Source organism: Cannabis sativa, chromosome 3 (genome assembly GCF_029168945.1).
Source record: "Cannabis sativa cultivar Pink pepper isolate KNU-18-1 chromosome 3, ASM2916894v1, whole genome shotgun sequence".
NCBI classification, from domain to species: Eukaryota; Viridiplantae; Streptophyta; class Magnoliopsida; order Rosales; family Cannabaceae; genus Cannabis; species Cannabis sativa.
In genome coordinates this window covers 8,875,729-9,016,832 of record NC_083603.1, presented here as the reverse complement: position 1 = coordinate 9,016,832, position 141,104 = coordinate 8,875,729, and the positions used below count along the sequence as shown (strand labels likewise).

Sequence of the window (141,104 nt, the reverse complement as noted above, 5' to 3'; positions counted from 1 at the left end):
TCTATGTTTGAGCCGTTAACAAAAACCCAAATCACTTTTAATTAACTAATTATAGGATGCCACATCATCAATTAAGTGTTGGGCACGTAAGGTATCAAATATCAATGCTCAGTGAAAATTGATGTTAGAGGACAAAACTTACGATTCTATGCAAGTTTTTTTTAGGGAAATTCGATGCAAGTTTTATGTTTGTTATTCTGTACTTATTTTCTTACCCAATATGCTTTCAATGAATTTTGTAACCTATTTAACATTATTTGAGTAATATTATTGGGATAATTTTAAAAAAAAAATACAGAAACAACAAAAAATTACAACAAATACGAAAATACAGTTTCACGAAATTTTTAATATTTTTACGATTTTATTTACATAATTTACGGTGTTTTGGTATATTTTTATGTTGTACTCTTATTATTTTATTGTTGATTTTTTGCTATTTGTATATTATTTTTTTTTGTTACTTTCATGTAATTTTCTTGTATTTTTATAGAATACTATAAAAATGTAAAAAAAAAAATCTTTAAATGTAAAAATATAAAAAAATTTATAAAAAATATTGTTTTATATAATTATTCTAAATATTATTTATACCAAATCTTGCAAAATGTAAAAATGATGATATATTATACAAATATAGTTTGGAAAAATAGTATAGTACAATGAATTACTCAATAAACAGTATACTTTTATTTTATTGAATACTATAAAAATGTAAAAAAAAAATTAAATGTAAAAATATTAAAAAAATTATAAAAAATAATGTTTTATGTAATTATTCTAAATATTATTTATATCGAATCTTGAAAAATGTAAAAATGATGATATATTTTATAAATATAGTTTGGAAAAATAGTATAGTACAATAAATTACTCAATAAACATTATACTTTTATTTTATGTAATTTTTTTAAAAATATTTATATGTTGGTCATATATTCTAATTTTTTTGTGTGTGTTTTACGTTATTTTATTTATAACCAAGTTGTTTTTTTTTTCTGGTTTTTTTTTTTTTTTTTGCATGTATATGGTTACAAAAAGTTTTTCTTTCATTAACATATATGTATGTATACGTTTTTTTAAAAAAATTAATTACCACTTGTAGTAATTTGTTTATAACTTTTAGATCTTGATTAATGGTTAATATTAAGAATAAAAATATTAAATACAATAAATAATTTATTCTTTTAAAAAAAAATACAAATAAATAGATTACTAATTGGTAATTTATTGTATGCATAATACTTTTTATTAAATTATATATTTTATTCTAATAATAATTTCTTGCTTTCTTTCTAATCTATGAATGATTTCAAAATTAATTTAATTACTATTTATAGTAATTTGTTTATAACCTTTAGATCTTGATCTAATGGTAAATATTATGAATCAATACATTAAATACAATAAATAATTTATTCTTTTAAAAAATATAAATAAATAAGTAACTTATTGGTGACTTGTTGTATGGATGCTACTTTTTATGGAATTATATATTTGTTTCTAATAATGATTTCTTGCTTTCTTAATTTCTAATCTGGTTCCAAAATTAATTATTGAATATATATTATAGTGTTCTTTTTATAATTTTTAGAAAATTGCTATGTAGCTTATTTATTCCACACAAATTGATGTATGCATATAAACATGCATGCATAATAATAATAATATATCTTCATCATGAATCACATCCTATTTGCATTATATTTAACAAAAATTAAAATATTAATATACTTGTGATATCAAATCCACAAATAATATAAAAATTCAAAAAATAATTTATATTTAAAAAAATAAAAATCACAAATAATTCAATTAATATCAATTATACTCTAGAAGAGAAATCAACAATAATCAATATATTTAAGGGGTAAGTTGAAAAATGCCTCTTTTATTAATCAATTAATCAAATTTGCCTCTAATTTTATATTTATTTGAAACATACCTCTTTTTATATGTATTGTACCCAAAATACCCTGACATAAGAGAGTCACATGGAGAGTATCTTGAAGTGACAGGGGCAAAATTAGTACAATGTTTAAAAAAAGAGGTAAAAATGATAGACTTTAAAAAAGAGGGTAAAAATGAAAGAGGACAATATAAAAAGGGTATAGAGTGTAATTTCCTCTATATTTAATATAATAGAATCAAAATTGAGTGTTTGCAAGAGCTTCTTGTTCAAATGGTTATTGCATTATTTTCAGGCCCTAATGTTTCGAATGATGTTTTGATCATTGTTGAGAGAGTTGGTCAAATTGAATAAAATTTTTCTTGTTAAAAAAATTAGTAAATACTTTTATACATTTTAATTTTTAAAAAAGTAGAAATACGACTCAATTTAAATATATTTAGCATTTTTTTGTATTTTTGTTTTTTTTTTGTTTTTTTTTTTTTTTGAGATAAATATATTTAGCACTTTAGTATAAATGTATTCTGAACAGAATTATTAAATTATAAATTAATTATAAATGTTCCTTTTCAAGAGGCTGCCAACTGGGAATGAAAAAAGAAAAAGAATATTGAAACTAATTCAATAAATGAAGTGTAACAACCAGATGTCAATAATAAAGAGAATGTTCTTATTTCTTAACTAAAAGGTCCAAGTTGGTATACGTGAAGACTAAATCTTTAATATTAGTATCATTATTAATATTATTATAATTTTTTTTTTTCAACCACTGACAAATTTTGGCATTTAGCTGAAAAGGCCAAAATATAGTCTTTACATGAGATTTTATAGTTTCTCTTTGCTAGTCACAATAATATAAATTGATGTCTCCCTCTCATTTTTTTCGTATAATTAACATAAAATTCTTTCCAATAATTCAGAAACAATTGAACACGAGAAGAAAAAATATAGGGAAGTAAATAGTTATATGAATGCGTGTAATTAATATATGATAAGTAATTTTAATGAGAAGCATGGGCACGCAAGAGAGGGTAGCTAGAATAGTTTTAGTATATCACATCTACTACCAAACCTTACTTGACCAATTAACTATAGGTGGATACATTACACGTGACCATCTTCCATAAAAAAATAGCACTATAAAAAATGATCATAATATATATAGATCAATTTAATTTATTAATTACATTCTTATTTCATACTATTTAATTTACACTACATAATCATTTTCATATTATTATAATAATACAACACCCATTTTTTTTTTTAAATTACATTTATATATATTGAAAAATCGTGTTTTTGCAAATGTCAGTTATATATAAGAAAATATAAAACTGTAAGCGTTTGCAGAAGCAAAAAGTAATTTTGCTACAGCAAAACAGAACAGGCAGAATATAAAATATTTGCAGAAAATTAAATAACTTGACACAAGAGATTTATACGTGGTATCAGTATTCTCCCGAACACTCCTAATCCACGGGGCCACGCCCAGAGAATGAAATCAATTGATAAAGTATCAAAATTACAAAGACAATTGACTTAAACAAGTTTAGACTCCCTCTAAAGTATTGCCGCAATGCTTTGTAATCCACTTTATGAATCTGACTTCTTTAAACACCTTCAAGGCCGAACTCCCTTCGTCTTTGAAGTGTGAGTGCTTACTTCCTCCCGAAGTAAGGCTTCAACAAGTCTTCTCCCGAAGACCAAGTGCTTACTTCCTCCCGAAGTAAGGCTTTATAAAGTCTTCTCCCGAAGACCAATCTCTTGTTCAGTCAAGTAGTTCTTTACAACCTCTAGGACAGAGTAAGAACAGAAATAAACAACTAGAACCTAGATGAACAATTAGGCTCTCACAAAACAAAGAAACTCTCTTCTCTCTAAAAAGATAAATGCAAAAAAATGAATAATGGAAGAGTTCATTCGAATGGCTGCTCTCTAGGCTCTATTTATAGAGCATAGAAACCTTAGAGACAGTCACAAGATCGAATCTACAGCTGTACAAAAACTTTCCTAAGAAAACACGATCTTAAGCATCAGATTCGGATGCTGACGCAGCAGATCAGACCAGAAACGGGAAACTTGCTATAATCGGGTCAGATCCTCTATCAATGCTTGATTCCTGCTAAAAACAGATTAGATATTCTGATTGTATCAAGATACAATCGAAATTAATAAGGAAAAGGCAATAATCAAAGTTTCCCTAAAAATTTAACTTTCCAAAAGAGAATTGCTTCTCTTTTAAGAAGTTTCCAAACAAAAGAAAGTTCAGCTGAAAAGTGCAACTTTCCTAACAAGGAAAAGAGCAACTACAAACCGAATAAACAAGGTAAGAAATCGGTTATGAATGCACAAGAATCTTACCATAAAAAGGAAAAATTATTTTGTCAACTAATTTGTCAAAAAAGGACTTTACATATGTTATTGAAATTTTTAGAAACTTATTAAGAAATAAAATTAAACTTAAAGAAGAATAAATTAAAGACAATATGTGATTGAGGTATTAGTGAGATTTAGTTCACAAATTAATATTATTGAACTTGAAAAGCTATTGTAACACTCTAACTAACATAGGCGTGTGAGCGTGATTTTAAACGTACTATGCAGCTCGTTGCTAATCAACGAGATTAATGAAAAACGTGATTAATTAAAATTTACTTATTTAATTAATAAACTTAAAATAATACATATATAAAATTTTGGGATCCCGTTACAAAATACATTTACAAAAGTTTGCTAGTTTAACATAAAAGTTTTGTCGCCTAACGACTATCAGCAAAAGCCTTGATGTCCCCTAAGATCGTACGTTCCAGGCCTAACCGCCCCGACATGTACAATCTTGACCTACTCGTTCTCACGGCAACTCAGCTTTAGCCTTGCCCTTACCTACAAATGGAAATAGCACTGTGAGTCGACAGACTCAGTAAAAAAAGCATAACATAAAACATAATAATATCTCGGGTTATAACCTGGCGTCCATACACCCGATCATAATCCTAATCCCTGTGTCCCACACGGTACTGAGTCTAGAACGTTCATAAGACAATACTATCGACCATAATGTCAGACTATACTCAATATGCTAATCCTACTCTAGCCATATTGATGTGATAGCATCGATCAATATTTTATCCAACATACATTTATCAGTAATCAGTACAGCTCTAAGTATACTATTACTGCTATCAATGTAATCTAACAGGCATAAATAACATGTGCGCTAAACATGTAATAACATATGTATGATATTATACTAATCTTACCTTAATTTCGAATACAGGTGTGCCGGTCAACCTGAGTGGAACAACTGCTCGGCGAATTATAGGCTCCTAAATCACATCGATAACAATAAGAATAAGTGACTCGCTAAATCACAATCGGGACTTAGGTTTTAAACCAAAAACCTATCTACATCAACTTAATATGGCAACACCCTAAATAGTTGGGAATCAGCCAACCAGAAACCTGAAACTAGGATGAATCGACGAGCTAAAATTTTTGGAGAACCGTACTGCAAAAACCGATTACCCGGTTTTCTGCAGAAAACCCAAAAAATTACAAAGCTCAACCAAATTGATTCTAAACCAAATCAAACCTTCCAGACCTGCATATTATACCCCCAATAAATATTTTCCAAGTGATAGAAAAACTACCCATGCTCAGAACTGAAAAACGCCATTAAAGAGCTAAGCTTGAGTTCTAAAAGTCAAAACTTGCTCAATCAACAAACTACCTACCAAAACATGCTCAAATCAACCTAATTAAACATAATTTAACTACAGAAAATATAACTAAACACCAGCAACTAGAACCGTAACCAAAATCTCAAAAACATGCATAATCCATTTTCTTTAAAATCAAGAAACTAAAGAGGGAGTTGCTTAAGACTTTACCTTGGCTTGGATAACACAAAGAGCTACTAGAAATCACTGAATTGAAGCAGAAAATTAAGAACCCTAGCTGGTTCTATAGGGTTTCGAAAAGAAAGAGAGGAAGGAAAAAAAGGAAGCTTTTTCTTGATTTTGTATTTCTTGTAAAAAAGATTTAAATGAAATGATTCTTTTGTTTTATTAATAAAATATCAGCATAAACAATAAAAAGAATCTGATTTATTAAACTTTACATAACTCACTAAAGACAAAAGCTTATGGGGCAAAATGACCATTTTGCCCCTCCCATACTAAAAGGGCATAAAAGGCACTTAGGGGTATTTTAAGAAATTGTACAATCTCGACTACTCCCGACATTCCCAATGTCTACACTATTGTCCCGCTATACTAAAAATACTAGGATGTGATTCTAATAGACAAACACCGCGTTCCAATATTGTCGGGCACAAAACATGCAAAATCATGAAATTTCTATATATGGCATAAAAATGCATTCTGAATTCAAATATATCATCATAAATTAATAATTTAATACTAATAAATAATTTCCATAATTAAGCCCTAATTATCTGCTAATTCTAAATTAAAGCTAAGCGGTCTTTGCAGCTACAGAGTATTTTTACACAAGAGTGTTCTTGCCAAAGTTCAATAGCCCTAATCTTTAATCCTCAAATTGTGAAATGATTTTCTAATTCTTTGCACGTAGAGGTAATGCTCTATTCATAGGCTTGAGTCGAGTTTATGGGTAGACCCGAACACGTTAGGATTGAAATGTGTTAACTAGGTTCACTGATAAGGTAAAGTACAGTTTATATTTTTAGGTAAGACCCAATTTATGAGATAACAGTCATTCATACGTATGGGGGCCATTTTGATGATGATATGTGTCATGCGCACCGAAGTATTTACAATAAATATCAGAGAATATGGCATTGGAGAAAAATGTATGTTCCATTTGGTGGTGTGCGCAATTCTCAAGTTAGACGTAGAGGACAAATCTCTAACTTGGTGGGACCCTGTGTCTAGAGGATGCCACGTGGGATGGTTTTTGGATGCCTCCAAGTGTCTCTTCAATTGCCCATTACGGATTACCCTATGAAGGCATCTGGATATGTACGTTTCGATGGACTTTTTGTCGTTTGGGCAGATGATCCTTCCAAGACCAATATAGTATGGCTTTATCACATCTATGAGTTGGACTTACGTCTGGATCCAAAGCTATAACCCGACTTCATTGTGGGAAGATCTATTAACTTAATTAGGCCTAAGATTGGCCTATTTTGGTTAATTTTATACATTAGAAGTACACGTGTCATTAATCCAAAAACACAGATAACATTTACCCCTAAGTCTTTAAGGTTCAAGAGTCACGGAGGCTTGCAACTTCCTTCCATATTCACTATTGAATGTCGGATTGTGAACGAGTTTGACCTTTTAGAATTCCAAGGCAATAGGTTGTGAAAGCCCGCAAACCTTTCATTTCCCCTAGTAGAGCACACATATTATGAATCTTTTTATTCGTGTGTGTTACGTGCCTTGGGAAGGTGCGTGAAATTCAGGGATGCGAGATGATGATTGGTTATGTGTAAAGACCGTCTACGTTTAATATATTAGGTTATTAAAACATTAGGTTTTATTTATGAGATTTAATTATTAATTATGATTTGCATGATTGTGGAGATTTATTTAATTTTAACATGTATTACTTATGTTGTATATGTGAATTTCTTATTTTTTGTGATTGTGCTCGGTAGTAGTGGGACGCGACGTTGGGCTATTAGAGAGTCACGCTTTCATATGATTTAGAATTTTGTTAATAGCAGGGCATCATTGTTAGGTATTGGAAGTGTTGGGAAATTGGCGGGGTGTGAAATGACCAAACTACCCTTGGTTGTCACTTAACCTTAGAGTTTTAACTAGGGATAAAATGGTAATTTTGTTGGATTAGACTTTTGTCATTTTTTGAGGTTAGATATTAGATAATAATCTGAATTCCTTTATTTATTTTGAAATATAAGATATATGCCACATTATTGAAGAAAAACCTAGAAAGTCACCTTCTTCTCCCAAGCTCTCTCCTTCTCTCTCAAATCACCTAGAACAAGCCAAGGGTTCTGATTTTGTTCACCATATTTCAGTGAGTTCAGATATGATTTATAGCTTTAACCGAAGGTATAATACTCTAGCTTGTTTCTTCTTGATTTCTTTAGCTTAAAGTTGATCTTTATGCATGAGTTTTAGGATTTAAGTTGTTGTATGAATTGGGGTGGTTTGATTTCAAATTCTGAGGTTAGGTTGTGATTATTTAGGTTATTCTAAGCTGAACTGGTTGAATTTTGTGATGTTTGGGTGAAGTCAGAGTTTGGGAGCTCAAGCTTTGAGCTCTAATGGTGTTTTTATTTTTTGAGCCATTTATTGTGTTCTACTGCTTGAATTATTTATGTTAGAGTGTATATAGGTATTCTGGAGAATATTAAGAAGTTTGGGTGTGATTTGAGGTCTTCGGGAAATTTTTGAGGTTCCTAACACTGAATCGGTCGACCGGTTCAGGGGGACCTATAACAACCGATTGACCAGTTGGTCCCCAGGGAACTGGACTTCCAGTTGGAAACCAGTCTGCCAGTCGGGACAATTTTTGGAACCCTAGTTTTTTATAGTTTTTGTGATGTTTAGGTTATTACAATGTTATCCATCGATAGAGATGTTGTTAATTTTGATTTTAAGTCCCCGATAGGTATATTTTACTGTGTCTCTCATCAAAATTTCAAATATTATGGTTTAGGGCCCTGTAAAGCGTCGAGCTGTAGTTCCACTCAGGCTGACCGGCACACCTGAACACGGAAACGAGGTAAGATAGCATAAAGTATATATATGTGAATGTATGCATGTTATTAATTGTTTACACTACTAACACTAATGAAAATGTAGTTTAAGGGTGTTTGTACAGTGTAGGGTTTTAGGATAGTTACAGTGTTACCAACACGAGTACCAGAGGGTACGTCGTGCATGTGGTACAACACTCAATAACTCCTGGAAGTACAATAATGGCCCTACCAATGCAACACGAGTACGGAGTTAGTACTCTAGTGCATGGTACAATGGTCGTACTTCTGTTGAGAACATTCTTAATCATTTGGTAAGCCTATTAATTGGGCTCAGGATGGCTTAAGCATAAAGCTGGTATAACATTTCTTATATCACTACTACAAATATCAGAATTTGCGACGGTGTTAAAAACAATTTTTTTCGGGGACCGTCGCTAAAAAAATTAAGTAACTATTTAAAACCGTCAGGAAAAATTTAGTATTCCCGACGGTTTAAAATTGTAGTAAACAAAATAAGCGACATTTTTTTTAATAAAATGCAATTTTTTAATGGACCTTTATAGGCGACGGTTTTAAACTGTCGCATATAAGGGTCCATTGAAAAAAATCATAACCTACTTCTTGCCACACTTTCCATGTGCCCACCTACTTTTTTTCTTCTATTTCCCACATGCCCACCTATATCTTCTCACCTATTTCTTCTCGATTTTCCACACCCTATAACGAAAATCTTAACTCTCCAAAAGCCCACCCACGCCTCCGCACCATCGCCCTCCTCTCTTGCTGCCTTCCTCCCTCTCTCGATCTCCATTTATTCTTGTCTCTCTCGTCCATCGATCTCCACCCACCCCTCCTCCCATCGGTCTCCCTCTACTCTTCGTCGCATACGTCGCACCACCACCACCTCCCGTCGATGTCCCTCTCATCTTCGTCTCATACGTCAGACCACCACAACCTCCCGTCCGTCTCCCTCTCTCTCTTTCTCTCTCTCTCTCCAAGCTTAGTATAAATATATTTATTTATTTATATACTTTTTTATTTATTATATATATTTATGTTGATATTGTATAAATTTAATGTGTTTTAAAGTTAGTTGTTATTGTAATAAAATTAATTAGTTGTTTTATTTTAATTTAGGTAAAATTATAAAGCTAATGGAGGAAAAAAATGGGGGAAAATACATATTTTTCTACCATTAATGGCAGAAAAATCTATATTTTTTTTCTTTTTTTTTACATTCTCGACCGTTTAAAACCGTCGCCTATAGTATAAGGCACGGTTATAAACCGTCGCCTATACCCAGTTATAGGCGACAGTTTTAAACCGTCGAGAAACCCACATTAGCGACGGTTTTGAACCGTCGCCTATTACGCCTAGTTTACGACGGTCGTATAGGCGACGGTTATAGAAATCGACCGGAATACTTTAAATGACTATTTAAAAACGTTGGGAAAACCCATTTTTGTAGTAGTGTATATGATATGCATATCGATCATACTGGATTTGTCGACTCATCAGTTTACTACCTTGTGTAGGTAAGGGCAAAGCTAAGATGGAGGAGCAATGAGATGAGCTTGGCAAGGATTGTACATATCGTGGCAGTACAACCTGGAGGGTTCTGGTCTTTCAACTTTTTTTGAACTGTGTTTCATGGTTGCCCTGAGATTTTGAAGTTTGTAAAAAAAATGTTATGTAACTTTATATACAATATATATATTCAGTAAGAAGTTTTAATCTCGGGATCCCGATTTACAAAGTTTTATAAATATATTATAATTAACTCATTTACAAATTAGCAAATTTTAAATAAGGGTGTTACATCATGTTAGTGGGATTTATGAGGCAAATGTCATCATTAATTTACCTCGATCCCATACATGGCATTAAATGTCACCCTTTCATATTTCCAAACCATTGAATTTTATTGTATTTTCTAAGATAGATATGAGCCATTGGATTCAGAGCACACAGATTGCCAGTATGCATATAAATATAGCAAAGGTCAAATATACACCACTTTTTCCACGTTTGCTTCTGATTTCAAATTTTTGAGAGAGAAACCAAAACCAAAAACTTAAAATACCAAAAGCAATCCTAGAAAAATCTTTGCGGTGAATGTGCGATACAACCACAAAAATTCTCGATATCCTTCTTCGATTGCATTCAAGGTTGTATCCACAAGCACCCCCAGTTCCAGTGATTTGTACATCCAGTATTTGAGTCGTCAACCTTCAAGAGGAACATTGACAAATTGACAAGCCATCTTCAGAGTTGTTAGGAGAAGTTGTGGTCGCTACCAGAAAGTCCAACACCCCCAATCCTTGTCTCGACACACCGAACTTCTAACTCATCAAGTAAATTTCCCAATCTTAGATTTGTGTTTTAATCGTTATCTGGGATAGTCGAGTTTTGGGTAGGAACTGTAAGATAATTACCATGTATTTTGGGGTTTTAGGTGGGTTTTTGGTTGCCTGCTCCACCAAATAGTGCGGTACTCGATTTATTGTCTCATCGAAAAAATTAGGAACTAGTAGAGGCCAATAATTTTGGAATCTTTGTCTGTCTTAGGAAAATTTGAATTCTATGAACACTAACTTCCTATTCGACATTATCGTTATGCTTAAGAGATCTGTCAAGGTTTATGAGAGTATTATTGTGACTGGTTTTTCAGTCTGCGACCCTTACGATGTTGGATGGCTTATACTTTTAACCCTTTCAATTTCCATTTTGTGTTCCCGATCTTATCGCCCCAGAGCAATATTCCTTGAGAAATTTTGTAATATCCTAAAATGAGAAATAGATTAGAAATCCTAATTAACTTAATTAAGTATTAATATGGGGTTATATTATTATATAATTAATTATCTATTATTCTATGTGAATAATAAAGTTTAAGTTCCCATTTATGTGATAGGGATATTTTCGTAATTTTAACTTGGTAAGGGTAAAATTGTAATTTTACTATACTATGTGCTAAGAGACTATATTATAATGTAGTGTGCTCATTTTGTAATTTTACATGTAATTTTTGACAAGTTAGTGCAGTATAATTACAATTAGGTATTTTGGCTCAGACCGAGTTCACCAAATTTTGAGTAAAATGTGTTTATGGAAATTAAATGATGTTATATGATGGGGAATTTACAATTTTATATACATTTACAATTTATCATACATTTTATTAACTATGAGAAACATATTCTTAATTTTTATGTACAAACTATATATGGTAAAAATAAATTTTAAACATACATATTTTATTTAAAAATTTGTATTTAAATTTTAATAAACACATTATATTAACATATCATCACATACTTGGTCAAAAAAAAACATATCATCACAAACATTATCAATAATAATATAAACATAGTGTTTATACATAAGGCCACATTTAATTATAATTGCATTTATTTTTTTAAAAATATTTTTCAATAACTAATAAACATAAGTATTATTTAAAGTGTTTATTTAAATAAATAAACTTAAATGTTCCATTTTTAAAATTATTATGATATTTTAATAAACAAATTATATTTGTTATCATAATAAACATACTAGATTAATAATAACATTATAAAGATTAATATTATTAATCAAATGTTTAATAAACATATGTATATGCATTGTTTATGAAATATTAATAAAATTTATAAATGTGTTTGTATGTACTTTTTTTAATTTCATATTTGTTAATTTTATTTTTGGCATATTTAATTGACAAAAATATTTTATTATTTCCTATTAATTTCGGCTGGTATGTGTTTAATATGGTTTCCTATTTTCTGTATTCAAACTTGGAAGAAAAGTTGTCTAGCTTTCCTATTTTTGGAAAAAAGGTAAAAATGGTAAGTTTGGTTACCCATTTCGTTTTTATCTAACCAGCAGTATAATCTGATCTTTTGTTGAGTTTTCCATTTTCTCAGATCAGATTTCTTGAGGAGAAAACCAGAGCTAAACTTTCCTTTTCTATAAAAGGAAAGTTGTAGTTACTGCCCACGATTTTTCAGGTACAGAAACGGATATTTCTAGACTGATTGAAGAATTATTTTAGGGAAGTTTCTAGTGGGCTGAGGTCTTGTTCAGACCGAATGTAAGCTGTCATTAAGATGTATATTCATTATAAATATATCTTATAACAGCTAGGTTTTGTATCTCTTTCATTCACTTTCATATCTTAAGGAAAGAGTGTCTTTGTTATGTAGAGAAGAGTTGTTCGACTCTTACTCTGTTTATTTGCAGTTTGTATTGTCTTGAGTCTGTATTCAAGTCTACAACGAAGAAGAACATCAGTGCACCTTCGGGAGAAGGTATTTACAAGCTTTCGGGAGATTACTTTTGAAGTCTTGCATCGGGAGGATACAAGCACACCTTCGGGAGAAGGGTTTTACAAGCTTTCAGGAGATTGCTTTTGAAGTCTTGCATCGGGATGATACAAGCACACAACCTACGGGAGATGATTGTATAGGCTTTCGGGAGATAGCCTTTAAGCCTTGAATCAGGAGGATTCAAGCACTCTTCAAGGTGATCGAAGGGAGTTCGAGCTCTTGGAGTTTTATCAAGATCCGGTTAGTAGGTGGAATACATCAAGCTTGCGGCATACAATAAGAGGGAGTCTATTTATGCATAAGTCAATTACTTTGTATTTTTGATACCGATCTAATGAATCTTATCTCTGGGCGTGGCCTCGTGGACTAGTAACAATCTGAAAGGATTGTTGAAACCACGTTAAAAAATCTTGTCTGTTTTTACTTTTATGCACTATTTGTTTTTTTGGGTTTCTCTGGAGTTACAGAGTTGTATTCTGTAACTACGGAAAAACTGTTTTCAATACCAGTTTCATTATTTCGCATTTAATTAATCACTTAATTAAATAATTAAACTAGGAATATTAAAATATGGAATTTCAATTGGTATCAGAGCAAGTCACTAAATTCTTAGTGAGATCTTGAGGTTATTCCGTTTAATTTGTTTTGTGTGAGATGTCTTTGTTTGCAGAAGGAAGCTCTATCTCTCGACCACCTCTGTAGAATGAATCGAACTATCCATATTGGAAGGTCAGGATGAGAGCATTTATCAAATCTCAAGATAAGAAGGCTTGGAGAGCTATACTTACAGGCTGGACACAACCTACTGAAAGTGATGATAAAGGTAATACTAAAGTAAAACCTGAGCTCAATTGGACTATTGAAGATGAAAAACTGTCTGGTTATATGTTGCTAAAATTATTAATTACTACGCAAGTGCATGCAATCAAGTAGTATACTCACGCAAGTGAGGTCGAACCACAGGGAATTGGATTAATTACTACTAAACTATACTTATAATTCTATTTGGCAAATCAAAAGTATTTATGATTGAAAAAGGAAGAAAGAAATTCAAGAAACTTAAAGAAACAAGTGAATATTAATCAAGATGAGAGATTAGGGAGGAGAATCCTGTTGTTAGTTTACCACAATCGTTAATGCCTAATTGCGATCCTTTCCTTGAAGTGAATGACAGATTATAAACTAACCTAACTCTTTTCAGATCTTTTAGGTTCTAAATCACATGTTCTCTAATTAATCTCTTAATTAAACTAACATGAAATCAGCATTAAGCAATAATCTAATTGTCACAAAGGCTATGCAAATACTCTCGTTTCACATCAAAACCTAGATTATCCAATTTTAGCATTCTCAATTCTCACTTTTCAGATTTTGAATTGAGATCATAGAACATGTAGAAGGTGATCAAGCTTACACACTGAATTAAGCACAAATATAGATAATGTTCACAATCAAGATGGAGGAATGGCAATTATTCATTAACTAGGAAAATCTTAAACAACATTCATCATTCTCCCTAAATAGGAGTTTAGTTCAAAACATCCATAATCAAATCCATAATTAACATTGAAACAGAAAATAGCATAGAAAAATTAAAGAGAAGAGAAAGAACTAGTTGAAACAATTGATCCGGGTCGCCACAAGCCGCTCTTCTAGCCTCCTCCTTTGTTTCTAGGGCTCCAAATCTGAATAAACCCTAATTTCCACGAACTCCATCTATTTAAACCAAGTCTCATCCTTAAAATTCGTGAAATTACAAAACTGCCCAAAAATCTCGTCTCTGGGTCCCCGTCGCGACTGGCAAAGCCCCTGTCGCGACGGGGTTAAACTTTGAAACTTTGAGATTTTCGCTGCCAGTTCCCGTCGCGACTGGCAAATTCCTCGTCGCGACTGGAACAGGCAGAGACACCAATCTTGGTTTTTCTTCTCGATTCTTTCACCACTTGTCCTCAATTTCTTGTACATACTTTCTTTAAACACCCAAGGACCTGAAACAAAAGAATCAAGCATAAAATAGCCCTAAAACTAGAAACAAAGAGTGAAAACTAACCGAAAATACGACCCGAAACTTAGACTAATTTTAGCCTAACAAATTCCCCCAAACTAGATTCTTACTCGCCCCCGAGTAAGGTAAAAAAACTAACTACACTATCAGATAATCACTACGCTGCTGACTCATGCTCTGCTTACTTCCTTGTATAAACTAGAATTTCGATCCTACTAACTCTAACAATTAACTCGAATGCTCAATTAATAACACTATGTACAACTGCAAAAATTTATTCAAATGTGAAACATTGTTATAAAAGCTTTACTCTTTCCAACAGTTCCACAGCCCGATAACTCATAAGCTTGCATGCTTACCTTTCTCCACTAATGTTGACAGTATTCTTTGGAATCATTAGGTCTTTTCAAGGCTTTTGGTAATATGGCTCAGATATTCAGGGATAGGCAAAAGATAATTTTGGCTCAAGATATCATAAGCACAGAAACAGAACCCACAAGCTTCTTACATTTCTTTTTTTTTTCTAAGATCCCATAATATTCCCGAATTTCCAAGATTGATAGAAGACGTCTCTATTATTTTTCAACTTCACTGAAATTTTTTTCTTTTTTTTTTCATACATATTTTTACTTTTTATTGTGTTTTTTTCTTTTCATCATATTTCATTTTTTTTCAGTGACATTGAATTACACTTTTCCTCTTCTCAATCTTACAAGTTTTTTTTTTTCCTCTCACTATTTCCTCACACTAAATGTTTCTCCTCCCCCAAACTAATTATGTAGCTTATGATTTCATGGATAACATGGTGAAGAAAAATTAATAGTGTGGTTGTAATTTTTTCAAATCGAGATGGGTGAAAAACATAACAGGTTTAGGCTCAAAAGGTTAACTAGGGATACACATTATTACGGTAGGCTTGAAAGGCTCAAACTATCCAACAAATGCCTAAGCCATATTCCAATTGAACACTATCAAGGATTTCGTCTCAAAAGAATAAACATGCAAGTTCTAAGCCATCCTGTCAATCTTACCACAAACCATAGTAAAACAATTATAACAATTTTCACAGATTGAGTATTTGTAGATAAACACAGGTTTCTAAGCATCCAAACTAATCCAAAGAGTTAACAGAATCAAGCACACAGTTATTTTACAATTTCAGATCACGTCACACTAATCAGCAGCACACAATTATCTTTTAGCTTATGCCATCCTTAACTAAAACAGAAAAAAAAAACTAACACAGAAAATTAAAGTGCAGAAAATAAAATTTTTAAATCTCTCCCCCCAAACTAAATATGACATTGTCCCCAATGTGTTAAAATAAAATTGTGGTTGAGAGATACTTACCTGCGCGCCACATCAACAAGCGGTTGACGCCCGTAATAAGCGTCATGCAAGAAAACTTGAAAAGTATTGTTATACTTGCCTTCAAGCTTGGCAAGCGATGAGTTTGAACAAAAGTCAGCACCAACAACATAAGACTTTGGATGATGTGCTTGGGGAGAAGCCTTTGGTAACTCGAAGAGAATACAATATGGAGAATGTGGCATTAGTGGAAAATAAGGGTCCATTGGTGGTTCATAATATAGTGGTGTTGACAACCTCAAATCAACAACTACAAGTGATTCTTCTACCACCAATGGCACCTATTTCTTGCTTTTATCAAATAACCTCTCAATTGGTTGTTCAGTTTCCTCATGACCATCCACATCCTTGACTGTGATTTGATCTTCAATAATTTCATCATTGAGGATGGATGTTTTTTCATTCACCAAATTGAGTTCATCATTTGTTGAGCAAGCTTCCAATGTATCCAAATTTTCAACCAATTTAAAGGATTCTTTCTCTTCAATTCTAGGCTCAGTCTCTTCTATGTATTCATCTGATGGTGCTTCTATTATATTCAAACAACTCTCATAACTTTCGTTATTTGAGTTATTATCCTTAAAACTCTTTGAATCCTGCGCCATTAAATTATCACGTAGAGCTTTTACCATGTCCGCCAATCGATTAATCTCTTTTGGAAGTGATAGTATATCCTCCTCTTCTTCAATTGGTTGGGGTGAGTTTGGACAATGAGGAGGGTATTGATGACTCCAACCTTGAAGTGATGGATTCCAATGCCAATCATAATCAAAATCTGCCATATCATTCAACAGATTTATTGCTTCATGGCCTCTCCTTAACAAAGGCTCTCCAGTAACCTCTGCTCCATAATCCACCCAACTTTTTGTTTCATCATCAAGTCCATTATAAAAGAGCCACGTAAAACATCCACTTGAGAAAGTGGGATAACATCTCTCTCCAAGCTCTTTAAATCTCCTCCAAGCAGAATAGAATGATTCATTGTGTTGTTGGGCAAAATCCTCAAGATATAGCATCTGGATTTATCTTGCAGGTCAAACTCATAAGTACAACATTAGTAAAATTAAAAAAAATAAAACTAAATTAGTAATTAAAAGATAATAATTTGAAACAATAAAATTAATACTAAAACTAAAAAGAAAAACCAAATTAGAACAAAATTTAATTTTTAATAATATTACAAAATTTAATCTAAAAGAAACAGATTAGAAATAAGCAAAAAGAATTAACCAAAGTAGAAGTTAGTATAATTGTATGTAATATCAATCTTTACACAATTCCCCGGCAACGGCGCCAAAAACTTGTTGCTAAAATTATTAATTACTACGCAAGTGAATGCAATCAAGTAGTATACTCACGCAAGTGAGGTCGAACCACAGGGAATTGGATTAATTACTACTAAACTATACTTATAATTCTATTTGGCAAATCAAAAGTATTTATGATTGAAAAAGGAAGAAAGAAATTCAAGAAACTTAAAGAAACAAGTGAATATTAATCAAGATGAGAGATTAGGGAGGAGAATCATGTTGTTAGTTTACCACAATCGTTAATGCCTAATTGCTATCCTTTTCTTGAAGTGAATGACAGATTATAAATTAACCTAACTCTTTTCAGATCTTTTAGGTTCTAAATCACATGTTCTCTAATTAATCTCTTAATTAAACTAACATGAAATCAGCATTAAGCAATAATCTAATTGTCACAAAGGCTATGCAAATACTCTCGTTTCACATCAAAACCTAGATTATCCAATTTTAGCATTCTCAATTCTCACTTTTCAGATTTTGAATTGAGATCATAGAACATGTAGAAGGTGATCAAGCTTACACATGGAATTAAGCACAAATATAGATAATGTTCACAATCAAGATGGAGGAATGGCAATTATTCATTAACTAGGAAAATCTTAAACAACATTCATCATTCTCCCTAAATAGGAGTTTAGTTCAAAACATCCATAATCAAATCCATAATTAACATTGAAACAGAAAATAGCATAGAAAAATTAAAGAGAAGAGAAAGAACTAGTTGAAGCAATTGATCCGGGTCACTACAAGCCGCTCTTCTAGCCTCCTCCTTTGTTTCTAGGGCTCCAAATCTGAATAAACCCTAATTTCCACGAACTCCATCTATTTAAACCAAGTCTGATCCTTAAAATTCGTGAAATTACAAAACTGCCCAAAAATCCCGTCTCTGGGTCCCCGTCGCGACTGGCAAAGCCCCTGTCGCGACGGGGTTAAACTTTGAAACTTTGAGATTTTCGCTGCCAGTTCCCGTCGCGACTGGCAAATTCCCCGTCGCGACTGGAACAGGCAGAGACACCAATCTTGGTTTTTCTTCTCGATTCTTTCACCACTTGTCCTCAATTCTTGTACATACTTTCTTTAAACACCCAAGGACCTTAAACAAAAGAATCAAGCATAAAATAGCCCTAAAACTAGAAACAAAGAGTGAAAACTAACCGAAAATACGACCCGAAACTTAGACTAATTTTAGCCTAACATTATAATAATAAGGCTTTACATGCTATTTTTAATGGTGTCGGTAAAGGCTTTATTAAATTAATTTCATCTTGTAAATCTGCAAATGAGGCGTGGGAAATCCTTCAAATTCAGTTTGAAGGTACCGCTGATGTAAAAAGATCACGTTTTATCATGTTGCAAACTAGATTTGATGAATTGAGAATGTTAGAAACTGAAACTTTGTTTGATTTTTATGAAAGATTATCCGATATTTCTAATGAGTTTTTTACCTTGGGAGAAAAATTAGATGAATCTGTTTTGGTTCAGAAAATTGTTCGTGTGCTTCCTGACAGGTTTGACACAAAATTGCTAGCAATGGAAGAAGCAAAAGACTTTGGCAAAATGAAGGTTGAGGAACTCATGGGGTCTTTAAGAACTTTTGAGTTGAATCAACAGATCAAGAAAAAGAGTAAGCAAAGTCTCTCGAATGAGAAAAGTAAAGGTATTGCCTTTAATGCTTCTGAAAATATTATTTCTGATGATGAAAATGATGATGAAATGGTTCTGTTGGCAAAATATTTCCAAAGATACATGAAATCAGTTGGAAATAAAATGAACTTTTCAAAGAACTCAAATGGTAACATTTCAGGTAACAATCCCTCTAAACTTTTTTCATCTAACAAAGGTATTCGTTGCAGAGAGTGTGAAGGGTATGGTCATATTCAATCTGAATGTGCCAATACGTTAAAGAAAAATAAGAAGGGATTGAATGTTACTTGGAGTGATGATTCTGAAAGTAGTGAAGATGAAAAAGAAAAAGTTGCTCTAACAAGTGTTTTGTCAAGAAATTTGCAAGAAAAAGGAAAATTCATGTGCATGAATAATACCTCGATCGATGACAACAAAGAAGAAGCTGGATCCAAATCAGATGAGTCAGAAAGTGATGAGAACTCTATGGCTGAATCTTACAAGGTAATGTTTGGTAAGTGGTTGGAAATATGTGCTGAAAATCGTTCCCTGGTTAAAGATAATAAAGACTTGTGTAACAACATTAATGATCTGGATGAAAAAATTAAATGTTGTGAATCTGAACTGTCTTTAAAAGAGTCTGAAATTATTTCTTTGACTAAGGAACTTGAAAACATTAAAAAGAATGTCAAAATGTTAAATCCAGGTTCCAACATTTTTGAAAAGATTCAAAAATCTGGCCAAACTAATCATACTGGTCTAGGTTATGGTTCTACTCAATCTGATTTCAATACCACTTTTGTTAAATCTGATATTTTTATTTCTGGAAGAACTGTTTCTACCTCGCAGGATTCTATCACTTCAGCAAAACATTCTGCTGTTACAGAAAAGAAGCAGCACGGTAAGTTTGACAATTCCAAAGGGAATGGAAGACGTTTCATTCCTATTTGCCATTTTTGTGGGAGAAAAGGTCACATTCGACCTAAGTGCATCACTATGCAAAACATGTTTAAATCTAATTACCTTGGAAATAAACATGTTTTACAAAAACAAAAATGGGTTGTCAAAAACAAATGCTTGGTAGGTTCTTTTTGTTTTAAAACTATTGCTACTAACATGTGGCACTTTGATAGTGGTTGTTCTAGACACATGACAGGTGAAAAAAGATATCTTGTGAACATTAGACCTATGCAGTGTGAAGAAGTTACTTTTGGTAATGGTCTCGTTGGAAAAGTCATAGGGATAGGAACTCTCAATTTTGAAGGGCTTCCTAGACTAAAGAATGTCATGTTGGTTGATGGACTAAAAGCTAATCTTCTTAGCATTAGTCAGATTTGTGATCAGGGTTATACTTTGAGCTTTGATAGTAATCATAGTTATGTGTATAATATTCTTGATGAAATTGTCTTGCAAGGGCTCAGATCTAGTGACAATTGTTATACTCTCACTACATATGCTACTTATTATTCTGTCAATGATAATATTACTGATTTATGGCATGAAAAACTTGGTCATATTCATTTTAAAAATCTGAGGAGATTGTCTAATGCAGGATTTGTTCGAGGATTACCTAAATTAGGTAAGGAGTCTTTAGGAAAATGTGGACCATGTTAGCTTGGTAAGCGACTAAAAATTTCTCATAAGAGTGTTTCTGATGTGAATACTTCCAGAGTTCTCGAACTCCTACATATGGACTTAATGGGTCCAATCCAGGTTGAAAGCTTGAACGGTAAGAGGTATATTTTTGTGTGTGTTGATGATTTTTCTCGTTTTTCATGGGTGGATTTTTTGAGAGAAAAATCTGATACTTTTGAGGCTTTTCAATCCCTGTGTTTAAAATTGAGAGTTGAAAAAGATTGTAACATTGGTAAGATTGTTCGGATTAGGAGTGATCATGGAAAAGAATTTGAAAATACTATATATGATGAGTTTTGTAAATCTAACGGTATTTCTCACGAATTTTTTGCTCCTAAAACTCCTGCACAAAATGGAGTGGTTGAAAGAAAGAATCGTACTCTAGCAGAAATGGCTAGAGTAATGTTGAATAGCAAGAAGCTTACGAGGCGTCTTTGGACCGAAGCAATTAACACTGCTTGCTATACCATCAACAGAGTGTTCTTACGTCCAGGTACTCACAAAACACCATATGAAATCTGGAAAGGTAAGAAACCAAATGTAAGTCACTTTCATGTTTTTGGATGTGTTTGTTATATTTTATGAGATCGTGATGCTAAAAGTGATGAAGGTGTTTTCTTAGGATATTCCACAAATAGTAGGGCATATCGTGTGTATAACATGAGAACCAAAACTGTTATGGAATCTGCTAATGTTGTTGTTGATGATCTAAAAGATTTGTCTAAGTTTTCAAGAGAAGAAGAGATTGAAGACTTGCTGGAAAAGCCTGTTGCCGAGGAAAAGGAACCTGACAAAGCTACAGAAGCTACTGTCGAGGCTGGTGCAGGACTCTGTTGCTACAGAAACTTCAAAAACAAAAGAATTCGAGCATTCTTCAAATTCAATCACTGATCCAATTCAAAGGGAACCATCCTCCAGAGTTAAAAAGAATCATCCTTCAGATCTCATCCTTGGAAACTTGGATGAGAGCATGGTTACAAGAAGAAAATATGCTAATACAATTTAATTTTTATGTTTAATTTCTTCGTTAGAACCAAAACTTGTAAAAGAAGCACTAATGGATGAAGATTGGTTTCTTACTATGCAGGATGAGCTACATCAGTTTGTTTGAAACAAAGTCCGGGAAATGATTCCAAGACCACCATTTGTAAACATCCTTGGAACCATGTGGATCTTCAAAAATAATAGTGATGCTGATTGGGCAGGTAATGCAGATGATAGAAAAAGCACTAGTGGTGGATGTTTCTATCTTGGAAACAATCTTGTTTCAAGGCACAGTAAGAAGCAAAACTCAATCTCTCTGTCCACAGCTGAGGCTGAGTACATTGCTGCGGGTAGTTGGTGTACCCAATTGTTATGGATGAAACGAATGATGGCAGATTATGGGTTTGATTTGAAAACTTTAACTATTTTCTGTGATAATACTAGTGCTATAAACATTTCTAAAAATCCTGTTAAACACTCACACATAAAGCACATAGACATTCGTCATCACTTTATTAAAGAGCTTGTGGAAAATAAAACTCTTGTCTTAGAATATGTTGAAACTAGCAAGCAAATAGCAGATATTTTTACTAAAGCTCTTGACTCGGTCCGTTTTATTTCTCTAAGGAAATCCTTAGGGGTTGGTACTGTTTAATATTTTTGTTCTTCTTAATCCTTGATATTTGAGTTGTCTTAGAGTTCATAATGTCTTGTCCTTGTCCTAGAAGAAAATCTCAACCTTATAAGAATTACAATCATTATTTTATTGCTAATGTTGTAATGTTATGGTGTCATACAAGTTTGTCAGGAAAATTGTTCACTCCTCACAGGAATATTCGGGTTCATCAAACAGTATTATGTAAGCTACCATTTTCAAATAATGATGTTTAAAAACTGTGTGTTCAAGCTCCATTGGATGAATAGAGCTACCTATCTTAATGTGTGAAAGCCATCTCTGAGTAAGTTGGAACTATGTAATTAGGAGTTATGTAGAAGATACGCTACCATTGAAAAGGGCTACCATTGAGGTAGTGTGACAGCATCTCCTATGGTTATAATTTATGAGAAAAAGTCTTTTTGACATATTGGGCAATGTTCCCTGCTTACACTTTCACACACTTATGCTTGACACAGTTTGTGGTAAAAAAAATTTATCCTCGAAAATGGTGTTATAAAGCTGTTACATACTGTTTGATTTGCTTTAATATTCTTGATGACTGAGTCAATTTTTCCTGTGTAATCGGTATGACCTCATTCTACTACTTCATTAGCTTGATAAAATAATTTCGGACTATTCTTATGAGTTTGATTTTTTCATCAGGGACAAAGACAAGCGGACATTGTGAATTTTAGTTACAAAAATATCAAGGTTATTTTATTTTTCTGTCTTTTAAATAAAAAAAAAAAAAATTTGTGACCAATTTTGTCAATTGAGCTTTCTTAAAAATTTCTTGTTATTTATCTTGTTATGTTTCATTATTTTCTTAGGCACTATTTTTGCTCTTAAGTGTTGATCTGTGCTTTATGTGTCTTTATGTGCTCTCTTGTTCATTATTTGCAAATTATTTTGGGGGGCATAATTTTTTATTCTTTAGCAATATTTTTTTCTTTTATTTTTTCATTTATGGAAACATGTGTTAATTGCTTTCTATCTGGTGTGTTTCCTTTATTTTTGGAGACTTAGTCTTATTCTTGTGGTGCTTTAGGAAACTTGTTCTTAATTATTTAATTATTTTTTGGTTTCCTTTTTGGTGACATTTTCGGTTTTGGTAGGGTGTTTAAATTCTTAGATTTTGTGGGGATATGTTGTTTCCTTTTTCCATTTAAGGAAACCTTGACCAATTTTTGAAAAATCTTTTTGGTTTCCCTTTTTCTCTCCCCACGTGGTGTGTAAGGTAAGGAAGTTACTTTCCTTTTTTTATTTTTTTTTTCTGATTATTAGGTAATCAAAATTGAAATGTTATATATTCTCGACTACCCACTCACCCACGATCACCACTCTCTCCTCTCTTTTCATTTTTTCTCAAAAGTCTAATCTTTTTCAAGTGTGAGAGTGTGTTTGTCTTCTAGGGTTTCAAAAAGAAATGGCAAAATCCAAAAATACTCAACCGTCCAAGAAGCCCTCTCGTGGCTCTGCTTCTGCATCTTCGATCACCTCACCTGCGCCGCCTGCTCCAGTGACCGAAGTTCCTGGTTCGTCATCTGCATCTATTTAAAATAAATAACAAAATTTAAAAGTTAGCAAAATGTCTTACATCTTTAAAATTTCATGATTATAGTTATCTTATTTTAAATTTAAATAAGGTCAAATTATTAAAAAAAAAATATATATACAATTTAAAAATTTAATATCTGACCTTAAATTTAAAAATAACATATAATCAAATTTAAAAATAACATAGATAATTAAGCAAAAAAGATAGATATTTACTATTTTCAAATTCAAATTACACTAATATCATGAATTAAATTAAAAAAAATTAATTAATTTAATTATGATATTTATAATTGAAATAGGAATAGTAAATGTCTAAATACAAAACTACACAAAAAATCGGAAGTTAAATCCATGAAATAGCATGAAAAATCGAAGAAAAACGGAAAAAAAAAAATGCGAGCTGTACGGACAATATGGTGAGCATACTGCCCGCGCGCGCAGGTGGGGTTGCATGGGCGAGGAAACACGGCGCAGCAAGGATGCTGCATGATTTCCACGCGCGGATGGGTGTGATTCTGACAGGCGCTCGGTTGAGCAGTTGTCTGAACGTGTGCTGTCCGAGGGTGTCACCCTCGTCCGCGCGCGTGGCCCTATTGCACGACCCTGATTTTTCCCGAAACTTCAAAAAATCATAACTAATTCAAATTAAATCGAAATTGAGTTCTGTAAAAAAGTAAATTGCTTAATTGTTTCCATACTATCCAATAAAAATAATTCCAGAAACAGAATTTCAATTATTTTTCACGAAAATTCACAAACATCAATCAATCATCATATAACACTCAACACAACATGAAACCATCCAAATAACAAACAATCGTTTTAAAGTCCAAATTTCTTGCAAGAAAATCAATTACCATAGCTCTGAGGCTAGTTGTTGGAATTTATTTTATCAGTATCTTAGATCTACTCACAAGTATGTTGTTTAACACCCTAAATATGAACTTTCTAAAACGATAAATAAACACATATAAAGTTAAGAAAACCTTACATTAGTTGCAGCAGAATAATGTCTCCTTCCACTCAGATCTCTAACCCTTGTATCCTTTCTGTCGCAGAGTATTATCAAGATCTGAGCCCGAATGTCCTTCTCTTTGTGTGTGATCCTTCACAGTGTTCCAATCTATGATTCAGGTACCACTTAATGTGTGTGGGCACTTACTCTATCACTAAGGTTCGAAATTTATGAAGAAGAAAAGAGAGAGGGTAGGTTCGGCTATAGAAAGAAAGGGAAGGCTCAGTTTTCTGAAGAGAGAATTTTCTGACAGAAAAGATTATCAAAGTTATTATTTGACTGAGTCATCACTTTCTATTTATAGGCAACTACTAGGTTTAGGTTAGGAATTATTTGGCATTAAAATAATGAAAATATCAATTTGAAAAACCTGCTTAAGTGGCCGGCCATGGTGTGTAATGGGCCTCACTTGGTTTTTGCAGTTTTCACAAATTTTATTTTTATTTTCTCAAAAACGTCAATTTTCCAATTCTAACCATTTCAATGCCAAAACTAATTATTTAATAACTAAAATAGATTATTAAATAATATTGTCATTTAATTTAATTATTAATTAGACATATAAAGTCTATTAATAAATAAATAAACCTAGAATCTCTTTTCTTTACAATTTCGCCCCTGCTTAGTGAAAATTCACAAATTAGACATAGTCTAACTTTAGAATTATAATTGATTAATCACAAATCAATTATTGAGTCTTACAAGTAGTATAGTCTCAACTAGAATGGGGACCATGGATCTATATGCTGAGCTTCCAATAAGTGAACCGAATTTACTAAGTAAATTCCTACTTATTAATTCTTCGCTGAATCCACTCTTAGAACTTAGAATTGCACTCTCAGACTTATATAGAGCATATTATATGTTTCACGATATAGATATGCTATCTCATTTAACCATTGTTATAATCTTATTGTGATGAAAGATCCTCTATATAGATGATTTACATCGAGATGGGATAATTTTACCGTTCTCACCCCTCAACGTATTTTGCCCCTTAAAACACTTAGCTACCTGTAAATGATGTTTAGTGATCTAAGAATTAGTCACTTAAACAAGAGCTCATCCATTTACTTCTATTTAGCTAAGCTCGAAGGGAATCATCACTTGACTTCTATACACCAGTAGAAGCTATAGATTCCATATTTATGTTCAGCACTCCCACTCAATCATACTATCATGTTCCCAAAATATACGTATCACCCTGACCCAAAAGTAGGCTTAACTAATAAATCAAAGAACATGAATAGTACTCCTGAGTTGAGCCTAGGCATATCAGGATTTAGATTCTTTTAATCTTAAGATCAACTACTGATATTGACTTGGAAAGATATAACGGTAAGTTTATAATATCTTAACTAAGTTGCAATATCGGTCCAGTCCAATGTATACTCCATACATTCGAAACTAGTATACTTTACCAATGTCCTGGAAAGAACATAACACTTACTCCAAGTGTAAGTACACATCATCGCTGATTATCACATTAGTGTAAATCCAAAACACTGATGAAACATGGACTTAGTCTTTTGATTCATATGATCACAATCACATTCCACTGTGTTGACGATACTGTAATTGTGAATAAACATATGATCTGGACTTAACTGATTTTGTGTGTAAATGTAATAAACATATTAAACCATTAGCATGAAAAATTCATGCAAACATAAATCACTTCAAATTTCTTATATTGATAACTAATCAGATTGTAAAGGGTTTTATTTAGGGCACAAAACCCAACATTTTGTAGGTACAGAAACGGAAATTCCTGGACTGATTGAAGAATTATTTTAGGGAAGTTTCTAGTGGGCTGAGGTCTTGTTCAGACCGAATGTAAGCTGTCAATAAGATGTATATTCATTATAAATACATCTTATAGCAGCTAGGTTTTGTATCTCTTTCATTCACTTTCATATCTTAAGGAAAGAGTGTCTTTGTTATGTAGAGAAGAGTTGTTCGACTCTTACTCTGTTTATTTGTAGTTTGTATTGTCTTGAGTCTGTATTCAAGTCTACAACGAAGAAGAACATCAGTGGACCTTCGGGAGAAGGTATTTACAAGCTTTCGAGAGATTGCTTTTGAAGTCTTGCATCTGGAGGATACAAGCACACCTTCGGGAGAAGGGTTTTACAAGCTTTTGGGAGATTACTTTTGAAGTCTTGCATCAGGATGATACAAGCACACAACCTTCGGGAGATGGTTGTATAGGCTTTCGGGAGATAGCCTTTAAGCCTTGAATCGGGAGGATTCAAGCACTCTTCAAGGTGATCGAAGGGTGTTCGAGTTCTTGGAGTTTTATCAAGATTCGGTTAGTAGGTAAAATACATCAAGCTTGCGGCATACAATAAGAGGGAGTCTATTTATGCATAAGTCAATTACTTTGTATTTTTGATACCGATCTAATGAATCTTATCTCTGGGCTTGGCCTCGTGGACTAGTAACAATCTGAAAGGATTGTTGAAACCACGTTAAAAAATCTTGTGTGTTTTTACTTTTATGCACTGTTTGTTTTTCTGGGTTTCTCTGGAGTTACAGAGTTGAATTCTGTAACTACGGAAAAACTGTTTTCAGTACCAGTTTCATTATTCCGCATTTAATTAATCACTTAATTAAATAACTAAACTGGGAATTTTAAAATATGGAATTTCAATATTAAATTTTAGTAAACATATTATTTTAGTAATATATCAAAATATAAATATTAATTTTTATACTTACATATTTAGCTTTATGCGTTTTTTTTAGAAAATCAATTGAAAGTAATCAAATGGTTAAAATTGTAAACATATATGTTTATTTGTAAATATTCATAAAATTATATAAAATTATGTAATTACATTTTTTTGCACATTTTTTTGTAATATTATACATTTGCTTGTATATAAATAAAAATTACCCTTATATGATTTATATGTGGGTATGTTGATTGGAATGTCATTTATGCCCTTAGTGCTCTTTGTTTATCCACCTGACGTAGCATGTCCACGTAAGCCAAGATAGAGTACATGTGGAATATAGTCTTGCCAATAGCAAGGCAAGGACTCCATACAAGGTATGGCAAAACCTTTAAGCAGCAACCGAAAGGAGTGAAGTGAGCTATCAAGAAGTTGTACCAACATGTCTGCCCGACCAAGAGAAGCCTATAGGCCGGCCAGTGTGAGCTTGTATGGCCGACCAAGATCTGGGCACAAGCTGGCTGGCCAAAAGGTGACTTTCAGACCAAGGGAGCTTTCGTTTGACTAAGGAAACCTAACCTCTACAAGGAAAAAGTGTATAAAGTTGGCCTTCACATCCAAATTTGTTCTCCTCTTGATAAAGCTGACAGGAACATACTTGTTAGACCCTGGCAGGAACATGACCTGCAAGACCTGGCAAGAACATGACCTGCCAAACCCTGGCAGTAACAACAACTACATAAATCTACCGAAAATATACTATACTTTTACAATTATATAACAATATATTTAAAAAAAAATACTTACCCATTAATCCACAATGTAAGAGAGCTAGAGGAGGGGCGACGGTTGGGCTATTGGTCGGACGTCTTTCACGACGGTTGGGCTGCTGATGGATGTCCTTAGCGGTTGTAGGCGGCGGAGATAGAGAGAAAGGAGAGCTTTTTTTTTGGCAAATAAAGGAGAAGTGCTGGGCTGATATGGTTATTAGAGAGAGATTTAATTCGTTTTAGGTTTTGAAAAAATAAAATAGTAAGAGCTTTTTTTTGAGTAAAATGAGAAATTATTAGAATAGTGTTGTATAAAATAATTAATGGATTATATTTTGAAATAAGAATTTTTATTAAGTATAATAAATGATATTTTCCTTAATAATATTTCACCTCACAAGATACTATAAATGCCTTTTAGTATTTCTCAAACAAAAAATAGGACCATATATATTATTGTTTAAATAATGATAGATAATTTGTAACGCCCTAAATAATTAGGCACGCTACCTAAAAAGCTTATGAAACCCTAATCCCCTAATCGGGATTACTAATTAAAATAGCGCAGAATTTAAACTTTTATATTAATCAGAATGAAAATAAACTTGTAATATATTTAAACTTTTCAAAATAGTTGGGATCCCAAAAATATTTACAAACTTATTACAAGTTCTTTCTTACTAGCCGACCTAAGCGGCAAAACTGAATACAAAAGTCAACACTGTTAGACCCATAACCCGCTTGGTCTGAAGTGGCATGAACATGTACATTCTTCACCCTACTCCTGAAACTCATGGCTGATCAGCTAATGCCTTACCCTTTCCTGCACAGTAGGGCACTCGTGAGCCAAGCCCAGCAAGACAGTATAAATCATAACAAATATATTATGCTCATTCACATATGTCTGTATAGTACAGACTTGATCATTATATCAACATGCCCATTTATGTCTACGTATCGTAGACCTATGTGTTGCGCTCACACATCTAATTAAATCTACGTGATGTAGACTCACGTGTTGCTCTCACACGTCTAATTACATTAAGGCCTTAGAAGTGGTTCATCTCGGTTATGAGTACCGAGTCCAACCTGATTATGCCTTGAGCACATAATCCTTAAATCTCATTTCAATTAACATGGCATGGCATTTATACACATATATCAGTAGGGTAATAACCCTAGGCTATTAGACCGTTCCTATTAGGGTAATAACCCTAATCCCGGTTACTTAACATTCATGCATATCATTCTCAACATAAGCGCCACTGCGCATACTCTACGTTCTAATCACTGTCTTACCTGTTGTCCCACAATAGTAGAAATTCCAAATCCCTGGGTGCTCCTGATCAGGTGCCGGTAATCCTAGTCACACAATCCGGGATTTTACAAATAGGGTTAATCCCCAATTTCACTTTCACAAAATATAAACATGGCATTCAAAACACAGATAATCAAATAGAGCTCGGAACGAGCTTTCCAACGATATAAAGAACGTCCCAAACGGAGCCCCGAGTCAAAAGTTATGGCCAAAACAAAATTGAGAAAAACAGAATTTCTCACTGCCAAATCTAGTCGCGACGGCAGAAAATCCCGTCGCGACGACTGGGTTTAGAACACCCCAAAACTCCATTTTTAAGGTCTTAAAATGCCAACCTTTCCTAGATTTCGAACCCCAACCAAACATAGGGTAAAAATACAAAATTCATGCATTAATCCTTAACCAAAATCAGATTTAATCAATATAAAAATTAACCTCCAAACATTGAGCTAAATTTCCCACTAATTCAAGCTCAAACCTTGAATCTTTAAATTCAAACACAAGCTCAAAAAAAACATACAATTCAGAGCTGCATAAGATAATGAAAACACCAAAACAAACTTTAATAATCCCACACAACATTCAAGTTGCAATCCATATGGTCTCAATAGCTCAAACACATTAAAAATTACCAATATCACCACTAATTCACCAACATGCATCAAATCTCAAATGAACATCAAGAACATCAAACCTAATTTCAAAAAAAATATTCACATACCAGAATTTAATCATAAACAAAAAGGATCAAGAAGTTTTACCACAAATTTCTAAGCTCCAAGCACCAAAATCACCCGAACTACTTAACTTTTCTCCAATCCAAGCCTTAATTTCAAAGTTGTAAAATATTGAAGATGATAAAGAGAGAGGAAGAGGGGGTCGGGTTAAGGAGAGAGAGAGGACCCAGAATTTCTAATTTCATTTCCTCAAAATTCAGCTTTTATTAAAGTAAATCAAATAAGGTCAAAAGACTATTTTGCCCCTAAGGCCAATTTTCACCTATTCACACATACAAGGGCATTCTAGTGAATTCATACTCAATTATTTTCAAATAAAAATTCAGATTATCACCCATTAATAATAATGCCAAATAAATCAATCCAATTTATATTTCGGGCCCGAACCCGGTTCGGCCCGAAATACCCGGTTGTGACTATACCGCGCCAACCTGTCAGAACACACCTGAAAAGACAACACAGTCATACTACATAATAATATAGTTCCATTAAGCACGTAATTAAATTAATTTCATCATTTTACCCTTCTCGGGTCATAATTACTAAAATGTCCCTGGCTCACCAACGGGGTCTTAACATATAATTAATCAAATTTATTCACATATACTGAATTATATAATAATATAATTCCTCAATTATTCATAATTATCTAATTAGGGTTTTGCTAATCCATTCCTTAATTCTAGGGTACTACAATTACCCCCTCCTTATAGAAATTTCGTCCCGAAATTTACCTGAACAACTCTGGATATTTCTGCTGCATATCCGTCTCGAGTTCCCAGGTTGCCTCTTCTACTTTACTGTTCCTCCACAGTACTTTCACCAGTGCCACTGTCTTGCTTCTCAAGACTTTTTCTCTTCTATCAAGTATCTGCACTGGTTGTTCCTCGTATGACAAGTCGGAATTTGAAGTTCCAATGCTTCATAACTCAGAACATGGGACGAGTCTGAGACATATTTCCGAAGCATTGAAACATGAAACACATTATGTACAGCTGCCAGCGCTGGGGGCATAGCCAACCTGTACGCTACTTGCCCTATCCTCTCAAGGATTTCAAAAGGTCCAATGAACCTCGGGCTAAGCTTTCCTTTCTTCCCGAAGCGTTTTATGCCTTTCATCGGAGATATTCAGAGAAATACCATGTCCCCGACCTAAAAATCAATATCTCGACGCTTTGGATTAGCATAACTCTTCTGCCTACTCTGAGCTGCGAGCATTCGCGCTCTAATCTTATCAACTGCCTCACTTGTTTTCTGAACAGCTTCGGGACCCAAGAACTTTCTTTCACCCACTTCATCCCAGTGTATGGGTGATCTACATTTTCTTCCATATAAAAGTTCATAAGGAGCCACCCCGATTGTTGCCTGATAGCTGTTATTATAAGAAAACTCGATCAGGGGCAGGTACTTTACCCATGATCCCTCAAAGTCAAGCACACATGCCCGTAGCATGTCCTCTAAAATCTGAATGGTCCTCTCGGATTTTCCATCCGTCTGAGGATGAAAAGCTGTGCTGAACTTTAACTGAGTACCCATAGCTCGATGCAGACTCTCCCAGAATCTCGATGTAAACTTCGGATCTCTATCCGACACAATGGACTTGGGGACACCATGCAGACGCACAATTTCTCTAACATATAACTCAGCATACTGATCAATGGAGAAATTCGTCCGAACAGGTAAAAAGTGAGCAGACTTTGTAAACCTGTCCACTATGACCCACACAGAGTCAAATTGTCCCGTGGTTCTAGGCATACCTACCACGAAGTCCATAGCTATATCTTCCCATTTCCATTCTGGTATTTTCAGTGGTTGCAGCAACCCTGCAGGTCGCTGGTGTTCAGCTTTCACTTGCTGACATGTAAGGCACTTTGCAACATACTCAGCGATGTCATTCTTCATGCCTGGCCACCAAAACATGGTTTTCAGGTCTTGGTACATCTTTGTCGACCCTGGATGAACTGAATAAGGAGTCGTGTGAGACTCATCCATGATCTCTTTCTTGATGTTCTCATCCATAGGCACACAAACTCGACTCCCAAATCTCAACATTCCCGTTTCATCTATTGAGAAGTCACTAGCCTTCCCAGCCGAAACCCTAACTCGGGTTTTTATCAACTCTGAATCTTGCTTTTGTACTTCTTTAATTCTCCCTAAAAGAGTGGATTGCAGGGTAATATTAGCCAATTGCCCCACAACCAACTCAATCTGAGCTCGAGTCATTTCATTTGCTAACTGTCGGGAGATTTGCTTCATAGTACTCAACTGACCCTGACCTTTTCTACTCAAAGCGTCAGCAACCACATTGGCCTTACCAGGATGATAAAGGATCTCACAATCATAATCCTTCACCTATTCTAGCCAACGTCTTTGTCTCATATTCAAGTCCTTCTGGGTGAAGAAGTATTTCAGACTTTTATGATCAGTGTATATCTCACATTTCTCGCCATAAAGGTAATGCCGCAAAATCTTTAGCGCAAATACCACTGCTGCGAGTTCTAAATCGTGAGTAGGGTACCTCTGCTCGTACTCCTTTAACTGCGGAGAAGCATAAGCTATTACCCTCCCAGCCTGCATAAGCACACAGCCGAGACCCTGTCTCGAGGCATCACAATATACCACAAACTTTTCCTTATCTGAAGGAAGAGTTAGTACAGGAGCGGTAATCAAGCGTTGCTTTAACTCCAGGAAACTTTTCTCACACCGATCAGTCCAAAGAAACTTCTGGTTCTTTCGGGTCAGCTCCGTTAAGGGTACAGCAATCTTTGAAAAACCCTCAACGAACCGACGATAATAACCAGCCAAACCCACAAAACTTCTGACCTCTGTAGCTGACTTCGGTACTGGCCAATCCCGTACAGCTTCAATTTTAGCTGGATCCACCATGATCCCATCTTTATCCACTATGTGCCCCAAAAATGAGACACGAGATAACCAAAATTCACACTTTTTGAACTTAGCATAAAGCTTGTGATCCCGTAATCTTTGCAAAACCGCTCTGAGATGCAATTCATGCTCTTCTTCTGTCTCAGAGTACACCAAAATGTCATCGATAAACACAATCACAAACCTATCCAGGTAATCCTTAAACACCCGGTTCATCAAATCCATGAATGTCGCCGGGGCATTAGTGAGTCCAAAAGACATCACAAGAAATTCATAGTGTCCATACCGAGTACGAAACGCAGTTTTCGGGATATCTTCCTCTCGAATTCTCAGCTAATGATAGCCTGAGCGAAGATCGATCTTGGAAAAGACCGTCTTCCCCTTCAGTTGATCAAATAGATCATCAATTCGAGGTAAAGGATACTTGTTCTTAATGGTAAGCTTGTTCAACTCTCGGTAGTCAATACACATTCGCAGGGTTCCGTCTTTCTTCTTCACAAACAAAACCGGAGCACCCCAAGGTGAGTAGCTCGGTATAATGAATCCCAGATTTAGTAACTCTTGCAATTGTATCTTTAATTCCTTCAACTCAGCTGGAGCCATTCGGTACGGTGCCTTAGACACTGGATCCACTCCCGGAGCCAATTCAATAACAAATTCAATTTCCCGAACAGGTGGCAATCCCGGCAAATCTTGTGGAAAGACATCAAGGAACTCACATACCAATCTCGTATTCTCAGGCCCTGATGTCACAGGTTGGCTAGTGTCCACTGTAGTAACTATGAACCCTAGAAAACCTCTACCCATCAGGTCTTTAGCTTTCAACAGTGATATTCTCGGTATGCGTGCCCCTTGAACTTTACCCACGAACACCGCTGGATTAGCACTGTCGGGCTCAAACACCACCATCTTCCGTTTGCAGTCAATCATCGCTCCATATTTAGACAGAAAATCCATTCCCAGGATTATGTCAAAATCAGATAATTGCAGCTCAATTAGATTGGCGCTCAACTCACAACCGTCAATCCAAAAAGACAAGGACCGAAACTATCAGGTCTCCCGAGGGTAACAGGGTTCCAAACCCCAAAGCATAAATATCACATGGCTTATGTAAACTTTCTATCACTCTACTCGATACATATGAATGAGTAGCTCCCGAATCAAATAACACAGTATAAGCACAACCATTAATAGATAACTGACCTGTCACAACTGACGGACTAGCCTCAGTATCTGCCTGAGTTATAGTGAAAAGTCGCCCCGGGTTCTGAGCAACATTCTTCTTAGGCTCTTCTCTCTTGGCTTGGGGACAGTCTCTGATAAAGTGGCCCACCATGCCACACTGGAAACATGCCTTGGCTCGGCACTCACCAGGATGATGCTTCTTGCATTTAGGACATTCTGGATATGATCGGAATGAGGACCCGCGACCCTGACGGCCACCTCTGTTTCCCCGAAACTTTCTATTTCCCCCTGAAGCTCCGGAAGCCTTAGCCTTCCGTTTGTGCTCAGGGTTGCCACTTTCGGTCCCCTTACTGACATTACCACCAGCAGGAGGGTTTGATGCCATGGCGGCATCCATTGCAGCCTGCTCCGTCATTACTTGCTGCTCGGCCTCCTCAGCAATTAAGGCCAAGTCTACCACTCTCTTATACAGAGTGTCATGTGATGTGGTAATCTTCAAGTCCCGACTAATTGTAGCATTTAGTCCTCGAACATATTTCTGCTTTCTGGTAAAATCTGTAGGCACCAGATCACCAGCAAATTTAGATAACCGATCAAATTCCAGAGTATATTCGGCCACAGACATTTTCCCCTGAATCAATTTCACAAAATCTTCTTGGTGTGAAGTCCTCACTGCAACGTTATAAAACTTTTCTTCAAAAAGTTTCTTAAACTCTTCCCATGTCATCACACTGACATCTCGAGTCTGATTCACTATATCCCACCATACGCGGGCATGATCTTGAAACATAAAGGCCGCACAATTCACCCTCTCAGTTCCCGTCACCCCCATATTATCGAGGATACGGGTAACAGTGCTCATCCATTGATCGGCCTTAATAATATCAATGCCTCCCAGAAAAGTCGGAGGTTGCAGCTTCACAAACCGCTCGAACACAGAGTCCCGGTGCGGCATAATATACCCTTGGTTACCCACCACTGGCATAGGAGCTGGTGGTAACCCTTGATTCACCGGGGCAGCTTGTTGCCTTAAACGTTGCAACTATTCCTCTTGACGAAGTATGACACTTCGCATTTCATGGAACATCTGCTGCCAGTCAGCAGGAGGATTAGCATTAACGGCCCCCGCATTATCCCCCGGATGTTGCGGAGGTGGAGGCGGTGCTGGTGGATCGGTTCGGGTAGCCCCGAGCTCTACTTGCTCGCCCTGTGGTCTGGATGATTGCGGAGGGTCCATTACTAGTACCCCTGTAATCAACAACCCCAGCGAGTTAAGCACCAATACCACACTTACGCACTTATTGCCTTAAACCCTAACTCATCTATTTACCTCATACATATTTACATAAACAATTAGTATTTATAGCATGGCCTCACATAACACATACATACTCTAGATGCTTGCATACTGCCTAAAATGGAAAGCGGTAAACAGATGATCACACATACAATCAAGTATTTACTCTCAATACTTACTGCACCATGAGTCGAGCTTATCTCTAACGACGAATGTACATGTTCAGCCGGTCTACAGGAAGTTTAAAAACCTTGGCGCTCTGATACCAAATTGTAACGTCCTAAATAATTAGGCACGCTACCCAAAAAGCTTATGAAACCCTAATCCCCTAATCGGGATTACTAATTAAAATAGCGCAGAATTTAAACTTTTATATTAATCAGAATGAAAATAAACTTATAATATATTTAAACTTTTCAAAATAGTTGGGATCCCAAAAATATGTACAAACTTATTACAAGTTCTTTCTTACTAGCCGACCTAAGCGGCAAAACAGAATACGAAAGTCAACACTGTTAGACCCATAACCCGCTTGGTCTGAACTGGCATGAACATGTACATTCTTCGCCCTGCTCCTGAAACTCATGGTTGATCAGCTAATGCCTTACCCTTTCCTGCACAGTAGAGCACCCGTGAGCCTAGCCCAGCAAGACAGTATAAATCATAACAAATATATTATGCTCATTCACATATGTCTGTATAGCACAGACCTGATCATTATATCAACATGCCCATTTATGTCTACGTACCGTAGACCTATGTGTTGCGCTCACACATCTAATTAAATCTACGTGATGTAGACCCACGTGTTGCTCTCACACGTCTAATTACATTAAGGCCTTAGAAGTGGTTCATCTCGGTTATGAGTACCGAGTCCAACCTGATTATGCCTTGAGCACATAATCCTTAAATCTTATTTCAATTAACATGGCATGGCATTTATACACATATATCAGTAGGGTAATAACCCTAGGCTATTAGACCGTTCCTATTAGGGTAATAACCCTAATCCCGGTTACTTAACATTCATGGATATCATTCTCAACATAAGCGCCGCTGCGCATACTCTACGTGCTAATCACTGTCTTACCTGTTGTCCCGCAATAGTAGAGATTCCAAATCCCTGGGTGCTCCTGATCAGGTGCCGGTAATCCTAGTCACACAATCCGGGATTTTACAAATAGGGTTAATCCCCAATTTCACTTTCACAAAATATAAACATGGCATTCAAAACACAGATAATCAAATAGAGCTCGGAACGAGCTTTCCAACGATATAAAGATCGTCCCAAACGGAGTCCCGAGTCAAAAGTTATGGCCAAAAAAAAATTGAGAAAAACAGAATTTCTCACTGCCAAATCCAGTCGCGACGGCCGAAAATCCCGTCGCGACGACTGGGTTTAGAACACCCCAAAACTTCATTTTTAAGGTCTTAAAATGCCAACCTTTCCTAGATTTCGAACTCTAACCAAACATAAGGTAAAAATACAAAATTCATGCATTAATCCTTAACCAAAATCAGATTTAATCAATATAAAAATTAACCTCCAAACATTGAGCTAAATTTCCCACTAATTCAAGCTCAAACCTTGAATCTTTAAATTCAAACACAAGCTCAAGAAAAACATACAATTCAGAGCTGCATAAGATAATGGAAATACCAAAACAAACTCTAATAATCCCACACAACATTCAAGTTGCAATCCATATGGTCTCAATAGCTCAAACACATTAAAAATTACCAATATCACCACTAATTCACCAACATGCATCAAATCTCAAATGAACATCAAGAACATCAAACCTAAACTCAAAAAAAATATTCACATACCAGAATTTAATCATAAACAAAAAGGATCAAGAAGTTTTATCACAAATTTCTAAGCTCCAAGCACCAAAATCACCCAAACTCCTTAACTTTTCTCCAATCCAAGCCTTAATTTCAAAGTTGTAAAATATTGAAGATGATAAAGAGAGAGGAAGAGGGGGTCGGGTTAAGGAGAGAGAGAGGACCCAGAATTTCTAATTTCATTTCCTCAAAATTCAGCTTTTATTAAAGTAAATCAAATAAGGTCAAAAGACCATTTTGCCCCTAAGGCCAATTTTCACCTATTCACACATACAAGGGCATTCTAGTGAATTCATACTCAATTATTTTCAAATAAAAATTCAGATTATCACCCATAAATAATAATGCCAAATAAACCAATCCAATTTATATTTCGGGCCCGAACCCGGTTCGGCCCGAAATACCCGGTTGTGACTATACCGCGCCAACCTGTCAGAACACACCTGAAAAGACAACACAATCATACTACATAATAATATAGTTCCATTAAGCACGTAATTAAATTAATTTCATCATTTTACCCTTCTCGGGTCATAATTACTAAAATGCCCCTGGCTCACCAACGGGGTCTTAACATATAATTAATCAAATTAATTCACATATACTGAATTATATAATAATATAATTCCTCAATTATTCATAATTATCTAATTAGGGTTTTGCTAATCCATTCATTAATTCTAGGGTATTACATAATTTGTACTTTTATATAGGAATAATTTAAAATAATAAAACTAAATCATTTTTAAATATATATATATCTATTAATAAATAGCAAATTAATTTTAGAGTCATGTTTTTGAGTTGAAACCATATGTATCCCTTTTGCATTAATTCATGTTACTTTCTATTAATTCAAATACTAAGAATTGATAAAAGGGTATATATATGTCATAATTATTAGCTCCCTCTTAATTAACCACAAATATAATGTAATAATATTCCTTTAATAGCATTATTAGCAAAGCGTTTATAAATTTCAATATGTTCGGCGCCGAGACGAGAAGTAGAATTTCATCACCTAACCAAATGTTCTAGAATTCTGACCACTCATCACCAACTCGATGGTTCCATATCTTTATTTCCTAGAAAATAATACTAAATGTTTATATTCTTTTACATAATAAAAACAATAAAATAGTATTAATTATGAAAAAAAAAAAAAAAGCTTATTTAGGCAAGTAGCAAGAAAAGATGGCCAAGACAAAATTTTAACTATTTGACTTTTGACCTACTTATCTCCAACATGCATGGGCGGAAACAACTACCATATTTCGCTTATTACAACATTACTCTTCTCAACTATTTCACTTTTAATATGTATTGTCTTTTTTTTTTCTATAAAAGTAAATAAATGTCAATTTTTTCATAAATAAAATAAATATTTTTTTCGCATTATATGACTGAATAATTGATTTCATGTCATAGTGTTCACGTTTCAAATATACTCTAGTGTCTTATTACGTGAGCATGAAAAAATACAAAAACTACATTTGACTCAAATGGGGAAAAACAATTAATACAAGTACATGTGTCAAGTCCATACTATTAATTTCAATATATCACATGAATAATAATATAATTTTTTTTGTTTTTATTTTTTGGTTTTTTTGTTATGTTACATTATGTTTTATTGGTTTTATTAAAACTTGGGTTGATTGGATAGTTCTTTGCTGAGTTAACCCATGTTGTTGGTGATCAATTGTTAATGGGCTTAGCATCTGTGAGTAAAGTCTAGGTGAAGCAGAAGTGTGGGCTTTTCTAGTTGACTGAAGCCTTTGATGAGTTGCCCACCAACTAGGGTTTTGTAGCTAAGTCCCCTCCCTAACTCTATAAATACATATTGTCTCATCACAATTGTATACCTTTTGATAATCAGATAAAATAAACTGCTTCTGATTTAGAGATCTAGGGAGGAAGACTTAGTTGATAGTATTGCACTATCAAATTGGAGTAACTGCTGTGGATCAAACAGAGATAATTGCTATGGATCAATCAGGTACACATACTCAATTATCATATACTACTATTGTGTTCTATGTTATATACAAATAGATCTTGGGTTAATTGTTAATTTATCTAACTTTCATGTCATAGTGTTCACGTTTCAAATATACTCTAGTGTCTTATTACGTGAGCATGAAAAAATACAAAAACTACATTTGACTCAAATGGGGAAAAACAATTAATACAAGTACATGTGTCAAGTCCATACTTTTATTTGGGCTTACATTATGTTTTATTGGTTTTATTAAAACTTGAGTTGATTGGATAGTTCTTTGCTGAGTTAGCCCATGTTGTTGGTGATCAATTGTTAATGGGCTTAGCATCTGTGAGTAAAGTCTAGGTGAAGCAGAAGTGTGGGCTTTTCTAGTTGACTGAAGCCTTTGATGAGCGAGCCCGGCCAACTAGGGTTTTGTAGCTAAGTCCCCTCCCTAACTCTATAAATACATATTGTCTCATCACAATTGTATACCTTTTGATAATCAGATAAAATAAACTGCTTCTGATTTAGAGATCTAGGGAGGAAGACTTAGTTGATAGTATTGCACTATCAAATTGGAGTAACTGCTGTGGATCAAACAGAGATAATTGCTATGGATCAATCAGGTACACATACTCAATTATCATATACTACTATTGTGTTCTATGTTATATACAAATAGATCTTGGGTTAATTGTTAATTTATCTAACATGTGGTATCAGATTGCCTATTGTATATGATTTAGAACCTATAATTAGTATAATTAATTTGTATATGTTAATTATCTAAAATTACATATCAATTTCGTTATTATTTTATGTGTAATTTTTTGTTTATAAATCTTAAAACTTTAGGGGTTTTATTGATCGTTAAATTCTCTTTCAATTGATATATTATATACATGAAATCATTGTGTATATTAAGAGAATTTTAATTTTAAAGTTTTAGGGTTTATATGATTATAAAGTGAAATTATAATTGTGTATTTTGATTTTATTGTTTTTAATCTAAAATTGATTATAGATATCTCATTATTAATTGTTTATGAATGTTCTTAAATGATTAATTTTGTATTTTGATTAAGATTGATATTCCAAATCAATTTTTTTTATGTTCTTTATTTTTGGATAGCTTTTCTTTAGATCTATTGTTTTTTAGCAATTAATAGCCGAAATTAGACACTTAGATTGATTAGAAATCGATTCCCGAACAAAACCCATCAAGAATCGCTTATTTTCGTCGATTTTTTGGCCAGAAAACGGGACAGACCCGACTGGGGCCGAACCGGGTCGTCTGACCCGCATCCAGAACCGGCTGGAGGAAGAAGACAACTCCCAGCCGCAAAGCCCACTCGCGCAGGCGGCGCGTGGGGGCGCGTGTGGCCGCGTGGGAGTTCGTTTTTCGACTTTTTTTTTCAGCGTGCTTAGAATTTAATTTCTGATTTTTCTATGATTTTTAATTAATTTTTTGACTCCGTTTAATAATTATTATTATTTTAATGATAATTATGCAGTTAAAAAATTATTAAAAATAATTTTTGATGATTTTTCAAAATCCGTAAATCATAGAAAAAATTTTGGATTTCTTCTCGTTTCATAAAACATAGTCACTCTCTTATTTAATTTATTTTGACTATGTAGTCTCCACCAATTTTCTTATATTCAAATCTTTTGATTATTTGTTGTTCTAAAGTTATAAAACTTGGTTGTTTGATACAAAAATAATGTGTTAATGGTGGACACTTTATTTTTGATTATCAATATAATAAAAGCAATTATATATATCTTTTGGAAATTTGGTTGAAAATTATTAATTTTCAATGATTGTTTTATCACCAAATTTCACATGTTGAAGAAAATATTATATTTTTGGTTGACTATATGTGTAATTACTTGCCCAAAGGTAGTATTTACATATATTAGTTCACATTCCATGAAGTGAGTTAATATTAAATGTATATATTTTAATTATTTGCCCAAAGGTAATAATTTAAATATATAAATTTATTATTATTTTTTGCTTGAATTAATACATATTTTTAAGAAATTTATTTGCCCAAAGGTAATAAAATTCTTAAATGATATGTATTTTTTCTTTGTTGTTAACTTCATGAAGGTAAATCATGTGTGTGTTATATTCTCACCCCAAAGGGGAGTTTATAATGACCAGTTGATTCTACAATATTTTCTAATACATTGCTCATATTGCTTATTCAAGTTTTAATTTTTTGAATTTTTCAGTCTCCTTTTCTGTGAACAACAATAATGCTTCCATCCATATTTTGAATGCTTCCAACTACAAGACATGGAAAAGAGATGTGGAATTTACTTTAGGCATAATGGATTTGGACTTGTGCCTACGAGAAGAAAAACCTGCTGATCTTACTGACTCCAGTACAACTGCCGAGAGAACTCATCATGCACAATGGGAAAAGTCAAGTCGACTTATTCTTCTTACTATGAAAAGATCCATTCCTGAACATCTATTGAGTGGTTTGCCAGACACTACAAATGCCAAAGAGTTTTTCAATGCTGTAGAAAAATTATACGACACTGGTGAAAACGCTGAAGCTGGACATCTTATGGATGAAATGACAACCATTAAGTATGATGAATTAAAAGGAGTGCGTGATTTTATTCTGAAATTGGTGAATGTTCAGTCCAAGTTGAAAGATCATAATATTCCTCTTCCTGACTCTTTCATTATTCATCGAGCTCTTCATGCTCTTCCTGCCTCTTTCAGCCTAATCAAGACAGCCTACAACACTTACAATCAAACATGGACTATCAGCGACCTAATTTCTCAGTGTGTAGCTGAAGAAAGCAAGCTTAAAAGGGAGAAGAATGAATCTGCTAACTATGTTTCTCACCTCAAGACCAACAAAGGAAAAGGAAAATTCAAGAATAAAAATGATGGTGCTACAAAACAGAATGGTAATGGTAAGGAGCATAAGAATAAACAGAAGAATAACAATGGAAAGTCCAAATACTCTAATGTGAAGTGTTACTTTTGTGAAAAATTGGGGCATCGGAGAACAGACTGTCACAAATTTAAGACTTGGTTAGAAAAGAAACAAGCACAATCAGGTAATCCATTGGCATGTGTTTGTTTTGAATCTAATCTAGTTGATGTTCCTATTGATTCTTGGTGGTTAGACAGTGGTGCTACTGTTCATGTTTCTGCTTCCTTACAGGGGCTAAGGGATCTCAGGAAGCCAAGTGAGAGGGAGTCCAAGCTTAAAGTGGGCAATGATGTTGGAGTTGACGTTATCTATGTTGGAACATTTATTCTTGAATTACAGTCTCGTGATAAGATTATTCTGAACAATACTTTTTATGTTCCTACTTTTAAAAGGAATTAAGTTTCGCTTCCGCTTTTGGTTAAACAAGGATATTCTTTTCATTTTGCAAATGATAATGTTGACATTATGCTTGACTCTCGAATTATTGGAAATTGCTTTTATTCTGATGGTCTTTACAAGTTGTCATTGGCTCCTTTAGATTCCTCTTTTAATGTTGTGAATACTGTGGGTAAAAGACCTCATATTAAGGAAACATCCTTATTGTTATGGCACAAAAGATTGGGTCATATTTCCAGAGAAAGGGTTGATCGTTTAATTAAATCTGAAATACTTCCTCCTCTTGATGCTTCTGATTGGGATACTTGTGTGGATTGTACTCGTGGAAAATTGACTAAAACAAGAAAGAAGACTGCAAACCGCAGTCAATCTTTATTGGAAATTATCCACACAGACATCAGTGGTCCTTATTCCACCACGTTGTGCAGAAATAAGTATTTTATCACTTTCATTGATGATTTTTCTCGTTATGGATTCACCTATTTAATTAAAGAAAAATCTGACGCCCTTAATAAACTCAAAATTTTTCGAAATGAGGTTGAGAAACAATTAGGAAGAGTCATCAAAGTTGTTCATTCTGATCGTGGAGGAGAATATTATGGTCGTTATACAGAATCTGGACAACACATGGGGTTTTTTGCAGAGTACTTACAAGAAAATGGTATAGTTGCTCAATACACTATGCCTGGTTCACCTGAGCAAAATGGCGTTGCTGAAAGGAGAAATCGCACTCTCATGGATATGGTTAGAAGTATGATGAGTAGAACAAATCTTCCAGAGTTTTTATGGGGAGAAGCACTTATGACTGCAACTTATATTTTAAATCGTGTTCCCGCAAATGTTCCCAAGACCCCTTTTGAGTTGTGGACTGGGCGGAAGCCTAGTCTTAATCATCTTCGAGTATGGGGTTGTCCAGCTGAAGTAAAGATTTATGATCCTAATTTGAAAAAGTTAGATCCGAGAACAAATCGCTGTTATTTCATTGGTTATCCAATGCGCTCAAAAGGCTATCGCTTTTACTGTCCCACTCGTGGTACGCGAATTGTTGAATCTCGCATCGCTAAATTTCGGAATTTGATGTTGCTGAAAAAATTCCTTCAACATCTCTTGAAATGGGGGAGTCCTCTAAAGGAATTTGTATTCCTATGTCATTTTCAAGAGATGATAATAGTAGTCTCCATCCTACTCCAGTTGGTAATGCTCCCATTGTTGATGAATATATTGCTCCCGATATCGAAGATGATGAAGGTCCTATTATTGATGAAGGACCTATTAATGATGAAGCTCCTATTGTTAATGAGAATCCTGTTATTGAAGAAATTCCAGTTGAGGAAGATGTTATTCAAAACAATGATCAACAAAGAGAAGTTATTCCAGAAGTACCTCCTCTAAGAAGATCTCAGAGACAAAAGAAGTCAACAAAGTGTCATGATAATTTTGTTTATCTTGGAGAAGGAGAATATGATATTGATCATTTTGTGGATCCTGTCACTTTTAGTGAAGCACTTAATAGTCCACAATCTTCAAAATGGTTAAGAGCTACGGATGATGAGATCGACTCCATGAAGAAAAATGGTGTATGGGAGCTAGTTTTATTACCTGATGGTTTTAAACCAATAGGTTGTAAGTGGATTTTAAAGGCTAAAAGGGATAAAAAGGGACAGATTGAAAGGTTTAAAGCGCGTTTAGTGGCTAAAGGCTTTACTCAAAGAGAAGGTATTGATTACACTGAAACTTTCTCACCTGTTTCCACTAAAGATTCATTCAGAATTATTATGGCCTTAGTTGCACATTTTGATTTAGAGTTGCATCAAATGGATGTTAAAACTGCTTTTCTGAATGGAGAATTGAATGAGGAAGTCTATATGTCTCAACCTGAAGGCTACAAGGAGAATGGAAAAGAACACTTGGTTTGCAAGTTGAAACGATCCATTTATGGTCTCAAACAGGCATCTCGCCAGTGGTACTTGAAGTTTGACAAGGTTGTGACATCGTTTGGTTTCGTAGAGAACAAGTTTGATCAGTGTATTTATATGAAGATCAGTGGGAGTCGTTATATTTTTCTTGTTCTTTATGTAGATGACATTTTACTTGCCAGCAGTGATTTGTCACTACTAAATGAGACCAAAAATTTTCTGTCTTCCAATTTTGATATGAAAGATCTTGGAGAGGCATCCTATGTTTTGGGGATTGAGATCCATCGTGACAGGAATCGAAAAGTTCTTGGCTTATCTCAAGAAGCTTACATTAATCGTGTGCTCAAAAGGTTCAACATGGATTTGTGTAAAGCTGGTTTAGTTCCTATTCTGAAAGGGGACAAGTTCACTAAGCAGCAATGTCCTAAGAACGACTTGGAAAGAGGAGCAATGAAGAACATCCCTTATGCAAGTGTAGTAGGGAGTTTGATGTATGCTCAGGTTTGCACTCGACCTGACATAGCTTTCGTAGTAAATGTTCTTGGGAGATATTTATCTGATCCTGGCCTTGATCATTGGGTTGCAGCCAAGAAAGTTTTGAGATATTTGCAAAGAACGAAGAGTTTTATGCTTGTGTATAAGCATGTTGACAATCTTCGAGCTGTTGGTTATTCAGATTCAGATTTTGGTGGTTGTGTAGATGATTTAAAGTCAACTTCTGGCTATATTTTCACCTTGGCAGTCCGCTATTTCTTGGAAGAGTGTCAAACAGACTTTGATCACGTCATCTACTATGTATGCTGAGTTTGTTGCATGTTATGGGGCATCTTTGCAAGCTTTGTGGCTGAAGAATTTTATTTCGGAGATACGAGTGGTTGATTCTATTTCCACACCTATGCTAATCTATTGTGATAATGATGCTGCTGTTTTCTTTTCAAAGAATAACAAGATTAGTAGTGCTTCTAAACATATGGAAATAAAGTATCTCACTATCAGAGACTTGGCCAAGAAAGGAGACATTGTCATTGAAAATTGCAAGACCGAGTCGATGTTAGCTGATCCTCTAACCAAAGGGTTAAGTGCCGTGCTGTTTAATAAACATGTTGTTAATATGGGCATTTTAGAATCTTTTGATCTTTTGGGTTAGTGGGAGTTTTGTTTTCTGTTTGTTTTTAGAAATTATTATTTATAATTTTCTGAATAAAGTTATGAACTACATTTTATGTTTCAATATTTTTTATTATTGAATGGATATGTTTTCAATTATGTTTTGTTATATTCTCGAGAATGATTGAATTGAAAGCATGTGGTTCATATTGTTGTGATCATTGTCTTTTAAATTTATTTGCTTATTGACAATGATATGTTGTTGGCTTAATTCTTTAAGCAAGTTTAGTGACACTTACTTATTTTAAGTGGTGTATGTTTAATTTCACTGGCTTATTTATTAAGCATCACGGTATCAGTGAAATTGAGGACTGATAAGGATATTATGTTATTTTAAATTGATCACATGTTGAACATAATTCCTTACCACACTACTAGACTTATTGACCATGTCGATTTAATACTTTGGTATTTGTGATTATGAATGTCTTTTGTTGAGTTAAAAACAATATGACTGTCATAGTTCATTATCAAAGGTTAAATTGGACCGGTATGTTGAGATGCTATCAGAGAACTATCATTTTTTAAAGTGGCCACAAATGTTTTCCTGTTGTTCAACCCATGAGTCGTTTTCAAATAAAATTATTTTGATATATAATATATATGTATTAAAATCAATGTAGCCCAAGTGGGAGAATGTTAGACTTTTATTTGGGCTTACATTATGTTTTATTGGTTTTATTAAAACTTGAGTTGATTGGATAGTTCTTTGCTGAGTTAGCCCATGTTGTTGGTGATCAATTGTTAATGGGCTTAGCATCTGTGAGTAAAGTCTAGGTGAAGCAGAAGTGTGGGCTTTTCTAGTTGACTGAAGCCTTTGATGAGCAGGCCCAGCCCAACTAGGGTTTTGTAGCTAAGTCCCCTCCCTAACTCTATAAATACATATTGTCTCATCACAATTGTATACCTTTTGATAATCAGATAAAATAAACTGCTTCTGATTTAGAGATCTAGGGAGGAAGACTTAGTTGATAGTATTGCACTATCAAATTGGAGTAACTGCTGTGGATCAAACAGAGATAATTGCTATGGATCAATCAGGTACACATACTCAATTATCATATACTACTATTGTGTTCTATGTTATATACAAATAGATCTTGGGTTAATTGTTAATTTATCTAACTTTCATGTCATAGTGTTCACGTTTCAAATATACTCTAGTGTCTTATTACGTGAGCATGAAAAAATACAAAAACTACATTTGACTCAAATGGGGAAAAACAATTAATACAAGTACATGTGTCAAGTCCATACTATTAATTTCAATATATCACATGAATAATAATATAATTTTTTTTTTTGTTTTTATTTTTTGGTTTTTTTGTTATGTTACACTTGAGAATTGTATTTTGATCACTCCATTTTATATGGACCAAGGTTCATGGGATTCCCAAATCTCAACCACCCCCACACAACCATATAAATATAGAGATGCCACCATTAATATTGCTCAATATCTTCAAAACAAAAGTGTAGCTCAATATATACTATTGTTGGCCACAATACTATAACACACTACTTTCTCTTCCTTTTCAGTATTACTACTCAATTATTATAACCATGGAAAATCTCCAAAATTACATTATACTTTTCATGGTTTGGTTAGTGTCCACCATTGTGGTCCGAGCCATATTCTCCAAAAGCCGAGCCAAGGGTCGACTTCCACCTAGCCCATCTGCTCTCCCAATCATAGGACACCTTCACCACATTGGTCCATTACCACACCAATCTCTCCACAAACTCTCAAACCAATATGGACCCTTAATGCATCTCTATCTTGGCTCTGTCCCAACCGTGGTTGCTTCCTCACCAGAAATGGCCAAAGAGTTTTTCAAAACTCATGAATCCGCCTTCTCGAGTCGCCCTCCCCCGAGCATCCTAAACACCCTTTCTTACCCTTCCCCTGACTTGACCTTTGCCCCATACGGTCCTTACTGGAAATTCTTGAAGAAAGTGTGCATGTCTCAACTTCTTGGTGGCAAAACACTTAATCTTCTTCTTCCAGTTAGGACTGATGAGAGAAAGAGATTCTTAACTTCGATTCTTAAGAAAGCTGAGGCAAATGAATGTGTTGATGTTGGGAAAGAGCTGAAAAGGCTTACCAATAATATCATATCGAGAATGATTATGAGCAAAAGATGTGCTCATAATGAAAATGAAGCTGATGAGATCACTGATGTGGTGAATGGCTCAGCTGAAATTGTTGGAACTTTTAATGTTTCTGATTTCATTTGGTTTTGCAAGAACTTGGATTTGCAGGGTCTTAAGAAAAAGAGTAAGGTTATTCATGACAAGTTTGATAACATGGTTGAGAAAATCATCAAAGAACATAGAGCAGAGAGGAATATTAATGGAGATAATGATGATGTTCATGTTCCAAGGGACTTCCTTGATATTTTGCTTCAAATTTCTGATGAAGAAGATTAACCAAAGAAAACATTAAATCATTCTTCATGGTACGTTATATATATTATAATGTTTACTTACGTATATTTTTTTTTTTAATCTTGTGTTTATATTAAATTTTATTGAGTAATTTGCACCGAAACTTTTTTATATTTTAATTTTTATAACTCCCTTATTTTTTTTAGTAGCAAAATCTTTTAAGTTTATTTTTTTTTTTCGTAAATTTAAGGTGTCAGTTAGATATTATCGTTAAATATCAACTGAATTATTATTGTATCGACTAATTCGAGGTATACTGTTACATATACACAGGTGTATACAGTAGTCATTTAGTTAATATTTAATGATAATATTTAACTGGTGTATCAAAATTTTCTAAGAAAACTATACACAAAAAAAAAAAAAATAAAGTGTATAAAAATTAAAACACAAAAGAATTTCGCTTGCTCAATTGTATAAAGCCTGATGAATTAATTTTATAAAAAATGTTAAATATCAAACATCTCCAAAGGTAATATAATATTAGATATTGTTATTGCTGGAAAGTAAATATATATTAAGTTAAAAGGAAATAAATATGTACAAGTACAAGGGGTCATGTGGGAGCGACATGACCCAACAATTTTTTTTTTTTTTTAAAACGTTTTAAATATTTTAATGTTTGCTCCCATAAAACTAACTATTTTATTTTTATTATCATGTATTTTTATTTTTATGAAATTTAAATTTTTTTTTATTCTAACATATTTTTATATTTATTTCCATATAATAAAAATTTATATTTTTCATTTTTATGCCTACATATTTTTATTTTATCTTTATAAGAATTTTTTCCTACAATACAAATAATATTCTTCATGAATATACTTATTATTTTTCATTAAAAAAAATAAATCAAATTTTGCCCCCTATTATTTTTGGCTGACCTCGCCATATATGTTTAGAAATAGAGGAATATGCAGCAAAACTAGTCCCTTTATATTTTAATTTTTATATACTTAATTTTTTTTGTGGTAAAACTCTTTTAAGTTTATATTTTTGCAAATTCAAATTTTTTGCAAATTTAAAGTTTCAGTTGGATATTACTATTAAATATTACTGTATCGACTTCAAAGTTAAACTGTTACATATACATAAGTATATATACAGTGGTTATCTAATTGATATTTAACGTTAATATTTAACTGACATGTCAAATTTGCAAAAAAAAAAAAAAATCAAATTTATAAAAAAAAAATAAACTTAAGGAAGTTTTGCCAAAGAGAATTAAGTGTGTAGAAATTACAACAAAAGAGAATTTCGCCACAAATTGATCTTGCAAATATACCATGCACTATAATATAAGATGACTAGCTAGCAATAATACATGTGTTTTCTTTTTCTGTATTGACATATATGGATCTACCACACACGTACTTACTTATTACAAATACGTAAATTAATTAAGGTCTTTTGGCAGAGCCTCAATTTGACTTTTACTCTCAAATATTTTAAAAGAAAACTTTCTTTTTTAATTAGCAGCCGTCACCTTTCTTTTTGATAATCTATATATATTATTCTTTATGATGGTGATGTTAATCGCCACGAATATATAATATATTGCTTTTGCTTTCGCTTTCAATATTTTACACTTTTTGAATTTACTAAATTAAATTATTTTAATTCAGGTGAACCATAAAAACCCCCCACATGATCTAATCTTGATCCCATATGAGGAAAAAGAAAACCGCGCCATTAATAAAATAAACTATATAATTATTAAGTCATTAATTAATTAATTCTTTTTAATTATAATTCTACAGGATGTATTTGTAGCTGGGACAAACACGTCTTCCATCACCTTAGAATGGGCCCTAGCTGAGCTAATAAACCACCCAAATGTAATGAAGAAAGCAATGGATGAAGTTGATTCTGTAGTTGGAAAAACAAGACTAGTAGAAGAATCAGATGTGGTCAACTTTCCTTATATTCAAGCTATAGTGAAAGAGACACTAAGACTTCACCCACCTGGCCCAATATTAAGCAGAGTAGCCTCTGAAACATGTGCTAATAATGGCTATGAGATTAAGGAGAATACAAGATTGTTGATCAATGTTTGGGCCATCAGCAGAGACCCAAATCACTGGGAAAGCCCACTTGAGTTTAAGCCAGAGAGATTCTATAATGAGCAAGGAAGTGAAAATTTCAAGCAAGTTGATGTTAGAGGACAACATTTCCAACTTTTGCCATTTGGGAGTGGAAGAAGAGTGTGCCCTGGTACCACTCTTGGGTTACAAGTTGTTCATACAAGTCTTGCTTCAATGCTCCAATGCTTTGAGTGGAATGTGGAAAATGGAAGTGTTAATATGGATGAAGGACCTGGCTTGACCCTCCCAAGGGCTCATTCCTTGGTTTGTGTCCCCAAGGCTAGGCTTACTCCCTTGCCCTTGTGAATTTGGTGTAGTGTAATCTATAAACCATACTTAATTATTGATTATATATAATTTATAAAGTCCTTAATTAGTACAGTAAGATTGATTGAGGTAAGGGAATTAGGGAACTATTCTATATTTCTTATGAAATAATGTACAATTTTAGTGAGTTTATTATGATCGCTTAACATTTATAAGTCTTGTCAGTCGGCCATATATGGTCAAATTTACTGTACTCAGCTTTTTTATTGCGAATAGTATTCATAATTATGAGTGTGTGCTATAGTTTTATGTTCATTGTTTTGCACTAAATATCTTCCGGTGTTTTTAATGAAATTTGTACCCATTTAGATTTAATATTTTTATGAATACGGTTATGTTTATAGGGACAGGATTTGGTCCCGTTATGCCAAAACAGGGAATACAATCCGTGATTGTACTGTAGCCGTTGGATTGAATTGGGGCATGATCTAATGGCTGGGGTTAAAGTAGGGGTATTTAGGGGGGAAAAATGGTAACCGGTTGGTTTTATGTATTTTAAATTAATTAATTTTTAAAAAAGTGACACCGATTGACGATTGACGTGTGACGTTTGATGTACGGGTGACAGTTACCAATTTTGAAAAGTCACTAATAAGTGGGTTCGTGGGGTATTTAGGGCACATTTGGTTCTTCTTCACACTTCTTCACATTTCGTTCTTCTTTCACATTTCCTTCTTCTTCTTCTTCTTCACATTTCCTTCTTCTTCTTCTTCACAGTTCCTTCTTCTTCTTCTTCAAATTTTCTTGTAGTGATTAAAATTATTTTCAAATTTGGGGGAGGAAACTGCAGTACGTTCGGAGTTACTGTACTTCGTTTTCTGGTTCTCCGTCTCCGACCTCGGTGTACAAGTAAGTTTCTCCGAATGTACCAACTTTATTCTTCTTTTGCATGTTTGTTCGTTCTTTAGTTTGGGGATGTGAAAAATTGTCTAACATTATTAAAGAAAGATTTAAACTTTTGTAAAGAGAAGGGTTGTTCTTCAACCGTGTATGTGCATTTTATTTTGTTTTTGTGTTCCATTTTTTGTTTATTGAGTAATTTTAATCTTTTTTACATGCTTTAAATCTGCTTCGTGAACAGGATTTTTATTCTGAGAGTGGTGAAAATCGAAGTTAAATGTGTGTACAGTTTTTGTTTGTTTTTTTTATTGTGAAAGTGTTTTGGATTAATTTATTCCCTGTGTATTAGGGGTCTTTGTTCAGAGTCTATTAGAGATTGTTCATCACTGTAAGTGGTTGTTATTTTTCAGTTAGTGAAGATTGCATTTAATTTGTTTTGGTTATGGTGTGTAATGAATATATAAAGTACTCTTCTATTGTACTCTGAATATATGCAATAATAGTCAATATATTCAGTTATTGAAGATTGGATTTCGTTCTCTGTTTTCACCATTGTCACTGCCATGATTCTTGAATCATGAACAGAAGGATTAACAATCCTAATACAGTGAAACAATTTTAAGAAAAGAATGTAATGAAAGAAAGAAAAGCATACTATACATTGGTATGTATAGTGTTGCTGGAAAATAATTATTTTTGAAAATCAATTTTGTTTGGTAATTTGGTAATTTTATTGTGAAAGTGTTTTGGATTCACGTGTTTGGTCATTTTGGTGTGTATTTTTTTTACCCAAATATTTTACCGTGGGCTGCCCTATATTGACCCAAAAAAAAATTTTGAAAGTAAGGAAAACAATGGAATGGTGATGGCTGTCATGTGTTGAGTTAGGTAAAGAAACTATGGTCTTAAATTTTTTGGTTCAGATTGTTACTTACCAAATGTGATGTTTTTTGTTATCTGTTGTGAGTGATTGTTGTACTTTAATTAGAAGTTGTAGTTTGGATTTTACTATTGTTATGAATTTGTTTTGAAAAATTGGATGGTTTAGACACAAGATTCATGAGTTAATGAGATACACTATTGATAAAAACTATGGCAGTTTGGATTTTTTGTGTATATGAATTATTGGAGAAGTTATTGAAATTGGTTATGACAGTTAGTAGTGAAGCATTGTTTTGTTAATTCTGATATTAAATGTTTTCCAACTGGTTTTGTACTCTGTTCATTATGAATTAAGAGGTACAAGGTACCCAGATTGGTTAAGTTTGGGGGAATTTTGTCTATTCATGTGTGTGCTTTATGTTCTTGGTTCTCACGGATTGTACCAACTCGTTTGTACCACTTTTTAGTTATGGGAGTTAGTAGTTAAGTGTTGTTTTGTTCATTGTTTTGGTTGTGGAAATCATTTAGTTGAAAAGAGTTTCACATCATTTTAATGTACTTTAATGTGTAACATGCAAGAAGCATGAAATGTGTGTTTGAAATCTGAATTTTTCCAATGTCGAATGGTTAAGTTGATTTGATGTGATTTTGGGTGATTACAATGCACGATTTTCATTGTGTTTTGGTCAATTTTTTTTTATATAGTGTATTTGTTGAAACATGTAGTCCTTATTGTTTAAATTTGTTTATCTTTAATTTGGTTAGGTTCATCATACATGGCTGGGAAACGCAAAAGGAAAGGGGGAAATGAACCCGTAAAGAAGGATGTCACCCTCGAGCCGAACGATAATGCGGTTGCTTGGAGAAATTTCTTGTAAGTTTTGAATGATGGATAGTTGTTTACTCGTGTGATTGATGTTTAACATTTATTTTATTATATATTTGATTGAAATTATGTCCATATGTAGCAATGCGAACTACAAAGCCCTTCGAGCAGCTGAGAAGGGATTAACTGAGAAAGAGGTTTGATGTCGACTGTTACTTAATTTTTTTATATCAATTGTCTGTAATTGACCTAGGGTTGTTTGACGTACTTTAAGATTCTTTCCATGTACTCTGTAGTTGATGTAAGTTTGCCTCATATTACAGGCTACCGACAAATTGAAAGTGCAATATAAAGGTTTCACCGACGAGGAGAAGTCTGAGTGGAGAAGCTATGACCCTAACCCTAATCCCGCTAAGAAGGCAGTGAAAACAAGGGGGAGGAAACCAAAGGCAGCTGATGCCAAGGGGAAGAAAGTGGAGGTGGATGAGGAAGAGGGTGCTCCTGAAAGTGAAGAAGCATCTGTGTACGGTCGATGCTCCTTCAACCGTTTAATCAGGATTTGCAAGAACCTGAACTTGGAGCAGAAAGATGTGATCCAAAATGCTGGATTTGGATCATTCATCAGAGAGGATGCACCATACGTTGACACCCGACTAGTGAGTTGGTTAATCAAACATGTTGACCCAACCACTAGCATACTGGATTTGTATGGGAGGAAAATTCACTTATCTGCCGCGATGTTCGGAGATGTTATGGGGGTGGACGACGGAGGGGATCCTGTAGTCACCGAGGGTGATAGTGACACTCGATATCTGGAGGAGATATTGAATGTTGTCGAGTACACCGTGTCCTTGACAATGTTGGAGAAATCTTTGTTGGAGTGCGTTGAGGCAGACAGCCTATTTCTGATTAAATTTTCTTTGGTGGTCATAGGGACAGTCCTTGCGCCGAAAACGGGGGTCGATATCACTTCGGGGTACTTGCACTCCCTTAGGGTTACCAGGGACATTCGCCACAAGAACTGGGCGACTGCGGGGTTCAGGTATCTGATGAACTCAATTTTCAGATTCCGAAATAAGGCCACGAAGAATGTATCTGGCTGCACCTTATTCCTCCAGGTACATTGATTTTGTTATCTTTCAATTATGTAAATGTGTTTATTCAGTTTATAATATAATATTGTGATTTATTAGTCGAATGTATTACTAATACATTGTTTGTTTGTGACAGTTGGTGTACTTGACTCACGTGGAGTGGAACTTTGGATATGTCGACCGAACAGTGCTCCCCGTTGATTTTTGGGGTAGTAAACAATGTAAGTCCGCTTACAAATTTGTGAAAGACAATGGGGGTCCCAACAGCGACAAGGTACATCGAATTTTGGTTATAATGTGGTAATGTGATTTCAGTTGATATTAATTATTTTGGGTTTGAAAAATTAAATTTGTTAAATTTGTTATGTTTAACAGATAACGCTCACTTCGAATCCCGTAATACTGCCCAACTACTACTCCGACTCGGAAGGAAGAAAGAGCAGTGACCACTTTTTCAGCTCTATCAACGAGTTGAAGGAGTACTTCTCCAATGAGTTAAAGTCTCAGTTGAGATCATTTTCTTTGAAATTTATGGACAAAGGAGAAGGTGTAGGTGGTATTGACCGAGAGTTGGAGGAGGATGCTGCTGCGGAAACGGGGAAGAAGGCGGAGTGCAGCCAGGCCGTGGAGGAGTCCCCGTTGAAGTCCCCTGTCCGTTCAAAGACTAATGTTGTTGGTCTATCCGACGAAAATGTGGTGGATTCTGTAAGTACGCCTTTACTATCTATTACAAAATCTGTTGAAGATGAAGGTGCTGCACATAAGACCTTCGACGATGAGGACTTTGATATAGTCGAAGTGGCATCTTTCTGGAATAAAGGCAAAGCCCTCGTCAAATCAAAGAAGACACAGTCGGAGAATGTGCCTTTAATTGAGGATGACTTCAACGATAAGGCGTACGAGCAATTCATTGAGTCGGGCAGAACTGTTGTCGGGCCTTTCAAGACGAAGGAAGCGATCCCCCGTAACCAATATGGGTTTTACAAGTTTATTTTTAGCAACACATTAGATCCGGGGTAAGTAAATGTTATTTTCGTATTTCTCATTATGATATACTTGTAGAAATTTTTAATAACAGTTACATTGATTACAATTGAATCAGATATGTGCTTGCGAAATTTCGAAAGTTTGAAGTGGATAGGAGGTGCATGGCATCGTTGCGACCGTTGCGAGAAGTTGAGGGATCCGTAAGTGTCAAAGTATTAACTAAATATGTATCATTTATTGTACATGTGTAAATCATATTTCATTTTGTTGCAGATCATTGACTGTTTTTCTATACTAATGAACAAGTACGAACGTGATAGTCGATTACCTGACCAACCTCGTGTTTGGTACATGCCCACTCGCATCTCGGTAATTGCTTTGCTGTACAACTTATTTTAAATTTTGTAATTCAGTTTGGTTGTAATTTCTGTTACTTGACAAGATGAACAATGCTTTTGCAGCAAAAAAACTCTCGGTTCGTTTAATGTGAAGAGGATTGCGAAAGACCGGGAGTGGTCAAAACTGTTTTACGAAGACAACTTGGAAAAATGCGTCAAGGTACTTCATCATATACACATGGTCGTTCTTAATTGTAATTTTGAAAACTGAGATATGTTAGCGATGCATATTGGTCATTGTAGTGTCGAATATCTATATGGTCTGTAATTTCAATTTATTTTTGACTTTATTGTTCCTCTATTCAATTGTAGATGTTTGTGCCGGTGTTGACTCTAGAAGGTGCACCACATTGGTTTGGTGCCGAAGTAAATATGAAGTCTAAGGTTGTCTCATTTCTGGACTCCCTACACACCGCAATGAATGAGAAGTATCGTGTGGAGGCTACGAAAGAAATGGTAAACTTGCAAAGTTTCATTGTTTGATGTGAACTCATTCTTCATTGAATCTAACTAATTGTATACGTTTGCAGTTGCCGACGTTGGACCTTTTGTTTGAGGAGAATAGGTCGAAGAATGTGACTTTCGTGGATTTCAGAATTGACAGGAAAGATCGCGGGCTTCCTCAACAAGACAATGACCGAGATTGCGGTGTATACGTCATGAAGTACATGGAGGTTGTGGCCAATGAGGAAGAAGTAGTTGATGAGGTATACCACTGTTTAGTTATTTCAGAATGTACTACGCAAGTTTGATTGAGATTAACGTTGTGTAATTTAAATTTTATTCGGTGTTTTACTGTCAAGTTGATTAGAGTTAATTACATTTTCTAATTTTTTGTTTTTGTTTCTGTATTGTGGCACAGTTTCACCCGGTTGAGGCACGTTTGGAAATCGCTGTGAGGATCATAACTGATGAACAAAATGAAATTCGTACCAAAGTGGTTGAAGATCGTAGGGCTGCACAAGGCAGCTCATTTGCATCATCCTCGGCCCCTTTGCATAGTCCGTCAAAGTCTCCACGCGATCCTCGGTTCAGTACAGCGAAGTCTCGCAATGCAAACATGTTTCCCCCGTCAAGAGCCTCCCCTAGGTTTCAGTCTAGCAAGACTAAGATTTCATATGGTGAATAGTGTGTAAAAAACACTTGTGTTATTAATAGGTTGTGTTATTAGTGTGTTGTGTAGTTTGGATTTGGGAGCATAGGTTGTGTTATTTGTGTGTTGTTTAGTTTGGATTTGGGAGCATTTGGATTTAGACATCTGTTTTTATTAGTTGACGTTTGGAACTGGTTATTATGTTCACAGACTTGTGTTTATTTTAGTTTTGAGAATATATTAAACCATACTTAGCAAATCTTTGTACTCACACCATAACAACTCTTACAATGTACCCATACTTCAGAAGTAGTTGATTGTACTTCACAGAAATTATTTAACCCGAAAACAAAGGTGACTTCTTAATTTTCTTTATTTGTTTTTTTGGTTAAGAGGTGACTTCTTCTTAATTATTTGAAGGAAATCATGTTACTTGCCTAATCTGACCAAATCTTTGTAGTCATTAAACTTTAAACTGATTTTTCAAAACACATGTACTATAACATTACAAATAACGACAAAGGTCACTTGTTAATTGTTTGATGTTAGTTACCAAATCTTTGTACTCATTCAACTTTGAACTGAGTTTTGAGAACATATTAAAAAAAAGATTGAAACCATACCATATCAACTCCCATTACTCTAACCAAATGTAAATAGACAATAGCCCCCTTAAATTTGGTTTTTCATAACATAGTAATGAGGAAAAATATGGAATATAGAACATTCTCATTGCGCTACTTCACATAACAAATACAAAGATGTGAATAATATATAATTTTGCAACTTCACATTGAACCCATTGACGAAATTTGCTACAGAAATTAGAAATGTACAAAACATATAATTTTGAGAACGTAGTGGGTACTTCATACCAAATGAAATTTTCGTCATCATCCACACGCATCTATTAAGTTCTACACAATTAAGTTAAACAAGTTTTGAGAACATAAGATATACAAAACATTTGCATTTTGGGACAACCCATATCTTTAACGCAATATAAGTTGGACAATGATGAAAAGGCAAATAAAAATGATAAAAATTAATTTTCTAATAACATTCTCATTGCGTTTCTTATCTTCTTCCAAAATCTTGATTTGGTTTCGCAATCCAGGTGTAGCATCTGTACTTCTCTTACCATGTGATTTATCGATCCAACAAAAGTAATCACATCCTCGACTTTCATCGTTCTCCTGAGTTGAAAATAACCCTATTAGTTTATCATGGCTGCCTAAGTACAGAAAACATAAATGAGAAGTACTTTTGAATCTAAAAAGACAAAACTCTTACATAGTGTGGACATCCGAAGAATCGACGACCAGGATTTGCTCTACTACTAGAAGTCCAAACATAAGCTAGATCACCACAGTAGCAATGGGGGTGTCCCTGAAGTGAATTTCTCCAAGGCGGACCACCCCCATCGAACCCGCATGAGTCTTCTCCACCACCAGCCACCATGTGCGATGTACTATAATTTGTGAGTGAGGTGTACAAATTTTTTTTTGTTCTAACTATGGTGGAGATAATGTGTGTTACTCACAAGGAAAGGGGGCACATGTTTATATATAGGCTGTTCCAAATGAGTTAGTGGTGGGAAAATGAATTTTTTTAAAAAAATTTCTAACATTATCAATCTTGGTGCCAAAATAAACCCCAATTTCAAAACCTAATTCGTACAACAAAATAGGGCATGGCTGATTGTTTCGTTGGGAAGCGTATCATGTCATGTCACAAACAGTCCTTTCTTTTAAAATAATATTTTAGTGTTGTGTGAATTGACAAGGTCCATCAAGTGAACAGTGTACGTCCCATATTTCACTACCAAATATTTGTTAAATCTATTAAATAATATTAGTAAACATTAAATATTTTAATTTACGTTGATTGAAATTTAATTTTTGACAAATGTTGCTCAAGTTTTGTTGTATTTGTGATAGTTTAATTATTGGTAATATTCCAAATCAAAAAAACTGTACCGCATCGCACCATTTTCCGCAGTGCGAGTTCTGCGATTTTTAGTTTCGCGGTGCGAGTGCGGTTTGAGAAATTGGAAAAACCGCATGTATGGATTGGTTAAAAAAAAGGTTAAAAACTACACTACCCACACTGCAAACACCCGAATATATTATTACCACACTTAAAAATATAAAAATACAAACAAATACATTTATAAAAGTCTTGATTAATATTTCTTTATAATTATTTAGTTTTTTTTAATATTATATAATTATTATAAAAAAAAATTAGTGTTGTCTACAGTGAACATCCTGTTACTATCAGTATCTCTGTCGTGAAGCCGAAAATTACATGTTGGAATATTTTTTAAAAATTTACAATTTTTCACGGGGGGTTCGTTATGGTAACAATGAACATCCTGTTACTATCAGTATCTCTGACACACAGTAAGTACTCATGTCACCATTCGTGTACCGGAGTAACTATCCTCAGGACAAACTCACTGAACATCCTCTGGGGCTAGGGTTCTAATGAGCGGCAGTCAACCGTTCATAGCACTCACACTGAGACAGGCGGTGTTTTTTGGTTAATGTGACACACAGTAAGTACTCAAGTTAGCTTTGGTGTACCGGAGTCACTATCCTCATGACGAACTCACTGAACATCCTCTCGGGCTAGGGTTCTAATGAGCGGCAGTCAACCTTTCATAGCACTGACACTGTTACTGGCGGTGTTTTTTGGTTAATGTGACACACAGTAAGTACTCGTGTCACCATTCGTGTACCGGAGTCACTATCCTCATCACGAACTCACTGAACATCCTCTCGGGCTAGGGTTCTAGTGAGCGGCAGTCAACCGTTCATAGCACTGACACTGTTACTGGCGGTGTTTTTTGGTTAATGTGACACACAGTAAGTACTCGTGTCACCATTCGTGTACCGGAGTCACTATCCTCATGACGAACTCACTGAACATCCTCTCGGGCTAGGGTTTTAATGAGCGGCAGTTAACCGTTCATAGCACTCACACTGTTACTAGGGGTGTTTTTTGGTTAATGTGACACACAGTAAGTACTCAGGTTAGCATTGGTGTAGCAGAGTCACTATCCTCATCACGAACTCACTGAACATCCTCTCGGGCTAGGGTTCTAGTGAGCGGCAGTCAACCGTTCATAGCACTGACACTGTTACTGGCGGTGTTTTTTGGTTAATGTGACACACAGTAAGTACTCGTGTCACCATTCGTGTACCGGAGTCACTATCCTCATGACGAACTCACTGAACATCCTCTCGGGCTAGGGTTTTAATGAGCGGCAGTCAACCGTTCATAGCACTCACACTGATGCAGGCGGTGTTTTTTGGTTAATGTGACACACAGTAAGTACTCAGGTTAGCATTGGTGTAGCAGAGTCACTATCCTCATCACGAACTCACTGAATCCAGTTTCACCATTCGTGTACGGAGTGACACTCAACCATTCGTAGTACTGACGCTGTCACTTGCGGTGTTTACGTGCCCTGTGTCACAGAGTATGTAGTCAAGTAAGCTTTGGTGTACCGGAGTCACTATCCTCCTAACGAACTCACTGAATCCAGTTCCACCTAGGGTTGTACGGAGTGACACTCAACCATTCGTAGTACTGACGCTGTCACTTTCGGTGTTTACGGGCCCTGTGACACAGAGTATGTAGTCAAGTTAGCTTTGGTGTACCGGAGTCACTATCCTCCTAACAAACTCACTGAATCCAGTTCGAGCTAGGGTTGTACGGCGCGACAGTTAACCGTTCGTAGTACTGACGTTGTCACTCGCGGTGTTTACATGCGTGGTGACACAGTATGTAGTGAAGTTTGCTGTTGGGTACCGGAGTCACTCCTCTTCTAACGAACTCACCGAAACAAGTTCGACCTAGGGTTGTACAGAGTGACACCGATGCAGTATGGCAGAAGTCGCACTATGAATTTAGGTTGTTTGGGCTGAGTGTGTACTCTGTTCATCATGAAGCGTACCGGATTCACTATTCTCCTGATTTTATTACTAGAGTCACTTCTTGTCTTAAACTACTATTGTATTCATAACATTAAACGGTTTTGTTATTAAATATCTATATTTATATAGTATTCAAAAAATTATTGTAATCTTGATTCCAACGATTGATACGTTAATGTAATCTTACAAAAATTATTGCAATATTTACTCGAACGAATAATATTTTAATGAAATATTAAAATCGTATTTAAAAAAATATTGAGTTTTCATTATTAGTAAACATCCTAATTTAATTTCTTATTCATTTGGCCACACATGTTTATTTGGACATAATATTAGGATATTTGTTGCTACATGTGATAACAATGGGAGCAACATTTACCTTATTTAAATACATAATTTTTGTTTAGCACAGTGAACCAATTCAGAACAAAACCGAGCATGCATATTGGTTCCAATTACGTCTTCCAAGGAAAAGTTAGTAGGGGATTGGGTTTGTTGATATTACGTTTTTCAAGGGATTGAAAAAGTCAAATAAATAGCTTTAGGTTATTTGTAGCCGTACCTAGGGTTATATTATTAATTATTATTTTTAAATTTTTGTCAAGACTACACTCAACAATCACATCCACAAGTACTATATATACCCCTCTACCTCTCCTTACTCCTTCACAATTTCGTATTGTTTTCTATCCTAGACAACTCACTCCCTATATGTAGACGTGTGTATAATATATTAAAAAAATAAATTATGTATTGTTGTTGCACCAAAGTGAAGATGTGTAAACAGAAGGATTGGTATGCACTGCAACCGTGTGTTGTAGGTGCATCAAGGGAATTTCAGCAATTCAATCAATCATCTCATAACAAATTTTGGTAATAACTCAACTCTTTATGTCTATTTATTTCAATATTATATTATTACAAATTGTTTCTTAAAAATTTTATGTATGTGGTACATGTATATTCAGGAAATGTTGACGAAGGTTTGGGATGGGTGGACTAGGGTGGAGGGAACTACTTCCAAAACGGCCACCCAAATATGTCATCCTACCGAACCTTAACCTCCCGAGTGGACAAAGCCACCGAGGAATGAGTGTTATAATATTTGACATAACGGTGCGCCAGACCCTTGAAGAAAAGATATGCGGGAGGCAAATGTCAGCGTTTTTTACAGTCTTAGGTCAAATTGCTTCCTCATGTAATAAGAGTCCCGATGTTATAGTATATGTACAAATTCATCTCAATACAATGTATGTTTACAGTATCAAATAATAATGATAATTAATCAATTTACGTACTAAAATAATTATGATAATTAATTGGTTGCATAATTTGTCTTTTATTTTTATTTCACGCTCAATCTGAAGATGTACATGGTTAACTGGTTTATATTAAATCCACTAATAAACAATACCCAAAATTAAACAACCGTATTTTACGGTATCTTGTCCCAATCAATGAGATATTAATTAATTATTAAAATCATTTTTTTAAGAAAACTGTACTAAAAAATATACATACAATATTTGACTTAGATCAAAAAAATAAATAGTACTATATTACTTGATTTTCTTTTTAATAAATTCTGTAATTTTATTAAGAACAGAATTAGTTAAATAATTTAATTATAGTAATAACAGATTTCTACGTAATTTTTATTTTAGGTTATTCAAGTGGATAGTACAACCTACTGATTTGACCGTATATGGAGTGATGGGAAAATATTATTAAAATGTTTATTATTTTAAAATACAAAAAAGGTCTTCCTCATTTATTTAAAATCGTTTTTTAGGGTTTTGAAGGATTTGTTGTTTACTTTAAGTGTTGAAATTATTATTTTATTGTAAAAACGTACTTGGCTGAGTTTTACATAGTTATATGTCACATCATATGTACTGTAGGAGATTTTATTAACATAAGACAAAAATTAAGTTTCATTGATATTAACCCAGTCAAAATTGAAAATGTATATTTAAATTAAAACATTATTTTCATTCATATTGACTTCAAAGGTTTGTATATTTAAATAAATATTTTTTATTTTATTAAAGAAGGTAATACATCCTACACATGTCAACTGATTATTGGAAATTAGAATTCCAATACAAACTAATAACAACTTTTTTTCTTACAAATTGTACTAATTTCTTACACGTACAAACTGAACCAAACCATAACAAAACCGGTCAATAGGTTGGTTCAAATTACGTCTTTCAAGGAAAATTTATTAGTTGGTTGGGTATGTTGAAGTAACGGTTTTCAATGCATTGACAAAATCAGGTTTGTATTGGTGTCATATCACCCCATCTTTAGCAGTTCCAGTTTGTATTAATTTTTTTTTTTAATTTTTGAAAAGACTACACAACACAATCACATCCACAAGTACTATATATACCCCTCTACCTGTCCTTACTCCTTCACACCTCAATTTAGTATTGTTCTCTTTCCTAGAGAACTCACTCCCTTCCTGTACACATATGTGTAGGGATAATATATGAAAAAATAAATTATGTATTGTTGTTGCACCGAAGTGAAGATGTGTAAACAGAAGGATTGGTATGCACTACAACCGTGTGTTGTAGATGCATTAAGGAAATTTCAGCAATTCAATCAATCATCTCATAATAAATCTGGGTAATAACTCAACTATTTTTGTCTATTTTTTTCAATAGTATATTATTACAAATTGATTCTTAGAAATTTTATGTACGTGCTACATGTATATTCAGGTAATGTTGACGAAGGGTTCGGACTGGTGGATTAGGCTGGAGGGAACTACTTGAGACGCCGCCAAATATCCCATCCAACCGAACCTACCCAACCTCCCGTAGTCCACAAGGCCATCGGGGGATGAGTGTTATCATATTTGATACAGCCGTCGGTGCGCCAAACACTGGACCAAAATCGACACGCGGGGTGGAAAACTGAAGTCTTCAGTCAGATAAAGCATCATGTGATAATAGTACTGATATTATAGTATATCTCAATACAACCTATATTTTTCAGTGTAAAAAACATCCTAATTAATTTATTTTGGGATAGAACTAAGTTATGTACAAATTCTGTTCTATTGTGTATGTCTTTGTAATTGTAAACTTAAATTTTATTTGGAATGGAACTATGTTGACCCAATATGTGCCATTGAGTTTCACTATTTCCAATAAGTTATGAACAACACTTGCAATGTCAGATTTTAAAAAATAATTCCATAATAAAATAAGTGGATGAGCTAGGGTTTTCAAAGTAGATGGTACACCCTAATGTTGTGACCTTATACGGATTAATGGTACAAAATTAGTGAAATAATGACATATAATTACTATCAAGTAATTAGTAATACCTTCGAAATTATTAATTATTATTTTTAAATATTATTTCATTTGAAATTTGAACTCACATCACCATTTGGATTGAATTTTCCAAATGCCTTTTTCCAATGCATTGACAAAGTCATCTTGATTGATAGGGTGTACAGTCTAGTCAAATCAGGTTTTAAATGAAAATATTTAATATTAATTTTACCAACACGGATTCATAACATCTTCATGGTAATGGTAGTTGGGTGTTCACTTTTAATATTGGAAATTTGTAATGTTTAAATCAAGATGTGAAAAATTGTAATGTGGTTCCCACAAATTAATTAGCAAATATATTTGGGACGTATTTCAATGTACGGCAGAAGCTGGATCTCCCATATCTCAATAAGTTCAAGTTTGAAAATAACGTACATCAATATATGTGCACAGTACTTGACACCGTAAATACAGTATGGTGCAATTATGTTTACTCAATATTTGAATTTAATGAGATAATTAGAAGTTGTTGTCAAATGTAAACTATAATTTCGTACATATTTATTCGTAAAATACTTATTTTAATACAGTTTCAACCATTTCCTATTTAGGAGTTGTACTAAATTTGGACTACTACCCATTCTTAATAGTCCACGTTCTTATATTGTTGGGAATTATTTCAAAATTGTCCAAATATTGTAATCTTCTTAGCCAAGTATGGACTATTTCCTCTAATTTTAATTTCTACATACTCACTAAAAAAACCAATTGTTATCTTATCAATATTTAATTTTCTGCCTACGTCCCACAGTGTACTCACTGACGTTAAATGGAATATTTCATATACTTTAAATAACGTACGTCAGAGATGTCACAGTGTAACGTCAAATCAAACTCAGTACATGCAGATCTCATGGGATTCCCTGATTTGAGTTAATTAAGATACTATATGCAAATACGAAACCTACGTATATTACTTAAGGAGATTTAATATTTGTTGGGCTCTAATATACTAATATCACATTTTTGTTATTAAAATTTGGACAAATGAATTAGGTCAGCTTTAATACGATAGTAGTCCCTATGATAGTATTACCCAACAAAATTAACAAAACTAAGTTAATTAACTATGGTAGTGGTCCCAACAACGATTATGATGTGAAATGTTAATAAATTATTGACTACTGAAATGAGTGGATGTCATATCACATTTTTTATTTCACCATTTAAACCATGTACTTATTATTTCAAGATGGTGATGTGACATTTTTTTTTACTTCAATTCTGGAAATTATTATTTAAATCAAAAAACCGTACGTACTATTTTTTTTAATAGAAAAATGTCACATCACATAGTACTTTTTTTATATTACTTAGATTTTGTTTGGATTTGATTCACCTTCTCCTTCTATTAAAATTGGTTAACTAAATGGGTAAATTGGGATTTTTGAGATTGTCGTAAGTGGATATTACCATTGTCAAAATTTATTAACTATTAAATGGTTTAATTGGGAAAAAAAAATCCATTATTAAATTACATGAACCGAATTACGTGTACATCAACCCACCAAACCACTATATAAGTAAAGGTTAGGTTATACAAACTAAGCATTTATTTTGAAACCCCGTTTTACTATTTCCTAAATCAAATGGACCCTTACCAAAACTTTAACCCTTTTGAAACAAGTCCTCCAAAATCCCCACCGCATCCTTTCTCTTCCACAAGACCCGTAGGTACACCGTCACGGAGTCCAAGACTCCGTTCAGCCTCCATGTCGGGATGTCCTAACTGTGCAAGGCTGGAGTCTGTTCTCCACGAACACGAAAAGCTGATAAGGAAGGCTCATTCACGAGCCACGGAGGCCAAGCAGGAGTCGTACAAACTGGCGGAACACCTGTACCATACAGCCCACTTCATGCAAGAAGCCAACACTTCAAGACAAAAATTAGAGGGTATCATGGATGACATTCTCGACTACACCGAGGTGTCCATACCCCACTACCCACTTCATGTAAAACAAGAATCACCAATCACTACTCCAAGAGAAAGTCCTTCACGACCAAAGTCCCCGTTCAGAGACAATAGCCCTCCGTTTCAACGGAAGTTCCCTCAAGTTATAGAACTTGATTGAACATCCGTTCGGTTTCAATCGTGGTATTTTATATATATATAGTGTACTTTTGTTACAACTCATCTCATATGGCCGTTCTATCAACTTTTTGTTAGGCCATTTAATGAGATTGAAGAACTTACCTCCATTATATATATATAGTTGTATGTAACTCTACTATATTATTTTAAGTCTATTTTCTTTCTGTTTGCAGTTGTGATTTCACAATGATTCACTTCACTTTTAATTCCACAATTAATTAATGAGGAAAGTGACATTAATACTGCAAAATAAACCGAAGTACAGATTTCATAACAAATACTGATAGTACATTATAGCATCAAAATATAAAATAACATAACTTGGACACTAACACAGTGCATCATTTACTGTTTTTTGGAGAAGTATCCACTCCTTCTTTGTCCCCAACTTCTATATCATCTCCATTTCGGTCCTCACCTTTGTCAGTCAAATCTTTCACATTGTCCTGTTCGGGTGATTTATTTGCACCAGAGCATTCACCCTCATCAAACAGTGAGGAAACAGAATTAAGGATAGCATCTTCATCATTATCATCATCAGAATCCCACATGCAGGGAAACTCATTAACACAGCAAAGTTCTCTAACTTGCTGCCCATTGAAGCATTGTCCCGTCTCTCCATGTAGACATAAAGCAGAGAAAGCTTCTATGAAAGATTCATAACGAATTATTTTTATGGACGCATCAGAATTATTGTTTTTGCTTACAGCGTCTTCGTACCTACTATAGATACCTTCATTTGGTCCATTGAAAATAACCCAGTGTGGACCTGAACTCATACTTGATATATGTAATGCTAATAACTAAATTACAAGTTAATTTCTCTATAAACTTGAGGCTGGATTGGAAAACGTCTCAAGTGTGTTATATAAGTCGTGGAGAATAACCCTATAGTACGTTTTTTAGTTAGCTGTACTCTATTGGGATGTACTCCATTGGGCACATCTGATGTGTCAAAAGAGGGGTGGTTAAATTTCTGAATTACACAGTTAAATACACATGTAGGCGTACGTAGTATGGTCAAATTTCAACATTATTCATCAATCTCGTTTTCCCAGAAAACCTAATGTACTACGGTACTGTTCTAACGTACAACGACGGTTTAATTCATAAGAAGATGTAGGTGAAGGGCCCATTAATATCAGCCCAACATATATAAATGCCCAACATATATAAATGGGAGAAACTGCCCATTCTACTAAAAAATGTCATCAATTCATACAAAAAAAAACATCCTTACTTTTCAATCTTTATTTTCCACAAATACAAAAATGTACTATTACTTTTTTCCTGACGTACGAAGTGGTTTAATTCATTAAAAAAGGTTGGTAAAGGCCCATTCATATAAGCCCAACAATTTTAAATGTTACCACCAACCCATACAACTCAACAAAATATCTAAACCCAAAAATCATACAATAACATTATTTTCCAATTAATTTATTCAAAAGTAAATGTAATTGTACTATTTTACTGTTCAAAAGTACGAAGAGAGTGGAATAGAGTTTCCAATATTTGAAAGGCCCATTAATATCAGCCCAACACACTTAAATGTGATCACCAACCCATATTACTCTACAATCTGAGGCATTCAATCTCATAAAATCTAATTTAAATCGACTCACCACTATCTTTCCCTTACTCTTCATCTCTAATTCTTGGATATCAATAACAATCGAACACTGTAACTCCACTCCAGTACATTAACGTCGAAGGAACAATTGGTTACTTATCAGTAAGTCCTTTTTTTTATCTTTCTCGAAAACCATTCCTTACCTATTAACTTTATCATTTAATTTGTTAATTCAAACAGATACAATATGGAGGCCGAGTCTCAAGCAGAGAACATGAATGAGGAACAAACCTACGAATGGGAAAGCATAACAGCAGAGCTAAACATCACAAAACCAGTGAATGAGATTCAAATATGTGACGTCCTAGGCAAGAGTCTCGACAAACTGGGAAAATGGGAAGCATTCTACGAAATGTATGCAAAACAGATGGGTTTCGGCACAAGAAAAGATGATGTACGACGTTCTCACGGAGTCATCGTAATGCGCAGGTGGGTTTGTTGTTCCGAGGGTTACAAAAGAATCACAATAACGGAAACACAAAGAAAAAAGAGACCTCATGATGTCACTAGAACCGGATGTCAGGCAGCATTACGTATTTTACTCACACAACCGTCTAACACTTGGAAATGCAAAGAGTTCAGCACAATACACAATCACGACCTCGCTTCATCAAGTGAGGTACAATTTTTGAGATCATACCGAGTAGTGTCCGATGGCTTGCTTGCCCAAGTTAGGTCGATGAACTCAGTTGGAATTAAAACTGCCAACATAATGTCTCATGTTGCTTTGCAAAGTGGAGGTTACGAGAGAATGCCATGTCAACTTCGAGATGTCTACAACAGGGTTGCTGGTGCCAAGCGAGAAGAAAAGATAGAGACGGACTCGGAAGGAGCATTGGGATTTCTTGATTGTCTCGCAGAGAGGGATCCAAATTTCTTCGTTGTATATCAGGTGGACGAGGAGAATCGATTGGCTAACTTATTTTGGGCAGATGGAAACTCACGTGTCGACTATGTGGCTTTTGGGGATGTACTAGGGTTTGATACCACCTACATGACAAATGAGTACAATAAGCCTCTCACTGTTCTCATTGGCGTAAACCACCATTTCAACACATGCATCTTCGGGTTCGCTCTACTCCTCCACGAGAAGCTTCCATCCTATCGTTGGCTACTTCAAAAATTTCTCGAATGCCATGGAGATAAGAAGCCAAATGTTGTAGTTGCGACCAAGATGTGGCCATGAAACAAAGCCATCATGGAACACATGCCTGATGTTACACACCGTCTATGTGCTTGGCATCTCAATACAAATGCTTCCAAAAAGGTTAAAGATCCGATCTTCTTGAAAATATTTAAAGATCTAATGTACAACTACTACGAGGAGGAGGATTTTGAAGCAAGATGGTTAGACGTCGTCGAAACCCAACAACTAACAGATAATGAATGGTGCCAAACAACATTTGACACAAGAAAACAAAGGCGTAAACTTATTTAAGGGGTTCATTCGTTGCGGTGAATGAGAACCACACAACGTTGCGAATCGATCAACTCGGCTAAAAAAATTTTTAGAGAAGAATTATTGCTTGCGTGAATTCGTAACAACCATAGATATGACAAGCCTCAAAGCTCGTACACAACGAGACCGCAAATGACTTCAAAAGCAGATGCACTCGACCTCACCCACCTAATCCTACATGCTTGACCACGTACTACAACCAATGTGCGAATTCTACACAAGAACTATGTACCACAAGGTTGCCGAGCGGCTTGATTTAGAGAATAATTATTTTGTCATAAGTCGGGAGCAAGAAGGAGAGTGGCGTATATACACCATTGGAAAGTTTCGGCATCCGAAGTCCGATACCGAGTTCATTACCGTGAAGGCCAACGAGCACTACACTGTAGCTGCATGCTATATGAAAGTCAGGGATACCCTTGTAGACATTTATGGGCTACAATGAAAAGATTAAACATCAGAAGAATACCTAATACTCTTCTCATGAAGCGATGGAGCAAATCTGCGAAGACAAATCTCCACCTACATTTTAACCCCCCGGCCCAAGAACAACAACACATTTATGAGATGGCTAGGTTTGGATCTCTCAGCTCATTAACTTATAACTTGACTTTCTATGCAGCAAAAACAGAGGATTCGTACACGCGTGCAAAGGAAGAGATTGAACGGCTAACTCTAATGTTCAAGGAAGAATTTGAGATGAGTTCCAATCCAGAAGGACAGACGCCACAACCTGGAAGATATCGTAACAACCCCAACATTATTAAAGACCCTGAAGTTGTGAGAACAAAGGGTACGGGAAATCCAAGGGAAGGACCGAACGGGGAGCAGATCCCAAGAAACTCAAGACATTGTCGCATTTGTCGCTCATCAGGCCATGATTATCGGCGGTGCCCAAACCGTCAACAGAATACTGGATCTCAGGGGCAACAGTCAGCACACAATCAACCAACAACTGACTCATTCAATGAACACTCCAACGCGTATTTCCCTGAACCGCCTTCCTCCACACAAGAATCATACTATGGTCATTCATATATATAACTAGCTATTTTTAACCGTTGATGTTTTAAGGTTTATGACTCTAGTTATTGCTTCAAAAACTCTACATTTATATACTTCATGTTATGTTTGCCGTGTTTAAGGTATTTATCTCAACAAATCTCAAATTTATAATTAATGAACAAATAAATTATTTTACCCAAGAAAATTCAATCTTATAAGGTCAAAATTTCCATAGTAATTAATTTTTTTATACACAATAATAAAATAAAAATAAAAATAATACACCAACGTAAAACTCAATATATACCAACACATAATTTCATAATTTATAACAAATTATTCTTAACAATGTACTACGAAACAAAAATGAATGTACTCTGTACATGATATTTTGTACTCGGTACGTGATATTTTGTACACTAATTTTACTAAACAGCATGCATAAACAATTAATGTACTCGGTACGTGATATTTTGTACTCAACTACAATTCCAAAATTACATACATGATGTAAAATACCAAAATAACCCCACTCCGACAACGTGGACCCACTGCCTACAGTATATTTGTACAATTAACTGCCATGAACAGTAAAGCTGTTGTACTTTTTTTTACTTTAACTGACGTGAACAGTAATAAAATTGTACCTTTTTATTTTTTAATTAAAAATTCAAATTTACAACCGATTACCAAACCTAGAATAACTGGTTACCAACTTAATTAAATAATTAAAAATTATAATTATTCTAACGTGGGACCTACCTGCCGTACACGGATTCCAATCCGTGTTTTGCACATTTGGGCACAAAATCAGCTGCCTATGTTTATATATACTAGGTGGCATGTATTCTCTGTTAAAATTTGTATGTTAATTATATTTTTTTATCAATTAAACAATAATATAATGTGATACAGTTCGTTTCTTGAAGTTAAGGTGTATCATCTTTGTTGTGTTATTTAAATATAAGTACTCCATGTAATTTTTTTTTACTATTATGTACTTATAAAACAACACAAAGATATCAATATCATACCTAAAATCATATTTGGTTTGGTGTAATGAATATAAATTAAAATTACTTTTATAATTTTTAATTTCTTTTAAAAGTGATGTATAATGAGATTACATGTTAGAAATAATTATATAGGATCGATTTGCAAAGCGAAATAATAAAGACATATCGAATGCATACGCGAAGGACGAAAGAGATCGAAATATCTAGTCATTAATAATTTTGAGCTTCAATCTTGTGTTGCTTTGAATTGGGTAATCGCACTTCCAAGCTCTTTCTACTCTCTTAGATAGAATTTTTAGTTTGTACAGAATGAGTGAGAAGCTCGAGAATCGGTACTCTATATTTATAGGTGTGATACTCTCTATTAGTATTTGCACCACATTAATTATCAAAATATTATGACAATTAATTAATTCAGAAAATCAAATTGAGAAATGAATAATTCGGCAAATCGAAAACTAACCACATTTAAAATATTCATTATCATCACATTTAATTTGAAATTAAAAATCAATGTAATTGATTTTGTACATATATAGAAAAAATATTTTAATGTTCTCCCACTTGGTCGTCATTTAGTTTTACCACTTAATTAAACTTAACGTCCTCATATACATAATAAACACATGAATCATAATGATAGGTCCTCATTATATGTCGAGTATTATCTTCCATGTATTACGATATTTTCATTACATAACACTGTACTTTATGTGGCAATGTACTGAAGCGAATAAACTCTAAATCTATGTTTATTCTGATGTGCATTAATATGAGAAAATATCAAAATAAGAGTTTCATAATAACTTTATTTGTACAAAAATTACATAAGGGAACCAAGTCTCATATGTTCTATACATGATCATTGAATCTTTGAGGTCACAAGCCTTTTATCATAGGATCAACAATTATCAATTCAGTGATAATGTGTTGAATGTCCACTTTGTTTTCTTTAACATGTTCTCTAATAGATAAGTACTTAATGTCGATGTGCTTGCTTCAACTTCTACTTTTGTTGTTCTTAATCATGGAAACAGTAGTTGAATTGTCACATAACATTCTTAATGGCCTTGATATGGAATCAACAACTCTGAGACCATAAATGAAACTCTTTAGCCATACACCATGTGATGTAGCCTCAAAACAAAAAAACGAACTTAACCTATATAGTAGAAGTAGTGATTAAGGTTTGTTTCTTACTCCTCGATGATGACACAGCTCCACCAACAAATATAAACACATAATTGAATGTTGATTTACGTGAATTGATACAGCCAACGACAGTTGAATCCGAGTAGCAACAACTTCTAGATTATCAGTTTGTTTGAACATAAGATTATAATTCTTAGTACAATCTGAAGGTATCTCATAACCTTCTTTGTAGCTTTCCAGTGGTCGGGTTACTTTGAAAATTTCTTAACACTGACAAAATAAGCGATGTCGAGTCTTGTGCACACTTGAGCATACATTAGGCTTCTGAGAGAAGAAGCATAAGGAATTCTTCATTTCTTCTCTTTTAAAATTATTCTTTGGATACTGGCTCAAATTCAATTTATCACTCTTAATAGGAGAACCGCTCAGTAAACAATCTTTCTTCTGTAATCTTTATACGACTTTGTTGATGTATAGGCTCATTTTTAGCCTCTAAAATTAAAAAGTTGTTCTATCCGTGTTTGAATAAAAAAAAAATTAGTAGTTATTTTAAATTTAAAAGTCCTTTAATAAAGAAAAGTTAAAATTTCTAATTTGTCCCAAAATGACCTTTAAATAGTACTATTTTATAATGAAAATAATTTATATAATTTTTAATTTGTTCACAAATTTTTTTTTATTTATATGATAAAAAAATTAAACAGTTATTAATATTCAAACAGTAATTAATTATTCATAATTATTTAGTTATAAATAAAAGTAAAAATCTTACCAAACAAGACCTAGTTATATGTAGTCCTTATTATTATTATTATTATTCTTTTTAATTTTTTTTTCCTAAAATACAAACAAAGGTTTGCATGCACATAAGTAATAGGAATAATTACGTAAGACGCTATTTTTTGTAAAATATTTACATTTTTACGTTCAAATAATTTTTTTTACATTTTTACGGTTTTCCAAAAAATAACACGAAAACAACATAAAATCAACAAGAAAACAACATAAAAGTAACATGAAAATAACATCAAAATAACAACAAAAAAACAACAAAAAATAACATACATATAACAAAAAATTAACAACAAATGAACAAAATTTCAACATAAAAAGACCGTATTTTATGTAAATAAAATTAAAAAAATCATAAAAATGTTTAAAATTCCGTGAAACCGTATTTTTGTTATTTTTTTGTTGTTTTTGTACATTTGTGAAATTAACCCTAAGTAATATATAGGGAGAAAAATGATCATAATTAATAGAGCATTGCTATTAGGTACCAGTGGTGGTTAGTACTTTCTCGATATGTCGCGTTGTGATTGGCTAGTGATACTTCCTGAAAGCTATTATATTAAATTACATGGGACTCAATACTTAATTGGACCAATAGCGATATTAACACATAAGATGGTGCTAAGCACCAGTGGTGTCCTTTAGCATTTCTCTAATTAATATATATAAATAGAAATAGGGTCGTTGATAACTCTAAGATTTAGAGTTATTTTTTATATCTTTAAACTTGGATTTTAAGTTAAATAATAGAGTAATTAGTGTCTATATTATGTAATTGTGTTTAGTTTGTTGTGTCTTTGTAATAAATAGAAGTGTGTGTGATAGTAAGTGTTAAATAGACTTATGTTGTTGTTTTTATGTGTATTAAGCAGAAAAAAATGTGAAAATAAGTATTTGGAAATGTTTGGGACAAGAAGGAAATGAGCAGAAAAAGGCTTATTGCTGATTGGCATTGCTATAGCAATCATCGCGTAGCAATTTGTCAGCCCAGTAAGTGTATTTTGGCAGAAGTCCAGCTGGCATTAATTAAGAAAAAAAGGTGCTGAGGTGGCAAAAATGTGGACAATGACTCAACTATTATGTGGAAAATGAAGGGAAAGTGGACCATGACTTGGATTTCCAATTAGGGTAAATTTTGGTACCCTAGTTGGGGGGCAAAAGAGAAAGAAGGACATTAGAAAATGGTGGCTGCATTTTAGAAGAAGGGAGTACATTTTTCAGATCTAAGTACAGAAAGAAAAAAAAAAGAGAGTACAAAGAATAGAAGAAGAAGATTAAGAATAAGGAGAAGAATGCAACCTCCAAAGAAAAGATTTGAGCACACAAACTCATTTCTCTTGCTCTCCTCTTCCATTTTGTATCATTTCTACTCTTTAGTATTTTCTTAAACCCCATGAACATGTCATTTTCTGGTTTTGAGTTTTTAATTTCAGCTATGAACTAATGGCATGTTTACTTAAAGGGAATGGGAATGAATGGTATGGTATTGATTCCCATACAATTGTTTACTAAATTTTGGAAAGGGAGAAACTAGTGGGACCCACACAAATTATGGAGAAAACAAAAGGAAATGTTCTCCCCCCATTTTTATAGGGAATGCCTTTCTCTTTCCTTACTTAATTTATTTTAATAATAATTTTATTAATTAAAAATGAAAAAGACAAATATACCCCTTAAAAATCTATAAAAAGAAAATAATTACATGTTCTAATATGACAATTTTGTCAAATTAAAGCATTCTGATTACCTTTCCTAGTTATGTAAACAAAATAATATGATTCTGATTTTCATTCCGGACAGTTTAGTAAACATCATAATAAAATATTGTTTCTGATTATTTTCTATTTTAAACTGATACATTTCTCACATTGATTATTCTGATTCCAATTACAGTTTAGTAAACGCTCCATAAAATCTTTGAGATTTGGGTGGTTATGAACTCTTGTATGGATTAGTGCTTTGATTTTGCAATGATTGAGTAATCTTGTCTTTGTTCAATTAGATGTGATGAAATTAATTGAATGTTAATTTTTGGCTAGCTTTAACATTTAGCAAGCTAGATCTTACTTGTAAAAGTAAGACCTAGTTGAACCCCTCTAATTGGTGCATGATTTTTAACCCTCTTCTAAGTGTTAATTAGTAGTGAAATAGGCATATTTTGCTACCATGCATAACTAAAGATTTGATGCTATATTGGAATATTTGTGATCTAATCTGATGTAGGAATGCATTGTTGAGATTATGAATGGTTTATTGCAAGTTTTAGAAAAAGCTTGCTAGTTTTTTGAAATTTGTTAACTCTGTCAGGATTGTTGAGTCATTGCTGGGCCATTGTTGTATCAACTGGAACATACAAGTGGAAATTAATCACCTAAGTCTATTTTCCAAATCTGAAATTATCACCACTTAAATCACTTTTAGCTTCTTATTTTTAATTTATTTAGTTTAAAATATTATTTCTCAAGTTTAGAATTAAGGTTAAGATTTTTTTTCTCTTGAATTAATTAGTTACTTCGCTTTATTTTTATTTGAAATTTTTAGAATTGCTTTTAGTTAATTTTGTATTATTTAGTAAAAAGTCCATGTGAAGACAAACTTTAGTTACTTGTCATTGTATTAATTGTTTGTAATTGTGTACACTTGCGCAGTTATAAATCAATATAAATTTTCACAACAGGCATCAATATAGACCCTTGACTACCACCCAACCCCATAGTATTATTACTTTCAACTTTTCTCCTCCTCAGCCGAACAGGTACATGCAACTAGAGAAGAGTATACAACAGCTTAATTATTAATTATTATCATTAATATTTGACATGGGAATTGAGAAGAGTAAAACCAAGACAAAATCTCATCATCTTTTTCTTTTATTTTCTTTTCTTCTTATACTATATATATGCATATATATGTTACTCTCAAATAGATAATTGATCAAATTGATCATGTACTGCAATTACTAGTCAGCGTTCTCAAGCACGGTTTTTTTTGTCAAACTTTCTTTATTATTTATATAAAAATAAAGGTTTGCTGAAGAATTTTACTTGAAAGAAAATAATTTTACACACCAATTATTCAAATATCATTTTAAATTTTGTGTTTTGTAAAAGTTACTAATTAGACCTTCTGTAAATTAAATGATAAAACAGATCTTATCTTTTTCAAAATTGTATAAATAGGACCCTGAACTAATTTTTTATCAAAATAAAACTTAATAATAATTAGATATAAAGATATTGTGACAAAATTGATTACATTTTCTGTATTTATTCGTGTTAAAAATTATTTTAAAGTTAGTTATATTAAAAAATAAAATAAAATTGTTGAAAATTGAGCTCAGGATCTTATTTTCACTATTTTAAAAAATATAAAATCCATTTTATCATTTAACAAAACAGAAAGTTCAATTAATAACCTTTGCAAAATACAGAATATTATTTATTATTATAAACACACAACGCACTATGCTAAAAAAAAATAGGCGCGCGTTATTACATTATGTCACAATCCAAAAATATAAATATCATACAAGTTTAAAGTATGACTAAATTTACTAAAATTATAGATTTGTGCCGCAATTTTTAATTAAATAGTGAGCTATATATTACTATTATTATTATTATGAGAATTATTTTATATATTAATTTTAATTTTTTTAAAAAAAATTCTCGGTTTGAGTTGTTCCGATAATTTCTTTGGTGGTTTCTATGTGAGTTGTTATACATATTTTTGTTGCGATTTAGGTTGCTTCGTTAATTGTTATAGAAATTTCTGTGTGAAATTTTGTAAAAATACAAAAAAAAAATTATTTTGAAGTGTAAACATAAAGAAATCTATTATTATTATTATAATTGTTATTATTATTAGGGGATTTTTCATTTTTTACACTTCAAAACTGTTTTTTTTTTAATATATTTTTATGAAATTTTACATAGAAACTCCTATTGCAACTAGCGCTTCAACCTAAATTACAACAAAAAATCGTACAAAAACCCCTATTACAACTAGCGCTACAACTACTTTATAAATTCAACCCGTAAATTTAAAAAAAAATTAAAAAAATAATATATAAAGTAATTCCCCTTATTATTAATTTTTTTAAACAATGGAGAGCAGAATTCAAATCCGAGCTCCTTTTGTGAGAAGTGTGAACAATACTATTTCTGTAGCCTGACACCTACAAAACGTACCTACTGTACTAGGATGATTCTGACCACAATAAATTAAGTTGAGCCATTACAATAGTAGCCCTCAATCCATGAGGAGAAATTTAATATATTTATGGCATAAATAATTTATATTTTTAGTTTCATATACTTAAATATTATATGTATTCATTTTAAAAAAAATACTATATAAATTTTTTGACGGATTAAATATTTTAAGTTACGTTTCGTTACTTTTTGTTACTACTATTAAATTAAATCATATTCAAGCATAGGGATATGATTTTGTCCCGTGATGTACTTTCACGGAATGTATTCCGTAGTACATTAGATAGGTCTCAGGGTACATTAAATGAGTGTCCGTGTACGTTTTTACTTTTTAACCCTAATTATCCCTAGATCAATCTCAGCCGTCAGATCAAATAACTCCCTCATGTGACGGCTGCCGTACATCACGGATTACAATCCGTGAAAGTACAATAACGGGACAAAATTATATCCCTATAAATATATTTGCGGCATAACAAATACTTAATGTTTTTTTTTGAAGAAGTTCATCAACTTTATTTAACTGCAATCATTAACGATTACATGAAGCAACTCAATAAAAACATCATTGCTCCTAAGAGTACGATCAACAACAAAATAAGATGCTCGAGCCAAAGAGTGAGCAACTCTCTTTGCAGACCGTCTAATAAAATTAACAGAAACATCATGCATTTGTTCTAAAAACAGTTTACAATCGGAAATAATACTCCCAAAATATAATAAGAAAGGAAGATTACTACAAATTGCTTGTACCACGGAGAGACAATCAGTTTCAACCACCGTTCCATACCAAGCCTTCTGTTTTATCCAGCTTATAGCCTCCCTAACCCCCATTGCCTCGGCCAATTCAAGTGTCGTATTCCTTGTCTGACACCTAGTGATTGCTTCCACCAAACTACCATTAGCATCTCTAGCCACACACACAAAACTAAATGTACCGTTGTTGTCAAAAGTTGCAGCATCAACATTTATTTTAAGTTTAGTAGCTGCAGGCCTTTGCCAAGTCTCCCAACCATCTTCCTCTATTAAAAAAGTTGTTGTAGGGACTAGCAACGTATTATGAGCATTGAACCAGTTAGATAGAGTAGTTTGAGCCAGTATTGATACACTAGCAGCTGTCGACTACTTATCAGACCACACCAGTTCATTCCTGGTTTTCCATAACGCCCAACACAACACAGCAATGTCATCTCTTTTAGCTTTCTCCACTTGTTTAAACATTGCCTCCAGCCACCCTGTAAAAGAAGATATCCCCTGAATATTCTTCTTAATTCTAGAATGCTCCCAGCAGCTACTAGCAAAATGACACTCCACCAAGCAATAATATGGAGTTTCAGGATGAGGAACACACCTTGGGCAGTAATTATCAACCTACACATGCGAGATCTCAATCGCATTTTTTGTAGGAAGACAATCTGAAGCCGCACGCCACACAAGATCTTTTACTTTGGGAGGAACATGCAGCTTCCAAATGTAATTCCAAAAATCAGAGTTATTCGGTTGAGCCCCTGCCTCCTTTTGCATTTGTAATAGCTTGTATGTTGATTTAACTAAAAAATGCCCTGTTTTTTCCAAACACCAGAACCACACATCTCTTTCTCGACTTGAAGATAACGGAATACTAAGGATTAAATTAGCATCCCAGTCATTAAACAAGTCATGTACGAAGTCGACATCCCAGGCAACATCTCTAGTAGACATTAACACACTCACAGTTTGATTCAATAAAATAGGATGAGTAGAGGATACCTTCAAATTTTTGGAATCTGGCAGCCAAGGGTCCGAAAGAATATTGACTGTAGAGCCATCCCCAATACGACACCTTACCCCTTCACGGACCACCTCTTGAGCTTCAAGAATACTACGCCAAACAAAGCTCGGATTACCCCCCAAGTCTGTCGAGAGAAAATTACCATTTTTATAATACTGAGCTCTGAAAATTCGTCCCACTAAAGACTCTGGCTGACTTAAGAGACGCCAGCCATGCAAACTGAGTAAGCTTAAATTAAAGTCTCTAAGATTTCTGAAGCCCATCCCTCCCTTGGATTTATGAATTGTTAATCTCTCCCAACTCTTCCAGTGTATCCCTTTATTGTTTTTTGCAGAAGCTTGCCACCAAAATTTACACATTAGTTGCTCCATCTCTTGATAAGTATCCATTGGTAAGAGAAAAACATTCATGGCATAGCTTGGTAATGATTGTGCCACGGTTTTAATTAGAAACTCTTTACCAGCTTTGGATAAGAATCTCCCTTCCCAACTCTGAATTTATTTCCTCATTTTATCCTTCAAAAAACCTAGCAGAGTTGCTTTGTTTCAGCCCAAAATATTCAGAAGTCCCAAATAAAAGTTGTTATCACCAGCTTCATTGATTCCCATCTAAGAGCAGATTCTATTTTTGACATCATGGGCAGTGTTAGTACTGAAAAATAGAGTAGACTTCTGGTGATTTACTTGCTAACCTGAGGCTACTTGAAAACATTGTAAAAGTTAATTTCTAGCACACTTTTAGCACCCTCCTTCGTAGCCTGACAATACATGTAACTATCGTTTGCAAACAGCATATGAGACACCAACGGAGCTTCCCTTGCAACTTTACAACCACAAATTCTACCCAATCTCTCATAGTCTTTTAACAGCGCCGAGAAACCTTCAACAAACAAGATAAAGAGATAAGGTGATAATGGATCACCTTGCCTCAAACCTCATGTAGGGACAATCGACCCAACTTCTTGACCCCCATCAATAAACTTGTACGATACCGAGCCAACACATTTCAAAATCAGCCAGCGGATTAAATACCTAAAGTTATATTTATATTACTTTCGTCACTACTAATCCATTAAATCATATTGAAATAGACTAAGTTCACACGTGTCAACATATTAGTGGCCCACTCATATTTTCAATAAAAAAACCTATTAAATAATTTTAAATTTTGTAAAATTATAAAACATATTTTTTATTAAGTATTTTTCAGCCTTATTAAATAATTTTAAAAAATAACTAAATAATATTTATTGAATTATAAAAAAAAAACATTATTTACAAGAATCGCTCTCCGTGTTTCTTCTTCGTCTTCTCTAAAATGTTATTGTCATTTTCAAATTTTATTAATATTTAGTTATTTTTTATTTTTAGAATTATTTAATAATTAATTTTATTAAAAATAAAGAGTAAACTACTAATATATTGACAAGTGTTAACATAGTTTGTTTTTAATAAGATTTAAATATATCGATAGTGATGAAAGTCAAGTAAATATAACTTTAGGTATTTAATTTTCTAGAAGAAAAAATATGTAATATATAAGTGTATGAAATCTAAAACATCAGGTAAGTACGCTGCAAATACCCCTTGTTTGAATATGTTTTAATAGATTAGTAGTGACGAAAGTAACAGAAATGTACCTTAAGCTATTTAATCTATCCAAAAAATATGTTGTATTTAAGTGTATGAAACCAAAAACTTAAAATATTTATGTCGCAAATATTTCTAAAAACTCTGTTGGATTAAATTCCCATATCCATTGTCCAGCTCAGCTTAATAAACAGTTACAATAAATTAAAGGAATTACAAGCATGCAAGTGACCTTCGGCCAGGCCCGGCCCTGGGCATAGGCGGGCTAGGCCTGTGCATAGGGTCCACCTAGCCCAGGAGCTCAAAAAAAATCTACCCCTTTTAAAATTACATATTTTTTTATACTTATTTTGAAAAATACCATATTTTTTTAAATAAGGGCCCAAAATAATTTTTTACTTATGGCCCACTAAATTTTAAGGTCGGTCATTTGGCCTTAACCAACTATTCAGTATCAGTAGAACCAAAGCTAGTTGCAAAGTGTGTTTAAATTGTTGCAACTAACTCTCAGCTCTCTCACCTATTTCTTAAAACTATAAATACAAGCTCAGAAGATCAAAATTGAGACAGATCTGAAAAAGAGAAGGAAGAGATTTACTAACCTAAGCCTTGGAACCCTACGGTTAGGGTTCGGAGGTCCATTCTAGGAAAGAAACATACACAAAAGAAAATAAAAGAGAGTCAGAAACAAAAGCAATAAACACTAAGAGAAATACTTGTAAAAGGAAAAATAATTACCAATCAATACCTGTAATTTGGAATCCATGGTTGTAACATGTTGATCTTTGAAGATCTTATAGTGGGAACGAGCTTTTTTTTTTAGGCAAAGCTCGAAAGAGGAAGTACCCAATAATTTTTGGGGAACCTTTATAATTCTGGTATTCTCTTTCCTCTATCTCTCTTTACAATCTTATTGTTTTGTGCGTTTTGTGGTTTAATTTTTGATTTGGGAAGGGTGAGAAGGTTCGATTCAAGGCTGATGCAGCCTTTGAGTTTCTTGAGAAGAAACTCAAAGTTTTACTAGGTTTTCGAGTTGAGAAGTGTGTGTGAAAGTGATTAGAGTTCGACAATATTTTGTTTTTTGAGATCAAAGCAGTACAATTTTGATTGGAGTCAAAAGTGGTTTGACCCAGAGTGAAAAGGTCTAAATTAACCTTGGAAGACTTGATTCATTTGTTTTTGTTGAGTGTAGGGTATAGGTGTAATTTCCTACAAACTCCATATACATTCTACAAGGTTGCTTATTTTCTTTTAATAAGTTCTAAATACTTCATATTTTGCATTGATTTTCTAACTCTAATTTCTTTAACAAGTTTTTACAGTCAACAACAATTATTAATCAAATTCATCAATTTATCTCTATGTACATATCATCATTCATAACTCTATTTTAAACAAGAAAGGCAGTTAATTTCATGTTAAAAACAGAATTAAATTGAGAATTTAGCATCCAACAATATATTCTTTTGTGTTGTGATATATTTGAGGAACAACTTAATATATAAATATATATATAGCTTCTATTTTTTTTTAATAATTTTGTCAAATATAAATGCAAACAATAGACTAGGATTAAAAAACGAAAAACAGAAAAAAATCGAAGAACTTATAAATTAGCATAAATATTCATTTTTAGGGCATTAGGATATCTCCAATGAGAATACTTTACAAAATGTTTGATCATGACATAAATCTATTTTAGATATCATTTAATGGATGTGTTACTATTGGAGTGAAAAAAAAATACTAAGAAAGAATGTCTATTAATGGCAAATATATTATCTCGTTTTTATTATTATTATTTTATTATAAATAAAAAAAATAAATTATTTAATATATGAAATGATAATATAATATTATTATAATAATTCTTAGAGATACTTAATAAACATTTTAAAACAAAAAGTCTCATCTGTATTATCAAATAGTCAAATATGGTTGGGATGGAAGTGGTGTAACTGATGTGCAAGAAAAAATCAAGATTTGTGGGCAACAGTTGAGTCTTTGGGGGAAGGAGGTTATGGGGAACTTTAAAGACAGGATAAAAAAGTGTAAAAGTGAAGTGCATCAGTGGAAATTAAGGCTTGATGAGTCCTCGATTACCAATTATAAAAAAGCTAAGAAGGAATTGGCTGAAGCTTATGTGCAACAAGATCGAAGCAGTTGGCTCCAAGAAGGTGATAATAATAGTAAATATTTTTATGCTTATGCTACTAATCGACGTTGTAATAAATTTATTGCTAAACTCAAAGATAATAATGGTGATTGGGCTGATTGGAGTTCGAGGTTGCCTCAAGTTATGGTTGATTATTTTTCTGCACTTTTTTCTTCTTCAAATAATTCTTGGCTGGAAGTTATTAGCACTGTGGAAAGTCGAGTTTCAGCTGATCAAAATGTCAACTTGCTACAGCCAGTTACTGATGAAGAGGTTCGCAAGGCTTTGTTTCATATGCACCCTGACAAGGCTCCGGGACCTGACGGAATGACTCCAGCATTTTTCCAAAAATGTTGGTCGGTTGTGAGTAGTGATGTCATTACTTTGGTTTGAAATTTCTTTCAAACGGGGCAACTTTCTAGAGGTTTAAATAACACTAGTTTAGTATTAATTCCTAAGAAGAAACAACCAGTGGACATGGGAGACTTAAGACCTATTGCCCTTTGTAATGTTCTATATAAGATTATTTCAAAGGTCATTGCTAATCGGCTCAAAGTTGTTATGCCTTCAATTATATCGGATACTCAAAGTGCGTTTCTCTAAGGTCATTTAATATCGAATAATATTATGATTTCTTATGAGATAATGCATTATTTGAAGAGGAAGAGAAGAGGTCGTGATGGTCTTATGGCACTTAAGCTTGACATAAGCAAGGCTTACGACCGTCTTGAATGGGGATATCTTCGGGCTATGCTTGAAAGAATGGGCTTCGATGGTAGATGGATTAAATTAATTATACATTGTGTGGGCACTATCTCGTACATGATCTCTCATGGGGAAAGGAGTTGGGCCCTATTTTTGCACAAAGGGGGCTGCGCCAGGGTGATCCTTTATCACCATATTTGTTTATTATCTGTGTTGAGGGTTTCTCTAGTTTATTGCGTAGTTATGAGCAGAGTGGATTAATTACAGGGTGTAAAGTTCCTAGAAGAGCTCCTATTATTTCGCATATGTTGTTTGCTGACGATAGTTACATCTACTGTAAAGCAACATAAAAGGAAGCTCATAAAGTTAAAGAGCTACTGTATACGTATGAGATGGCTTCTGGCCTATAGATCAATTTTTCAAAGTCGTCAGTGTTCAATAGTCAGAATACTAGTACCTCTCAAAGGGATATCATTTGTGAGCTGTTAGATATTTATGAGGCTGATGAGAATGGGTCGTATTTGGGACTTCCATATTCGGTGGGATAGAATAAAAATGTTATTCTTGGTTTTCTTAAAGACAAAATAAAAAAGAAAATTCAAGGATGGGAAGGAAGGATGTTGTCTCGTGCGAGGAAGGAGGTGTTGCTGAAATTCGTTGCGCAATCAATTCCTAGCTATGCAATGAGTGTTTTTCTATTACCTTGGATACTTGCAAGGAGTTGGAGCGTCTCATGGCTAAGTTCTGGTGGGAAACGGACTCCGTTCGTAGAACGGGTGTTAGTTGGATGAGTTGGGATTGATTGAGTCGTCAAAAACATGTTTGAGGTTTGGGTTTTTGAAGTCTGCGGGACTTTAATATGGCCCTGGGGAAACAATGCTGGAGGTTGTTGGTTAATGATACGTCCTTGGTGAGTAAAGTTTTAAAGCTAAATACTATGCTAACGAAACTCTTCTTTCAGCTGAATTAGGGGATGGTTCGAGTTTCGTATGGTGAAGTATTTTTAAAGCAAAAGGACTGATACAGGTTGGGGTAGTTCGTACGATAGGCACGGGTGAACATACTTCAATTTTATGTGACTCTTGGCTTCCACACAACACGAATAGCTAATTATTTTTTCACATCCTGCACTTGTTAATCAGACTGTAAGCAGCCTTTTCAAAATGAATTCTCGAGAGTGAGATGAAGAGGTAATTAAGGATCTTTTTGATGATAGAGATCAAGAGCTGATTTTTTCTATACAATTGAGTTCTACTGTAATATCCGACTATTGGAGCTAGCAGTTTAAACGATTGGGCCACTACTCGGTTAAGAGTGCCTACATGTTCTTACAAGAAGAAAAAGGAGCTTGGCCTATTAATGGAGCTATGGGTTTTTGGAAGGATTTATGGAGTTTAAAAGTTCCCCCTAAAGTCAGCAACTTTTTATGGAGGGCGGCTTCAGGCTTGTTACCAACTTGTGTCCAATTGAAGAAAAAAAAACACATTCCAGTTAACCCAATAAGCCCCTTGTGTCTCACTACAGCTGAAACTATTTTTCATGCGTCAGTTGGGTGTGTTCATGCTCGCGCTTGCTGGAACAGGACAAGTGTGGATGTTGGCAGCAATATGGATGATGATTTCAGCAATTGGCTGCAAGTTTTGCAATGCCGAGGAAGAGAAGGCGAGTTGGAGGAGGCGGCTATGGTCAGCTGGGCCATTTGGCGTGCCAGTTTTGACTTTATTTGGCAATAAAAAAGTTGGACTGCTGCAAATATGGTTACATCAGCAAGAATGCTACTTGATCAGTTGAAAGACGCTAAAAAAAGGGTCTTTCTTTGTCTTCGTTGTTCGACGGAGGCCGTTTGGTTGAGCATTAGAGTGCACTTCTTCAGGAAAGATCAAGGTTAATGTTGATGGCGCCTTATTTGAGCATGAAGGCAGGTTTGGGTTGTGTGGGGTTGTGTGGCTCGCGACTACTAAGGTAATATCGTGGAGGCTTTCAATCGGGATCATTTAGGGAGGGTTCAACCTGAAGTTGCTGAGATGGTTGGCATCAAGGAAGCATTAAGTTGGATTGATCGTCACAATTAGGGACAAGTAATTGTAGAATCAGACAACTTGGTATGCATACAAGCTATTCAAAGTAAAATCTCTATGTCATTTTCTTTTGGTCTTTTAGTGCATCATGATGTTCGTGCGTTGCTTTTATCTTTAGACAATGTTGAATTGCGTTTTGTCAAACGATCTTCAAACAAGCTGGCTCACTGCTTAGCCAGAGATTCTTGTTTCTCTTCAGGTCGTGTGCTTCAGTTGGAGGATTGTTCCTCTGAAGCACGTTCTATTGTTTTTAACGATTTGATTAGTTAATAAAGATATCGATTTGAGTAAAAAAAAAAGTCTCATAGAGATATAAAATAAAATATATAGAAGTTTTTAATTGACCTCTATAAAGAATATCATCAATGGAGATGCGTTAATTAATATGTACATATATTCATATAATCACTACAAAAAAATTCACTTTTAGTCACAACAAAATTTGTGACTAAAAGTATTGTGAGAAATTATAAATTATTATTCTTATGTTGTGACTAAAAGGTCCGTGGCTAAAGGTATTAGTCACAAAAATTACAATTTATTGTGACTAAATGTATTTTTAGTCACAATACTTGTTATGGCTAGAATTAAATTAGTGACAACTTGTATCTAAATACTATGTTTTAATTACAAGTAATATTTTGTTGTGACTAAAAATCACATTTATTAGTCACAAAAAAATTATGTTGCAACTAAAAAGTTATCACCAGAAGAACATTTTTTTGTAGTGAATAATAATGTATATTATAATATGAGTATTGCTATTAGGCATCAATATTATTAGGCACCATCTAAAAGTGATGCTTTGTGATTAATTAATGATATTCTATAAAGGTTATTATATTAATCAAATTATATAAAACTAATAGTGAATTACATTAATAATAATATAACTAAATTACTAGCCTTTTAGCATTTTTTATTTATAATGTACAAGGGTACAATCAATGGAGGGCCGAATGAAAGACAAGAGGGGCTCTTGCCTAAGCTTATTTTTTCTTTCTTTCTTAATTTATACAAAAAAAAAATAATAAAAAATTAACTATGTAGAAGAAAATAGGTTTTCATCCCTTCTAAATAAATATACATAGTTACATATTTGAACGTGGCCGGCCTGTGGGTAAGCAAGGCAAGCGTGTGCCTTGAGCCCCCGACCGCTTAGGCCTTGAAATTGTAAAACAAAAGCTATTAGTATATAGATAAAATATTGAATAATAAGATTATATAACAAATATTATTTGGTATAATGGTAAAGAGTTTTATTTTAATCTAAGAGATTAGGATTAATTCTTAATCTTTACTTTTTTATTCTTTTTAATATATTAAATGTGTAATTATAAAGGATTGAATTTTAAAGTTTTTAAGAGTTTTTGAAAAAATTTCCACATTACAAGAACTATTATTTCTATAATGAGTAAAATATATATAAGATCCTGTTAGAATTTGGGATAAGGTAAATGAGGTTTCTGTTAGTAATGTGAGACTCTCTAACATCCTTCCTTAAGATGGTACTTTTTTTTCTTTTTGACTTTAGCTCTTAAATCAATTACTTTTGGATTTTTGGTGGCTTATTTTTTGGCTCTACTTAAATCCGTTTTTTTTTTGGGTTGAATAGTCATTAAAGGGTTTTTTTATTTTTATTTGTTTTTTTATCTGATACCATATTAGAATTTTGGATAAGATAAATGGGTTCCATCTCAAAATTAATTGACAATAAAATAAGTAATTTATATATCTTATATATAGTATTTAGTTTCAACATATTCTCAATAGGAGACCTAAAAGTTCTAAAATGAACTATTAATTTGAATGAAATTCTGGATCCGCGAGCTGGTACAATGACATAAGGATGAGATGATTAGTCGTAATAAATCTCAAGTCTTTGTGGGTGGGCTGATGTAGCTTTATATATTTCAACGTTTGTATATAAAGGCATCTAAATTCGAATTTGATGGAGAAAGTGACTACAAATAATATAGCATAATATTTATATATATTTGCATGGCAGTGCATTGATGATAATAATATTATTAATTATGATCTATACTCCCAGACAAAAAGATTTATTGTAAGAGAAATATTAATTACAATTTTTTATTACAATTTTTTAATCAATCTTTACGTTTGAAGTTATATGTTGAAACTTGAAATAATTTTTTTTAAAATTATTTTTATAGCGGTATTTGTTATAGTTACAGTAACATTTCTGTAAATTTTTGAAAAATTTTAAATAGTTTACAGTACTGAAAACAAAATTTTTGATATTCAAGCTAACCACGCGCGTTCAAAAAACTTCAAACGAATTTTCGGCACTGTAAATTATTCGAAATTTTTCAAAAATTTATAAGGATATGTTGTAAGCATAACGAACACTCCCGTAAAAAAAAATTGAAAAAATATATTCCGACATGTATTTTCGAGCGTAAAGATTGAGTGAAAAGTTGTAACATGAGGTTGACAGTAGCACTCCTCTTTTATTGTAAATATATACATGAGACTGAGTACAGTACATGTCTATTATTTATTCAAATCAAGGTTGCGACTTTTTCTTACAATTTGGACTCTACTACGTACTTCCATGGATTATTCATATACTCCAATAATGCATATTTATTAGCTCACCCATGATTAATTACCCTAAACATATAACAATAAGAAATAATTACCAAAATAGTCTCAATTTTTTTAAGTCATATTAGCTTAGTTTTTGATTTTTTTTAAAAAAAAAATGATTTTGATAAGTATGTGTCTGAATTTTCGAACCAGTTATATCTGGATAACAATAAAAAAATAAAATAAAAATCTGTCTTGAATTTGAGACAAAAGCAATGCATGTTGTGTAATTAATTACAAATCGTATACCGTTGCATGTCTATTATTACATCGAGAGATTACCATGATTAATTAAGTAATTATGTCCAAAGAATTTTGCACATAGAAGTTGTCTAATTTTGAATGACTAGTATATCGACGTAAATAATAATAATATCTCTTTGACTAAAATTTGGTCCCTAAAATAAACCCTCTAAGTATTCTAGAACTATAAATCTAATTACTCCACCTAATAGTTTTGCCTTTCTTTAAAAAAAAAATAAATGAACTCATCCTTTTTTTTTATTTATTTAAATGATAAATGAGCTAATTAAATACAGTTTTTTGAAATTTTAGTAAAATACTACCGTATACGCGTATAAAATAAATTTTGTAACCCAAATAAATATAGGGATAATTTTACAAATATACAAAAATAACAAAAAAAAAATTACAAAAATACGGTTTTATGGAATTTTAAATATTTTTACGAATTTTTTAATTTTATTTACAGAAAATACGGTTTTTATGTTGTATTCATGTTAATTTGTTATTGATTTTTTTTAATCTGTATGTTATTTTTTGTTGTTGTTTTGATATTATTTAGATGCTATTTTCAGATTACTTTTATGTTATTTTCTTATTATTTTTATGTTATTTTTAAGGAAAACCGTAAAACTGTAAAAAAAATTCATTAAACATAAAATGTAATTTTTTTTATAAAAAAAATAGTGTCTTATGTAATTATCCCATAAATATAATTATGTTTCGAAACATTTATATTTATAATTATAGGCGCTTTTAAGAACAAGAGATGCAAATAAATTATTCAAATAATGTAAAATATAACTCACTTTATTAAAAGTACTCTACTCTAATTGTGTGCTAAATTATGATGCAAAAATCTCACATAATTAAAAGTAATTCAAATTTGCATCACAATATAGCATGATGTAAAATTTACATCACAATAAATGCTATATTTTTATATTTACTATTATGTTATTTTTAATATTTTATTATTAAATTTTAGCTAACATACTCATTTGTATTAAATAACTTGTATTATTATTATTTTATTATTAAATTTACATTTAATTTTGCAATATTATTATTATTTTATAATTTTTAATAAATTATTAAGTGAGCATTAAATAGCATATTAAATTTTGTATTAAGATTTATAATTATGTATTGGAGCACAATAATAAAAATTAATGTAAAAATATCACAAAATTACTTTTTGTACAAAATATAATTTAATTTTTACATCTTGTCTAAAATAGCACTCTCCAATACCATTTTATATAAATATGTATAATTTTAAATAATATAATATACAAACTTTATAAATAATCAAAAATAATTTATAATAAAAAAAGTAAGTCTAATTATATATTTTATTTTATACATTTATAAAATAAAGAATATAAATAGATATTTTGTTGCTATTTTTTTTAAACAATATTTTGTTATTATTGATGATGTTAAATATTTGTTTTAGAATTATAACTATTTTGAGTATTTAGCCTTCAGATACACTATATATTATTTTTAATTTTTTTAAAATTTATAAAATAAATTAAATAATTAAATTTATACCATCATATAAAAAATTAGAATTATACTGAAAATACAATTTCTTACATTTTATAGATGCATGTCATGAAAATTGGAAAGTGGCGGCAGCCTTAATTTGCTCACGTAAGCATTACCACCAAATTGAAACCCAAAATAATATGAATACACTTTATTTTATTATATTGGTTGATTCTACAATGCACTCGGGATGTATTGATACACCCTTGACTTATTTCGGTATCTAGAAAAAAAATTTAATTTAACTTTTTTCATATTCATGTATGTTATAGCTATTTAAGATAACCTACAAAATTTTGAGTAATTCTGAATAATTTATAATATAAAAAATAATGTTCAGACAGTCTATTGTACACGCGTATAAAATAAAACAGTCACGCGTGCAATACACTGTTTGAAAGTAGTTTTCGGCGTGTTAAACTTTTCTAAATTTCTTAAAATTTTGTAGGATGTCTTAAATAACTATAACATACATGACCATGAAAAAAAATTTTACTAAAAAATTATTTCAGATGCTAAAACAGATAAGGATGCATCCATATATCCATTTTAAGAGGTGCATTGTAAAATTTCGTGTTATATTTATTTTGCATAGATTATATATAGTAAATTTATACTCTTTTTCTTATTTTTTCCTCCTTATATTTTAAAAATATATAATAAAATATATTTTAAATATTAACATAAAAAAGTAAAAACAAAAAAATATTTAAATTGTTAGTGTAAATTTTAAAATTAAAGTTGATTTCTTTTCAATATATCAGTAATATACAATGCTCCATCGGACTTCACCTATGAATAATTAAATAAAAATTATTAATAGGAAAATTATTTTATATACTATTTTTTTATTCGCTAATTGCAATAGGGATTTTTATGTAGAATTCCGTAAAAATACCAAAAAAAACTATTTTAAAGTATAAAAATAAAAAAGACCCAAATTAATATTGATGGAACAGTTTTTGAGCAAAAGGATTGTTTTGGTGTAGGTTGTATGGCTCACGATAGTGTTGGGTGTTTGATTGAGGCTTATACATTTAGAAAGTTGGGTCGAGTTCAATCTCAAGTTGCATAAATCATTAGAATCAAAGAGTCATTCAGGTGAATTGATAGACATTTATGGTCACGGGTTCTTCTTGGAACTAATAGTCTAGTTTGTGTTCTAGCTATACAAAATAATGTATTCATAACATCCTAATTCGGTTTGCTAGTTTATGATAGGGGTTTGGGGTCGAAGTCCCTAATCCTAGATCTTTTGCAAATATTTTTATATAAGTTAACACAGATCATTTATTATATATTAAATAATATGATTCATAATATATTTAAATTTATAGTCGTAATAATTAATATAAAATAATATTTTATTCAAACTTAATATTACTTATTATTATTTAATATAATACAAATCTTAAAAAAAAAAACCCTATTTACAAAAATATGGGAAAATAAAGATAAGTTTTGATATATATGGCATAAAAACTTAATTACACTCAATATGGCATTTTTTTAAAGAACTTACAAATATGGGAAAAAGTCTTGAGTAATGCCATAAAAAACTTAAAATTTGTGTTTCTTTTTATTTATTTTTTCTTTTTTTAAAAAAATAAAATACTAAAATAAATAAAAGATGATCTCAACTATAGATATTATTTTTTTTTTACAGAAATTAAACTTGTTTTTTTTTTATTTAAACTAGTATTTTTTTTCTTTGTTTTTTTGTTAAGAACTAATTATTTCATTAAAAGCAACAGAAAAAAAAAAAAAAAACCAGTTTCATCAACATCATCCTGAAGAAAAAACAATATAAAAAATTATAATCTAAAGATAATATAAACTTTAAAAATCAATTTCATCAACATTGAAAGAAACTATTAATTTCATTAAAAGAATAAAAAAAATAATTTCATTATGTTATTAGAATTTTTTTTCAAGTTACTTTTTTATTATTTTATTTCTAGGTTGGAAACTTACACTTATATTTTGTTATTAAATTATTGGTAGGCATTATGTGTTGTTTTGATTATATTTGTGATAAGTATTTTTTTTTTTTGTATATTTGTGTGTGTATGTTTTTATTTGATTGTCTGATGAAACTGGTTTCAATTAACTTTATTATTAACATTTGTATTTTGTTATGATTTTTTATAACGTCAAAACTGGTTTCACATGTCGAAACTGGTTTCACATGTTTTAACTATTCTGTAATGGGGTTGCTCAATTTTTATGATATTATTATATATTTTTTCGTTTGTATAAAACCAGTTTTATTATTGTATGATATTTGAACAACAATTTTTATTTTATTTTAATTAATCAGTTTCTGACATACATATTATTTTATTATTTTCATAACTGGTTTTTTTAAGTAATTAATTTTTTTTTATTGTTGTTCATAATTGAGTTTTATTCAATTTTTTATTAATTTATCTCAAGAAACTGGTTTTTATTTGTTTGTTTTTATTTTGGTTGTTTTACTAACTGGTTTCTCACATTCCACTGTTTTTTTTTGTTATTCTTTTATGGTTTTTATTGCACTTTTGTCTCTTTAATTTTCTTTGTTTCTTTTTTTCTCTTTGATTTTAATTTGTGATTCTCTTTGTTATATTTGCTGCATATTGTATGTTTAAATTAACTCTAATTTTTGAGCAAGCAAATAAAAAATTAAATGCCAAAATAAAGAATGAAGTTAGAAGTTTGATTATTAGGTATTGATATAAATTTTATATGTTCGAAACTGGTTTTTAAATTTAGTATCGTTAATTTGTAAAAGTTTAGTTATTAAGCATTGTGTATTTTTTATTATGTTATTGTTGAAACTATTTTTTTTTCTTTGCCTCTTTTAATGAAATAATTCGTTTATTTTAATATTGATGAAACTGGTTTTTAAAGTTAGTATCGTCTTTAGATTGTAATTTTTTTCATTATCTTGTTGATGAAATTATTTTTTGTATTCTTTAAATGAAATTATTAGTTTCTTTCAATGTTGATGAAACTAGTTTTTAAAGTTTGGATTCTTTTTAGATTATGATTTTTTATATTTTTTTCGGGATGATGCGATGAAGCTGGTTTTTTTTTTCTTTTTTTTTATTTGTTTTTAATGGAATAATTAGTTTTTAACAAAAAAAAAAAAACGAATAGTAGTTTAAATAAAAAAACAAGTTTAATTTTTGTAAAAAAAATGAAATATAAAAATGTACACTTATTATATATATTAAGAGAAAAAAATTAGGTTGAGAAAAAAATTGAAAAAAAAAAAAGAGAGACACAAAGAGAAATTAGAAAAAAAAATAGAGAGAGATAAGCGAAAGAAAGAAAAAAAAAAAGTAGCAACTGACTTAAAAATTGAAAAGAAAAAAGAGAGCCAAAATTGACTAAAAAATATATAAAAAAGACAAAAAAAAAAAACTTTTTGAAGTTTCAATAAGTAAAAAAGAAAAAAAAAATTAATAAAAGTATAAAAGTAAAATGTTCTTGTCAAATTAAAAATGTAATGTTTGAAAAAAAAATGTAGTATTTGGTGTAAATTTTTCAAATAAAAAGAAACCTAAAATGTAAGTGTAAGATAAATTAAAAAAATAAATAAAACTAATTAAGCTAAAAACAAAAACATAAAATATGGGATTGGATAATAAGTTTATAAAAATATGGCATATCAAATACCATAAAAAACTTAAATGTGAAAAAATGCCATAGAAAAGTGGCAAACCTAAAAATGCCATATTTTTCTAATTTTGTTATGAAATCCCATATTTCATGTAATTTTCACTTGTTTATAATCTAATACAAGGTCTCACATATTTATTTAAATTTCTTAAGTTCTATGCACTGCCGGCCCTAGGCATAGCGGGCTAGGCCTAGGGCCCATTTATTTTAAGGACCTAAATAAAAAAAGGGATTATGTCACAAAAATATAAAAACAACAAAAAAAAAAATTTACAAAAATACAGTTTTACGGAATTTTAAAAATTTTTACAATTTTTTTGCTTTTATTTACAGAAAATACGGTCTTTTTATGTTGTAGTCTTGTTAATTTGTTGTTGATTTTTTGTTATCTGTATGTTATTTTTTGTTGTTATTTTGATGTTATTTTCATGTTACTTTTATGTAGTTTTCTTGTTAATTTTATGTTGTTTTCGTTTATATTTTAAAAAACTGTAAAAATGTAAAAAAAAAATATTTTTTGAACGTAAAAATATAATTATTTTATAAAAAATGGTGGCTCATGTAATTTCTTCATAAAAAAAATATTTATTAAAAATATACATATTTTTTTTAATAATTTTTTTAAAAAAACTATCTATCTTTATAGTAAGAGTTTAAAAAAATATTTTTTGTTTATAGCTCATTTCAACTCAGGGTGTTCTATGGAAAAATCACAAAGCAATGCAAGAAATTTTTTATATTTCTAGCTAGCGCAACTAAGTAAAAATATCACAACCACGTGATTCTAGATTTAGTCTCATTCACATTTACTTTCACAAAAGAAAAGTATACATACCAATAATATATATTTATAAATGACAATTTTCTCAGCTAATTGGCTACCAACTCATATAGTTACATACATTTATGTGATAATGAAATTAAACAAAAAAAAAAAGAGTTGGATACAAATTATAGCTAACTTTTCTCCTCTCAATTATTTTGCATATACTACACAGCAGAGCTAGAAAAATATGTTTTGTCAACAATTATATATGCTCTATTCCTGACCAAATCTTACTATGAATTATTAGTCAAAGGAATTTTATTTCCCATAAAAAAAAAAAAGAATCAAATAGTGAGATTTGGTAAGGCCCATCTATAAATAGATACCAACAATGAACACAAATATATAATTTCAACTTATTACTGTTTATTTATTTAGTTCATATTTTGAACAAAACAAAAGTTCTCTGTTTTTTTTTTTTGGCCATGGATGATTACCAAAACTACATCATTCTCTTCATTGTTTGGCTAGTGTCCACAATTGTGGTCCGAGCCATATTCTCATCCAAGAGTAGTACTAACAATAAGGGTCGACTCCCACCAAGCCCATATGGTCTCCCAATCATAGGACACCTTCACCACCTTGGTCCCTTACCACACCAATCTCTCCACAAACTCTCAAACCAATATGGACCCTTAATGCATCTTTACCTTGGCTCTGTCCCAACTGTGGTTGCTTCTTCACCAGAAGTAGCCAAAGAGTTTTTCAAAACTCATGAATCCGCCTTCTCAAGTCGCCCTCTCCCGAGCATCCTAAACACCCTTTCTTACCCTTCCCCTGACTTGACCTTTGCCCCATACGGTCCTTACTGGAAATTCTTGAAGAAAGTGTGCATGTCTCAACTTCTTGGTGGCAAAACACTCAATCTTCTTCTTCCAGTTAGGACTGATGAGAGAAAGAGATTCTTAACTTCAATTCTTAACAAAGCTGAGTCAAATGAATGTGTTGATGTTGGGAAAGAGCTGAAAAGGCTTACCAATAACATCATATCGAGAATGATTATGAGCAAAAGATGTGCTCATAATGAAAATGAAGCTGATGAGATCACTGATGTGGTTAATGGGTCAGCTGAGGTTGCTGGAGCTTTTAATGTTTCTGATTTTATTTGGTTTTGTAAGAATTTAGATTTGCAGGGACTAAAGAAAAAGAGTAAAGCAATTCATGATAAGTTTGATAAAATGGTTGAGAGTATTATAAAAGATCATCGAGCAAATAATGTTGAGAAGGAAGATAATTTTGTTCCAAGAGATTTTCTTGATATTTTACTTCAAATATCTGATGATGAAGGCTCAGATGTCAAACTTACCCAAGAAAACATCAAGTCATTCTTCCTGGTACGTATATCAATGATCATCAATTTCAAACATTTTTCTTTCTTATATATTATTTAATTACTCTAAGTACTCAAATGTCAATTCTACTTATATATATATATTTAGTTTACTCTTAAACTTGTATTATATTTTGCTTTATGACATATTTTCATTAATTTATGCAAGTATGTTTAAAATTTAATATTTTATTAAAAATTTAAAATTTAATAATTTTATTATTAGTTAAAACAATTAAAAAAATAAATATAAAAATTTCTAATTTAATACAATAATAAAATTTAATAATAAAATATTAAAAAATATATAAACTAAGATAAAAGTAATAGGTGATAATGGTATAAAATTTTTATCGTGTCATATTAATTTAAATTTCGATCAATTTTTACCAAATGACATATATATATTAGCAATAAATCATCAATTTACATCTCCAAATGCTGTGACATACTTTTGGAAAAACTTTATTATATTAAAACAAACATAAATTGATTAATAACTGTGTTTCTTAATTTTATATTATTATTTGTTAACATTTCTGGTCTGTTTTCAAATATTTTTCTTCTCACATATTATATGTATGTATATTTATTTATATACATAAATAAATATATTTAATTAGTCAAAATGATGAAATGTCAACCAAGTAAAATATATTAAGAAATTAATAATTACTACTTGACCACTCAATTCAAATCTATATATAAAGTTTAAATCTTTCCTAAAATAGTTAAGAATTACCCTAAACTTTAAGAAGACCAAAATACTTAAACTATTTTTTAACAAGAAAAAAATTGCTCAGAATTTATAAAATTTACTAGACTTTTTCAAAAATAAAAATCAAATCTCAAATTAAAATCAAAATTTTTAAGCATTATTATATTTCTAATATTTTGGAATAATAAAAAACTGATAAATTGTTTTATAAAATATAAATTTAAATGAATCCAAAAACCAAAAAATATATATTTTTTAATAGAGTAATTTGCGGTATAAATACCTAAGTTTAACTCTCAGTTGCAAATAAATATTTAAGTTTAATTTTTGGCAGTAATCATACCTAAGTTATATTTCTAGATTTGTATAGGTAGCTAACCGTTAAATGTTAAGCCATTATATCCACGTGTCATTTTTTTAATTGGTATATTTAAACTATCTTTTTTAAATAATAAAAATTTAATGACTTTGACCAATCAGGAATTGCAATTGCAACATGGCAATTTATTTAACCAAGTACCTACAGAAGTTTCAAAATTATAACTTATGTATTATTACCTCCAAAAATTAGAATTAGGTATTTATTTGCAAGAGTTAAACTTAGTTATTTATGCTGCAAATTACTCTTTTTTTTTAATATTTGTATTTGATATGAAAATATTTGATAACATTATTTTTGTCTTTCTTAAAAATTCCAAGATTAAACTTGGTAAAGAACTTAAACCAACAAGGCCAAAATTATAATGCCCTATACATTACTACGTTTCTTGAATAGATGTATCATAGTGTGATGAATTTCATTTTTCTAACAGTGAAATCAAATCTTGTGTATTAATTTTCAGGATGTATTTGTAGCTGGAACAAACACATCATCAATTACTTTGGAATGGGCTCTAGCTGAGCTTATAAATCACCCAAATATAATGAAGAAAGCAATGGATGAAGTTGATTCTGTAGTTGGAAAAACAAGACTAGTAGAAGAATCAGATGTGGTCAACTTTCCTTACATTCAAGCTATAGTGAAAGAGACACTGAGACTTCACCCACCTGGCCCAATATTAAGCAGAGTAGCCTCTGAAACATGTGCTATTAATGGCTATGAGATTAAGGAGAATACAAGATTGTTGATCAATGTTTGGGCCATCAGCAGAGACCCAAATCACTGGGAAAGCCCACTTGAGTTTAAGCCAGAGAGATTCTATAATGAACAAGGAAGTGAAAATTTCAAGCAAGTTGATGTTAGAGGACAACATTTCCAACTTTTGCCATTTGGGAGTGGAAGAAGAGTGTGCCCTGGTACCACTCTTGGGTTACAAATTGTTCATACAACTCTTGCTTCAATGCTCCAATGCTTTGAGTGGAAAGCTACTAATGGAGTTGTTGACATGGATGAGGGACCTGGCTTAACTCTTCCTAGGGCTCATTCTCTAGTCTCTACTCCCAAGGCCAGGCTTAGTCCATTACCCCTATGATTTTTGTTTTCATCCTTGTTATGAATCTTTTATTATATTATTGTCTTTAGATTATTTATTTTTGTTTTTATGTGATTTGTTGTTTAGAAAAGGATTGAATGGTAAAATTATTGTGTTACATTGTAAGAAATTGATTGAGAGACTTCAATCAAGTCAAATTCTTTATAATAATTGAATGAGCTAGTATGTTTAATAAAGATTCTCGTTTTATTTCTTATATAAATTAGTAAACCAATTGATTTCTTATGTATCCACTTTCACCAAACAAAAACAAAAAAACTTGTATATGATTATCACATCTCAAAAGATATAAATGAATAGAATTCTATATTGTTATAGGTCTAGAATAATAATTTACCGAGCCGTGACTGCAAATTACTGTGAATCCATCCATTTACTTTTTCAAAATAATAATTTATTGAAGGATAATAATTTAATTACTTTCAAATTGAACACTCTATTTTATCTGTTTACACAAGACATAATTAATCTCACTCTGATAATAATTTCTTGAATAGGAAAAAATTTCTTTGGTATTTTCATCTTTAAGGTTTATGCTAAGTAAATGGGCAAAATAGTATATTCAGGGGTCGTTTGGTACGCCGATCGTATTGTATTAAATAATAAATAACATTATGTTTGGATAAAGCAGTGTATTTTATTAATTATTACGATTAAATTTTTTAATACAATGCATATTCTATTATTTAATACATAATAAATAGTCTGTATTAGCTTGTATTATAATATTTACAAAGGATTCGGGATCAATACTAATCTCCAATCCGGACCTGGGACCCGAACCCCGGCCCCGACCCGAACCCGAACATGAACCCAGGACCCAGACTCGAACCCGAACTCGGGACCCAGACCCTAGACCCGAACCTGGGACCCAGACCCTAGACCCGGACCCCGGACCCGAACCTGGGACCTAGACCCTAGACCCGGACCCGATCCCAAACCTCGAACCCCGAACCCTGACCCAAACTAGAACCCGCACCCGGAACCAGACCCCGACCCTGACCCGGACCCGATCCCAGACCCCAGACCCAGACCCAGACCCCGAACCCGAACCCCGACTCGAACCCTGGACCCGAACCCCGACCCGGATCCAAACCCGAACCTCGACCCCGACTCGAACCCCGGACCCGAACCTCGACCCGGACCCCGCTCCCAACCCCAACCCCGACTCGTACCCCGACCCGGACTCAGACCCGAAGTGGGACCTGGTCCCGGACCCAGACCCAGAATCTGACCCGAACCCGGACCCAGACTTGGACCTAAATCCCGACCCAGGATCCAGACCCGGGACCGAGACCTGGATTAAATAATGCTAATACAATACAATACAATACAATACAATATATTAATACAAGTCAATACCAAACATAGTATTATATTAAATAATATTAATACAATACAATACAACACAACACAATACAATATGGCTAGGGGTGTTCGCGGTGCGGGTGGTGCGGTTTTTAACTATTTTTTCAAACCAACCCGCACATGCGGTTTTTCCAATTTTCCAAACCGCACCCGCACCGCGATACTAAAAAACTGCAAAAACCGCACCACAAAAAATGATGCGGTGCGGTGCGGTTTTTGCGGTTTGAACTATCACAATTTTTTTTTTGAAATCATCATAAAATAATTAAACTATCATTAATATAATTATTCCAAAACACTTAAGAAAATACAACAAACTTGAGACTAATAAAAGTTATAACAACAAAAATAAGTCAATAATCTTTTTAAAGTTTCAACAACACACCTAAATCAAAATAACAAACTTGAAACTAATTAAATTCCAACAACAATATAAATGTACAACTAACATACTTTCAGCAATAGATTAAAAATAAAACAAACACAAACTTCCAAGTCAAAATTTCAATACACATTTATGGGCTTGGGTTTGTTGCTAAGAAGAAAGGGTTTGTGAAGAGTTATGTATTTTGCCCCAAGATTTATAGGCTTGGGTTGGACTCATATGTATGGACTTAATTAAATAAATATAAAAATTGAAATTTTAAAACAAGTGGTGCGATGCGGTTTGAATCGCGGTTTAATAATTCAAAACCGCAAACCGCACCCAACCGCGCGGTTTGGGAAAAATTCAAACCGCAACCGCACCGCGAAAAATTTAAAATCGCATTATTTTTGCGGTGTGGTGCGGTACGGGCGGTTTGAGCGGTTTGATGTACACCCCTAAATATGGCGTACCAAACGAGCCCTCAAATTGTTAATTTTGAACCGTTAATTGAACTTTGATTAGATATATTAAAATTTACCGTAATATCTATTCAATTCAATATCATCCGTTGATCCTAAATCAAATGATCTTAATCCTGATATGTTTAGGTTCAATCTCAAGAGTATTATATATGTTCTTTGATTTGTTAGTTATTAAGCCTACTTTTGGGTCAGGGTGATACGTACATTTTGGGAACATGATAGTATAATTGAGTGGGAGCACTAACATAAATATGGAGTCTATAACTTCTATAGGAATTTAGAAGTGAAACGGTGATATTCTTCGAGCTTGGCTAAACAGAGATAAATAGTGGAGATCTCATTTCATTTCGCTGAAATATCATTTATACGGAGCTAAGTGTTTTAAGGATAAAATACATTGAAGGTGTAACGGTAACTTAGTGCTTATTCAATGTAGATCATCTATTAGAGGGTCATTGATCAAATTAGGATTATAACAATGGATAACTAATGACGTATCTATATCGTGGAACATATAGAGCGTTCTATATGACTGAGAGTGCAATTCCAAGTTCTAAGAGTGGATTCAATAAGGAATTAATAAGTTAGGGAATTTACTTGGTAAATTCGGTTCCTTATTGAAAGCTCGGAAATATAGGCCCATGGTCCCCATACTAGTTGAGACCATACTGCTTGTAAGACTCAGTTAATTGATTTTAATTAATCAATTATAATTCTAAAGTTAGACTATGTCTACTTTGTAAATTTTCACTAAGCAAGGGCGAAATTGTAAAGAAAAGAGATTCTAGGTTTATTTATTAATTAAGAGACTTTATATGTCTAATTAATAAATATATTAAATGACAATATTATTTAATAATTAATTTTTAGTTATTAAATAATTAGAATTGGCATTTAAATGGTTGAATTTGAAAATTGACGTTTTTGAGAAAATGAGATGTAGAAATGATAAAACAGCAAAATTGCATAAGTGAGACTCATTATCCAAAGCCCATGGCTGGCCACTCTTATAGGTTTTTATCATTTATTTTTTCATTATTTTAATGTCAAATAATTCTAACTTAAACCTAGGTGGTTACCTATAAATAGATAGTGATGGCTCTCATTCACACTTAATTCTGTCAGATGAAAACTGAGCCTCCTATTCTTTTCTCTATAGGCCGAACCACTTCCCTTCTCTTTTCTTCTCTAAATTTCGAACCTAGAGTGATAGAGTAGTGCCCACACACATCAAGTGGTATCTCAATCATAGTGTGTAAGACTGTAGGAGATTCCAACCAACAAGAAGGAGATTCAGCATCAAAGGAAGGAGAGAAAGAGATCCAGGTTCAGATCTTGGTGATGCTCTGCTACAGAAAAGAATCAAGGGCTAGAGATCTGAACGGAAGGAGTCATTATATTCCGCTGCACCCAAAGTAAGGTTTACTAAACTTTATATGTGTTTATTTCATTATTTTAGAATTAATATTAGGATGTTAATGAAACATACTTGTTAGTAAATCTAGATCCTGGTAAAATATTTTCTAACACCAGCCCCCCTCTCTCAGTGCACCACCCCCTCTCTCTCTCTCTTCGTCTCTCTCAAACCGAAAAAAAAACCCCAGGGGTCCGATGGTCGGACCATGGGGTCCGATGGGGTCCGACCATCGGACCCCTGGGGTTTTTTTTCGGTTTGAGAGAGAGGAAGAGAGGGGGCTAGGTCCGATGGTCGGACCATGGGGTCCGACCATCGGACCCCTGGGTTTTTTTTCGGTTTGAGAGAGACGAAGAGAGAGGGGTTGGGTCCGAGAGAGGGGGGCTGGGTCGTGCGTAAGAGAGAGGGGCTGGGTCCGAGAGAGGGAGGCTGGGTCGTGCGTGGTCGGTGGTGGGTGGTCCTCGGTGGTCGTCAGAGGTGGGATGGTTTGGGTGGGGCGGTTGTGGGATGATTTGTATGGGGTTCGGGTGGGGCGGTTGAGAAAGAGAGATGCAGAGAGAGTTTGAGGGAAGGAGAGAGAAAGGGTTTGAGTTATGAGAGGGGTATTTTTGGGGTTTTGAAAAAAGTGTCATATTTTTTTAGGGGGAGTTCTATTTGCACCCCATAAACTTATAAATACACCCCATTATTAAAAAACTTAAATAATTTTTAAAAAGTATTCTTAATATTTTTTTAAATTTTTTTCTTCACATTATTTTATGTTAATTTCAATACTTATTTTGATTTTATTTTCATAATTTTTCCTAACTCATGTATATTTTTTTTATTTTTTTCTAAGAAAAATTCATATAATTTTTTATTTTAATTTTTTAACCATAATATTTAAAATATAATTTAATTTTGTTTGATAGGTATATTTTTTAAGAATATGATTTGGAAGAAAAAAGTTAAAAAAATTTAGTATAATTAAAGATATTAATTTTAAATAAAATAAAAATTATTAAAATGGGGTGTCTTTAGAAATTTTTGAGGTGTAAATAAAATTTCCCTTTTTTTAGTTTAAAATGTATTGGTTTAAAAATAAAATATTAAGGTTTTTTAAGTATAAAAAATCAAATTTTCCTAATAATTTACCGAGCCGTGACTGCTAATAACTTTGAATCCATCCATTTACTTTTTCAAAATAATAATTTATTGAAGGATAATAATTAAAATACTTTCAAATTGAACACCCTATTTTATCTGTTTACACAAGACATAATTAATCTCACTCTGATAATAACTTCTTGAATAGGAAAGTATTACTTAGGTATTTTCATCTCAAGGGTTTATGCTAAGTAAATGGGCAAAATAGTACATTCAAATTACTAATTTTGAACCGTTTATTGGAGGAAATCTTTGTTTTTATTCTTTTATCAAATACAAGTACCTTCCTTTAAGGATAAAAACAGATATTAGTTTATTACAAACGCCAAAATTCAAATTTGACATTCCTCCTCCCAAGTCCATATGATCAAGCATTTGATAAGGTAGAACAAAACTTCCTCCTATCATTTATAACAACATTTCTTTTTTAGATTTATGCAAAAGTATAAGCTATATTTACAACGTTGAATTTCTATCACAGCAGCAATAAATGGGATTGTGTCTAATCTTCCAAAAATATTTGCAAGTGCTATCTATGCCTCTATATGACACTTGAAAACTCTGTTAAATGCCAGGTGAAGCATGCAGCGAGATTATGTTCTTAATGGAACCTCGTCTTAATCTGACTTCTCTATCTCCCGAAATCTTCGATCCCATTCTCGAGCCTCGTAGTCTTGCTCAACAAAATCTTTGTCAGTACTATATACGATTTGATCCTGTCCTATTACTGTTCTTTGAGCCATGTCCCGAGCACTGAGGAGCTGCATTATAGTTTGGTGTTTTCATTTTAGATGTATAAAAAATTTGAAGCTAGGGAGAACATTTGGATTTCGACAATCAAAGGGAAAAATGTTTCAGACAGAAAAGTGCTCACCTTTCGCCTTAAAGAGATATCTGGAAGCTCAAGTGCTCGGGCTCGTTGTTCTCTTGCACGGTTTCTCTTTTCTATCTGAGCATTTTTATTACGCACTAGAAACCACCGAAACAAAGGAATTGCAAAGAAAGAACCAGCATAGACCTGTAGAAATAACGTTCTAAACATGAGCCTCAAAAGCTAAGTTCTCATCAAATTTATCGATGAGGTCTGATTATCCAGAATTTCAAAAGCTGCTTTGCCTTTATCATATAGGATAGATAGTAAAACATAAACACAATTTGTTTTTTATTTTAGTGTATTTTTCAATTTATACAAACCTGAAGTAGAGGAAATATGTCAGATGCAAATTTAATAAAGCCACTTGGTGGAATTGCAATTTCCCTTCAAAAGCAGAAAAAGGAAAAAATGCATACAAGGGTCAGATGCAGTAAATAAAACTATGTAGCTCATAATTATAAGTCCAACTTACTTGAACATAGTTCCAAGAATTATAACCCCAAAAAGATTGAGTCCACCCAGCCCAATGACCAATGCTCTCTCTGAAGAGCTAGTTTTGCTGTAGAAAAGAAGGCCCGAAAAATATGTTAAGAGAGAGAGAGAGAGAGAGAGAGAGAGAGAGAGAGAGAGAGAGAGAGAGAGAAAATATACATTTAATCCATACAATAGTTCACCATATAAATGAAAAATGCATGAAGAATTCAGAACCTGAATTGCAGTTTCTTCTCCTTGAAAAACTTCTCAACCCCTCCAACCCAATCAGTCCATTTCCTGCCTGCATATTCCTTTCTTCCACTCCTTTGAGAAGAAGCCGTACGCTGGAGAGATGGAAATCTATACAGAATATTTCCCTGCATAATATGCAATATATGCTAGTCAATAAGTTTTTATTTTGCCACCTAAATCATACGTGACGGTTGTGCAAGTGCAGGACTTATAATATCAAGAAATGAAAGAGTTCCATAAATTTGAAGAGATTGATTCATTATTTATAAGAATCTATTATCAGGAAGAGTTAATAAATTAAAAAAAATAGATTGTTCATCCTCCCGAGCGCATTAATTTACCTCTTCATCAATTTCAGGTTGACCATCAAACCGTAAAAGAACAGGTAAGATGTACGAATCATCATCCTGAACAAGTAACAAAGGAGATCATTTTAAGCAGCACAACAAAATATACAAATAACCAGCATGGATATGCAATAAGAAACTGGAAAAATAAAATATAATATAAGTAAGTAACTAACTAACAGCGCAATCTATGTTAACTCAAATATAAACTTACTGCAGATCTTCCTGAAGTTTCTACATCAAGATATGGAGCAAGTTCCTCGGCTGCAACCACACCACCATTAGATGTTATGTACTGGCCAATCTGCATCACAGCTCAAGAAATCTGAGTGCCATTACATTGTGATGATAATCTTTCCTTTAATGAAGTCAAAAGAGGACTCTACATTACAATCAAGCATCACTCTCGAGGGAAAAATGAAAGACAATACGCACACCCTTAAAAAACAAATTTACAATCAACTTAATTGAAAATTGAAATTATATGTTAATAGCAACGGACCACTGAACTCAGTGCTCAAGTATTACCAACTTCCATCTCTCTTCTTCAATTCCTTGATTTGGATCACCATCCCCAAATACAAATGAGAAAATCTGAAAAACAGTAGTCACAAAATAAATTATTTGATCCCAACAAATGGCTATTAGAGTAGTAAAATGAGATTCATTATGTCACGTACAGATTCAATGAAGTTCATCTTGTTGTCATCATCTACTTGTATTCTTCGCCTTCTATAGTAATTTGGATCCCAATACCTTATAAAGTAATTACAGAAACAGGTTACAAAAAGTTATTTCCAAGTTTTAAGTGTCCAATTAAATTTGAAAACTAGAGACAAGTAATGATGATTATACATTTTTTCATTGTAATATGTCAAGTAGAGTATAGATGAAAATAATAATTTCAGTGGCATATAACCAAATGTTCCTGAGTAAAAATGAAAGCAACATGGGAAAAGACATGGGGTTGAATAAGAAGAAAATTGCAAACATTACCGCTATATTGAGAGACCTACATATCTTAGCCAACATGGTTTTCTTTTGTTACAATAGATACATGAATGATATGTAATGTAATACATATAAATGCTCACAAATTTTAAGGGATTATATACCTACAAAATCATCATTAGATCAAGTTCATATGCGTTTCCATGAGATGAGACAAATTAGAAAATACTTCCCCAGGATTAATAGGAGATGGTATATATGAGATATTGTATATAAGTGAGTAAAGGGATAGTTGTAGGTGTGCAAGAGCTAAGAGATTGTAATCTGCATCATGGGAGAGCCAAGGCCTCTATAATTGCCTAGGGACTTCTCACTGTAACCCTTTGATACTAGCAATATCAATGTTGATCAATTTTCACCTATTACCTATATTCGTTTCTTGCTATTTTGCTATATTTTGGAGTTGTTTAACAGCGGGTGATATTAAATTCTTAATAAAACAACAGAAGCAAACTTCACCCATTTCTTTAAGGAATTTACAAAAAGCACACAAATGTGAAAGAAAACCATTATGGATTCCCAAGCGAAGAAGATATTACCAAAAGAGATCCGTCGGACTGAAGTAAAAAGTAAATCCCGAATCATATGATCTTCCTCGTCTTCCTCGATTATCTTCTTCACTGTAACCAAAATTACATAATCAAACTCATAATGTTAAAACAAACTATTAACAACCAAATTCTAAAGATCATTATGGTTAAGAATCAGAAATATCAAATACATTTGAATCAAGTTTAAAAAAAATACCGACTACTAGAAAGAATGGCAATGATTGTAGTATAAACAATAACAACAGACGCAATTAGAGCAGTTCCAAATGACACCCTGACTACATACTCAGCTCCAGCCTGCCAAACATTATGCATATCACATCACTAACAAACATATGAACGAATATACACGACTTAACTAAATCAAAAACAAGTAACAACAGATATTTTACCTTAGCCTTTTCAAAGAAAGGTTCAAGCTTTATCCTAACTGATTTGGCCGCAAGCTTTGCTCGATAATCTTTTGGGAAAACATATAGAACATCACCTTCATCAGAGACCTGTTGATACCATCTTTGAAAACATTGTATTCACAATAACAATAAAATGAATGGAGAAAAAATTCAAAGACCCCATCAACAGAAACTCCATTAACAAGCTTCAATTCCCACTAAAACCTTTCACACACTAGAACACTCTAAATCCCAACAACATAAACCACAAATACATAACCCATAAAAAGTTTGAATATAATTACCTCTAGGAAACCATTAGTATCAGCAGCAAGAGCTTGCAAAGCTTTCTGAGCTTCATTCATCTTAAGCCCAGCCCTGCTAGAGACATCCCCTATAGTAACCCTCCCACCACAAGCGTCCACAGCATCCATAGCTCGCTTCCTGACATCACTGGAAAGTTTATCGCTTTCAATAATACCACCAGGCCTGATTGCGGTCGTTACATCAATGCCAGCTCTGACAACCGGCACCAACGCTTGAGATCCCCTCTGCTTAGCCGAGCGTCCTGGGAAAATGGGTGTTTGGTAAATGGGAAATTTGTTGGGAAGTTCTCGGAAAATAGAAGGTTTTAGGTAGAGACGAGGCTTGGGTGGAAGAGTGAAGCAGGTGGATATGGAAGCCATAAATTGACTGGTTTTGCACAAATTGAATTAAAATTAAAGTTGGGTTTTTTCGTTTTTCAAGTTTTGGCCATCAAAGAAGATTTTTTATTTATTTAATTATTAATAGATGGTTTTGGCGAGTGGCTGGCGATTGGAGCCTTAAGATTTTTTTTTTTTTTTTATCTTTCCTTTTTGTTCTTCAAAAGCTTTGGTCATGGTTATGGCTAGTAAGTAATGTGAGTGAAGAGGATGACGTTGTTCATTTACCATTTTGCCCTACTATAATTATGGTTTAAGAAAATGTTGGAAACTTCATGTTCCTTTTTGTTCTTCAAAAGCTTTGGTCATGGTTATGGCTAGTAAGTTTTGTGTGTCTCTTTGTTAAACTTTGTTGGGTTTGTATCTGCGATTATGGCGACGTTTAATCATGCACGTTCAAACATGGAGGACCAATATGCTTCGATAACTCTGGAAGAAGAGGAAACGGGGGGTCTACAGTACGGGGTGAATGATGATGATCTCTCTGAGATCGATGATAGGTGGTGTCTAGTGGGACGTTTTATCACTGATCGGGAAATTGATTTCCTTGCCATGCAACATAAGATGGCCTCCTTATGGCGTCCGGGACGGGGTTTATATGTCAAAGAATTAGAGCCTAATCTATACCTTTTTCAGTTTTATCACGAAGTTGATATCGGACGAGTGATCGAGGGTAGCCCTTGGACCTTTGATCGGATTCAATTGGTCTTCAAAAGGTTAAGAAGTGGGGAGAATCCGCGGTCTGTAGTGCTCAATAGTTTGGATTTCTGGGTTCAGTTGCACGGGATGTCTACGGAGTTCATGTCGCAACGTGTTGTAAGAGATATTGCCAATTATATAGGCAGTTTTGTCGAAGCTGATCCGAACAACTTTATGGGCATATGGAGAGATTATCTTCGTGTGCGTGTTACGATTCGGGTAGACCGCCCTTTGAAGCGCAAGATGAAGTTAGAAAAGGTGGGAAGCCCTGTCTGTTGGGCTATTTTTAAGTATGAAGGGCTGCCGACTTTTTGCCTCATCTGTGGCATCATCGGTCATGCTGAGAAATTTTGTGAGAAGCTGTTTGATACTCCGTCTCATTTACTTCAAAGACCTTACAGTTTAGAAATGAAAGCTGCACCACGTAGAAGGAATCACACCATCGGCTCGAGATGGTTACGTAATGGCCCTGTCCCAAGAGCTGCTGCTGCCTCATCCAACGAGGCAAATGGTGGGGGTCAAGAGCATGTTCGGCGGCCACCAGTGAGGGAGGAGGAGGGGTTGTCTGAATCTGAACGTGATCCGAATGAAAGTGGAGGGAATCATGGTCTTCAAGGTGGCAATCCCATGAATCATGGTAATAAGTTACTGATTGGCAATGGGGATACTCAATCAATTGTATTAAAGGGGCCAGCAATTTCTCTCCAAGATGGGAAAGGAAAGTCTCAATTAGGAGGGAATTCTAAGTCAACCAATTTAATTCACAAGAATTATATACCTACTGACGAAACAAAAAGAAAGAGAATGTTTATGGACTCTTCAAGTGGGCCAAAAGGTTACGAAATTGGGCCTGGGCAGATTTCTTTAGAAGTTTTTGACTCACATAAGGGGAATATTGACTCTCTACATGAGGAGGCTGTTGATGGGCTTGATGTAATTATGTTTCCTATTAATGAGGAAAATTCAAAAAACGTGAATGGGGCGGGTTCTGGTTCTCAGACCCGCCAAGCATTATGAATGCTTTAAGCTGGAATTGCCGTGGGCTTGGGAACCCGTGGGCTTTTCAATTCCTTAAAGAGATTATTTCTCAAAAGAAGCCCAAGATGGTATTTTTATGTGAAACTAAGTGTGCTAAAGAAAGAGTAGAATGGGTGGGAAGAACTTTGGGCTTTGAAGGTGTTTTTATTGTGGAGGCCCAAGGGAGAAGTGGGGGTCTGGCCTTTTTATGGAAAGTTAGTCAAGAGGGTCACGTGGTGGGTTTCTCTCATCATCATATCGACTTTGTGGTCAGGGAGGAAGGAAAGGCAGAGTGGCGTTTGACAGGGGTGTATGGTGAATCAAGAAGGACTCATCGACAAGAGACCTGGGACCTTCTTCGTACCTTAAAACAATCCTCAAGCTTGCCGTGGTGCATCCTAGGAGACCTCAATAACGTGGTTTCTCAGCAAGACAAGCGTGGTGGACAACCTTATCCCCGAGTCCTGATCGACGGCTTCCTGCAAGCGTTAAACGACTGCGATTTGACGGATATGGAGCTCCTCGGCTACCCGTTCACCTGGGAAAGAGGCAGAGGGACTTCGAATTGGGTCGAGGTACGGCTAGACAGAGCGCTTATCTCCTCGGATTGGTTTCGGCTATTTCCCCAAGCTAAGCTAAGTAATCTTGAAACTTCCACTTCTGATCATTCCCCAATTTACCTTGAACCTGCTATAGAACCCTTTAATCTTTATCCTCGTAAGTTTCGTTTTGAGAATGCCTGGCTTAAGGAACCTTTATGTGTAGAATTGATAAAAGATTGTTGGGATTCTATGAATAATGAAGATATTGTGAAGAAAATTCAAGCTTGTGCAGATAAGTTAACCGAATGGGGAAAGGATATTACGGGTTCATTCAAAGTAAGAATTAAGAAGTGCAAGCAAGAGTTAACCAGTTTAAGGGGCAAGAGAGATGCACTTTCTGTGCAACGTTTTGGGGAGCTAAAGAATCAACTCTCTCGGATTATGGACCAACGGGAGACCTTTTGGAAGCAGAGAGCCAAACAGTTTTGGCTCAAGGAAGGTGATAAAAATAGCAGGTATTTTCATATGGCTGCTACTACTAGAAGAGGGAACAATGCTATAAGTAAACTCAGAGATGGGAACGGTCAATGGGTTAGCTGGGAGAATGGTTTATCAGAGTTGATTGTTGATTATTATTCAGCCTTGTTCTCAGCTTCGGGTGCCTCTTGTTTGGAAGTGGTGGAAGACATTGAGTGTTCTATTTCTGATATGGTCAATCATGAACTATGTCTACCGGTTACAGAGGAAGAAGTGCGTAAAGCGCTTTTTCAGATGCATCCTTCGAAAAGCCCTGGCCCTGATGGAATGACTCCTGGGTTTTATCAGAAATGTTGGAGTATAGTCAAGAAAGATGTGGTGCTAGTAATGCAAAAATTCTTTCAAGTTGGAATTTTGGATAGTAGTACCAGCAAGGCACATGTTGTTCTGATCCCCAAGAAAAAGAACCCAGAGCTGGTCACTGATCTAAGGCCTATAGCGTTGTGTAACGTGCTTTACAAGATAATCACTAAGGTGATGGCAAACCGAATGAAGCCCTTTATGGATAAAGCAGTATCTGCTAATCAGAGTGCTTTTATTCCGGGTCGCTTAATCTCTGATAATATCCTGGTATCTTTCGAAGTGCTACATTATTTGAAAAGGAAGCGTCAAGGTAAGGAGGGTTACATGGCACTCAAGTTGGACATGAGTAAGGCTTACGACCGTATTGAATGGGGTTTTTTGGAGGCGGTATTGCTCAAACTCGGTTTCGGTAGAAGATGGGTGACCCTCATTCTTTCTTGTGTGACCTCGGCTAGTTATACCATCACCCATGGAGGCAAGGAAATGGGGCCTATCATTCCAACCAGAGGTATCAGACAAGGATGTCCTCTGTCTCCATACCTGTTCATTTTGTGTGCGGAAGGCCTCTCTGCTTTAATCAAGAAATATGAAGGTCGAGGCTGGCTCCACGGTTGCAAAGTGGCTAATGGGGCCCCGAGAATCTCTCATATGCTTTTTGCGGACGACAGCTGCCTCTATTGTAAAGCTACGCTCCAAGAAGCTTTGAAAGTTCGTGAATTGCTACTCAAATTTGAAAATGCTTCCGGTCAACAGGTCAATTTAACCAAGTCCTCAATCTTCTATAGTACAAATACTTCAGATACCACCCGAAGCCAATTGAATCATACTCTTCAGATGTCTCAAGCCACTGAGAATAGTACTTATTTGGGCCTCCCTAGTACCATGGGAAGAAACAAAACGGCGGTTCTAGGCTTCCTTAAAGATCGGGTTCGCAAAAGACTCCAAGGTTGGGAAGGTAAATTCCTTTCCCGGGCAGGCAAGGAAGTTTTGGTTAAAACCGTGGCTCAGACTCTCCCGAGTTACGCCATGAGTGTGTTCCTGTTACCCTTAGAGATTAGCAGAGAGATTGAACAATTGATGTCCAAGTTTTGGTGGAAATCCTCAAAACAAAACAGTGGCGGAATCCATTGGATGAACTGGGATAAGCTCTGTAAGCATAAAGATGTTGGAGGTATGGGCTTCAGGAATCTCAGGGACTTTAACTTGGCTCTTTTAGGGAAACAAGGTTGGCGCCTTCTCACTAGAACGGACTCTTTGGTTTCCATGGTTTTCAAGGCTCGATATTATCCTCATGGCTCTTATCTAAATGCTTCTCTTGGGAATAATCCAAGTTTCGTTTGGAGAAGTATTTGGGAGGCTCAACAACTGGTAATGAAAGGAACAAGGTGGTGCGTTGGTGATGGTAACAACATTTCTGTTGTTGGGGAAGCTTGGCTGCCCGATCCCCACAACCCCTTTGTTAGCTCTTCACATCCTGCTCTTTCGGATGTCAAAGTGAGTAGTTTGATGACTCCAGGTTTGAGGTGTTGGGATGTTGAGTTGATTGATGATTTGTTCAATGAAAGAGATAAAAACCTCATTCTTCAGATTCCATTACAAGTGGCCGAGTGCATAGATCATGTGATATGGAGTTTTGACCCTTCGGGGCTTTATTCTGTTAAGTCTGCTTACAATCTCTTACAGCAGATTAACGGGCGTTGGAGCGAAGAAGAGGCCTCGGCTTTTTGGAAAAGCTTGTGGAAGTTAAAGATCCCTCCAAAGATTAAAAATTTAATGTGGCGTGCAGGCACAAACTGTCTCCCAACAATGACACATCTTCGAACTAAGCGTGTGGAGGTTAGTTTGCTTTGTCCCTTCTGTCAAAGTGCTAATGAAACTACTCTGCATTGCTTGGTAACTTGTCAAGTGATCACCCTTGCTTGGAATAGAGTGGGGATAGGCACCCAGGTGGCCGAGGACACTAGTTTTCTTGACTGGTGCAAGTCGGTTTTTTCTGGTGCAGACAGCGAGAAGAGGGGGTTAATAGCGGCTGTTTGCTGGGCTATATGGGGGGCAAGGAATGGGGTGGTCTGGAACAACAAAGCTGCAAGAATCAATGATATTGTCTCGGCTGCTACAGTCTATCTTAACCAATGGAGAAATGCTCAAAACTCTTTAATAGAGTCATCCGAACAAGGTTTTATACCAGGAGATGGTTTGGAGCATTGGGTGTCACCTAATCACAATAGTGTTAAGATTAATGTGGACGCGGCATTATTTGAGAGTAACCACAGCTTTGGATTCGGCATGGTACTGAGAGACAGCCGAGGGGTTCTTGTTCATGGACGCACGATTCTCAAACAAGGTGATGTGAACCCAGCCTTAGCCGAAGCGATGGGAGTGAGGGAAGCCTTGAGCTGGATAAAAACTCTCTCCTTACATCAGTGTGTGTTGGAAACTGACAGTCTAGTAGTAGTCCAAGCTATTCGGAGCTCCATCGATATGATTTCTTTATTCGGATTGGTTATTAAAGATTGTAAAGAATTGCTTGCTACTTTGAGAAATGTTTCTATTTATTTCGTTAAACGGTCAGCGAACTCAGTTGCTCATGCTTTTGCTAGAGCTTCTAGTTCTTACCCTGATTGTGTTTTCAGTTTGGGGGATGTCCCAACTGAGTTGCTTCCTATTTTGGTTGCTGAAGTTCAAGTTTAATAAAGATGAATTTCATTCAAAAAAAAAAAAAATAAATAGTCTTATTTATTTTATTTTTTTTTGAAAATTTTTACAAGAGAAATTTTATTTTACGTACTTAAGAAAATATATCCTAATAAAACTTAAATCCCTAATTAAATTATATAATTTACTTTCTACCTAAAATAACTTCCTTTTCATTTTCCCTCTCTATGTCTCTTCTTCTTCCTCGCACCACCGAGACCACCTAAACACAGGCAACGAGATCACCAACCACCACCACCGAACATGCTCTCTTCCACCACCGAATCTCTTCATCTACTTAAAACTCAACCCAACAACACCTAATTTTCCCCTACCCAAATCTTTCTCTCTTCCTCATCCTCGACTTCTCTTAACCACCATCGTCACCGTCGGTCCGTCGCCACCTAATCCTCACCCAACCAAAAGCTCATTAAACGACACCGCCACACCACGAATCGAGACCAAAACAGACCACTACGAACTGCCTCCACCATACTCATTGCTCCTCCCAGTTAAGTTTTTCTTTAAGAAATTGTACATTTTTTTTATAGATTAATGTGCGAATTTATGTATGTTCTTGAAATTAGTTGATTTTTTGTGATTTTTTTTGGAGATAAATTGAGTTTGTGGAGCTGTTTATGTGTTATGTTAGCTTTTTCACTGTTATCGATGAATTGTCGATATATTTATCGGTATAATATCGATTAAAAATTAAATGGTTAGTTGATATTTTTAACTGAAGTGTTTTTTTCAAATTTTTTTTAATGTTTATTGATAGGAAATCGACATTTATTTATGGTTTGTCAATGGTTTAGTGGCACTTAATTAATTTTTTGAATGTCTTGAGTTTGTCGATAGGGTATCGATATTTTATCAATGATTTATCGATAATTTTACTTAAGTTTTACATTTTTTTTCAAGTTTTGAGTCGATAGGATTGGTCCTAGTTACTTTTCGGAACGAAGTGGAAGAAGGAAAAGGCTCTCAAACGAGAAAAAATATCCAATGACTTCAAAAGAATTGAATGAGAAAAAAGATATATTGGGCTATATGGTACAATGATAATCAGCAATACAAAATTCTTCTGATGTGTACCTAATTTAGTACCATGAAAAATCAACAAGTTCATGGTGGTCTATCTCGCTCTCGGTTCGTGGTGTGGTGGCGCAGTTCAATGAATTTCTGGTTAGGCAAGGGTTAAGTAGCGACGGTGGTTGAGAGAAGCCAAGGAGAAAGAAGAGAGAAAGATTTGAGGATTGTTGGGTTGAGTTTTGGGTAGATGTGGAGGTTCAGTGGTAGTGGTCGGTGTTCTCAATGCTTAGGTGGTCTCGATGGTGCGACGAAGATGAAGAGGAAGAGACAAAGAGAAGAGGGAATATAAAGAAGAGAGTACTTTGGGTAGAAATTAAAAAGTATTTAATTACATAAATTAATTAGAAGTTTTAATTTTATTAAAATGTATTTTTTAAGCATATAAAATGAAATTTTGCTTGCATAGGATATCTACCTAAATTTCTTGTGTACAATTCCTAGGTTCGTGAAGCTCATAGATCGATTACAAATCTCACTAAAAATTACTCAAATAATAATTCAAATCATTATTAGTGAAACAATGAATATAAACATTAGCATCTCTATACAACCAAAATTAATTCTTCTTGTGGTACAACAAATATCAGATATTTAATATTTTTTTTGATAAAATATTTTAAAAAATAGAATAGAAAAACTGTAAGTCAATATAAATAAAATGATATAAATTGTAACCCAAATATGGCAATTGATTATTATTTTTGCTTATTTGTATAAATCTCCTCAAGCACCTTTGTAAGGGTGTTGTCAACAACGGTAAAAAAAAAAGTTTAACCAGGTTTAGAAGCATTGAATTTAATTGAATAGGATTGAATTAAAAAATAAAAAAACTAATAGATAAATTGATCATATAATTATAGTTTTTCAATATATACCATAAAAATCATCCAATTATACGATCCAATGACCTTAAAAATTGTCACTACACAAAATGAAAAGGCCCCAAAACACCTATCCCAATTTCTTCAAGACTTCAACATAAATTAATATAATCAAATTGTCCGATGTTGTTTTAAAAAAAAAAAAATCTATTTTTCATGCGTTGGTGGCTAGTACTTTTGCTTCAGATTGTTGGTCTTTTGCTGGTTTTACTGGTTTTGAAGGAGATTCGGGGGTCAGTTGGAGAGTTGTTTAAGGAGTGTCATTCAGGAAGTAACGATCGTCCTTGCTTTGCTGCGATGGTTTGTTGGGCTGTGTGGAATACTAGAAACGACATGGCGTGGAACCAAAAGAGTTGCACAATTGCAGCGGTTGGTGGTTCGGCAAAGAGGTATCCTAGTCAATGGCGAAAGGCTCAAGAAAAGAATTTGTCATGCTTTAGGTGATGGAACTGAGTCTTGGACTGCACCTGTTTTGTATAGTATTAAGATCAATGTTGTTGCAGCAACATTCTCTTAAGGATGGCAAGGTTGGTTTGGGAGTGGTAGACTGGTAGTTCGTGATAGTTGTTGCGGTGCTTCCTGAGGTTGCTGAAGCGATGGAGTGAAGCTAAGTTAGATTAAAGCTTGATCTTGACAACAGGTTTCAGTGGAAATGGATAGCCTTAGTGTGGCTAAAGCAGTCAGGAGTTCACTTCAGCTACACATCCTTGTTTGGTAGTTTTATTGCTGAATGTAACATGCTCATGTCTGAATTGGATAATGTTAGTCTTTTCCGTAAACCTCTGCGAATTGTGTAGCTCACTAACTTGCGAGGGCTGCGCGTTCTTATGCTGATCGGTCTTTTGTTTGGAACAATGCCCTGGCTGATTTGGTTTCAGCTTCAAGGGCTGATTCTAGTTGATTAATAAAAAGAATTTTATGAAAAATAAAATAATAATAATGAAATATTGGACAATACACTAAAAATCAATTCAGACAGAAGCTCAATATATTAATTCCTGTATGAACCCAATATGGAGTATATCAAAATCAGACCAAACTACAAAAAGCATAATAGAATCTCCACTATAGTTTCCTAAGTACAAAACAAGGAAACCATCCTATTTTGTCAACTCAAACAACCAGCAAACCATTAGAGTCTTTTCCCATGTGGAAGTAACGGAAACAAGGTCAGGGAATGCCATGGTGAAGATGATTTCCACTATTTTTTGCTTTAATAGTTGGTTTTAGACTCCTGGAATAACAAAGAAACAGAGGTAAGTCAACAGACTGAATAATACTGTGTTATATTCCTGATTTTCATGAGGCCGATCGCATGTTGACAGGTAATGTGATATTTAGAATAAGTCAATCGAGTTGTCCTTGATGGCTTGTTTACTGACATTGCTACAGGATGTCATCGAAGATCATACATCAATTATTAAAAGGATAGTGATAGAAGTGTTTGGATAGAGAAAGAGTGGTTGTTTATGCTCTAATGCTTCTAACCTTTGAATCAACTCGGTCACAACATCCCTTTAAACATATTCGGAATCACGTAGTAAACCTCTTTAAGCAATTTGGAGCAGAAGTGTGCCTGCATTAAGTACATAATTCAAGACTAACACATGAACACTGAAAAAGTAAGAGAAATTAAGGTATACGAAGAAAGAAAGAAAGAAAGAGAAAACAATAAAACAAAAATGTCCTGAACTATAATAAGGAAGAAGAAGGTCTTGCCCCAAAATTTAAATGTCACAATTCTAAAATATTAAATGTCAAACCCTACCCTATACTAATAACCCACAAACTTCACAGTAAAGAGCATTCTCAAGTGAGAATTAGTTCCCTAGTTTCCCAGCGTTCTCTACTGAATAACAACATTGACCATTCAAGTATTTGAAATTGTATGACAATACAATGACTTCTACTTTATCATACTGACAGATGAACGTGATTTTCTTTTCACTTACACATAAAAGCCAAATAGAAAATAAGGTAAATGAAAACACCAAGAAGAGCACAAGAACAATAGGAAATGATGAAAATTTCCTCACCAAGAATAATGAGCAGGAATATGATCAGAGAGATCAACTGAATAGCATGACGATTATGTTGGATGTAATTTCTTGATCTTTGGTATCTTCCCTGACATATCCCCAGCCAACTCTGCAAGTACATTTCATTTACTAGAAGACCTAGATTTCAATACTAGGATACTACTAGTAACTGGAGTAAACAACATTCCTAGAAACTGACAGCCTACATAGAATCCTCTAAACTCATAAAAAATAATGAAACATTTCAGTCATCTCAAAGTTAGTTTTTAAGTTTCACTGACAATTAGCAGAACTCAGAAGTACTTGTGCATTCAAGTCTGTCAAAATGAAGTAGTGCACATCATTGTCATGTGCACAAAATTTATCTAGATTAATGAATTGGGGGAATTTCCACGACACCCTATCACATGTTACCTATATGATATTTGATTTATTTGTGAAACTCAGCATTTGCCATCACTTAAAATGTTATACATAATAATCATATGCACTATAGAATCAATATCAGTACCTGCGCCTCATTTAAAGCTTCAGTGGATGATGGAGATTCCCTTTGTTCTTCTCCATCTTTTAATCTCTTGGTGTAATTTCTAGCAACCTTACCTCCATAGGCAGTCCATAAATTACTAAAGAGCCCATATATATGCTTTCTGCTTTGAAAGTTTCTCCACTTGTTCTCATGGGAGAAACTTTTAGGTTTAACTTCACCAGCCTCCATGTCCCAACTCCCATCTTCGCCACTTCTGTTACGAGAAGTCTCTGGAAGAGAATTTATTGCTTGAGTACCCAACCGCGTAGAACAATAAGATCCCACTTTTCTCATGTTGTTTTCCTTTCTAGTGTCAATATTATGATCCATATGGACATCCCCATCAATATTCAGGTTTTCAATTTCTTTGCCTTTGTGATCAACTTTCCGCAAAGCATCATCTTGTCGACCACCTACCAAGGTTGAATCAAGATATCTTTTCAGTATACCACCTTCGTCCAAGTCATAAGCATCCATCCGCTTAGACGGACCTCCACCACCACCCCCACCTCCTACCCCAGAAAGAAATAGTGCCAACCCATCTCTATCTTCTTCATTTAAGTTAACCCACTCATTGTTTTTCACAGGATTACCTATTGATGTCTCTTCCAAGCTTTTTTCCACATGAATTATTTGTTCCCTTATGGCTCTAATAAACTGTCTGTGCCTTGAAATCACTTCATCCTTCATCTGGGACTTTTCTGTTATAGTCGAATAACTAACTGCTCTTTGAAAATCTTCCAACTGACAGAATTAAAAACAAACAGATTGCTTACTAAAGTAGAACAATAAACAAAAGAAACACTATATGAATTTAAAAAATGAAAATGGTAAAATGCTGAAGAAAACCTGCCATTTTGTCGTTTCAAGTATTGTTGCGAGATCACGTCTATGAAAATTTATAGATGATAGTAACTTTGGGTCTGGGTGATCACCTTGAGCTAGACTAAGCTCATGGAACAAAAGACGGAAAATTGATTCCATCCTAAATGGGAAACAAAAAAAAAAAAAAAATTATTCAATTGGGTTTCGGAAAGCATACAACAATAGTTTCAAAATCGTAGAGATTATACTTAGGAAAAAGCAATGTAAAGCATTTAGTGCATATAGAAAGAATCTTTTAACACACAATTCTCTTTAGCAAATACATTATTAGTATATATATGTAAAGGTTTCATCTTTCGAATGTGAATGAAAGCAAACGAAGACTAACCTGTCAGCCGAGTCTTGAACAACTTCAGCTGCTGAAAACAGAGGGTCTGATTCCCATTGGTGCAAACTCGGCGCCATTGATATATTTTGTTTTCAAGCTCAAATACCTTTCACTGTGTACCTTTTATATACACACGAACAAAAACTAAAGCTATAAAAGACAAGCTTGAGGTTAAATTGGGTTTTTAGGCAAAGAAATCCAGCTCTGTAATCGTGATCTGTTATAAAATATAACGAATGATTAATCAAAATTTTGGGGATTAGGGCTACAGAAATTGAATTGGGATTTTCTTTCAACAAAAAAGGACAAAAGATTTTAAATATTGAGGTTGAATATTTGGTTGAACAAAGAACGTGTGCAGAGTACACGTGTACGGGTGATATAGAAAAAAAATCGTGTAAGGATGTGAACATTGTCTACCACTATAACAACTAATCATATTTTGCCACGTAGATGAGAGTTTTGAGTTAGAAAATATGTAATCTCTACTCAATTTTTTTTGTCTAGAATTAATATCCTTATTGGTACAATTGAATATAGGGTCTCATTCATTTTAATTTAATAAAAATTATAAAACATTATTGACTAATTATAAGATGTCATGTCATAAGGGTGCTAGACACCTTGGTACCCCATAACAATGTTTATTTTTTTTGCCATCAAAAGCCAAACAATTTAAATATTACAAAAAAAAAATTAAGGATAAGGCGATAAGCAAATCGACCAAACCTTTGTACAATCAAGATAGTACAAACTTTGCAAGAGAGTGAGCTAAAAAGTTCGTTTGCATAAAAGAAATATCAACAAAATTCTTACAAAGAAACCCAATGACTTTTAGGACTATATCAAAAGTAGAGATTTTGTGGATGTTCTCGTTGATAGCATTGTACACACTAAGATAATTTGACTCTAATAAAATAGAGGAGTACCCTAATCATATGGACATAAGAAGGCCTTGTCTCATAGCCAATACTTTAGCAACATGGGATTGGGGTGTCAAGCTCAAAGAGACCACAAAGGACCCTATGACCCAATCAAAGTCATCACGAAGGGCCACCCTAACTCCAAATTTGAGAAGCAATGGATCAAGAACAACATCAATGTTGAGTTTGATAAAACCCTTTGAGGGGTGTTCAGTCTCCTTGTGAATTTGTGTTGGACAAATATCCATGTGTTTCATTCCCTTGTGCAAGTTGATAAGAATCTCAAAAATCTATAGAATTGTTAATCACATGAGAGTCAGATAATCACATACCCTTGTGGACTGCTATGTTCCTCCTGACCCAAATTTTCTAACAAAGAATAGTAAATTTTTCTAACTCTCCCTTAGACACCTCTAATAATAAGAAATACATAGAACGGTTCCACAATAAAAGGACTTAGATAGGGAATAGACGTTTGATTGCCTTTAAATCCCGACAACCCAAAATGGCTACTTATTTTAGTTGGTCAATAAATTAATTAAATCCAATTCAATATGCACGATCAAAATCTAATTCGTAAAGTGCAAATATCTGCACTTGTGCAGATTAGATTTTATTGGATTGGATTGAAAAATCTAAATTCACACTTGTACAAAGATTGAATGTTGATTGATATCTAAAAGTAACCGATACAATCCAATCTATGCATATTTATATAAATATATATATATATTTTAAAAACGTTACGTATAAAATTATTATTTTAATCTAAAAAATAGTAATTTAAAAATTTAATATATATGATACAAATATATTTAAAACTCAATAGTCAAATGTATATTTTATTCCTATTTATAAGAAAAATATAATCTAAAACAAAATTAAACATTTTTTTATACGTACAATTTTTTTTTCTTCCTTTGAATTTGTTATTTTTCGCTTTATTTATTTTAATTTGTTGCTAGAGACTTTGTTTTATTTTATTGTTAGTCATGTGAAAAAAAAAAAAAAATTTAATAAATATTAAATAATTCAATATGGTTATTTATGATATTTGCCTTCCGAACTATTACACATGCATGATTGTGCACCTTGAACTTTTTAACCCAATAAAAATAGTCACCGAACTATTCCCTATGATGTATAATAAGACTTCCATCCAAAAAAATTTATTTTCTCCCACGAAACAATGATGTGAAAATTTTAAATTTAGGGTATTAAATATGTATGATTTTAAAACAAGCATTATTAAAAATACAGGATACCAAATCTGTATTTAGACAAAACATAAGGTAACAGATGTGTATACACCCATTACTAAAACTTAAACATATTTGGCTAAGCATAGGAAGAACCAACTTTTTTGTTGTTGTATTTTTCTTTGCTTTAATTGACCTTCCCCTCTCAACCCAAGTTCGTTCTATCTAATTAAACTTGAACCCAGCAAGAGTGAAATTTGTAATGACAAATTTATTAGCATAAATAATAGATCGAAAGACCTGATTCAATGTTGTTTGTTTTGCACAAATTATAGAGATGGTACTTGCAAGATCTAGAATGAAGCTATTCTGATTTTTATGTAAGCAAAGAATATGAATAATGGTAATAAACAAAGAAAAGCCAATATTGATTTGTGCAGTGTAGTCAGGGTTCCTCATTTCTAGAAGAGACTTATTCAAACTAAAACTAATTTCTCAGTAAGGCTCAAAAACTCAAAAGATGATGTTTTGAAATTAGAGGCAAATGTTTTTCAAATGAAATACTTCACCATCTGAACTTCTTTCTGCTTGAAACCACATTTTTCATAAAATGTTTTATTATCAACATTGCAATCAAGAATCACCTTGTAACACCCCGTTGAGCAAGCATGATCGGTAAGGAATCCAACAATTTTCTTTCCCAATTGCTTCCCACGAGTGTTGGCGTCAACAACAACATCTTCAATATGTGCAACTTTACCACAATTCCTTATGAACTTCTTTTCAATGAACACACTCCCAGTCGCAACAATCATCCCAGATTGCTCATCTTCTATAACAGCAATAACATGATCATCTCCAAGGGAGCTCAACTCTTTAAATCTATCTTCAAAGTCCTTGTCAGTTACAGAATCACAAACAGTTAGTTGTTGCAATAGCTCTATGAAACCTTTTCTTTTGTCCAAGAGTTCTAGCCTTCGAACTTGAAACCTTTGATCTATGCCTGATGAATCACAGTCTTGCATTTTTGTTTTTTCGCTGTGACACTTCAACTTTCAACCCTGCTTCTTCAAACTGGAAACATTTTTCAGTTGAGTCAGCAAGAGATAAATAAATAATATTTCTGTTTTTCCATTTACTTGAAAAAAAAAATTGAAAAAAGATGTCTAAAATTAAAACATTTCAAGATGACATCAAACAATTGTTACTGTTACATGAGTGAAGATCCCTCAACTCCTAAATCCTAAAGTCCAAATTCAGTGTAATATTTCATACAAATGAAACCTTGCAAAGTTTTATTTTTCTTCCTTCCTTCTTATATTTAAAAATATGGAGTAATACTGAATAGAAAGGATCATATGATACTAATTTTCATCTTAATTGTAAATCTGAATACTATCAATACTGACTCATACATATACATTAGCAAATTCCATTACATGAAGGATCTACATTATAAATTTGTCTTCTTTATTAAAAAAATAGTTCAAATCTTGATTAAGGCCACAGCCAGAGAGCAACAAGTTTGCCTATTTAATTACCTTTGAGTATAATAAATTTTTTTAATAACAATAAAAAAGAAATTACATGCCTTCTCCTCAAGACAAAGCAAATTATCCCTTTTGTTAATCTTAATGTCATTCATGGTCAAAATCATTTTTCTAATTGGCAAGATCAACATATGCATTTCAGTATGCATAAATAATATATATATAGTTATATATATATATAAATTACAGAAATTATCACCATGTAATCAAATGGAACCCTGCAATGACTGACCTCGGATCTCAGAAGCTTATATTTCCGGCGAGGAGATTGAGGGATTCAATAGCTTGAGGCCGCCGACCGACCTGCCCTGCGCGACGCCGACGACTGAGCAGCTCCGGTGTGAGAAATCTGGGAAGAGGAGGACGAAGGAGGGACGGAGCTTTCGCTTTTTTTTTTTTTTTTTTTTTTTTTGTATTTTATTAAAAATGTAATTAAAAGTATCATTTTCTTTTTAATTCTAATATTTTGAAAGTAAAATGACGTGGTGGAGAGAGAGAGAATGGCAAGTAGCGTGGTGAGCACGCGCCTGTAATGGCCAAGTACCGACCTTTGTTTGTGTTTTGGCCACGCGACATTTGTATTTGCTCTCTCTCTCTCTCTCTCTCTCTCTCTCTTCGAGTCCCATCGCCTCCTCTCCCGGCCTCTCCTCTCTCTGCAACGGTTCACAGTCACACCCACCACCGTTGGATCTTGGCGGTACTGGTAAGATAAGCTTGTTCATGTCTAAGTATTTGTAAATGGATTATAAACTTTAATTTGAGTATGTTTTGTTTGATGTTTGATTTAATAGACTCTAAAATCCTTATTTTTCATCTTCACGAACCACCTTCTCCAGAAATTGGCGCACATATAAACTCAAACCTTTACTTCACCTTCCACTGTAACTAAAGCTCTGTCTTTCATAAAATAAGTCTTGTTTACTCTTTTCATATGCACATGCTTATGCTTATTTAGGGTCCATGCTTGAATTTTATTGACATGTCTCATTCGAATCAAGGTTAGTCCTTATATCTTGTTTTATCTTCATTTCTAAACGAAATTCCACAAATTTATTAGTGGTTGATCTTTATTTTGTGCTAATTTTTGGAATTCATGCTCTTATTGATGGAATTGGAAACGATTCTTAAAATTAATTTGTTCCGTTTCCATGGTTATGGCTTATGTATTGTGTTTGTATAAACGCCCAACTGACTTCTCAAATAAAGAGACTTTGAATTGAACCAAAGTTGCGTTTCACCTCTTACCTTGCTTCCATTTCCAAGGGCATTCTCGTCTAACGAGTCGAATGATGACTAACAAATTGTGTTACTATTTGACATGACTTTCCATATACAATTTGACTCATATGAGATAGTTAGAAATTATTAGGATCATTTATAACTAAATTTTTGTATGGCTTGATAATTCTGTAAAAAAATAGAGCTAATCTTTCCCTTTAGAAGAAGAGACTCAACTCACAGACAAATGAGTTGACCTTATAGGTATTTGAATTTGTTTGAAATTATAAGATAGTATTTTACACCTTCAAATGCTTGAAAATAGATTCTGACTTGGCAATGATTCTAATGGTTGGTTGTTACACTTACCAACAGTGCTCTTTTTCTGCAACATCCTTTCATTCTAAACAAGTTTACTTACCATTGCAGTTGTCAATGTCAATTGATTTTCATAAACAACAAAAGCAAACCAGTCCAAACTTTCAATAATATTTAAACAATTCAAAAAATCTTGTCCTTCCTTTAACTAGAGATTAGAGGAATTAGTGTTTGGCAAGTCACTTTAATCATTGTACTATCATCTTTTCTTTCTATCTGCCATACATAATATCTTTCAATTCTTGGTGCAAAATTCTGAAGGACTATGAATGATATCTGATGACTCATGGATTTGTGAGATGTGTCTACTTTCTCTGTCATCTTATTTATACTTCTGTCTCTCTGAAACTCTTTTCCAAAGCCAAGTATATGCAGTAATTTGAAACCCGAACATTGTTGTCAAACTTTGGTACTGTATGTGTTTTTGTTTTTTTTTTCCCTAAACGTATGTTTTAGTTTTTCCATGTGGTGCTGTTTTAGTTTTTTTTTTACAACTGAGAGAGAGTTATGATGCTATCTTGATCTCGGTCTCAGTATGGTCTTGATCTTTGTCTCTATTTTATTATGATTATTTTTGTTGAGCAACAAATATTAATATGATTGAATTATATAAATTCATGTTTAACTGAAAATGAGCTCCCCAAAATAGTCTTCTAGTTATACTTACTGAGAAAATTGTTTAGGTTGCAGGAAAAATATTTTGACGGGTTGAAGACTGGAGACTTGAGCTTATTCCTCATTGTGGAAATTTTGGTAAACCCAGAATTTGCAGTGTATAAAGTTTACAACCAAATAATTTTACATTGAGTTGCTGTAACCCTGACCAAAATGGCGCCGAGATCATTGATTCTTCATCACTTGAAGTCTTATTTCTCAGCTCAAATCCGAAGGAACCATAGACTTCTCAGCTCTGCTTCTTCTTCTGCCCTTCACGTAGCCCCTTCTTCATCATCTCCATCTACATCCACGTCTTCGTCTCCAGATGCCGTTCACATGACTGAAAATTGTGTTCAAGTACTTTCTCCCCTAATTTACTTTTTTTTTTTAAATTTACTTAACTGCTTTGTTGTTTTACCAATTTGAGATATATATTGGAATTTTTATCCCTATATTAAAAAATATCTGGGTAGAAAGAAAGAGACATGGATTCATCACTTTGAAATTTTGAATGTTTTTTTAAGTTTCACTTGGAGATTAGTGAAGCATCAGTGTCTATTGAGATCGTGTAGTTCATTGACTTTGGCTACTACAAATGAACTAAGGAGAATTTTTTCTATTGAAATCAATTAACTATAGTCTGTTGGTTTGATTGTGATGAGAAAAGTGGGTTCTTTGTATGCTATTTCATTTCTAACTCCAATACAAAGCATTTGTGTAGATGGTGGCATTAAATAGTCGTAATTTCTCCTCTTTAAAATTGGTCGTTATTAATTAGAAAAAAAAAATTGGTCATAATTCTCTGAATTAAAATAGATTTCCTAAAATGAAAAAAATTTTTTTGGTTGTGACAATAACCTTTTGTTTTTCTGTTGCAGCGAATGAAAGAACTGTATTCTAGTGAACCATCATCGGGAGAGAAAATGCTTCGCTTGAGTGTAGAAAATGGAGGTTGTTCTGGCTTCCAATATGTTTTTGATCTCGATGAGAAAACCAACCCAGATGACAGGTTTTTTTCTTTCATGAAATTTTTTTCCCTAGTAAAGGCATTCAATTTGCATATTCATTCTGACTTTGCTTTTCCTGTTCTTTAACTGTTGTGTAAGGGTCTTTGAGAAGGAAGGAGTCAAATTGATCGTGGACAGTATTTCATATGATTTTGTAAAAGGAGCAACCGTTGATTACGTTGAGGAGCTTATTCGTTCTGCTTTTGTGGTAAGTCACTTTAGTTTGTTCTCTGTATGAGCTCTTGTTCTGGTTTCTGATGCCTGAACATAGATGTGCTTTGTAACCTGTTCAGTTAACTACTTGCTCAGTTAAAAGTATCTCCTGCTAACTAACCACTGCTTTAACATTTTAAGATCATTCAATCTCATCAAAACTTTAGGCATATCATGCCCAACTCTACAGCACTGCCTAAAATTTTTACTCAATGGCAAAAAAATAAGACTAGGCAGTACCTCATAGAATAGACATTGCAACAAATGGCCATATGTGAAATTGTGTGTGAATAGTTTTATAATTTTGTCCATGTACTTGATTGCTTTAATTCGAAGAAAGTGATAAAGTAGGCGCAAGAACTCATATTCATCTCCTGAAGTTTTAGTTTGTCTAAAATATCCCCTATGAAATGTTCCTCTCGATTGAACAATTGCCTTAGATTTTTATTTTCTTGCCCCGTATTCTAGATGAGTTCCATAAACCTTGAATAAGCAATCATTTCAATTGTTTGTTTTTAAAATGGAACAATATTACAAAAACCATTATAGAGTATTTTGATTGGAATATTGTTAGAGGATTCTCCCTCCCAAAGGTTACATATATAATTGCTTATTGTTATGGTTTATGTTTATGATTCATTTGCATTGGGCTTGGAAGTTAGAACCTTGGATAAATTTTAATGGTTTTCACCGGCAGGTCTCTACAAATCCGAGTGCAGTAGGCGGCTGCAGTTGTAAAAGCTCATTTATGGTGAAACAATAGTTCTGCAAGTACTGACTATAATCTCCCTCTCTATATATATCAAGGCAACTAGATTCAGTTTGGAATGGATAATTACACCCATTTATTTGACATGATTTTTTCAAATAAAAATTACCGTTAACACAAGGGCCATGCCTATAATGTTATACAATAATATTCTTCTGTTATTAATGTTACCAGCGGCTTGTAATTGTACCACATTCATAGGTTATTGAGTTAGTTTCATTGTTTTTTTTTTTTTTCTCTGTTATAGTTGGGCATTCGAAAGCTTGTACTAGAAGTTGGATTAAAATTGGATCTTGGGGTATTTACTTTGTAATAAACACTGCCCACATTTTACTACATGGGCTGAATTTTAATGGCAAGTATGATACGAAATAAAATAAAGTTACCTTATCGATTACAATATTAGCATTAAGGATCACATCTGTTTCAATTTTGATTAATATTTTTTGTGACACATTGATTAGAATCACTAATTTATGATTCGCAAGGTCGACTTCCTACAACCAGGATAATTAATTGTTTGAAGGTGGTGTGAGCAATTTGATATTTATAAGAGGTTATGAAATAGGCAGCTTAGTTTTCATAAAAAGTTATGAAATAAGCAGCTTAATTTTTGTCAAGGGCTTTGGTGGAGGCTGTTACTTGCTGTCGGCCTGGGTTAGTTGCACCAAAAATGGCTGAGGTGATGGGGTTAGAGAGGCTTTAAGTTGGATAAAGAAGAAATCTTGGCAGAGAGTAATTGTTGAAACTGAGAGTCTCATATTGTTGTGCAAGCAATTCAGAGTCTTCTTGCAATGGTGTCTTACTTTGGGAGTGTTATTTCGGATTGTAAAACTCTTTTAGAGGAGTTAATTGGTGTTTCGGTTTTTTTTGTTAAACGGTCTGCGAATGGTGTTGTTCATTTTTTGGCTAGAGCATCCTATTCTGTTGTTGATCGTGTTATCAGAAGTCATGATGTTTCTTCTGATTTCCTTAATGTAATCTTACATGATTGCAATTAATAAATTGATGATTTATTTTCAAAAAAAAAAAATTGTAGAGGGTTATAAATAGGCAACTTAGATTTTTATAGAAAATTATTAAATGAGCAGTCTAGTTTCTATAGAAGCTTGTTAAATAAGCAGACTATTAAATGGTAAGGGTGTGATTAATTAAAGAGACTATTAAAAATGAGATGATTGCGTATAAAAGAAAAGTGATGAGATAGGATGGTTGTGTGTAAGAGAGGAGTGATGAGATGGAATAGCTGTGTGAAAGATAGAAGAATAGGATTAGGAAGTAATGATGAAATGAGAGATTTAGAGAGAGATTCTTTATATGTGTTGTCTGTCCCCTCAACTTTCTTTTTATAGGTGTTGAGCATTTAACTTACCCTACAAACAACCTCCTTGGCCAGTTGCTCTAACCTTATCTTTTTATCAACTTATTAATCGACAATATAATATCTCATTCGTAAATAAATATTTCACTCAAAGGTTCTTATTAAATGTAATAACTTTTCCTATTAAACCCTTTTGATCTATCAACAAACAAAAACAAATGATCTTAATGCGAATTCATTTCTTTAATCACATAGCAAACGTACCCAAAAGTGAAGTGGCAAAAGGAGTTTCATTCATCAACACACTAGAGGCAAAATAGCTTAGGTAACTTCAGTACTAACATCATTCCTACAACAAGAAAGGCATTAGAAAATAATGTTGATAACATCATTGGGTTCACTATTACACTATGTTACGTAGAAATGGATGGAGAATGATAGAACTTTGAAAATTCAATCTTTCCAATTTTGGAAGAATTGTAGAAAAAGACAATAAAATTTGTTAAATACAATTATATTCACAGGGATAGTTTTGTAATTTATTAATAATTTAGTCCTCTAGTCATATTTTATACAAATACTTCTGGAAGCATCATTCTAGTTCTTTCTCAGTGAGCATCTTGCATTGCTCCTCATCTCACCAAGTTTTCTTCAAATAGAACATGTTATTCTTTTTTTATTGCCACATTTATTATCAGATTTTATTGGAGCTTCACCCAAGAAGGGAATTGTGGTTCAACCATGTTATAAAGAGTTTCTTAGAGTACATCAACAACAAGACAAGACCACATAAATTTATTTTTCAATAAATCCAAAGAGAGTGAATTCTTAAAGGGTCTCAAGGATGTGAATTGAAGAACCCATATTTATGTAGGAAAGCATGGCCTATTAGAAGCAGAAAGCAAAATGCCTTGAAACCAGCTGAAGCACTAATGAGAAGCTAACTAGAAAGAAGCATTATTTAGAAGCTAGAGAAGGGCAGCCTATATATATTTATATAAGATGACAAGAACAACTAGGCTGATCGGTCACTCAGTATCAATAACGATTGTAAGTTATTAAACCAAAAAAGAAAGAAGGAAAAAACACATGCAGCTACTATATGACAAATCTCTTAGCTACATAATGCTTCACATCATTACCAAATTGAGTTTTATAAGCATTTTGGAAATCTTCGGTATATAGATAACTAGAAACAGTAAGTTGAAGGGAAAGGAAATTTGAAAAACACTTTAAAAACAGAGAGCGTAACAACCAACCAATACAAATATTCCTCTTTGTAGTAAATGAAATGAAAACTGAGAAACAACTCCAAACTCCCAGTTCAATGTAACAATCATTAATAAGTTTAATGCATTATGCACCAACTAATTATTGCGAAAATTGGTATAACTACAAAGTGCATAATATTGCATGCTTTGTCCAGATGGAATGAAAATTATGAAAAAGTCAAGAGATTAGGCAATTCATTCATCTGTCGGCCTTTGCCCCAAAACTGGAATATCTTCATATCGTTTCTGCATCAACAGACACAATATAACTCAAAACAAAATTACCAATCCAAAAGTCATAAATACTAACAAAAAATCATATTCAGTCAAAAATCTCCCGGTTAAAACTGCTTTCTAGACAGTCATTCCCCTCCAAAGATATTCCCAGTATGCCTAATGTTTAAAGCAATACCGAAATGATCTATAACAGCTTGGAATGAACACTTATATTGAGCAAGTAGTGCAAACATTTAATACCATGATTTCCAATAACCCACAGGTTATTCAATCATGATTTCACAAGTTCACAAACATTAAATACCATGATTTCACAGAAAAGAATGAGACAATGACTGTGATTGATATAGAGAAATAGCATGCTTTCTATTAAAAATAAGTTGCACAAAATGGTTTAGAAATGCCATACCCCAACATTGTTGTACTCCCAAAGCTTATGAACTCCATAATCCACAGCCTGCAAACTCAAAAAACATAAATCATAAATAAACCCCCCTCATAATAAATACATATTATAGTAACCAAGCAACAAAAATAATTTACTTCAAAAAACAATCAAACAACAACGACCAAGTAAATTCGACACATGCATTAATCAACAAATTTAAGTCATGAATAATCTAATTAGTCTGTTAGCTATAAGAAGATACAGAACACTAAAAAAAGGGTCTTTAAGCCAAAAATTGCGCATATTGCTTATTTCTTTATTCGAATCAAAGCTACAAATTCTCAGAGAATCGAGATTATTACCCTCAAACAAATCACGCAAAATACCTTTAATCAAATATAAAATAAACAAATATTCAATGAATTTGACCCGCTGCCATTAGAAAAACAACAATCAAAATTTTATTCCATTATATTGTCAGAGACTTGGATTTCTAGCAACAAGATCGATGCACAGAGAGTCAAAGCAGATGGGTATGTTGGATACTCACTCTTTCACCGAGGAAAGCACCGGCGATAACGAAAGTCACGTAGACAGAGTTTCGGCGCATGATGACTTTGTAAAGACCTTCGAAAAGGCCACCGCCGGTTCTTCGAGCAGCTGAATCCATGGCTATCTGTTAATCTTCCCTAACCACTGCCTCGTTCCGTTCGGATCTGTAACCTAGGTTTTCAGAAAGTTGCGTTCGTTCCCAAATTTTTATTTACGGAAGTTTACAAATCTATACAGGGAAGGGAACAAGAAAATTATTTGGTAAACAATGTTTATGGGCCTATTTTGAATTTGGGTATCATGCTTAAAGCAAACAAAGTGGGCTGGGCCTTATTATTAAGGGGAGTTTTAAAGGTTTTGGGGGTAAGTTGAAAAATGCCTCTTTTATCAATCAATTAACTAAATTTACCTTTAATTTTTATTTAATTGAAATATACCTCTTTTTATATGAATTGTACCCAAAATACCCTGACATAAGGGAGTCACATTGAGAGTATCTTGAAGTGACAGTGACAAAATTGGTACAATGTTTAAAAAAAGAGGTAAAAATGATAGAATTTTAAAAAAAAAAAGTAAAAATAAAAGAAGACAATAGAAAAAAGGGTATAGAGTCTAATTTTCTCTTTTTTTTTTGGGAAATTTACATGGTATACTAACTTTTGTCATTTTTTTACAAAAATACTATCAGGCGGTACTTTTTACTTTTTTACTGTATTTTTTTTATAAATTTCATACTGCAGTATACTGTGTTAAGTTTTCACTAATGTTCTACTGGTTTTTTTAGTTGTTCTACTGTTGTTTTGAGTTATTCTGTTTTGTGTTCTACAGGTATTTTATAAAAAATACAGTATTTTTGAAAACTTTTCCGTGTGACAATATTTTTGTAAAAGTTAACTCAAATTCCAGTATTTTTGTAAATTTCTCTTTTTTTATATATATAAATATGGATTTTTTTAAATGCATTTTGAAAAATATGGACATTTAATGAAAAATTTTAAAATCTGAAAAAAAAAAAAAAAAAAAACCCCTTAAAAAATGGGAAAAAAAAAATAGAATACCTATAAAAGGATATTTCCATTTTTAAAGTTCACACCCAAAATATCCAAAACCCAACTATTCTCTCTCGTGCAATGCAATCTCCTCTTCGATTCTTAGGGGTGTTCACGGATTGGTTTGATCCGGATTTTCATATTTTTTGAACGAGCATTGCTATTGGGCACCAGTGGTGCCCAGCACCTTCCATAGGTGTCACCCTATTATTAGTTAGCGATATTCTCTAAATTTATTTTCTTAAGTTATATGAGAACTGTTATTTAATTATACCAATAGCGGTATGTCACTAAGGAGGGTGCTAGGCACCAGTAGTGTCCTTTAGCAATTCTCTTTTTGAACCAAATCAGTATGACGATTTTTTGAATATTAGAAACCAAACCAGACCAATAAATTTTTCAAATCAAACCAAACCAAACTAAACCATTAAGAACGATTTGGTTAGGTTCGAAACCACGGTTTAAGTGGAATTTATAGTTATTCATATTTTTTAAGTAATTGTGCTATTTTTACTTGATTTTTAATTTTATTTTTCAAAATATATATTTAACATGATAAGTAATAGATCTATAACACATAAATAACAATATAAAAATACTCTCAAAAGTCAAACATAACATAAAAATCTAAAATTCATGCAATAAAAAATTTGACACACAAAAAAGTTCAAAATTATACATATAGTCATATATAAAATATATACAAATCAATTATTTATTATAAACAGTTCGATCCGGTTTAACCGTCAACTATTTATTACGAACCGCAATCGAACCATTATGTCGTAAATGGTCTAGATTAACCAAACCGCCAAAAACGGTTTCCCTGATTACGGTCTATAGTGGTTCAAATTATCGTGGTCCGAATTTAAACTGCGACTTTTCGATTTATATGAACAGCCCTAGCGATTCTTTGATTCTCCTTTGCGATTTCTTTAATTCTCCTCAAATTTCTTTGATTCTCCTCAGATTTCTTTGATTCTCCTCTAATCATCATTCTTCATCTTATTCTTCATGTTCCTAATGCTGATGAAGAAAATTAATAAAATCTGAAGTCAAATAGACAAAGATAAGAAACTATTGATTTTGATTACATTCTTGACTTAGTTAACATGTTATTTGAGAAAACTGATAAGGAATTTTGATTTTAGGTCTTTATTTTGGTTCTCATAGTAATGTGTTGTGCTGTGATTGTAATTTTTAACAAAAAACTCTCATATCTTGAAAAAGTTCATCTTGTAGTTCGATCTTAGGGTTTTATTTTGCTTCTGAAAGTAACTTGATACCTTACATTTGAATATGGCTTGATACCTTACATTTAAATATGGCTGAGTTTGTTATGTTGTGACTGTAATTTATAACCAAAAAAAAAAAAAAACATGTCTTGAAAAAAGTCACTTGCTAGTTCAATCTTAGGGGTTTATATTACTTTTGAAAGTAACCTGGTACCTTACTTTTGAATATGGTTGAGTTTGTTGTGCTGTGACTGCAATTTTTAACCAAAAAAAAAGAAAAAAACTATGTCTAAAAAAAGTCATCTGCTAGTTTAATTTTAGGCTTTTGTCTTGCTTCTGAAAGTAATCTGGTACCTTACTTTTGAATATGGCTGAGTTTGTTGTGTTGTGACTACAATTTATAACAAAAAAATACTGTCTTGAAAAAAGTCACCTGCTGGTTCAATTTTAGGGTTTTGTATTGCTTCTAAAAGTAACCTGGTACCTTACTTTTGAATATGGTTGAGTTTGTTGTGTTGTGCCTGCAATTTATAACAAAAAAAATACTATGTCTTGAAAAAAGTCATCTGCTAGTTCAATTTTGGTACCTTACTTTTGAATATGGCTGAATTTGTTGTGTTGTGAGTGTAATTTATAACAAAAAAATACTATGTCCTGAAAAAAGTCACCTGCTAGTTCAATTTTAAGGTTTTTTCTTGGACTTGAAATTGGCCGAACAAAGAATGGAATTTTCATATCTCAACGGCCATTCACTCTCCAATTACTCACTGATACGGGCTATCTTGGAGCTAAGCATGCATCAACACCTATGGAAACTAACCTCAAGCTTAGCAAAGATAAAGGCAAGCCATTGCCCGATCCTACGGTCTATAGAAGCCTTATAGGCAAATTGATTTATCTAACCATAACACGACCTAATATTACCTACGCCGTGAATCACCTAAGCCAATTTCTATCCTGTCCTCGAGCACCTCATCTCCAAGCTGCTCATAGGATACTTTAATACCTAAAGAGGACCCCTGGACAGGGCATTTTTTTCCCTGCCACCTCCACTCCCCAACAATCTGCCTATGCTGAGACAAATCTGTCTTCAACCAACGTTCAGTTATCCTTCTTTGCCGATGCAGATTGGGGAGCTTGTCAAGACACAAGGCGCTCCATTTCAGGTTATTGTGTCTTCCTTGGACAAGCCTTAATCTCTTGGAAATCCAAAAAACAACAGGTTGTTTCTCGCTCTTCAGCCGAAGCCGAATATAGAGCCATGGCCAATGCCACATCCGAAGTAACATGGATCCTAGCACTACTCAAAGATTTTGGCATCTCACTCAACAAACCTGCCTCTCTCCATTGCGACAACACAGCCGCCATTCACATTGCCGAAAATCCAGTCTACCATGAGCGCACCAAACATGTTGAGATCGATTGCCACTTCATTCGAGAAAAAGTTCAACAAGGCGTCCTCAAGTTACTTCATGTTCCATCACAAAACAACCTGGCTGACATCCTTACCAAGGCTCTGCTACCAACACCCTTCAACAATATTGTCTCCAAGCTGAACATTTCGAATATCTACACTACAGCTTGAGGGGGGCTATTACAAGACTACCCTTATCCATTTAATCTGTTTTACCGAGTCTGTTAAACCAGTTCTTGGTTTGTTATGTTTAGCTTCAGCTGAGTTAGTTATTCCCAACTAACTCAGCTCAATATAAATAGAGTCCCTCTCATGTAATTGTAGATATACTGTTTGGAAGATAATAAAAGGTTCACACAGAGCAATTTACTCTGTTTTCTTTTTCTTCTTTTCACTGTATTTCTCTCATAAATATGACTGAGTTTGTTGTGTTGTGACTGTAATCTTTAACAAAAAATATTATGTCTTGCAAAAAGTCACTTGCTAGTTCAATCTTAGAATTTTATATTGCTTCTGAAAGTAACCCGATACATTACTTTTGAATATGGTTGAGTGGTGCAATTTTTAACAAAAAAAAAAAAAAACCATGTCTTGAAAAAAGTCACCTACTAGTGCAATTTTATAGTTTTCTATTACTTCTGGAAGTAACCTAGTACCTTATTGGCAGCTTACTTTTGAATATGGCTGAGTTTGTTGTTTCTATAGTTTTCTCCTTAACAATAAGATATAATCCCAATATATATAAATCAAAATTAGCTTTATACAAAATTATGCATGTGTATGTGTGGTAAATGTAATTTAACAAGTTCGATATAAGGTTTTTTCATAAATTTTAGAGAAACTACAAAATCTAATTTTGAGAAACAGTCTGCCCATATTTTTCTCAATAAATAAATAAAATAAACAGTTTGCCCATGTGGTAGAAAACTGTTTTGGAACTTTTCTTAAAGAAAAAGAAATTAAAAACTGTTTGGATTACTCATATATTCAGAGAATGAAACTTATGCTCAATAAAAACTCAAAAAATCACAAGACATACTCAAAATAATGCTAATTAAAAAACAAGAAGAATCTAGCTTCAGAGTACTGGTATTAATAACGACCACAACTACTCCACTAAACATAACAATATCTAGATATATATATCACAACAACAACAACAAGACCATTTTTTTTGTTGAATGAAATGAAATATCATTGTATTACAACAAGAAGAAGAACAAGAGAAATAATAACAATAAATTATCATAAATCTAGAAAATTACCAATATTTTAAAAAAGAAAAAAGAAAAATAGTTTTGTTTGTTCTAATAATAATTAATTAATTAACTAACTACACCTGTTGTCTATTCTGAGTCGTTGAGAAGTGGTTCTTCTTCCTTCTTCAACTAAAGAAGCCCTAGCAGACATAAGCCCATTAGGGCCCAAACAAGCATCAAAAGCATTACAATCAATCCAATCCTTCAACAGATCCTCTTGCCCCCAAATATCAGGGATCCAAACCCTACCTCCCATCTCAATCCGATGCCTCTTAAGCCTCTCTCTTCCATTATCATCCTTCTCCTCCGACGAAGATAATTCTGATCTCAACCTACTCATCTCCTTCTCCTCCTCTTGTTTTCCCCTCTCTTCAGAACATACTAAACCTGCTTTCTTCTTCTCTTTCAAATTATTACTCGACGACGAAGAAGACGAAGATGAAGAAGAAGAAGAAGAAGAAGACCTTTGCTCCTCCGCTACTACGCTTTTTTCCTCTTTCTTTGGACTTTGACTCCGTTCGAAGCTTCGATCTTCGCCGTTGATTAGCTCATGATCAGACTGAAGGTGGTGATGGTGAGCCATTTTGATGAATGGTGCTTCAGTTTTTCTTTCATGCAAAGAGAGAGAAAATATTTGATGGTTTTTCCTTTATTTTTCTATTCTTAATTGTATTTATTTTATTTTATTTTCGTATATATATAGGCAGCCCCATATAAATAAATAAATAAATAAATAGATTTTAGAATGTGGGGTGTGAAAATGGGTGGGGAATTAGATGACACGTCACTCATGTTCAGAATTCAAAGAGAAAACACTTTTTTCATTTTTTGTATGGTAAATGACAAAGGTACGTGTCTTCATGTTTGAGATTAATTATTAGGATTCCAATTTCTGTGGGTGTGTATGTAGTTCTAAATTCTAATACTATTGGCCTCCCTTGCTTCCTTCTAACGCATTCAAGGGCTCTTATGCAAATATCAAAAGTTAAGAATATTTCACAATTTATAGCATAACATTGTTATTGAGAAATATATATTTTTTTTATCTTCATTAATCTAAAATACTATTATATTATATTTTATTAAAAAGTATACATTTTTGTGAGTAAATTGTCTACTATACTTTCACCTTTTATTTAAATCTAGCACATAATATACATCAACCTAAGAGTTAAACATTATTTATAAAAGTGGGTATATATTAAAAAATATGAAAATAAATATAAAAATTAAAACAAATAAAATAAAATAGATTTACAATGTAATTTCTTTATTTTTTTATATTATTCATTAAATCAAAATGTGCAATATTAAATTTTACTACTTATAGTAATATGTCATACCACTAGTGTCTTTTTAACATTTCTATTTTTCTTTATAGCACTAGTATATATTTTTCAAGCCAAACCTTTTCATTCATTAATGATAGAATAGCTAATAAAAATTCAAAATCTCCCCAACTTACACCTACCTCTCACGTACAATAGATTTTTATAGAATTTGAAAGGGAGAGAAGATGTTTATTAGTTAATGATAAGAAATCACATAATATTGTAGATAACAGATATATAATAAATTACCTTAGAGCATCAATTTTGTTCCTATCAATCAAAAAGAATATTTACTTTCGTCACTTGAAAAAATTAGAACAAATTTTTCATTTCACTAACTTTATGATTTTTTTTTTAAATAATTGATGGTGCCTAATGAAAAGTTCAAAGTTGCATCATAAATTACTGAATTCTCGTAAAAAGTACAACACACCATGATAATTTATTTACTACAAATAATAAAAGATAGTCCACACTATAATATTGGTCAATAAATTTCACAAAATGATAGATTGATAGGTGACACAACATACAAAATTATTTATTCCTTAAATTCAAAACCCAAAATATATGACTTAATTTTTTCTTGAATGAATATGACTTAATTTTAATTTAAAGCTGAATGATTGAAAGGCTAAATCTTTTACGTGGGTAGAGAGATTCTTATTAAAGTTGTCATTCAATCTATTTTGATTTATACTATGTTCTTCTTCAAGCTTCCCAAAAATTTTGTAAAAAATATTGGTGTGTACAAAATTTTGGTGGATGATGATGTGAAGATAAAAATACACTGGTGCAAATGAGAGAAATTGTATCACCACAAAGATAATAGTGGAATGGAGTTTTGAGATTCACAACTTTTCCATCAAGCCTTATTGACTAAACAAGTTTTGAGGCTTTATCAAGATCCTTCTTCCTTGGCGGCTTGGGTTTTGAAAAGTTTGTATCATAGAAATAGATCTTGACAATCAAGTCTTTCAAAAGAGGCTATTCTGTTTGGAAGAATATTTTATGAGAAAATGAAATATATAATGCAGGGCAATTTGGAGAGTTGGGGATGATAGAAATATTTCTATTTATGAAGACATACAGTTGGATTCCTTTGACTGTTGGCTTCTCTGTTTAGCTTCGAATTTGCTCAGAGTTGGTAGCACGGTGGATTGTTTGGGGTATGATTTGGGTGGTTGGGATGTGGAATGTGATTCATGGTCTTTTTTTCCTAATGAAGCTTTAGGCATTCTTTCGATTCCTTAGCCAGCAAATTCTTTTTGTGATAAATTGATTTGGGGTCATGATTCTACTGACTTCTATTCTGTCAAGAGTAGTTACTGGTTTGCTACTAAATTTTTGGAGCGTGACAAACCTTCTACTTCTCAGGGGTTTTCGAGATAGTGGAAGAAACTTTAGAGTCTTCATATACCTCCCAAAATTGAAATGTTTACTAGGCAGATATCAAATAATTAGATTCCATACAAGTTTAATTTGAATATACATTGTATATGCTTACTAATGGCCTTTGTCCTTTATGCGACGCCCAGGAAGAGACTTCTCATTATGCTTTGTGGGGACATTCTTCTCTTTCTCAGTTCTAAAAAATTTGTGAGTTTAACCTCGGAGACCCTTTGGTTACTTGTACTTATTTTATTAGTTTTATCTACTATTTTTTGGATCCTTTGTCATTTTCTCAAGTGAAGTTAGCCCTTGTTATCATGTGGAGAGTTTGGTATAGGAGAAATAAAATGGTACATAATAATACTTTAATGTCCCTTAAGTTGGTGGTCAGTTGGGCTCATGATTTTTTGAGTGATTACCAAAAGCCTCTTTTGGAGACTAAAGAGATTAGTTGTTAGAGATCTTCTGGGCAAGTCGTGGCTAATTCGTCTCCTCCTATTGTGTCACGTTGGGCACTTCCTTTGGTGGCCTTTTTCAAAGTCAACATGTGACAGTCAGTAGTCCCGTGATCCGTAAGGAGAAACACTAGGTAAGATGTGCAATCCCACATCGCCTGGGGAAGGTCAAGTGTGATGATTTGGAGACTGTGTAGGTATGGGACTACACAGTTGAAGAGAGCTTAAATGGATTGATTGGTACTACCTATATCAACAAGGTGCATCTTGTTTTTCGGTAGCACATCTCGAAAGAACTCCACAGTTAAGCGTGCTTGACCTGGGGAAATTTCAAGATGGGTGACCTCCTGGGAAGTTTTCTCAGGAAGCGTGCGAGTGAGGACAAAGCACGCTGGAAACACTCATGTTGGTTTGTAGGTCAGTCATCAGTCCAGCCAGAGTGGCGTACCCGTGTATAAGAGCCATTAGTCCGTGGGTGTAAGGGCCTAATGGAGGCTTGAAGCGGGGGCGTTACTGTTGGAATTTATTTTACCAGGATCTTAGATCTACTCACAAGTATGTTGTTTAACACCCTAAATATGAACTTTCTAAAACGATAAATTAAACACATATAAAGTTAAGAAAACCTTACATTGATGCAGCGGGATTAATGTCTCCTTCCACTCAGATCTCTAACCCTTGTATCCTTTCTGTCGCAGAGTATAATCAAGATCTGAGCCCGAATGTCCTTCTTCTTTGAGTTTGATCCTTTACAGTCTTCCAATCTATGATTGAGTTACTACTTGCTGTGTGTGGGCACTCACTCTTTCACTAGGGTCAAAATTTTAGGAAGAGAAAAGAGAAGAGGGGTTTCGGCCAATAGAAGAGAATAGGGAAGGCTCAGTTTTTCTGAAGAGAAAAATTTCTGTCAGATAACTAATGAATGTGTTGTTTTGACTGAGCCATCACTTTCTATTTATAGGCAACTACTAGGTCTAGGTTAGGAATTATTTGGCATTAAAATAATGAAAATATCAATTTAAATTTCCACAAATAGTGGCCGGCCATGGTGTGATAATGGGCCCCACTTGATTTTGCAGTTTTATCAAATTTTATTTCTATTTTCTCAAAAACGCCAATTTTTCAATTCTAACCATTTAAATGCCAAAACTAATTATTTAATAACTAAAATAGATTATTAAATAATATTGTCATTTAATTTAATTATTAACTAGACATATAAAGTCCATTAATAAATAAATAAACCTAGAATCTCTTTTCTTTACAATTTCACCCCAACTTAGTGAAAATTCATAAAATTAGACATAGTCTAACTTTAGAATTATAATTGATCAATCACGAATCAATTAATGAGTCTTACAAGCAGAATGTTCTCAACTAGAATGGGGATGGTTTCGGCCAGGTATAGAAAGTGGGGAAGGCTCAGTTTTCTGAAGAGAGAAATTTCTGTCAGAAGATGATATGAAAACTTGTGATTTGACTGAGCCATCACTTTCTATTTATAGGCAACTACTAGGTTTAGGTTAGGAATTATTTGGCATTAAAATAATAAAAAAATCAATTTGAAACTCCACAAATAGTGGCCAGCCATGGTGTGTTAGTGGGCCCCACTTAATTTTGCAGTTTTAACAAATTTTATTTCTATTTTCTCAGAAACGCCAATTTTCCAATTCTAACCTTTTAAATGCCAAAACTAATTATTTAATAAGTAAAATAG

The 141,104-nt window shown here is 33.4% G+C and overlaps 12 protein-coding genes across 20 annotated transcripts; 6 read left to right on the top strand and 6 right to left on the bottom strand.

Moving 5' to 3' along the window:
• The first annotated feature begins 47,670 nt into the window (after window positions 1-47,670).
• Window positions 47,671-51,387, top strand: LOC115709046 (cytochrome P450 93A3). The gene is given in 3 exon segments (XM_030637075.2): window positions 47,671-48,677; window positions 48,680-48,714; window positions 50,467-51,387. Coding segments are annotated over 3 exon segments (1,524 nt in total). The 5' UTR covers window positions 47,671-47,818; the 3' UTR covers window positions 51,097-51,387.
• A 2,148-nt stretch (window positions 51,388-53,535) lies between these two features.
• On the top strand, window positions 53,536-54,311 carry LOC133035896 (uncharacterized). Its single transcript, XM_061112337.1, has 4 exons — window positions 53,536-53,713; window positions 53,808-53,862; window positions 53,989-54,255; window positions 54,291-54,311. The coding sequence occupies exons 1-4, from the start codon at window positions 53,616-53,618 to the stop codon at window positions 54,309-54,311; spliced, it is 441 nt and encodes a 146-aa protein (XP_060968320.1). The 5' UTR covers window positions 53,536-53,615.
• On the top strand, window positions 54,249-56,663 carry LOC133035612 (uncharacterized). Of its 3 annotated transcripts, XR_009686749.1 has the most exons (7): window positions 54,249-54,783; window positions 54,896-55,033; window positions 55,135-55,775; window positions 55,862-55,946; window positions 56,020-56,115; window positions 56,208-56,304; window positions 56,457-56,663. XR_009686749.1 is itself a non-coding variant. In XM_061111636.1 (6 exons), the coding sequence occupies exons 1-6, from the start codon at window positions 54,403-54,405 to the stop codon at window positions 56,229-56,231; spliced, it is 1,365 nt and encodes a 454-aa protein (XP_060967619.1). In that variant the 5' UTR covers window positions 54,249-54,402; the 3' UTR covers window positions 56,232-56,663. The 3 variants fall into 3 exon arrangements, 2 of the variants coding, with proteins under 2 accessions (XP_060967619.1, XP_060967618.1); XM_061111636.1 differs by having other exon boundaries at window positions 56,208-56,663; XM_061111635.1 differs by lacking the exons at window positions 56,208-56,304; window positions 56,457-56,663 and having other exon boundaries at window positions 56,020-56,200.
• A 1,443-nt stretch (window positions 56,664-58,106) lies between these two features.
• LOC133035417 (uncharacterized) lies at window positions 58,107-58,741 on the bottom strand. The gene is made up of 2 exons (XM_061111288.1): window positions 58,531-58,741; window positions 58,107-58,433 (listed from the first exon to the last, which is right to left on the bottom strand). The coding sequence occupies exons 1-2, from the start codon at window positions 58,696-58,698 to the stop codon at window positions 58,230-58,232; spliced, it is 372 nt and encodes a 123-aa protein (XP_060967271.1). The 5' UTR covers window positions 58,699-58,741; the 3' UTR covers window positions 58,107-58,229.
• A 9,708-nt stretch (window positions 58,742-68,449) lies between these two features.
• On the top strand, window positions 68,450-69,448 carry LOC133035895 (protein FAR1-RELATED SEQUENCE 5-like). The gene has a single exon (XM_061112336.1). It carries the CDS (start codon window positions 68,450-68,452, stop codon window positions 69,446-69,448), a length of 999 nt encoding a protein of 332 aa, XP_060968319.1.
• Window positions 69,449-95,441: 25,993 nt separating this feature from the next.
• Window positions 95,442-98,837, top strand: LOC115709089 (cytochrome P450 93A3). Its single transcript, XM_030637124.2, has 2 exons — window positions 95,442-96,434; window positions 97,991-98,837. The coding sequence occupies exons 1-2, from the start codon at window positions 95,526-95,528 to the stop codon at window positions 98,618-98,620; spliced, it is 1,539 nt and encodes a 512-aa protein (XP_030492984.2). The 5' UTR covers window positions 95,442-95,525; the 3' UTR covers window positions 98,621-98,837.
• Window positions 98,838-103,653: 4,816 nt separating this feature from the next.
• On the bottom strand, window positions 103,654-108,236 carry LOC115709947 (uncharacterized protein At5g03900, chloroplastic). Its single transcript, XM_030638218.2, has 13 exons — window positions 107,625-108,236; window positions 107,320-107,427; window positions 107,124-107,224; window positions 106,916-106,996; window positions 106,046-106,121; window positions 105,894-105,959; window positions 105,580-105,669; window positions 105,360-105,425; window positions 105,001-105,143; window positions 104,765-104,851; window positions 104,613-104,676; window positions 104,293-104,436; window positions 103,654-104,179 (listed from the first exon to the last, which is right to left on the bottom strand). Exons 1-13 carry the CDS (start codon window positions 108,003-108,005, stop codon window positions 104,036-104,038), a joined length of 1,551 nt encoding a protein of 516 aa, XP_030494078.2. The 5' UTR covers window positions 108,006-108,236; the 3' UTR covers window positions 103,654-104,035.
• Window positions 108,237-116,748: 8,512 nt separating this feature from the next.
• LOC115710013 (uncharacterized) lies at window positions 116,749-120,050 on the bottom strand. Of its 6 annotated transcripts, XR_004010316.2 has the most exons (6): window positions 119,570-120,050; window positions 119,206-119,341; window positions 118,339-119,100; window positions 117,825-117,936; window positions 117,277-117,364; window positions 116,749-117,022 (listed from the first exon to the last, which is right to left on the bottom strand). XR_004010316.2 is itself a non-coding variant. In XM_030638307.2 (5 exons), exons 1-4 carry the CDS (start codon window positions 119,644-119,646, stop codon window positions 117,293-117,295), a joined length of 1,047 nt encoding a protein of 348 aa, XP_030494167.2. In that variant the 5' UTR covers window positions 119,647-119,984; the 3' UTR covers window positions 116,749-117,022; window positions 117,277-117,292. The 6 variants fall into 6 exon arrangements, 4 of the variants coding, with proteins under 4 accessions (XP_030494167.2, XP_030494166.2, XP_060967622.1 ...); XR_004010317.2 differs by lacking the exon at window positions 119,570-120,050 and having other exon boundaries at window positions 119,210-119,343; XM_030638307.2 differs by lacking the exon at window positions 117,825-117,936 and having other exon boundaries at window positions 119,570-119,984.
• A 1,897-nt stretch (window positions 120,051-121,947) lies between these two features.
• On the bottom strand, window positions 121,948-123,683 carry LOC115710002 (glucosamine 6-phosphate N-acetyltransferase). Its single transcript, XM_030638290.2, has 2 exons — window positions 123,474-123,683; window positions 121,948-122,765 (listed from the first exon to the last, which is right to left on the bottom strand). Exon 2 carries the CDS (start codon window positions 122,714-122,716, stop codon window positions 122,243-122,245), a length of 474 nt encoding a protein of 157 aa, XP_030494150.1. The 5' UTR covers window positions 122,717-122,765; window positions 123,474-123,683; the 3' UTR covers window positions 121,948-122,242.
• Window positions 123,684-123,744: 61 nt separating this feature from the next.
• LOC115710000 (iron-sulfur assembly protein IscA-like 2, mitochondrial) lies at window positions 123,745-127,883 on the top strand. 2 transcript variants are annotated; one of them, XM_061111637.1, is made up of 6 exons: window positions 123,745-123,944; window positions 124,197-124,239; window positions 125,528-125,851; window positions 126,373-126,503; window positions 126,601-126,709; window positions 127,412-127,883. In XM_061111637.1, the coding sequence occupies exons 3-6, from the start codon at window positions 125,666-125,668 to the stop codon at window positions 127,475-127,477; spliced, it is 492 nt and encodes a 163-aa protein (XP_060967620.1). In that variant the 5' UTR covers window positions 123,745-123,944; window positions 124,197-124,239; window positions 125,528-125,665; the 3' UTR covers window positions 127,478-127,883. The 2 variants fall into 2 exon arrangements, with proteins under 2 accessions (XP_060967620.1, XP_030494147.1); XM_030638287.2 differs by lacking the exon at window positions 124,197-124,239 and having other exon boundaries at window positions 123,798-123,944.
• A 2,169-nt stretch (window positions 127,884-130,052) lies between these two features.
• Window positions 130,053-131,532, bottom strand: LOC115711521 (cytochrome b-c1 complex subunit 9, mitochondrial). Its single transcript, XM_030639872.2, has 3 exons — window positions 131,251-131,532; window positions 130,722-130,769; window positions 130,053-130,321 (listed from the first exon to the last, which is right to left on the bottom strand). Exons 1-3 carry the CDS (start codon window positions 131,368-131,370, stop codon window positions 130,271-130,273), a joined length of 219 nt encoding a protein of 72 aa, XP_030495732.1. The 5' UTR covers window positions 131,371-131,532; the 3' UTR covers window positions 130,053-130,270.
• A 4,633-nt stretch (window positions 131,533-136,165) lies between these two features.
• LOC115710267 (protein BIC1-like) lies at window positions 136,166-137,075 on the bottom strand. The gene has a single exon (XM_030638626.2). The coding sequence runs from the start codon at window positions 136,790-136,792 to the stop codon at window positions 136,280-136,282; it is 513 nt and encodes a 170-aa protein (XP_030494486.2). The 5' UTR covers window positions 136,793-137,075; the 3' UTR covers window positions 136,166-136,279.
• Window positions 137,076-141,104: the final 4,029 nt, after the last annotated feature.

What these genes read in the sequence shown, in the direction of transcription:
- LOC133035417 (XM_061111288.1), bottom strand. Translation starts at nt 58,698, where the DNA reads ATGGTGGCTGGTGGTGGAGAAGACTCATGCGGGTTCGATGGGGGTGGT. An exon ending in TCTTCGGATGTCCACACTAT is followed by an intron (nt 58,434 to 58,530) that starts GTAAGAGTTTTG and finishes TTTTCAACTCAG; the next exon opens with GAGAACGATGAAAGTCGAGG.
- LOC133035612 (XM_061111635.1), top strand. Translation starts at nt 54,403, where the DNA reads ATGTTCGGAGATGTTATGGGGGTGGACGACGGAGGGGATCCTGTAGTC. An exon ending in AGCAACACATTAGATCCGGG is followed by an intron (nt 55,776 to 55,861) that starts GTAAGTAAATGT and finishes CAATTGAATCAG; the next exon opens with ATATGTGCTTGCGAAATTTC. An exon ending in TGCGAGAAGTTGAGGGATCC is followed by an intron (nt 55,947 to 56,019) that starts GTAAGTGTCAAA and finishes ATTTTGTTGCAG; the next exon opens with ATCATTGACTGTTTTTCTAT.
- LOC115711521 (XM_030639872.2), bottom strand. Translation starts at nt 131,370, where the DNA reads ATGGATTCAGCTGCTCGAAGAACCGGCGGTGGCCTTTTCGAAGGTCTT. An exon ending in GTGCTTTCCTCGGTGAAAGA is followed by an intron (nt 130,770 to 131,250) that starts GTGAGTATCCAA and finishes TTGAGTTTGCAG; the next exon opens with GCTGTGGATTATGGAGTTCA. An exon ending in GGGAGTACAACAATGTTGGG is followed by an intron (nt 130,322 to 130,721) that starts GTATGGCATTTC and finishes CTGTTGATGCAG; the next exon opens with AAACGATATGAAGATATTCC.
- LOC115710013 (XM_030638306.2), bottom strand. Translation starts at nt 119,646, where the DNA reads ATGGCGCCGAGTTTGCACCAATGGGAATCAGACCCTCTGTTTTCAGCA. An exon ending in GTTCAAGACTCGGCTGACAG is followed by an intron (nt 119,342 to 119,569) that starts GTTAGTCTTCGT and finishes TTTCCCATTTAG; the next exon opens with GATGGAATCAATTTTCCGTC. An exon ending in AAGCTTTAAATGAGGCGCAG is followed by an intron (nt 117,937 to 118,338) that starts GTACTGATATTG and finishes ATGTACTTGCAG; the next exon opens with AGTTGGCTGGGGATATGTCA.
- LOC115710267 (XM_030638626.2), bottom strand. Translation starts at nt 136,792, where the DNA reads ATGGCTCACCATCACCACCTTCAGTCTGATCATGAGCTAATCAACGGC.
- LOC133035896 (XM_061112337.1), top strand. Translation starts at nt 53,616, where the DNA reads ATGGCTGGGAAACGCAAAAGGAAAGGGGGAAATGAACCCGTAAAGAAG. An exon ending in GTTGCTTGGAGAAATTTCTT is followed by an intron (nt 53,714 to 53,807) that starts GTAAGTTTTGAA and finishes GTCCATATGTAG; the next exon opens with CAATGCGAACTACAAAGCCC. An exon ending in AGGGATTAACTGAGAAAGAG is followed by an intron (nt 53,863 to 53,988) that starts GTTTGATGTCGA and finishes CTCATATTACAG; the next exon opens with GCTACCGACAAATTGAAAGT.
- LOC115709089 (XM_030637124.2), top strand. Translation starts at nt 95,526, where the DNA reads ATGGATGATTACCAAAACTACATCATTCTCTTCATTGTTTGGCTAGTG. An exon ending in ACATCAAGTCATTCTTCCTG is followed by an intron (nt 96,435 to 97,990) that starts GTACGTATATCA and finishes ATTAATTTTCAG; the next exon opens with GATGTATTTGTAGCTGGAAC.
- LOC133035895 (XM_061112336.1), top strand. Translation starts at nt 68,450, where the DNA reads ATGGAGGCCGAGTCTCAAGCAGAGAACATGAATGAGGAACAAACCTAC.
- LOC115709947 (XM_030638218.2), bottom strand. Translation starts at nt 108,005, where the DNA reads ATGGCTTCCATATCCACCTGCTTCACTCTTCCACCCAAGCCTCGTCTC. An exon ending in ATTCTTGGAACTATGTTCAA is followed by an intron (nt 104,677 to 104,764) that starts GTAAGTTGGACT and finishes CTGCTTTTGAAG; the next exon opens with GGAAATTGCAATTCCACCAA. An exon ending in ATATCTCTTTAAGGCGAAAG is followed by an intron (nt 104,180 to 104,292) that starts GTGAGCACTTTT and finishes ACTATAATGCAG; the next exon opens with CTCCTCAGTGCTCGGGACAT.
- LOC115710002 (XM_030638290.2), bottom strand. Translation starts at nt 122,716, where the DNA reads ATGCAAGACTGTGATTCATCAGGCATAGATCAAAGGTTTCAAGTTCGA.
- LOC115710000 (XM_061111637.1), top strand. Translation starts at nt 125,666, where the DNA reads ATGGCGCCGAGATCATTGATTCTTCATCACTTGAAGTCTTATTTCTCA. An exon ending in TGACTGAAAATTGTGTTCAA is followed by an intron (nt 125,852 to 126,372) that starts GTACTTTCTCCC and finishes TTTCTGTTGCAG; the next exon opens with CGAATGAAAGAACTGTATTC. An exon ending in AAAACCAACCCAGATGACAG is followed by an intron (nt 126,504 to 126,600) that starts GTTTTTTTCTTT and finishes CTGTTGTGTAAG; the next exon opens with GGTCTTTGAGAAGGAAGGAG.